The 144,179-nt window shown below is 38.7% G+C and overlaps 1 protein-coding gene across 1 annotated transcript; it reads left to right on the forward strand.

The window, feature by feature from the left end:
- The first annotated feature begins 4,418 nt into the window (after window positions 1–4,418).
- On the forward strand, window positions 4,419–89,676 carry ADAMTS20 (ADAM metallopeptidase with thrombospondin type 1 motif 20). The gene is made up of 39 exons (XM_059847061.1): window positions 4,419–4,533; window positions 4,850–5,196; window positions 16,536–16,698; window positions 19,841–20,100; window positions 28,586–28,669; window positions 29,373–29,497; window positions 30,313–30,353; window positions 30,663–30,768; window positions 31,868–32,014; window positions 32,648–32,789; window positions 34,081–34,185; window positions 40,872–41,017; window positions 42,395–42,576; window positions 42,675–42,811; window positions 43,906–44,023; window positions 47,588–47,683; window positions 48,892–49,058; window positions 49,168–49,297; window positions 50,401–50,527; window positions 51,218–51,428; window positions 51,916–52,080; window positions 52,762–52,926; window positions 54,648–54,770; window positions 55,643–55,750; window positions 56,801–56,965; window positions 57,198–57,488; window positions 57,824–57,985; window positions 59,432–59,608; window positions 76,763–76,930; window positions 78,154–78,327; window positions 80,854–81,024; window positions 81,811–82,011; window positions 82,145–82,274; window positions 82,429–82,523; window positions 82,621–82,715; window positions 83,119–83,252; window positions 83,980–84,071; window positions 86,631–86,735; window positions 87,378–89,676. The coding sequence occupies exons 1-39, from the start codon at window positions 4,443–4,445 to the stop codon at window positions 87,465–87,467; spliced, it is 5,736 nt and encodes a 1,911-aa protein (XP_059703044.1). The 5' UTR covers window positions 4,419–4,442; the 3' UTR covers window positions 87,468–89,676.
- The last annotated feature ends 54,503 nt before the right edge of the window (window positions 89,677–144,179 follow it).

Genomic DNA, 144,179 nt, shown 5'->3' on the forward strand with positions numbered 1-144,179 from the left:
GTGGAGAAAAAAAGTAACTTTTTTTCTCTAGCAGTATGTATCAAAATCACATGTCTGGTCATGCAGGCACAGCCCAGCTGCCAACACACACAGAATACTGACTGACCCAGCCAGACACCTCCCTCCACCAAGCCCAGATCCCGCGGCTCACTGCAGATGGAATTGTGGAGGAGGCACGGTGGGGCACAGATGGGAAGGACTATGGGACAGGCAGCGAGCCAGGCTCACTGCAAGGCTCAGCACTGGGACAAGGCCAGCCTGCTCCTGACAACAGCAGCCTTGGGACCAAGGGACTTGGGCCACTCTTGTGCCTGTGCTGGAGGTCAGGTGGCTCCATGGTGTGTGTGTGCATATATATATATATATATATATATATATATATATATATATATATATATATATATAGTATTAATATCTCAGAGTAAGTGTGAGATAAGTGGATGAATAAGAGAAGTGATTGCAAACTGGGAAGATCTGTGCAATGTGCTTAGTGTCCTGTCAAGAACAGTAAATAAGTCTGAAAGTCTGATTTAAATTGTATTCCACAAAACAGAAAAATGCCAAGATATAATAATAAAGAAGTAAAATATATATTTCACACAGTCTTCTTTTTAAAATAAAATTTGTTTGTAAGTCTCATTTTTTTTAATAATTTCACTTACTTGTGGAATGTTGTCTTTGCGTTTTCTGAATGACTGACGTTTATAACTCTATTTTCCACTTTGTGATTTTCAGCCAAAACCACTTATAAAAGACCACTTAAATCAAAAAATGGAGCCAAAAACAGGTGAAAGGATATAATAGCTAATCTGTGGTTCTAAGGAAGACATGTATTAATTTTTCAGTATGCATTTTTACAAATCCTACTGTTTTATCTGGTAAACCTTATCTACTGCAGCATTTTAAATGCACAATACAAATACTTAAGCAATCATGACCTAATTGCAATTCATTTTGTCCATGAAATCCTAGTGAAACCCGAGGAGGACAAGTTACTTCAGCAAGCACAGACTACCCTTCTATTTCATCGACTTGCAAAGTAGCTGTTGCAACATACTTCCCTCTAAACATATCAACTGAAAGAGATAAGTGAAAAGAATAAACACTGTAAATAGATGGATTTATTTCGCTAATGTAGGAGGCATTTTAAAGACAACTATTCAATAGCAAGCTTTATTGTCAATGCAGATTTAATGAATTCAGAATACATTACATCCCTGAGGACTGCATTTGCAGATGCAAACCAGCATAGTTGTACTGCCTTAGCTGGAGCTTTGCCAGTATATAACTTCTAGCCTTGAAAAAAATCTTACTAAATATGCTCAGTTGTGTCTCCTTTCTTCTTCTGCTTCTTTGTAGCCAAAGACTATTTTCTCCTATTTTTCACCTACATCTCTGTTCTTTTAATAGGCATTTTTCTTTTCATTTTTCCTCTCTACTGGAGTATTTTCAGCTTTCTCCAAGAACCTTTTTTTAAAATTTTTGTTACACAGAATCATAGAGTAAGCTGGGCTGGAAAGAGGCTCTGGAGGTCACCTAGGCCAACCTCCTGCTCAAAGCAGGATTAATTTAAAAGTTAATTCAAGTTGCTCAGGGCTTCCTGACCAGATGAATTTTGAGTATATAGAAGGATGGAGACTGCACAACCTCTCTGTGTCCTTGTTTCTGTACTTATTCCCCCCCTTTTTTTTTTTAAATTTAGTTTTAATATTTCATTTTTTGCAGTCCTGCTTCTCTGAATAACTTCCATAATTCTTCCTCTTCACTTCATCCTTATGCCTATCTCTACCCTTCTTCCTCTAACAGTTGTAGCAAACATACTATTTCCATGATTTCAGAATTTTCTCATGTACTTATATTCCTTTCTAACAGAAATGTACCTCTCGCTTTGATATACGGGGTTATATTTGCTCCTCACAAGATTCAAAGTGATGCCATATGGGTGGAGGTCAAATGAATGACCGCAGCTTATTGCCCAAAGCCCTTCAGGTAACATGAACACTGCTAGAACTGCCTTAATCCTCTGCCCTATTGTCCTTTGCTCCTGCACAGCTAACCCATCTTGCATTTGAAAATCAGTCTTGTGCCTAATAGGGCTGTAGGGCTGCAGTATACTTAGAAGCCATTATTCTGGCTTCTAAGTATAAAAAGGTGTTCAGTTGTGAGGCCTCACATTGCCTGAATTGCTGGATTCATGTTTGGAAATTTACTTTTTGTTTCATTTGAAAATTTGGGAATAAAAGTGCCTTAGCTGGCACTGGGTTTTGTCCATGACGCTGAGAGGAGCTACTGGAACATTTGTCAATCTAAATGAAGGTCGTCAATTTTAAATTGCTCTAAACAATCGATCTTCAAGGAGAGATAGACCTTCAATGTTTCCCATAGAATAGCTGGAGTTCCATTCTCACACAGAATACAGGGAAATTTAAACACATTAAAATGAGATTTAGGAGAAGTAATTTTATTGCTTTTGAAATATTTGCATTTGAAGCAAATGTCTTTCCTGAAACACTAAAAATACATACATTGTTAAAAAAATTGAGTCATCTTATATTTGCTTTGAAGTGGTCTACAACAAAGCTTTGTGCTTTAATTGGGATCACTGAACCTTTGACTTTCCCAGTACTTATTGCTTCAGTTTATTTTTACAAAAAATAATTTTGAAAATCACAAACAAGTGAAACATCACATCTGAATCAGTAGGTATTTGCTTCCATTTAATGAAGTAGTGCCTATTTGCTTCATCACTGATAACCATTTAAGTTGACTGGGAAGGAGATAACTTGCTGCACTCTGATAACTGCTTCAACAAGTAAGATCCAAGAAATGGGAAAATTCTAATTTGCTGGAGAAATCAGAGGCATGTACAATTGCTCCTCTCAATTTAATGTCTTACTATTGCTTGTACATTTTATACCAATACAATCAAAGCACTCATGCTTAAACTTTGCTCTATTTTTACTCTACTCTACTTTGCCCATGTCCGTTCTGCAACAGGACATGTTGGGGTACTGAAATGAATCTTGCATCTTCATGCTTCTGTGGTGGGCAGAATGGACCCCTCTCCTCCCACCTTGTTTCTCATACCCAATTCTCAGAACTGGAGTTCTGTTTACCTATCATGATCAGTCTTCTCTGGTGTATGCAGTTTAAAAGAAATACTTTGCAATTCTTACTTCTTGTTGGATTTCTTAAATATTCACGGTATTTGAAGACATAAGCTTTTTGTTTGCTTTCACTCTGCAGATTTCAAATATTTTTTTTTCTTTTCATATAACTGCGCTTATCAGTGACCCCACATAGAGAAAACAGTTTAATATCCATCTGAGAGCTTCTGTCTTAGTATTCAAGAAGAAATATGGTACTCACAACAAGACTCAATATTCTCAAGATTATGCTGGATGCCAATATACATTGGAACAATCCAAGTATTCCTTCTACAATCCTGGACTCTTGACAAGGGATATATGATTTTATTCTAGCAGTGAAGGCTGTTCCACTACAAGCTTCACTCAAGGCCTGATTAGCCCATTCCCTCATTTCTGGAAAAAAATATTCAGGTAAAATAGATAATCCACACACTCCATGCGAGGGATGCTGGGCTCCCTGAATGCAGGGACAAGAAGCTTTATGAAGACTTCGCCCAGACAGAACAAGTGAAGCAGGGGAGCTGGAGCTAGAACAATTCCTGTCTGTCGACACCATGGTGTCAGGCTCTACCTGGACATCCCCTTCCTTCGAAGCAGCCTGGGGAAAGGCTTCCCCCCGCAGCTGAGCGCAGTGGCAGGTGATCGGCGGGGGCTGCGGTTGGTGATACTGAATCTGTGGGACACACACCGCTGGATTTCACGGCACGGCCTCTGCCGTTCCCGGTGGGAACGCGGCGTTGCCAGGCTTCTCACAAGCCCATATTTTGGCTGGAGCGACACCTCTCGCGTGCGGTAACGCCGCCTGCAGCCGGGGCGGGGGGCGGCGGGACGGGGCCGAGACCCCCGGGCCGCCCCTGCCCAAGCCGCGGAGGGGGGGCTGCCTTCCGCCTTTGGGCGGCCCGTGTCCCGGGGGCGGGCCGGGCCCGCGCCCGCTGTGAGGTGCGGGGATGGCCCCGCCTGAGGGCAGCGGGCATCTCCGCGCCGCCCCGCCGGCCGCGGGGGCAGCGGCACGGGAGGCGGAGGCAGGGACGGGAAGGGAAGGGCCGCCCTCGCCCACCCCGGCCGCGGAGAGCGAGCTGGGGGAGCGGAGGCGAGGGCGGGAGCAGAGGGAGCGCGGGCGCGGGGCGGCTTCCCGCGGGCGTGTGCGGGGCCGCGGAGGCGGCGGGACGCGAGGAGAGGCGCGGGGCGCATGGAGGAGCGGCGCGGTGCGGGGCCGGCCCGGGCGGCCGGCGGGCGCTGAGGCGGCGGCGGCGGCCCGGGGGCGCTGCGGGCACGGCCGCCGCGGAGCGAGCCATGCGGGGGGCGAGGCTGCTGGCGGCTCTGCTGTGCCCCCTCTCCCTGCTCGTCACCGCGTCGTGGGGAGTCCGCTTCCACCCTGGACAAGGTAAGCGAGCGGCAGCGAAGGCGGCGAGCGGCCCGGAGGTCCTGGCCCTGCGGCGGGCGCCGTGCCCTGCGGGGCAGCCGCCGCTCCTCGGCGGGCGGGAGGAGGCAGCGCTGGCTCCCGGCGGCGGCGAGTGGCGGGGCCGGGCGGCCGCCGCCGCGGGGTCTCGCCGGACGCGCTGGCGGCTGTCCCCCGCCCCCCGGCTGTCAGCGGACCCCGGGCTGGCGCCACGAGTGCCGTGCCAGGAGCCGTGCGGATGCCGGCGAGGCGTTGCTGCTGTGCTGCGGCGTCAGGCTGAGCCTCCTGCCTTCTGTTGCAGAGACCTTGGTGAAGCAGCTCTCCTCTTACGAAATCATCACACCTGTCCGAGTGAATGAGTTTGGAGAAGTTTTCCCGCACACGCATCATTTCAGAAGGAGGAAAAGGAGCTTGGAGGCACCGCTGGAGCCCGCTGCTTTCCGAACACATTACCAGCTCAGAGCATACGGGCAGGTCTTCCAGCTCAACCTGAGTGCTGATGCAGGCTTCCTTGCTGCTCAGTACACGGTGGTGCACGTCGGGGCCCCGCAGAAGCAGCCGTCCCCTGATTTGCGCCACTGTTTCTACCGGGGGCATGTCAATGCCCAGGAAACGCACATGGCTGTCTTCAGCATCTGTGGTGGTTTGGTAAGCATGTTGGTCACTGCTTCCTGTCTCCATTCATATTCTCCTCCCTGAAAGAAATGTAGTGGGATGCCTTTGCTGGAGAGCTAAGCTGGAAATTCTTGGGCATCATTCCAAGTAGTTGGTCATGAAATGTCTTGGCATCAGCAGTGTGCAGTCATGATGATACTTCTCTGGTGGGATATACAAGTGCCGCTTTCAAAGGATCTCTTTCTGGCCAGTAATATAGTTGGTTGATGTAACTCCTGACACCAAGGGCTTTATAATGGAGGGGAAAAGCATGCCTTAGAAACACAGTAAGCTATTGTCTTGATAAAATGATGCCATTTGGCATCAGTTATGTGTTTGTAGCTTAACAGATATTGTGGTTGTGGGTGAGGAGTAATGGTAGTTGAGATGGTGAGAGAAGAGCTGGTGTTGATCAGTTTCTTCCTCAGCTTTCAACAATACTGTAAAGGTATGTTGTACTGTAAAGGTATATCCTAATAAGTGTGCAGCAGTGCTCTCTAAACACATTCATGCTGAAAGTGAATAGGAAATTTCCTAACTTCAGTGGAAGTGTGTCTGTGAAACCCTTCTTAAGAATTGTATTGAGTAGACAAATCAAAACTGCGATGATACACATTTTGTACTTATCCCTTGATAGCTTTTATTATGTCTTCCAAAGTGATAATGGAGAAATAGTATCACACAACTATCTTTGAAAACAGTTGTACTGTGTTGCTAAATTTTATAGTTTTTCCCTAGAAACATGAAGACTGGTACCTTGTGCTTTACCACATCACTACTTACTGAAATGCCAAGGACAAGTTGTGTGACAGGCACACTGTAGAAATACACCATTGTAAATATTACTGTGAATTGAAGTTGGTGTTGTTCCATTATTTTTGCAGTCACTCAGGAAACTAAAGGTGCAAGACTCTTATTTTTGGGACCTCAAGAAAATCCAACTTCATATACTAGGCTCTTTCTAGGAGCCTACACAGAATAGAATGCAGTTGGTTGAATGTATTTAGGACTGTTTGATGTGTATTAAAAGAGGGTGATACACAGGATAGAACAGAGAACTAGAAAAAAACTGCTATTTGAAAGACACACCTCTTTCTTGTGCTTCTTGGAAATTTGTATATATACCATCTCGTCTTTGGGTTGAGGTGTGTGGACTTTGGATAGTCCTTGGAAATTAGTGAAGAAGCAAAGTAATTCTGTATTCATCCTAAGTTTTATTTATAGATCTTTATATTGCTTTACAAATAACTGTCCTTGGTTCTTGACTGTGTTATCCAAAACCCAATTCAAAACTATACCAAATATCATAATATGTTTACTAAGACAGGGAGTAGTATCTTTACTAGGGGAGGGAAAGATGAGGTATCACAAATATGGTTGGTTTTGGTTTATTTCTTTCATGTTTCATATTTTAATAGATGCTCAAATGTCATGTCATTGAGAATAGTGGCATACAGAAAAAGTTCAATAAGTTCTAAGAATTTTTACTTTCAACAGCCTTTGTTGCCTGTTTGAATTCAATTGCTGTAAACTGTTTCTTTGCATTACTTGAAGGGACCATGTACATTAAAGATAACTTTTCATCAAAACACGTCCTTACTGCTGCCAGTAGTTGTCTCAAATACCTTATTTATTAGCTCTCAAATTCTTCGTCACAGGATCATCTTCTTGCCTGAAACAAGCTGAATGTCTCTCTTCTTATTTCTCCTCCTTAGTGATACATTACAGTATCATCATGTATGTGTGTGGTCAGAAATCCCTGAGTGCCTTTAAATTAGCCTTTCCCTCTTCTAGATGAGCCTTGTGAACTTGGCACTGCAGCTTCCAGCTGTACTTCATGTCCTCAGGCATTGCCTGGCTCAAAGGGTACCTGGTCTGACCACCAACAAAGACCTTTCTGTCTCACTGCTCTCAGGACTTTCTCTCACCTCTCATTTCACTTTCTGCCCAGGCAGATACAACCTTGGAAGGTATGTAGCATAGCCAGTGTTGTGTCTGCTTTCCCCTCAGTGGTAGTGGTTTTCAGAAGAGGAAGCATCCCTCCCTGGATGCTGTTGCACTTCTGTGGGATATGCCTGTAGTTTTCCAGGGAGGGATTGTGTGGTGGTCACAGCCAACTGGTTGCCTGTAACTGCACAGAGTGTCCTCCAACCTGACTCAGAACCTTCAAGCTAGTGTTCTTCCTCATCCTCATGGATTCAAAGCAAATGTTTTCTGCGTTATGCGACTGCAAAGGAGAAAACTTTTTTGGAGTTTAGGGAAGAATGAACATGAAAAGGGGGAACTACAGACCAGGTGGAATTATCCTGTGAGACCTTGTCTTTCCTGAATGCATTTCCTATTCCTAGATGGGACTACCCTCAAAAATTAGTAAAAAGATGTTTTTATCCCCAAAGCTTTTAAAATTTCATGGGTTTGTGCATTCAACAAATGTAGCTGAAAAAATACATTAGTCAGTTATTGCTCTTTTAATGAACAGTGTCATGCATCACGAGTGCATCCAAACATTTAAAGTCTGACTGCTGCTGAGGTAAGATACTATGTATTGGAAGCAAGAAGGTAGAAACCAAGCTAGTGACTCGGTAGCCTTGCATTATATTTATTTTAGGTAAAGTCCTTTCTCTTTGTAGGATCGCTGAACTTAAACTTAGTGTATGGAAGTTATGATACTCTTTGAACTATCTTCCAGCTTTGCATATATAAGAGAATTGCTTATATTTGACCAATGCTGTAAAAGCTAGGGAGGAAAAAATTGTACTTAGTTATAAAGGTACAGGAAGTGTAACAATGGAATTTTAAAAATTGCTCTTGATATGTACCTGAGTCATGTGAAGTGAAACCAGGTATTGGTATTCACTTTATCCTGTAGGCATCTATCCCCAGGGTCTGACTGGGTTCATTCACAGCTTCATTCCTCCTCAAGTTCCTTCTTTCTTTCCTTTTTTTTTGCATTCTCAGGTTGAGTGTGTTGTCCCCCTCCACCCTGATTTCCCATTTCCCCCTCCATTAAGCCTTTTCCTGTATGTGCTAAGAGCACCTACAACCCAGAGTACCCATGGAGCATTGCTTAATGGCTCCTGACACCCTGTATGCAGTTTTGTTGTGTTACATTTCAGAGCATGCCCTGGGTTCAGGGGTGCAAATGGCACAGGGAGGTTAGAAGGTCAGCAGGGAGTCTGTAGTAATTGCAAGGAGGGAGTGTATAATTAGGGAACTTTGGGATCCATCAAAGGCACAAGGTCATTTGGAGTGATGGCCTGGGTGCCTAGCTGAACATCTGATCACATACAGGCATATTTCTTGCATCTTTAGAGTAATTTTTGAGATTTCATGCTTTATTTCACTTTATTTTCTGAAGTTCCATATTTTTTGCTTTTACTGCATTCGTCAGTTATAGCTTCCTACAAACAGAGAATGGGATCTGCTGAGGATGTCCCTGGATGCATGTAGACTAAAGATATCTTTCAAAGGTTATGCAGACAGCAAAATCAAAGAGGTAAACCCCAAATAGTTAAAAATCATTTAACTTTTGAGAATATTTGACTTGTGAGCTTAATGACAAATACAAGCTAATACCAGTGAATGAAGTGTCTTATAAATGGTGATAGCTCCCGTATTTTAACTAGAATGCACCTTCAGTTCCTAGCTGGACCCATCTAAAGAAAAGAGCTTTTTTTGGTTGTTTTTTTTTTTTTTTTCATTATCCTGAATGAATGCTATAGAAACTGTTTGGTATTTTTTTCTCAGGGGTTAGGAGGGTGCTGGCTGATGCTGAGAACAGTTAAAATCAGTTTTTGTGAGCTAGAAGAATGCTTAAGTGCCAAAGGTGTTTTATGTGACAACTGTGAGAGATGAAAAGGTAATAAAGAAGGAAAAAATACATTCTTTTGGGTGTCTGGTCTCTCGTGTGTAGAGCAATTTCACATGCTCATTGACTGGCAGTAGTTAGGAGTAGAAAAGTACACATTATTCTCTTCTTGTGTGTATTTGCCAGCTGCCAGCTTCCTGCAGTCCAGGAAAGCAGGACCACTTTGTTCTAATATAGCTTTGGAGTGTGACAAGTTTCTTCAGTAGCTCAAGGGAGCCCTTTGCCCTTACTGCACATCAGACTTAGTTTAGTCTGGAGAAGGGCAGGAGTATGAACCTAAGTGTGGATCTTTGCAATCCTCGGTACAGGAGGTTGTGTTTATTTTTTGTTAATATGGGTCAGCCAATCACCTTCCTCAGAGGTGATTTTGAAAACAGCTCTGTCTGCTGCTATGGATTGGTAAAGTGGCTCCTTTTAGGGAAAAGTAAGCAGACTTGGAATTTGTCTCAAAAAACTGTGATTTTTAATTGCTTAAAAATCCAACAATCCAAAGCCCAAAAACTTGCTAGAAGCTGCTGCTAGCTTAGCCAGCATCTAGTTGCTTGTGGAGATCTAGTGCAGGTAACAAACCCCAGATATTTGCTCCCTGGTTTTGTGCTCCTTAGTACTAACAACCTCAGTGGGTGAAACTACATTGTTTTTTCCAAGAAACCTTTACACTTGTAACTGGAAAATATGCTTACCTTGAGGTAGTTTAATGCTTTAACTTCTAAGCTGTCACTTCAAAAAAGATATGTTCTAAATCTGGAAGGTGGGATAGTCTCAGTATTCGGTTACATTTATAATGCTATGAATTAGGCACATACTGGATTTCATTGTTTTTTATCTACTGATTCCATCATAAGCTAGGAAAACAATCCTATTAAAATGTCAACTCAAGGCACTTGATTCTTGCTTGAGCAAACAAAGTCTTACTGCTACTGGCTGGGTGATCTGAAGACTTCCACTTGGTAGTTCTGGTTTCTTGTTCTTGCTCTGGATCTGTAAAACAAGAAGAGTTTCAGTGCTTCCATTATAACCCTGAGCATTTGCTCTGTCTCTGATCAGCACAAGGTGGTTTTAAGTAAAAGGTTTTACTTTGCAAGTTTAAGATAAAATATTCTTTCTTTTTGGCTTGTTAAAAAATAGTAAGACAATTTCGGTCCCTTCTACAGCTGTTTTAAAAACCCTGAATCTTCTCCAGTATTTTTTTCTCAGGCTCTTTTCATCTCAGCTTTGCTTGGAAATACTTCTACAGGTGCTATACCTTCACACATGGGCCAGCACAGATCAGCAAATACAGGTGGTCATTGCAGTTATAAACTGAGAAGATACATGGAGTTGCAGATTGTGCAGCTGAAGGTCTGTCACAGAAAATGTTTTATCAAAAGTAGCAGGACCTGAGTATGTGTCTACTTGTCCACCTGCAAAATTCTGTAGGAATTGTCCTTTCAACAGACTGGATGTGCCTATGTAACGCTTTATGTCAAGGGTGCTCAGCCATCACTGCCCACATCCTGTGTCTAGTGGCCTTTCCTTGGTGACTGCTTGGGCACATTCTTTGCCCATATGTTTGCCAAATAAATTGTTTTGATGGCTGCAGCCATCAAGAAAAAGCAGTTCTCAACTGCTGCTTTTATTGTTTGGATCTGTGTGACCCAGGTGAATTTGCTGGTATGCTCTGGGCAGCCAAAGGAACTTTGATTTACTTTTATCTGTTTATATATACATAAACACATGTTCATTAAACTTTGAGGAAATACACAGAAGTTTCTGTGTCAGGGAAGGGCAGAGTACACAACATATGGCCCTTTGCTGTCACTAAGCTAAATTACTGGTGTGCAAATAGGTGTGGGGGAGGGGTTGTGTGTGGGTTCTCTTTTTTTGTCTGAACTTATGCTTCCAGTCCCAGGTGGCAGTCAACATTTAGCTGTCATGGATCTCAGGAAACTTTGTACTCTTGGGGAATAGATAGGCTTCCCATATGAGATAGTGTATCTGCAGTAGTCTCAATTCTCGTTCAGTTTCAGACATACCCTCATGTAGAAAATGGCAAGATTAAGATAGCAAAGCCAGACACTGAGAACAGTTAATATCTTTTGGGAATGCACATATTTACAGAAGTACTCAAGGTAGCTTACTGTGTGGCTGACTAAGGTGAAAATCTAACCATGGCTTGTGTGCTCGAGTGATAACTGCCTGTGATGGTGCTTATGAGGTCAAAAGGACTGTATGGAGCTATTCATCTCCCAGTGAGATAAAAAGCTGGTTCTGCATCTCCTTACAAACATCAAACTAGGAAGTTCTCTTTAAACAGAGATAAGTTGCAAATGTAAATTTGCTTGACATTTTCTGAGACAGGCGAGATGATATGATGGAGTTTCCTTCAAGATAAAGTGTATGGATCCCCTAGGTCTGTGTTCTGTCAGAATACTTAGCTTGATGGTAGTTGAGGTGTTTAAACTAAATCCCCTAAAACTCAAAAATAAAAGCCAACAACCTACTCCCTCCCAAAGTAACCCTCAAACAAGCAAGAAAAACCCTTTTATGTATTTATACATTTTGTTTTGCCAATTTCAACAAGCAATGTAAGATAACTGCTTTTCTGTAATGGAATTTCCATGTATATATCTATTTTAAAAAGTTGTTATGCATATTTTTAGTTGGCTTGTCTAGCTTGTTCACTGTGAATTGTATATAAAGGTAAAAATAAATAAATAAATGACCCCTCTCTCTTCCTTCCACTCCACTGAGCCTTGTTTATTTCCATGAACCAATGCTCTTACCAGGTGGCTTTGAGATCGTTTTTTTTAACATTCTCCCAAGTTTTCTGCTATTTAGCCCCTCTGTTTTGGCTACAAAGTTTATTTAGAAACTCCTGGTTATCATATGGTTATTGGTAAGGCGTGGTCTAAACATACAAATAGGTAAAATCCCTTTAAGCACTTACATGGAACCTTAATTTCAATCTGGAATTAAGAAATTTTATCTAACCAATGCTCAGGTGTCTTTGCAGACCAGGACACTTCCAGCCATAGGTGAATGCCCCATCAATTCTTTTAGTGGTGTGATTGTAGTCAGCTCATGCAATCTTAACATCGCAGAATTTCTAAGATGTAGTTAGATGCCTATAACAAACTTTTAGCATTTTATTCTCTAAGAACTTCAGATGTAATGTTGCTTTCAATCACTTTTAAAATGTTTTCTACCAGAAAACATTTGTTGCTAGATATTTCTTCCCTGGTGGGGGAAGAAATATAAAATTTATGATTTTATTGCTACTTTCTTATTTCAATTATATTAGCTCTGATCTTAATACATTAGCTTGAACTGCTATCTCTTATTGTGTTTCTAGCTGAATTATCTTCTAGCAGAAATATTTTTCCAGATGTTGACAGTGTACTATGATCACTGTAAAACTTCTTTTCTTTAATTAAGCAATGCTTCTTAAGTCTTTCATCATAAAATATTGTAACAATGAGGCAGTAAGAAAAAGGGGGAGGGATTCTTACATGATTCAAGAGCTATGAATAATCAAAAGAAGAGGGATAGTAGAGGGGAAGAGAAGAGTATAAAAGGAAGGGATTATAGTATAAAAGGAAGGGATTATAGTATAAAAGGAAGGGATTTTGTAAATTGCTTTGACTGGTGAAGTACTCTTGCTATAAACTACTTACAGGTTTTTAAGTGAGTTAAGAAGCCATACTTTAAGGGCATGAGAAGTACTTGAGCACAGGAGTGGAGCTTACCTGGGAGGGAGTCTGCCAGTTTAGAGTTGAGTTTTCCAGATCTTCATTTGTTCGTTTAGAGTTTTTATGAAACCATTCCAGTTGTGCTGTTGGACATACTAATTCCTCATTTCTGAAATCTGCTATATATCCCTTATGTTTTCCATGTGTTCTGAAAACTTTATAGACAAAGATGTAATTTGTATATGGGCATGGTACCTTCTTTAACCATAATTTTGCAATATTTATTTCTATAACTCTTGCAAGAGAGTTATTATTGGTTAAGACTATACAGATTTAAGCCACTTTAAACCACTAAGTCATACCATATAGTGAGTAGCTGTGTTGATCCCCTGAACCTTGATTTAATCTAAAGTGTCTAGATCATCCATAATATTTTAAATCCAAAATATAAATTATCATTCTCCTGAGGGCTTTCTCATAAATTTTCTCAAGTCTATGCATATGCATATTTCTGGGTAGCGCTCTTCCTTTGGACCCATTATTTATGATGTGCAAGAGACTGTTTTCAATTTTGTATTCTCCTTCTGCTGAAGAGATGTTTTAAATGTACTTTTATCTCTTTATCTGAAGAAGGGAAATAGAATGTTTCAGGCAGCTTTCTTGTTAGATGATTTGAGTGGCATCTGTAGATGATAAATAAATCCAGTTAATTTCTGATTTAATTTCCTGCAAATGCTTGGTCTCCTGTTTCACCTATCTACCTCTGTACATCTAAGTGGCTTTTCTTTATTTCATTTTATCAAAAATATTCTTCATTTGAATCTCACAGCTCTTTTCCTTGTGTGTCCAAGATGCAGCAATAGCTCCATTTGTATCAGCAGAATCTGTCACCACATGATGTATCACTTTCCTGACTGCTGGACTGTAAACAGCGTAGCTGGTGACTGAATTTTTGTAGATGCATGTGTTTGGAAAATGAGGAGCAAACTATTTTCATGGTGGATTTGGAGGATTGGAATCAGTGGCTATTTGTCATTCTTTGGTTTTGAATGACAAATATCAAATACCTTTCTTAAGATAGAACACTGCTTGATCTCTTAATTTTTGCTCTTTCTCACATACAACATAGAATGTTCAGTTGATGTGCAAAAATTTGTCATAGACTACAGGTAGGAGACCTTCATAGCTACTCAGTTTTAGTTACTGCTTCTTTACCCATACATTGTTGAAGAGGAGAGAATTCATTGTAGAAAGAATGAAAGCTTTTTGCATTATAGATATTTGCTCCGCTGTTTTTTCCATATCTAAACAGGCCACTGATCCTGGGATACTCTCTGAGAATCAGTGGGCCAAAGAGAGAGCAAAAGGAAGCTTGACTGCTTGAGGCCATTTTTCTAAAATGGTTGTCCCAAGTATTTGTGAAGGTGGACTCTCTAAGGACACAATTGTACTGTCTTGTGTTAATCTTTTGACAGCACAAGATTGTGAAAAAAAAGCTAGGAATAATTTTGAGGCCAGGAATCATTATGGAGGATTCTGCCCATCCAGCTGTCTCTCCTAACTTTTTGGCCCGTAAATTTGTGGTCTGTTACTGAGAAGTTTTTAAATGAGGAGACTCGGTCAAAAACATGTCTTATGTTGGGGACTTTTTTTTTTTTAAATTTTTATTTTTAGGATGAAATCATAGAAAAATAATATAGCCTTTTTGTTGCAGTTAGTCTTTTCCAGTGGAAGTCTGATATTCTGGAAGTTTAGTTTAGAATGTAGTATGAACTCTTTCCTTGCTAGTTCTGGGGTATTGTTCTTATAATCTGTGCATTGTAACTGAAACCATTCCTTGTCTGTTTGTTGGAAAAGCTCTTAAAGAAACAAACCCAGATTATCTGCTCCACCTGTTTGAAAGAATAGGAGAAAAGTAAAATGTATGTGGAAAATAAAGCAGGAACAATAAAGTTTTTGCTTAAATCTGGAAGAACATACTTTATTATGTAGAAATATGGGTTTTGGTATATCAGGAGAAAAGAATTAATTAGCATGTGAGTATTGACAAATAGTATAGGGTCAGATTTATGACATTTTGTTAACTGGGACTTCATAATAGTGTATGTAATAAAACAGGAATCTTAACAGGAATTGATGCTTTGTCCCTGAGTGACAGGCTCTTGTCTGTCCCTGTCATTACAAACCTAAAAGGTTGTACCTTAAGACTAACTGACAAGCTGTGGCATGTCTGTTTTCCTGAAGCCCTTTCCAGGCTGTTCTTGGTACGCTCAATCTGCTGTCCTCTACAAATTACCTGCCCTGGAAACACTGGATGTGAGAAGGCTAAACTGAATGTATTAAGGATCCAGCGTGAAGACTACTTGCAAAGAATTTAAATGAAGCTGAGGGGGAAAAGTGCTTCTCTGAGTTAGATTTAAACAGCCTTGGAATGAAAATACTATTTAGAAGTCTTTTTTCATTCTGCGACAAAGCCAGCGCAGCGGATTCATCCTCAATGTGTTGACATTATCTCTAATAATGTTATATATCAGGCAAGATTGCAGATGGGCTTCAGCCATGTGTCAGACTAACAGACTCTTACAGATAGACAGCTGATAGCTGCTTAGAAGGATCCCAAATTCAAGGGGATATTATAATTCCAGTACAATACCCTGGACACTAAAGTAGTCTGCAGCAGTTTTTATAAGACTTAGTAGGTTGTTTGGAAAAGCCCTATTCTTGCTTCTGTTCTCTTTTATCCTGCTCTGCCACTCTCTCTATAACCCTGAGTTTCAAGGCTGACATGAACATTTAATCTCTTAAACCATATTATGTATGTTGCTGTTATCTTTTTGGTTAATCTTATGCTTTAGTGGCAAAACATCTATCAGGATGCGCTGTACCTACTCACTTGATGTTTTTAATTGGCTGAAGTGAGGAAGTTGCTAAAAAGTATGAAAATAATTTGATTAAATTCTTGCACATTTTTTCCTCCTCATAGTCGCCTGAGGTGGAGTACTTAAGCCATAGGAAATTATGTATTTAGTTAGAAGTGCAGTGAGAAAGAGCAGAGTCTGCTTTAGAATTTCATAATTGAAAGGATTATGGGGCAGGGGGCTGGGGGAAAAGAGCTTAATTTTTGTTCTTTGTGTATGTGCCAGTGCTTTTGTTTGTAATCAAGTTACTGTGGCTCCCATTACATAGTTAACCATGTGTGTCTGTGGTGGCCAGGGATGGGGAGTATTTTGGAGGAATCAAGGATAAAAGATACTTTAATGGTGTCAACTTTGAATTTCTGGTACTCTAGTTAAAAATCTTAAAAAATAATATCGTGTTAACACTGTTTCTAATCTATGGGGAAAATGCAATTTTAGAAGAAGAATATTATATAAATTATGTTAAGGACAGAAGGCAACAAATCAGTCCAGTCAGCAGTCAATTGACAGCAGTCAAATTCTGAATTTCTTGATGGCTTCTGCTCTCCTTTGCACAGTTCCCAACTGGTCCTGCTTGGTTATACCTTGTTTCTCTATATTTTTGTGATTTCCTTTGTTTCGTAACTCTTATTGTAATTACCTTTAATACGTTGTTAATATGCGAGGTAATCTGAGTTATTCTGGTGGGGCAGGTCCCTGAAAGCAAACTTCTCTTGTCTTACCTTCCAGGTTTTATTGGAGTTTCCCCCGTCTCACATGCATGTGTATCATCATTAACTTCAAAATGTTATCATAAACAGCTTTTATTTCAATGAGAATTATTTTTATATCAGTATTTTCAGTGGAAAATAATTCAATTACTTCTCTTACTTTCAGATGGGCACCTTCAAGGCACATGATGGTGAATACATTTTAGAACCTCTGATGAAAGCAGATGGAGATGAACATGAAGATGAACATAACAAACCTCATCTTATATACAGGCATGATGAACTTAAAAAAGAATATCAGAAATCCCATAAACCCTGTGAAGTTTCAGGTACAGGCATACTTTAAATTTTATTGTGCCTTTTTCAAATGTCAGATGTTCTAAAGGAGAAAAAAAAGCAAGATTTTATTTCATAAATAATTTTTCTCCACATTGTGCCATTAGAACGTACACATTTCTTTCACAAAGTCTTGTCAGCTTTTCCTTTTGTTTTGTGACAGTGCAAATTCAAAAGTAGGACAAAATGTATATATAGAAAAAATCCATGATGTTGCAAGAACTTTGGTGTGGGTTTGCTTTTACACCTACATTGTCCCATATGTAAACATTGAAAGAGTAGACCCAGAGAAGCTGTTGCTTTTGTTCACAAAAGATAATGAACTAACTGCAATTTTAGCAGATAATAAAAGATAATGAACTTACTGCAATTCTAGCAGATAATACATGACATCTCTTTTCCTTAATAATGGAAGTATCTAATATTACTCATTAATTTATTATAATCTAATCTTACCCATTATTGTAAATTTTTGTCCTTGTGGGTATTTTAATAATTTATTTACGCTACATATTCATAATATTTAGTATTATTTAAGGTCAAAGGAAGGGGGTCAACAGAACCTCTGCCTTGGACTTTCAGAGGGTGAACTTTGGCCTGTTCAGGTCACTGGTTCAAACAGTCCCTTGACTGTTTCCTTGGGAAGGAAACAGTCCTTAATAAAAAAGGGGAACAGGAAGACTGGACATAATTTAAGAAAGAAATTTTGCAGGTGCAGGGGAATGCCATCCCTATGTGCTGAAAGCTGAGCCAGCAGGGAAGATCAGCTCCCTGATCAGCTCCTGGGCTGAACAGAGAACTTTCACTGGAACTCATCTTGAGGAATATCTATGTAGGTGGTTAAAAACATGAAGATTAAAAAAAAAAAAAGCTTGGGCGATTAGTGTAAATAATTTTGGAATTTTTTTTAACATATTTTCTAGTTGAAAACATTATTTTAAGAATTCGGCTTTCCCGTAGATACTAAGGCCAGAAAATAACCATCATTTCAAGCAAATGTTCTTATTCCTATGCCCTTTTTTACTTAAATTATAAATAATATGTACTGAACCTAATTAGAGGTCTTTCAGTTTGTTTTGTGTTTTTTTTTTCTTTAATCTAAACAAGTTAGTGTGACAAAAAGGCTTCAAGCATTAAGAACATGGTAATTTTCTCCCTTTTCATTTTTTGGAACAATTACAAAAGATTGTGAGCTAGAGCTTACTGTCATTTTTGGGGGCAGTGAAGTTGCAGAAATGTTTATGAAGAAAAGCTTTGTGGTTTTATGTTTCTGTTCTTCTAAAGAATGATGTGTCTCCTTTAATGCTAGTCTTGCTTGGTTATTCGGATCTTTTCTTCACAGATGAACAACTTATATCACTTCTTGGACTCATGAAAGTTTCTCTTTCTCTAGTAAGGGAACCTTGACAGGGGATATAGAGGAACATACCAGTCAATTCATATTTTTAGTTTGAAATTGGGCTATGATAATTCTAAAATTGTCTACCAAATCTTTTCTCCACTTTGTACTGTTTTCTTCTAAAACTAGTTTGCCAATGAAGAAATTTTTGTAACCCTGATACATGCCTTACTCAGGTCAGGATAGGATATTTACTGCATCTCCTCAGTCCATAAGTTCTGTTTCTTTTAGACAAGGAAGCTCATCAGAGTTTGCCAGAATATGTTTTGGATAAGTTTCATAGCTATTACTTATCCACTTGATTTCTTTTGTTTGTAAACAAAATTAATTTGATTTGTTCTTGATTTGTTTGGTCTGTAAATTTATATGATCTTTAAACTCTCCCTTTAAATATAAGTATTAATTCCCAATTTGCCAGTACTCTGGAATCTCAGACACTTTCTGTGACCTAGTAAAAATTGTGTATATGAAATTGCTTCAGCCAATTCTCTTCAGTGCTTCCAACTCAGTCAGTCTAAACACCTAAGAGTATATGTGGATACTCTTGAACTTGTTCCTTTTCAGAGCCAGTCCCTGGTTTCTCCCCTTGTTATTGTTAGTGCTAATGGTTTCACAATTAGTATAGCTTTATTTTGTGATTGATTTTTAAACAATTACTCAGTACAGTGCTTGCTGTTGTCTCTACTGTTTTTCTTTCTTGCCATATTGTACCCTTACTTTAAGGAAGACAGACTATGGATTTCTCAAAAATAGCTTAAAGTTTACTCATGAGGGCTGTTCCCTTGAATAATGGAATGTGTAGATTTAAATCCTCTCAAGTTGAGTGTGACAGAAGTGTGAATTCTTGGGTCAGTGCTGTAGTCACTAAGTCGTTACAATAAAATGATTAGGAGATATATCCTTTGGGCACTGTTTTTTAAGAGAGAATTTGAGTTTCCAGAAAGACAGTGGAGGTTTCTTCTGCAGGGGCTGGAGTGCCCAGTTAGCAGCTGAAGTTCTAGAGGGTAGTGAGAGTTCAGATACCCTTCTCCATTGAGTATTTTTTATGTGAGCTAAGATGACTCTGGTAAAGGCATTGTATTTCTGTATCAGGCAACAGAAGCCTTTGGTGGCTGGACTATACAGTATAATTGGAAGTATTACAGTACTTAGAGTGGAGATATTTGAGTAGATTCTGTATTTCTTTTGGAGCCTGATTATACATAATGAATATTTACAAAACTGTCAAAGAGGTCACTTAAGGCTTTGATGTGTACTTGGTTATGAAGTTAAACTCCATATTTATTTAAATATAATGTTATGTAAATTTAAAAGTCAGCATGGACTTGAATGCAGGAGTTGAAAGTAGTTTGTTTTTATTTGTTCTGCTGGTGCCAAAAGTTTGGGTGTAAAAAAGAGTTTTGTTTAACTAACTTCTGTCCTTTGTTGTACTGAGTAAGCTGTAGTGCTTATCTCCTTCCAGCCTTCCTGTTTGGATTATACTGCATTCTAGGAACTGTGTAGTATTGCTGTCTCTTAAATAATTTGGAACAAATACTCCATTTATTGTAGAACTATATAAAAATGTATAAGACATCTCATGTTTCTTTTTTTTTCTTTTTTTTTTTTTAATTCTTCAATGGTTTCTCTTGGAAATAAGATCATAAATATAAGTTTTTCTATTTTGGACAGCCTTTTGCCTTTTTAATATTTAGCAACTGCATTCAAGAGTAAATATTTTTTTTTTTATTTTACAGAGAATGAGTTGAAGAAGAGCACTTTATTACATCCAACCTTCAGCAGTTTAGATGAAAAGAGCAGTGTTTTACAGAAGTCTCTCCATTTAGAGTATGCTTTAAATAACCTCTCCATAGAGGATGGTGGCAATCTGCATTCCAGGAAGAAACGTTTCCTTTCCTATCCAAGATATGTGGAAGTGATGGTCACCGCTGACACCAAAATGGTTCATCACCATGGGCAGAATTTACAGCACTATGTATTAACATTGATGTCAATAGTAAGTAAGTTCTTAAGTATTAGGAATTTTAATTATTTCTGTTCTGTTGTTTTCTTTTCTGCAACTTTCCTGTCTTCTGGTTTGATCAAATTCTGTAAAATAAAATGAGTTTACATAAACATAAATATAAAAGATGGGTCAAAATTTAAGATTATGGATCTTTTCAGTCTAATGCAGTGTAGTGTGTGAAGGTGAAATTATGGGACACATTTCCTGATTTTCTATTGCTTTAGAAGAATTCTTAAACTTCAGGGAGTGAAAAATACAAATTAATTACAGCAGACGGATGTTAAATGGCAGTGTAAAAAAAAAAAAAAGCTTGGTTTTAGTAGTCCTAGTTTTTCAAATTTTCAAGAAACTTCATATTAATATGGGTCAGACTTCGAGTTGCTATCATTTATTTGTGATTTTTGTGCAGCAAATTCTTTCTTGAACCAAAAGTCACTACTTGTATTGATTCAGAATATGGTACAGTAAGCTCTAAAATCAAAAATCTTGCTGTGACATCAGTTGAACCACCTATTAGGAAAAGGCATGCTAACATATTCTGCTTTGTAATTATTCCTACATTTCTGTCCTTACATCTATTCAAAGAGCTTCATTTATACGAAACTGCACCTAGCTTGGGGGCTACCAAATTAAAGCACTTATCACATAAGTATCTACAAAGACATCTGCTTTTTAGATGGCTATTAACTTGACCAGCTATAGATACCTACTTTTGGATGAACAGAATAGCACTCTAGTTTTTCCATGATTAATTAATTTGCTTCATAAAAGTGCCATGCCATTTAGGATGTTGTAGGACATCTGATGTGGCCTCAGCTGCTGCTTCAGCAAGCTCTTCTAGTCTCCTGAGAAACATGTGTTGCATCTGCCATTTGTGAAATTTGGATAACCTGTAGTGAGTGAAGGGGCGCTGAGTAATAGGCATTTAGACAGCTGAGCTGAACTCTGCTCACTCTAATATCCACATCTCCAGCTGATGGCAGTAGAGGTGCTGCCATCTATTACACAGATGATGTAGGCGTGTAAATTTAGAACATGGAGTTTCTTTTAATTAGTTTATTTAAAAAAATAATGTTTTAAGGGAGATTAGCATATGTTATTGTTAGTCTTCTGAATTTTTCTACTTTTGGTGGTGTGAAGGTGTGAAAGTTCATGTATTACCAAAAAAAATCCTTACTGAAAGTTCTTTTGTGTCTTACAGTACAGACTCAGTTTGGGATTCCTTTTGAAACAATTAATCCCTAAGATGCAATTTTTTTTATAGCTACTTCCTTTATTAAAGAGGTTTACTAAGAAACAAAGTGAAGTGGTAAAGACGTTACTTTAAAATAGAAGCTGTTTTTTAGAGAACTTTACAATAGGATGAAATGAAACATTTATTATATCTTTTTCATGAGGTCTTGTTGTGATTATAGGTAATTCCTGATGTTTTTTTAAGAAGAAACCATTATTCCTGCGTCTGTAGATGTTGTACATTGAAGTACTATTCCTTACAGTGCCATATTTGTTCTACACAATTGGACTTTTAGGTGAATAATATAAGCATTGTATAATTGCTATTAAAGATAACCTATATATGAACTGTTTTTAAGATCTAGTATTTAACATATACTGTATGAGTGAAAGAATACCAGTTCTTTTCTAAAAAACTTGTCATTTCTTTCTTGTTCTTTCCTATTTGTACTGTAAAACTAGGATTTTTCACTTATTGCTGGCTTTGGGGTAATAGCCTTCAATAGGCCACTACATCTTTAATGTGAGTTTAATATCTCTGAATACCACTGTAGGTGGTAAGATCTATTACTTGCATCTGTTGGCATCTCTATTCCACATACATATATATATAGGCAGAAGAATTTTGTTTGAAGTAATCTTGAAACAAAAATTTCTTAAGATGTTCTTTCTAGTAATGTTGAGCTTTTATAAATGCAGATATAAAAAGTATAAATTCAGATCTTATTTTTTAAAGATTTTCTTTACAGTTCATTTAATTCCATGCACTCTCCCTTGCCCCACCTCCTTTTTCCCCACAGAATACCTATCCCAACTCGTATCCCTTCTCCTTGAAGCATTTCAGCAATGGCTTGGAATCACAGAACAAGTGGAAGTCATCTAATCCAACCCTCTCCTGACATAGATATTTGTCAAACATAATGTGAATGAATATACAGCCTTCTGTAACTTCTTATCCATAACAGTTATTTTTCTGTAAACTAGTAAAAAAAAAAAAAATGAAAGATAGGAAAACAAATGGCTACCATTCTTTGCTATATAATCTGCATTAGAATTTATCAGTATGCTAGGGGGTCATTTCTTGACCCACAGCCTCTTAGTGTTTGAAATTGAACCATTTTTAGTCTTATTTGATAGCCTATAAAGGAAAGAAATTAAACTTTTAAATTTTATCCTTTCTGCCATTATACAGATAGCTTTGGTTATTAAATTTTACTGGTACTTGTGTCTGGTCAAGCAACTTCTGTTATGGGAAATTGTCAGGTTGCTGGCATTTTAATTGAAGCAAACATTATACTTTATTCTTGTAATAATGCTGAAACTTTTAAGGTTATTTGGTTCTGGCTTGGATTTTAAAGAAACCTAAAAACTTTAAGCATATAAATCACATTAAATTTAATGAAACTTAGACATCTAGCTCCCAGAAGAACCTTTGAAATCCACGCCCATTTTTCATTTATTTTCTTTGGGGCTTTTTTTTAGCATCAACAAAGCCACCAAAGTAAACTTGCTGCTGTTTTATGAGTGGAAAATGAGAACTGAAATATACTGCTAAATATTTTTAGGGTTTTAAGTGTCTTGTCACTCATCCAATTGAACCTGAAAAGGCTTAGCTCTCAGCATGCAAGTAATCTCATTTCTTTAAAACTGCATAAATGGTGGCAATATGAGTATTCACATTACTTACATTATATCTTGGAAATACTTACTCATTCTGATTGAAATATGTTCTTCAAGATAGAAGGACAACCTTTGCCATAGGATTTTATGAAAAACTTTATTTCAACACAAAGAGTGGCATTATTTATTGTGAGACAATAACTAAAACAATAAGAATACTGTAATTGCTTAACTTGCATAGTTTCTTCTTGTTCCTCCAAGTATTGTATCAGCAGAGCAGGCAGTAGGCACTGCCTTAATAGATTTAGTAACTGGAGAACCTAATCTTAGACTATGTTCTGAAAGAGCCCCAAACATGAAGGCTTGATCTTAGCAACTGAAATAATTCATTAAAACACTGGAGGTTACAGTAAAATTCAAAATCACGTGAAATTTGGTTCCATGAAACATTTTGAGGTACTGTCCTCATTTTCTGAATCAGTAACCTGATTATTGACATACTTTTAAGTACTGTACTGCTTATATGGTTTGTTTGGTAGTAAAAAAATATACTAGGTCTGTTCTTAGTCTGCTTGCAGCAAAAACTTTGTAATCTTGCCTTTTTGAAAAGAAGTCATGACATATAAAACCACCTGTGGTAGGGCTGTGATGGCCGGCTCAGATTGTGTACTTGGCTGACTGCCTAGTCATGCAAGTGCTAAAGTCAGAGCATGGGAGGGGAGAGCCATGCATTCAAGGATAGGATTGGGACAACATCAATTTATATTATTTAACTTGCAGTGAGACTGTGAAACCATAAAGGGGTGCTGTATCGTGATAAAACACTACTATTATTATATGGTGTTAAAAGCTAGTGCTTTTGATTTTCATTAAGACAAAAACTTTGTCCATTTTTAAGACAATTTTTGGGTCTTATGAAGTATATGATAGAATCAGTATGACACTGGAAAAGGTGAAGGAGAAATCTCCCAGATCCTGGTAATCTTACATGCTTTCAGCACTGCAGTGATGCATAGAAGATTCTGGAGCCTGCAGAAGACGTACAAGCTATGAAGTGAAACTGTGAACTGTGTTTCTTTCAGGGGATATGAATGTATGATTGTTTGTATTTTCTTGGTACCATGCTTGTGTGTATCAGACAAGAGGAAAGAAAAAGAGATCTTGTGATACAATGTTTAGGGGGGAGGGAAAAGGAAGGAAGGAAAAAAGAGCTAAACAAGATATATCCAATTGGATTTGGATGTATCATTTACTTACCTTCCAGCCTCTAGGTGTACTTGCTTGTTTATCAGCACCTTTTCTAAATAGGGCTTTTTGCCTCTATTCAGTCACACTTTCATGGACAGTTGCAACAGGCTTGTCAAGAGAAACTAAACTTTGTGACCCAGTTGCTTCCAGTAAACTGGCAGCCACATCTGTCTGACTTAATCTTTCATATTTCCATGAAAATAAAAGCTGTGATCCTTCCACTAAAGTGTAACTAGTTTCATTGTATTTTTTCCCATTCTTTGTTGTTGTGTTCTGGTGTGGAGGCTGGTTTTAAGAGTTTGAAAAATCTTTTGAAACTAATTTCACTTTATCTTGGCTGTTACCTCCTACTTCTCTGAAGCCTGTATTTAGATCACTGTAAACCAAGTGGATCTGGAAATTGTAAAGAAATGGTGTATGCTATTAAATTCCTATCCCATTTCATCATCCTTTTTCATGAATGCTTCCAATAACAGACAACTGAGAGGGGTATCCTCAGGAGTAGGGAGTATTGACCTCCTAATTTTTTTTTCACTAAAAATAAGAATCTTATATACCGGATCTTTGATAGTTTCCTGCGCCATTATATCAGTTCAAGTCTCAGTGGATTATTTTAGTCTGCCTGGTTCCTTAGGTAAATCTTCAAGTTTGATTTGTGGTTATCAGTTTTCAGGATTATTCTCTTCACGTGTGTTCAACCATGCTGAGAATATATACTGAATTTTGCTGGTAAGAGCATCTTGTTATCAGCATACAGTCTTGCTCTTGATCTTTTGAAAGCAGTGGTAATAACTAAATGTTTGGAGGTCATGCTCATGAGGCAAAGGATCCATAGTTTGACTCAAACATAGGATTAATGAGAGCAGTGTTATTTTACATTTAGCATGAACTTACTTTCTCTCATAATGGAAACAGGTATGGTTCAGATTTTGGCAGGAACTTCAGACCTCTGGCAACTACATGACATTATTTCAGTCCTCAGCTATTCTGCAGAGAGATAACCAGTACATAATTCAGATGGTGCATAGATAGAGTGTTGAAAGTCCTGCAACAGATTCTCTTCAGGCATGCAATGTTTTTCTCTCATATGCTTACTCAGTCAAATGCATCTCCTCTGAGGTATGAGCAACTAGTTTTGTGTTTTGAAGATACACTCTTGCTCAAATATTTTAAATGGACATTGGGTCAACAGGCAGGAAGGAGGACTCTTGTCTCTGTGTTTTGTGTTGGTTTCTTTGCCTCCTCTATGTTTCCAGATTTTGTCAGCAGGATAACCTTGACAGAAAGCACTTGCACAGCAGTAAAAGATTTTTTTCAAGGAACTATTAATGTATATGAGGGAACATCCATCAGCTACACTATAAGTACTACTACAACCATGAACAAGAACTGCTAAGTTTTAGTTACAAGAAGGCTCCAGCCTTAACTCCTTGCTTGGATCATCCTAATCACCCAGGAGCAGAAATTATCTCTACTATAGCAGAGGAGGCATTTGGGAAACTTTAAGCTAATTTTGCACTGAAGGTTTAAAGTCACAGTTTAGGCATTCAGGCATTATTTGGTGTTAGCTGAACCTAGTTAACTCTCCCATTCAGTTCTCAATCCCTTTGCCTATTCTACCTGATATATGTAGCCTTAGAGTACTGGACAGGTTATGTATTGGGTTTTTTTTTTTTGATTCTGTAACTACCTCAAATGACCTGCATGTTCTTTACTTGGCAGCCAGTGAAATGCATCTGGTTACTGAGTTTCAGAGCTTTCTGCTCCAAAACCAGACACTAACTAGACTGATTTACAAGTTATTAAAGATATATTTCTGACTAATCTGGTTGCATTCTGTGATGGAGTAACTGCACCAGGGGCAAGGGAAGAATTCTGTCTGGTCATCTGTAAAGCCTTTGATACAGCCCCCCACTGCAATCTGGCCAGTAGATTGGAAAGATACGGATTTGATGCGTGCACTGTTAGATGGATAAGGAATTGACTGGATGGCCAGTCCAAAGGGGTATCATCAATGGCTCAATGTCCTAACAGAAACCAGTAATGAGTGTGTCCCTCAAGGGTCCATATTGGAACCAACACTTTTTAATATCTTCATCAATGACACTGACAGTGTAATTGTGTGCACCCTCAGCAAGTTTTCAGGTGACACCTGAAAGTTCAGTGATTCAGTTGAGTTGCTTGAGGGAAGGGATGCCTTCCAGAGTGACCTTGAGAGGCTTGAGGAGTGGGCCTATGTGAATCCATGAAGGTCTACAAGGCAAAGTGCAACAACCAGGTCCAGTGAAAGAAGTCTGTGTTAATGCTCTACACATGTAATCTTCTTGTATAGGTTTATGCTGTAACAAATTCTCAGTCGTAAGTGCCTCTTATATCAGCTTAAATGGTATTAGAATCAATCCTTGAAACAAGTGTCTTCCAATTCTTGGAATAAGCCAAAGATCCTCACAGATCTCATTTCAGATTCCTCTCTGACATGATTTTGGAATGCCATATGAACCCATATTCTATTTCTTCTTTGCTGAAGAGAAATAAAACTTGAAAGAGCTGGGCTGGAATTAATCTGCCTTAGCCTCATACATCTCAAAATTAAACATATTTTCTCCTTCCATAGTAAAGGGATGAAGAAATTAAATAGCTGCTCTTCATGTCGTGTATGAAAATATGTGTTTAAATACATGTCTCTAGATAGTCATGTCTACAGAACACTTCATCCCTTCTCCTTCTCAATTGACCATTGATGGAATTTGCTCCCTGTTAGTAACATGAGTTGAGATGGATGTGATAATTGTGTTACTGTAAAACAGCAGTTCCTACAGGAACATACTTTGACTGCGGGGAGGATAAATATCCAGAAATATCCTTTCTAAGTTTATCAAAGTGGATCTCAAAGTATAAGAACATATTATGAGCTTGATTGTGGTAATTTTGATATTAGAAAAATTATAGTTTATTCCACTCAAGTTCTGCCTAAATTGTGCTTGACCATTTCAGATACCTTTTGTAAAGGCTTCTGAGTTTGTCCATGCCCATTGGATTCAGCACTTTAGTGAGTGTTTGAGAGATGTTCCTTATTCCCACCTAAGAATAATTGGATACTTGCTGGTTAGTAACCAAGAAGGAGTCTGTATGGAAAGAAGGAAACAATAGCTGTACTTCTCTGAAATGTGTTCTCCACATGTGTTCTCCAAAGTTCTCTGTCTCCTCCCCTACTCTTATTGAATCCTCTACTTCCAGCTTGTTTGTCAATAAAGGAATGAAGGACAGTGCTGCATAATGTGTTCTCTCCAGTTCAGAGAAAGGTGGGGCACGAGTTGGGAGCCAGTGCTCTTTCAGTTCTAAGTTTTAGCAGTATTACTTGACCTCAGGTAAATAGAATTTATACACAGCAAAGCTGTGGTTTCACAAGCAATTTGAGCCAGTTCAAGTGGCTCAAAAGACTTCTGAAAGAAGTCTGTTCTTCTTTCCCTTTCCCTCGTCAGCACTTGTATTGGAGACCGCATAAGAAATGAGAGCATATTGACCAGTATAACGTGATTAAAAGAAACCCAAAAATTTGCAGTTGGATCAGTTCCTTGATCACTCTTGTAGCCTTGCAGCCTTAGCACAAGCTTGAAGGGAGGGAAGGCAGTACTTCTATGTTTGGTGGCAACTCTTGTTTACATAAGGCTCTCATTCAACTACTGCTTTAAGCCAGAATTCACATGGATGAGATATCTGAAGCTGTTACTTGGAGTGCATAAATTTTTTATACTCTTTTTATGAAAAATAACTTTCAAAGTAGTTCACTTTGGTGTATGGAACTGACTCATGGTTTTTACTATCTGTCTGCAAGAGTATGTATAAAAATGCCTGTTGGGTATATAAATACAAATTTTATGAATGTGGAAGGATATCTTTGTATATGTCATGTGTATTTTCAATACAATTTTACAACTCAGTCTAGCTTCCATTAAGAGCAAGATAAAAACTTACTTGTTCAAAGTTGCTTTTTAAGACTCTCTAATATTTCAGGTATTGATTCTGCAAATCATCCATATAAAATAGCTTATGCCTTACAGTCACAGTAACAGTACTTTTTTCCTTTCTTTGATATTTTATCAATAAACTGTATAAGTGTACTTATGCAGTTTTACATTAGTATTTCAACATGTTGTCTGTCTGTTTGGAAATGAATATAGAATTGAAGCTATTTGTATTAAAAACTGAGAAACTCTATTTTTTTGTCACCATATCCTTGGATAGAAGGTACAGTTGGATGCATGAGATACCTGTTGTGTAGTGGCTTGGTTTGCTTTGGTCATTTGTTTGTTTCATTAAAAGAGATAGTTTACCAGGTGAGTTTTATACTCTAATCTTCTTTTTTTCTCTTTAGGTTGCAGCAATCTATAAAGATTCAACTATTGGAAATCTTATAAATATAGTTATTGTTAAATTAATTGTAATTCACAATGAACAGGTAAGAAAAAGAAATATTTAAATATTTCATTCTTATATAAGAAAAAACCCATGAACTTACATTGTAATTACAAAGTTGGTGTTTTAGTTTAAATATAAAATATTTTTTTAAACTGCATAATTTTGTTTTAAAATAGGAAAGAATATATCAAATGCAAGATTAACTTCAAGGCCTGTATTTAATGCCTCTATTTTCCTGTCTGTATTAGTAAGTCTATTTGACCTATACTGACATAAATCAGATACTATATGACAGCTTATGGCAGAACTACCTGAAGTGTGGTTATGCTCATATAAACATGGCAGGAAAATAGCAGTTTTTATAGAGCATTTCAATGGAAGGCTTTCAGCCCTAGCAGCTGTAATATTTTAAGATTGTCAGAAGTACTTGCTTTTCAAATACATGGATTTCATATTTATTTATCATAAATGTCTTGTCATTATATTTTTCTAATATTTAACACATTGTAAATGCTCACATTGTCTAGAATAATGGGTTCTTATAACTGATGACTTGTAGCTGAATTCAGATCTGACCCTTCAAACAAATGTGCTGAGGGAATTCCTGTGTGGAGTCCTGCTGACTTTCTTTCCATGCACAAGTCATTACTTTGTAGATTAGCAGCACAAATGACAATGCAGTTAAGTGCAAGTGCATGAATATTAAAACCCTTATTTGATGTTTTTGGCCATTTCTTGCTTAGGAAGGACCAGCTATCACTTTTAATGCAGCTACCACTCTGCGTAATTTTTGCTTATGGCAGCAAGCACAAAACACTTTGGATGATACTCACCCTTCTCATCATGATACTGCTGTTCTCATCACTAGGTACAGTATCTAAAATAGCCACCATTACCCAGCTAGGTGAGACAAATGCTTCAGTTTTGTTTTTATGATATAATCTTTTAATCATTCCACTGACATTGTTCGTAGATAAGTGAATAACACTATTTTGCCCTTCCAAAACTCTGATTCTCAATATGTGAGCAATTACTCTGACATTGCTATATTGATAGATAAGCATCTGATGATCCTTCCTTTAAAGATGATAGAAATTGATTAGACCTGAAAGTGTTGCAAGGGAATTAAATCTCTAGCTTTGATACATACATATGATAGGGGAGGAGTGTTGTAAGAGTCAGCTGAAGGATGCAGTGACAGACAGCTCCTCATAGCTCTGATGTAATCAGAACTATGAAAAGCTTAAAATGGAAAGCATGTAAATATTAGCATGTTTTCTGCCTGTACACCAGTCACCTCACTGAGGGTTTTGGTGTTCATTCATTGGAATAGTCTCTTTTTCACTCTTCTTTTTCACTAATTTTTCCCTAAGTAAAGTTCCAAGTATACTGCAATTCACATGTTTTTCAGCATCTTTTCATACTTATCTAGCTTCTTCATTCTAGAGAAAGAATGTAATAAATTTTCATTCTTTGCATGCTAGATAAAAAGCAGTACTGTGGGCTTAGTCTGGTGAATTTAAATTACTTCTTTCACTAGAATGCGAATGGTTTGAATGGCCTGTAACATTAAAAATTGAGAATCAGATTTGCAATTGCTGTAACTAGTATAGCAATCGTGAAATACTTTTCAAATATTCTTTTATATACTGTAATGATTTGAAATAAATATTTTCTTTCAAGGGAAGATATCTGCAGAGCTAGAGAGAAGTGTGATACTCTTGGTGAGTTACTCTCTTTTTCATCAGTGTGATTTTATATATATGAGAATATCAGTGTGAATATTATGTTAGCAATAAGTCAGAAAATAGATACAAAATTTAAGCCACTCAGACAAAAATGATGGTTTCCCATTTCTTGTTGCTGTTCTCTCCTGGCATGTACTTGGTGCCAGGTGGTTGTTTGTTTTGTGGAAATTTGCTGCGTACTTGAGGCACAATTTTTGGCTTGAGTGCCATAGCATTCACTGTAATGCATAGCAATATGTGAAAATTCATTCCCTTAAGCTTTTATATAAGGATTCAATTTTGCAGGTTTAGCAGAGCTAGGTACAATGTGCGACCCACTACGCAGTTGTTCTGTAAGTGAAGAAAATGGGTTGAGTGCTGCTTTTACTATTGCACATGAGCTTGGACATGTGTAAGTACCTATTTCTTGGCAGGTAATTTTTTTTTTGTTGTTTTAAATTTCCTTTTAAATGTTACCAATTTTCAGCAGTGGGCTTTGCATTTCTAAAAGGGTGCAGTCTGATATGGACTTTTAGAAGAGTCACTATTTTTGCCCCTTGCAGTGGGCCTGGTTAAGAAATTGTGAGTTTTATAACTTGGTTGCTATCCTGAATTTTAGGAAAAACTGTCCAAAGAGATGAATTCTGTCCTTTTGTCATATGAACTGGTTGGGACACTGGGACATACCCTAGGTAGTGCAACATAGTCCTGTTAACTCTTAGTTTATTCTAGCCCTGTTAGGAATTTACCTTTAAGAAAAGACAATTGTTAATATAACACAGAAATATTCTTCCTTGTGTTTGATCCTTTCAGAGTACAGTAGAGTAACACAAAGAGAAATACTTTACACTGAAAAATAAGAGGAGATGACAGCATTTTATTTTATGAAGCATGCCTCATCAGTGATGGCAGAAAGGTGCTATACTCTAGCTTCATGAGCATGCCGCAGTGTAGGTAACGACGACGTTACAGAGCTCAGTAGCTAGCTTGTTCATTTTCTTGTGCCTGCAAGTCCACTTAGACACATGCTGTTTGTCTTGGTACTTGAACTGAGATAGTAACATAAGATGATGTGTTAGTTGCATTGAGTATTGTATTGATGTGCTCTGCAGTTTTTGTTTCTGAATAGTAAGAGTTATGATGTGAGTGTTGGGGTTGCATGTTGTGAACAGACCAGCCATGGCCTGTATATTCAGTTGAGGAGATGGGTTGTTCCTTTAAAGTGGCACACTCCTAAAACACTGGAATTTTTCTGGTAAGCTAAAAAATAGGTTATTTGTGAAATTCTTCCTGTATCCACCACTGTACAACTAGGAGCATTTGGATAAGGGGATAATGATGTCAGGCATTTTAAAGATACCTATTGCCAAAAGGTCAGATAGATGTATTGAGTCCCATGAAATTTTAAGGCATTTTCAAACTCAAAACTCAAGCATTTGGTGCTACAGCAAAGAGAGTTTCAGTTAATTATTGTTGAATTTGTTTTGGAGTTTATCTGTTTTGCTTTTTAGGTTTAATGTGCCTCATGATGATAGTTTTAAATGTAAAGAAGCTGGAATTAAACATCAATATCATGTGATGGCTCCAACTTTAAATTATCATACAAGTCCATGGACCTGGTCAAAATGCAGTCAAAAATACATCACTGAATTTCTTGAGTAAGTATCAATATAATGCTATGGTTTGGAGTGGGGTTTTTTTGGTTTTTTTTGGTTTTTTTTCCCCTTACCAATTACATTTATATCTGAGAAGTATTTTAAAGGTATTGCTTAAATATTGGTTTTGGATTGTTCTTTGGTTTAGCTGCTGATTTGCAGGGCCTCAGTCCTCCAGAAAAATAGATGTATTTAACTTTTTTGGTGAATTATGACTTCATTAAAGTTGCATTGAACATTTAAAGCTTAGAAGATTTTTTTTTATGTAGTGGTATTTTTTATTGAAAATTAGGATTATTTTAGTAGGTTAGAATAGGCACCCTTTATTTTCTTAAGTTTTATGTTAAAAATTAGTGATGGGTATAATTTAGGTAGCACATTTTTTTCCTTTTTTAAAAAATGAGAAAAAAACACTCCTAATTTTGTTTGGTGGATCTAAATTCAAAATACAAAAAAAAAAAAAAAAAAGAAAGGTGACCAGGTATGTTTTGTTATTCATTAATTCAAATAAAGGCAAGTAGGCATGTAAACCCATAACTCCACTGAGATAGGCATGTGTAAGTGTTGTGTGAACAGTGAGAAGGTTCCCAAATGAGCTGAGTGATTTATTCACATTTTGTTCCTGTTTTACAACAGTACTGGTTATGGTGAATGCCTCCTAGACAAACCTAGTGAAGGAACATACCATCTCTCCTCTCAGCTGCCTGGGTCAGTGTATGATGTCAACAAGCAGTGTGAGCTTACATTTGGTATTGGGTCACAAGTATGCCCTTACCTGGTGAGTGAAAACCAGACAAAGTCATGCTTAATCTGGACTAAAACATTACTGAAATTGCTGGTTTTGGAATGATTTTATCCTGAAATAAGTAAAATTTCAGGTTATATTGTTTTGAAGTGGAAGAGTTCAGTAAACAGCATTGCAATTTTGCACATGTGAGAAATCTATAGCAATAGAAAGTAGGTTGCATTCATTTTGATTGACATATCTGTGAATGTGAGAATTCTTTAAAAATATCTAAAGTTGCATATACTAAAGTTTCCTGCAACAACTTAAAGGGATTTATTTCAGCACTTCCTGCAAATGTTTTCATCATATCTTACATTAGCAGGTCTTGCTTCTCTGCTTCTTTTAATACTTTTTAGTAACTTATGACTTAAACTATCTCAAACATTTTTTCTTAATGTTTGTTCCAAATTGTAGATTCCCTCTACTTTGTCAGAGTCAAAAAATATTTTCATGCCTGACAGAGTGTATATTTTGGTATACAAATCTGAGATGTGGTAAGAAAAATTGACCAGATTAGTACTGAAACTTAAGTTGTATTTTGAAAACTTAATGTGGCCATTGCAATATGAACACAAATACAACATATTCACTGCTGACAAGATTTCATGTTGAGTTAGATTTTGGACCAATTTGTAAAATTCCTCTACAAGTATTGTCTGTCTTGTTGGAGCTGTTTAAAGAAGAGTATTTAAGTTCAGATTCAGACTGAATTAAGTGAAGCTTTTTGGTGAGGTAAAATGTTGGTTAAAAGGAGTCAGGATTTATGAGAATATTAAAGGAAAGGAAAAGGGGGCTTCAAACAATTAGGTGTTGAAGGAGACTTCAAACACCTAATAAGATGGTGTTACTGAAGACTGCTTTGTAAATTTTTTAATCCATAAGGGTTATTTGTCTGTTAAGAGTGTTTTAGCAATTTAAAAATGAGTCTTTCTGCTTCATTTTCTAGACAGTACATTTAATTCCTGTTAAATTCACTTAGAGTCTTTTTCTGGGGAATTATATGGAAAATGTGGTGTGTAGTATAAACCGTAACCTTTTACATATTTTTAAATAAAATTTTCTACTGAAGTAGAAAATGAAGTTACCTTTTGATCTGATGTGTTCAGTTTCAGATATTCCACATTCCTGCTTGGCCTTAAGCAAATTCTATTTTGGTTCTGTGAAAAATAGTAGTACAATAGCAAACACTAAGCCTGCACAGTGTGAGAAAATAAAAGTAATCGCAACTGATGTCTAAAATGATATTGCAGGTGCAACAAAAGTAATCTGGTTTTCTTTTTAGAAACAATGCAAACGCTTATGGTGCACAAGCACAGAAGGTGTTCACAAGGGTTGTCGTACTCAGCACATGCCTTTGGCTGATGGAACAGCATGTGGTGTAGGCATGGTAAGCCTTGTTTTGTTTCTCAGTTCTTTCAATTTTGGATGTAGGTAAGAAAGATCAGTGCTTGCTGTGTGGTAATACTGTGCCTATAGACTACGGATGGTGTGAAAATTGTCTACCTGACTTTACATGCAGTTTCTCTAAGTTTTGTAATCTTGTGACATAAAAACCCACAGTTTGTCTGCTCAGAGTAATTATGAAAGTGTACAGATGCCACACTGGTTAAAAATAGGTGAAAGAAGTCAGGAGAAAGTTGACATCTTTCCTTCTGTTTGAAATGTTCAGCTCATGCATATGTTGTTTTTTTCCTGATTGGTAGTGTCCAAAGTAGAATTATCTGACATATGACATCCTTAAAGTGTGTTTCCCCCAGTTCATCTTGTAGAGGCTGTTTATTGAGCCAGCACAAATTAAGTATGAGTCACTTAGGTACAGGTGTATGCTTTTTTTGAAAGAGGGAGTCTTTGGATTAGAATCTGGTCTCAGATATTTGTATCTGCATTGCATCTGTTTCAGAGAAAATATGAAAGCCTGTGTCAATGGCTCTTCACCCGCTCCAGGAAGTGCCTTAAGCACGCATAACTTGTGCTCATTTTCTGTCTTTCCTATTGTAACATCATTCAGGATACTTGGGTCTGTTCAGTGCTAGAAACAGGAGCTCTCTTCTCATTTATACCCCAAGGTGTAAGACTACCTGGCTGCTTGAAGTACAGATTGAGTGCTTTGGCAGATTAAAAAAAAAAAGAAGTGGAAACTGTGTTTCCTATATTCTGCTCATTGGTTTATTTGGTAAGGAGTTTTTGGGTGATAAGGGTGCCACTCACTGCTTCTTCATTTGCAAGTCTTTGAATGCTGATCCTGATCTGTAAAATTGGACAATATAGCCTTTCTTGTGCTGTCCATAAGGGTCAAGAGTATCTAATTAGTAGGTATAGTCAAGGCACTTACAGAGCCTCGATGGAAACAGAAGCAATGGTGGAGGCTAGTTGTATCCAGTTTCCAGTGAGGATTTGAAGCTCTTAGTTTTGGATTTGTATGTAGCTTGGGAAGTGGACAAAAATAAGGTGCTTAAGTTCTTTACTGGTCTAGTATTTGTCTTCTTCATGTCTCACTTCACCACCAGCAAAAAGAAGTGTTTTCCTACTCGTCAGGGTATTGTGAGAATAAATATTTTTGAGATTTTACATGGTCAGGTATGACAGTGATTATCTTAAGTGTGGGTGGTTTATTATGTGGAGCTGTTTTTATATAATAGTGTGCTTTGGGAGCTTCAGGGGGCAATGTGGAAGCAATGTTAATTTTTTTAAAATATTTGTATATGTTCGAAAATTTTACAAACTCTGATTTAATTTCTTTGTATAATAGGCAGGTGCATTTCACTCAGTTCTTTCTAAATTTTCCCCAATAACTCTTAAACTTAAACGATTCTGTGTTTGCTAAGACAATATTAATGAGGAATTTAAAAATAGTCTTCATGGATAACAAATGTAGTGGATAAACTGTCCCAAATGGCTTCTTTCTGTTTTGCAAGACTAGAGAATGTTACTTGAAGGCTGTACTGGAAGCTTTGCTTGATTGTAGCCTATGCATGATGTTGGTGTTAAAATGTTTAACCCATTTTTCAGTCAGTCGCTCATCAGAAAGGAAGTTCATCTTTTATGTAAACTTCATTTGTAATCTTTGGTTAAATTGACTCTAATTTGCCAACATCAGAGGATTTCTTTTATATAAGAATACAGAAACCTTTCTTTATGTAATTAGCACAGTGGAAGCATTTTTTTCTAGGAAGTAAAGAGCTAATTACAGTCATTACCTCTGAAAGATGTAAGAAAGAACAGCAGTTAATTAATCTGACAAATTGTCATCTGTTCCTGACTAAGGGACAGCTTTTCTCAAACTCAGACTGCAAGTTGCTGCTGATGTTAATGGGCAGTGACATGTTAATGGGCATAAGACATGGTGACTATTAATTGTAATTAATATTTTCCAGCAAGCTAAATTGATTTATTTTTGGCATTTATGACATTATTGCTGTGATGGATACAGAAAAGATCCATTCAAGGCATTTTTTATTTTAGTATCAACTTTTTAAGCTCAGATTTCAGATGTCATGTGTTGCATTAATGGATCTTGCTCTATGGACTGCTCTAACAGTTGGATTTAGTGAAGCATATCTGAGTCAAAAGAGCCCATCTCCAAAGAAGGAAAATTGTTAAAAACACCTGTCTTCCACAAGTGGCATTCTTAGAAAAAGTCTTTATTACTATGAAAATAACAGCTATAATACCCAATAAAGTGTGAGTGGTTTATTACTGTTTTTTTTGAGGCACTCCAATAGGTTGCCCTCTGATCCTTCCTGGATTCCTGAGGAATATAGAAATACGCCCATATTCTCTTGATTCCTTGAGCATTGGAATGGAGAGGTTGGAGGTAGCTATATGATTCTGACCCAAACTTTTCAGTGTCCTGGGGATATCCCAGTGTTCTACATAATGGTAGTTTGCTACTTAAATATTGAAAAAAAACTCTCACTGAAGTTTGGAAAAATCTCTTTAACAGCAAGAAGGAATTCACATGATACAAGTAACAGTTGGACTGGAAAGCACATGCCTTTGTGTTTTAGAGACACGTTAATCAATTCTATTCACTGTAGATATGTAATGTGTATTGAGCTAGCATCTAAAAATTTTCAGAATAGCAGTCGAATAAATTAAGATTTCATCGTAGTCCTTTTGGCTTAAAAGATAGGGATACAGGTACAAATGAGAATGGTGCAATTAATTTATTGATTACTATTAAGAATTGTTGCATAGCTTGACATAGCATTCATTACTACTTCTTCAATGTAATACATGAAATATTGAATGTGAAAGAATAAATAATTTTATGTGTATATATATATATATATATATGTAAAGTAAGTATAAAAAAATTAGATGGATTTTATCAGAGGTGGGTATAGGGGAATATGTTCACCATCTGGAAAGCAGCAGCAGATTTTTTGAACTGTAAGAACAGAGCAAAGTATGCGCCCAAACCATAAATTTTTTCTGTAAACTGGGATTTCTGTGAAATATTTTTGTATGAGCTATAATTTCAGAAAATTAGAAGTTTCAAGGGAGAAATAAAGTATGCTTTGTAGATAATGTCATTTGACTAGTAAGTGTAGACTTGTCTGAGGTAAAGACCACAGAGATAAAGACCTGAGATTCTGTGGTGACACCTTCAGTTCAACATCTTTCCAAGCTCTATTTCTTCTGCCTTGTATGCTGGTTTTACTAACTGCTCTGGTTCAGCTCCTTTTGTGTAGCTCTTCTCATCTTGGTGAGCTGTGTGGGAAGTGCTTGATTTCAGAGGAGCTCTAGTCCTGTTTTGCATGCATCTACCACTCTCCTTGATTCAGTCAAAGTTGAGCATAGCCTGTCAAGTAATGCTTTAGTAATTTCTTTCAAGGTTGCTTTCCTGGAAATTTAGAAAAAGTTCAGTTAGAGATAAATTGGAAGCTCTCAAAATCAATTCATCAAGTCATGGGTTAATCCATAGGAAAGACTCCAAGTGCTTATTATAAGAAAATTATTGATAAAAACAAATTTGAGTACCCATAGGTTTATTGATTCCAAATTGGAAGCATTTCTAGATTTTTTGACAGAAAACCAACTGTTGACCTTGACTAGAGCAGCCTCGCCACTCGCTGCAGTCGGTATGTTTGGAATTATGTGTCATACCCACTTTACATGACACATATGCTATATTTGCCATAAAAAATGTAGAAAAAATTGTTAGCAATTATATTTAAGTTTATGAAAGCTCTGTGTATCATACTATTCTCAGTGAAGCAATGATTCAAGTGAACACAGAGGAACATCTGGAACATGTCTGGTGCTGGAATTTTCTACTGTGACTTCATCATGTTGCTTCTGTAGGAATGCAGGCGAATAATGGCTGAGACAAGTTTGTTGAATAAGCTATTAAAATCCCAGATGTAAGCATATGCATTGCATTTTTATGGATCAAAATTGTACTCTCATGGCTATAAAATTTCATTTAAAAACTCTTTTCTTGAAATCTCCCTTCAAGTTATTGTAAATGTTTTTCTGGATGGACAAAGAACTTAAATGCTAGATCACTGTCTATATTAGAGTGCAATATTCATTTTGTGAAGGAGGATTTAGACTCTTCAGCCTATAGTGGAAAAAATTATTTCCTAAGATGCTAAGGACAGTTCTTGGAAAGGCAAGTTCTTAATGTTCCTCATTATGGATGGACTATGTAGAAAGTGTGCCTTTGATTGCTAGTGATTTGACATTAGCTACTAGAAGGCTTGGATGTAAAGGTACCTGAAGGCCATCTTGAACAAAAATAATGCAAGCTAACAGTAAGCACTCCAGTGAGAATTCATATGCAGTGAAATAATGGTGGCTTTCTGGTTTTAGGTTAAAGCATTGGTTTTAGCCTTAAGTGATGATCTGGCGAATTGACTGGATCATTTGCACAGTTCTATACCAAGATTTAGCTTTTGTTCTGCATTTGCTTTGGGTTTGAGAATCAACTGGATTGATCATATTCTTATGGGAAGGCATTCAGAGCTTAAAAAAATGTCTCCTATATGCAAGAGTTGGTGTGACAAGGAATTATTCAGGCAGGCAATTTTATCACAAACTTTGATTAGGAACTTAGGCAGAAGAGAGCCTGTTTCTGTGACAGATTCCTATTTTGAAAACAAAATGTTTGATAGCATGTGAACATAAGTATCAATATAACAAAAGTATATAGTAATAAGGAAAAAAATTATCTAGGAGTTATTTTAAGCAGTGATAAAACCACTGAAGAAGATTTGAATTTTGTGCCAGTCAGCTATATTCAGAAAGACTGCACACAATTTTTGTATGTTCAGAGAAGTTTGTGTCTTGATCGTTTCTGGAATAAATTTGTAATAACTCTTAATAAATTCTATGTAACATTTAAAATAATTGTAATAAATAGGAGGTTTAATACTTGTTTTATTATTTAATCTTTTGCGTATCAGAGGTTGTTTAATTGTTTTATGAGCCAGAGACTTTATTTATCAAAATCCTTCTAAAGTTTAACGTGATTTGAGGCTCTTTTTTCTTGCAGAGAGACAAAACCTAGGCTTCAGAATTAAAAAGCAATTGAGTTGATATAACCTGCTCTAGTGACTATATTTCCTGCAGGGAAAGATGGGATGAGCCATTCCCTGTCAATACAGCTAGCAGAATTGCTCCTGACAACAAACCTAATTAATGGACAATCTAATCCTGAGTCTGCATACAGGCATCTAAAATAAAGAATTCTCTTTATTATGTATGAAGACTGACCCTATGTAGTCAGTCCTGGCCAGTGTCTTGTCTCCAGATGAGGGCAATCTTTGATGCCTCAGAAGGTGTTTGAAGTCAAGGACAAAATTGACACATTTCCCACATAGAAGTCAGCAGGATATGTAATGCTGAAATTATAGTGACTTGAAAATATTCTATTTTAGTATGTAAACTATTCCACTGTGTTGTGATCAAACATACTACTTGGGATTTTCTAAAGGATACAAGTGAATTAGAATTCCAGCTGCCATAAGTCATCAGTAGGATTAGTCCTGGTAGTTCCTGTGGGTTCTTTGGAAAAAGTCACACATGCACCTATCATAAGATTCTCATTTAGACTTTTTAGTCATGTGCTTCTTGAATAATCACTGAATTGGAAACATATTTTCAGTCAGGAACAGGGATAGTCAATACTTAAAAGCAAGAGATTGATGCTTCTGGGGAAAAAAAAATAATTACTTTCTATAAACAATAAAAGTGTACAATTACGGTGTGGTAAAGTCTCATAACTGACATGACCACAACAAAATAGTCTTGCAGTCTTTGTCTTCTTAATAATGTAAATTCCAGCAGATGAAATGAAAATTCCTCCTTTATCTAATTTTTTAGTGGAAATAGGTAGTTCTTCACCAAGAATAAGATCCAAAGTAACTTAACAGGCATTGCAATGTAGTATCTTGCTCTAAGAATTATTATTTCTTTACTATTGTTTTTTTAATTTAACTGTTAATTCAATTTTATTATTAATAGCTTTGTTAAATTAGCAGTAAATTAAAAATGCATAAAATATTAATAAATTAAAATATTTTACACCTTCTGCTATAGGTATGAAATTCTGAGTTCAAGTATGACTCTATAGCATCATCTTACTTTACATAATCAAGGTCTTAAATACTTGTCTGCTTTTCCCAAACAATCCCACTAGATAGAAAGCTTTTGAGATGTTCAAAACATCCTGATTTTCTCAGTGGTTTCTTTTAAATTTTTACTTTTTGTATCAGTATGAATTCAAAATTAAACTGAAGAATCTTGTACATAAAAGACATTTGTAAACCAATTTTTGAACTTTATGCTTGAAAATGTATCAGGAATTCAAGATCTTTTAGAGATATTTGGATAAAGTGACAAGACAGAGAAGTATTCAATATCCAGTAGATTTCCTAGCTATCAAAGTACTCTGGATAGCATTTTTAAAAACATGACTGCTGGGTAAGTTATCTTAAAGGAAATTGAACATTTTAGAAAATATCCAGATAAGATAAGAGTAGTGAGCACTTAAGTTTTATTCTTTTTGTGCCTAAAATAGACCTTTTGCCTGAATTATAAATGTTATTTTGTTTGTCAACTGTGCAGCACTGTCGCCATGGAATTTGTGTGAGCAGAGAAATGGAGCTGCGCCCTGTAGATGGAGAATGGGGACCATGGGGACCTTATAGCTCGTGTTCAAGAACTTGTGGAGGTGGAATCAAGAGCACCACCAGGCTGTGCAATCGACCAGAGTATGTTTTTTTAATTGTGTTTCACATTTTTTATTATGCTTTAATTTGTTTTGCATTTACATAATGAAGAGATTAAAAAATTATGGTTTGGCTCAAAATAAAATAGAGGTATTGTGGGCTGTGCAAATCAGTTTGAAGCACCAATAAAAAATGCGTGTTTCAGCCATGTTTGGAAAGAGATAAATTTACAGACTCTAATATGCAGAGGATGTTTAGATTACTCATGTCTTTCAACAATACTATCCATTCTTGCAGATGTTTCTAAAAAATTAGTTTGGCAGGGTCTTTTTCTCTAGGTTTACTCTAACTGTTGCGGTTTCTTTAAACATAAGATGCTTTCTTTGCAGTAAGAACTGCAAAAATAAATACATGTATTCTCTACTAGTCTCTTTAGTGAAACACTTGATTTGCTTTGATTTAAGGCTTTTCCAGAACATCACCACCAGTAACAACCCACAAGAAGCAGTGGTTATAACAGAGGCATTTAAAACTTCCCTTTATAACTAGAAAATTACATTGACTGAACAATTCCATGTGGGTTTTGTTCTCTGTAATAAAAGTCAAGGAGAACTTTACCCTTAACTTGTCCAGAAGCAGAACTACAGCTTGTGCCTGAGTAGTTTCAGGGTTTTTCTAGGAAGTCATGTTATCAGTAGGATAAATGCACTTCAATCAAATGGCCCAGGTTATTTTATTTTCTCTGATGAGTAAGAGGCAGTAGACTAGGTTACCATTAGATAATGTCTCTTTCAGTCTGTGGTGATTGATAGTATCAATTTGCAGTTGATTTATTCTTTTTTTCTTCCCCAAGAACATATAAATACTGAATTATTTTGTGTCAGGGTTTATAACTGTTAAAATGTATTTTAGACTTTACAGTAAATGGGGTGTTTTCCACGATTTCCCTTTTTTATTCTTTTGATACCCAAAATAAAACCAATATTAGGAGTACAGAAAACACTGTGCTAGCTCCTAATTGTCTTCTTTCTTTGTGACTCTGTAAAGTAATAATTTCAAATTACTGAGGGATGTGCTGCTTGTGATCTCAGCTAAATTGATAAAAGCATTAAAATTATTACCCTGGGTAATGCTTTTACCCAGGGTAAATAGTTATAGCTGTAAGAGAAATAAAAATAATAGTGCATTAATAAACATCCTCAATGAGATTACCACCTCAGCAATAGTGTTTTACAGAGATTGGGTTTATTTTGGGTATAATTGAATGCACAGTAGAAGCTGAGCATGTGTAAATCAGTTCCACAACTGACAGAATGCTGTGTGAGATTTTCCTCTTTAGATCAGTGGCTGAGGCCACTTTTTGTGGAAAACAGCAATTTTTGAAAATGAGTGTGTTTTACATTTACATTTTTTTTTTAGGCCAAGAAATGAAGGAAAGTACTGTGTTGGTCGCAGGATGAAATTTCGGTCATGTAATACTGATTCATGTCCAAAAGGCAAAAAAGATTTTCGGGAGCAACAGTGCTCTGAATTTGATGGCAAACACTTTAATATCAATGGTCTTACCTCTGCTGTTCGCTGGCTTCCGAAATACAGCGGTAGTAAGTAATTACACATCATGTTTCAATTAACACAATAAAAATGTTATTTTATTTAAACTTTTGAAACAGACAAGAAACCTGTTGGATTTTCTTTCCAGTTTCTATGAAAGATCGCTGTAAACTTTTTTGCCGAGTTTCTGGAACAACTTCCTACTATCAGCTGAAGGACAGAGTTGCTGATGGTACTCCCTGTGGAGCAGAAACCAATGACCTTTGTGTTCAAGGCTTATGCAGGGTATTTAAATCTAAACTTATTAATTATTAAAATCAATTTTAACAGGTGTAAAGTAGATATTGAATATTAATACAAATCAACATTACTGAAAATATGGTGTTCTGAGTTCACTTAAGCTAATTTTATTACCTACCAAATTAAAGATCTGGAAATGGAAGCAATTAACTTAAAAACATGTATTTGAATCTGAAGACCTTGCCTCATTCAGGTTGTGGAAGAGTAAATATTGCTCAAGTGAGCAGTGAGAAACTGATCCAAAATTAGCATAAAGGGAGGAAAAAAGCACGCTGTGCAATCATGAGCATTGTATTTCTGCTTCCAAAGAAGTAAATAGTCAATAGAAAATCCAAGGTAAATGGTTTATGGAATTATTACTTTGCTGTAAAATCAGGAGGAACTGACCTTTAAGTCAATTCAGGCTCTGCTTAATAGCAGCTGTGGCATTGCCACAAGATTTTGTTGGGAGAAGCAAGGTGCTATATTTTAACCAGTTCAAGACTTTTTTGTCAAGCCTTGTTGAGGTTTTGCTGATTGCAGTGAAACTGAGCAAATTCAGAAAATATAGCAAATTTTTATATGGTTGAATAAAGAGGAAATGCCAGAGAATTGTCCTGTTTATCATAGTTCAGAAAAACCCTGGAAGTTTAAGTAAAGATGCATAAACAAAAATTGTGCCTATGTTAGTTTTACCAGCACAGTCTGTGTGCATTCTTTTGCTTCTTTTCAGTAATGACAGACTTTAAATGAATTGATGACCATGTATATATACATACTGCTTTTAGACTTCCAAGACTTTTAATCTAAATATAAATTAAAATTTGTAAATTATGTTGATTTTTAATACAAAATCTTTATGTACTGTTATGTATTCTTATGCAGATCTTGACATATGGAGAGTATTGGGATTCTATTTTGTCCTTACATTGCAGAATCCAAAACCATTGATGGCTTTTAATGGATTGCCAAGGAACAGTAGATATATATACAGTGAACAACATTATTTTGGGGTAGTGGGAAGCTTACATTACTTATTTTCATTGTTTTCCATTGGGCTGAGTGACGCTGTGCCTTTTTGGTTTTATTTTCATTTGTAGCAAGCAGGCTGTGATCACGTTTTGAATTCAAAGGCAAGGAGAGACAAATGTGGAATCTGTGGTGGTGATAATTCTTCATGTAAGACACTTGCAGGTACTTTCAACAGTGCTCATTATGGTATGTTTGTTTTGCCTTTTTTTTTAATCTTAATGCGCACTTCACTATGGCTTAGAAATTATTCTTTACATTTAAGGAAGCAGGATTTCAGTGTATGTCATTAGGGCCTCTATCAACAAAAATATCTTTGATTTTCAGTCACATTCCCTCTCAAGAATGCAGAGGCAAACACTATGACATACTAACTCGTTCAAGTGAAAAAAAAAAGAAAAATCAATATCTCCTCAAAGGTCAAAGCCAAAAATAAAAGAAATTAAGAGAGTAAAAGTGCTTCAAAAGGATGAATGCTTCCTGCTTTGTACTTTGCATTCTCTGGTCTGAAACTTTGCAGATGAAGAACTTATCCCAATGTCTCATTTTGGTTGTGTAAAGAGATAGAAAGAAGTTTGTGTTGTGAGCAGCTGATGAGGTTCCTTTTTTCCTAGAGTGAAAAATACAGCCTATGAAATGTGACCCTCCTCCTTCCTGAGACCAGGGGTAACAATATTTATGTTTTTTCCTCCTCATTGACAAGTAGTGAATGAAAAGTTCTGAATAACCCTGGTATTTCTTGTTTATTTAATTTAGTTTCTCTACAAGAGCTACAGATAGTTCTTCTATAGGTAGTCTTTCCTGTGAAGTATGGAGAGACTACTGAGTGTGTGTAGCAGTACAATTAAGTAGTTAGAGCATAGAACATAAGGACAGAAGTCTCCAGGTTAATATCAGCCTAGAGGCTCATTCATACCACTTCACTGGTTGAAAGAGACACCAGGGGAAGTGAAGATGATTCCTGGAGAGCTGCCAAATAGGATCTTCATAGAACAAATGGATATCTGCTGAATAGGAAAGTATGCCAAGTGTCCTGTGGGATTTTCTTTTCCCCTGGCAGAAAGCACACACCCATTGAAAATTACCAAAAAATTTATACAACTACCCGTCCCATACAATTACATGTATTTTTTCTTGTGCCTGTCCTAAGAAGTTGCTTATAGATAGCACATGAATTTTGTCACACACATTTGTTACAAGTCAGGTGACCATTACGTGAAACTGCCATTATGCAAATAAGGTCAAGACTGTCACTCTGATTTAATGACTTTCCATTGTCACAGACTTATTTGCTTCAAATTGAAGGGGAAAAAAACCCCCATGTTTTGGGATGTGGAAAAGCTTGAGTTATTATTTGGTTTTCTAGTTAGTGGAATGTTTTAAATTATGTTCAAATTCTTGAGTTATAGCATATAAGAGATAATACTGAGTTATACCAATGAACAGTATGCTGAACATTTGGGATTATCATGGGGTGTGCTCAAGAAGGAATACAGCCATGCAAACAATAAATTGTATTTAGCTGATCACTAAAACTCTCATGTCCATGGGAGGTCTAAGACATCCCTAGGCTAATGACTGAAGGTATTGTCTGAAGAAATACAATTTAAAAAAAAAAATTCTGAATTAGGATCACAAGCTAAGTATGCTGATGTGCACTTGATCTTTTTCTTTTAACTTCATTTGGTTCCCTTTCAAACTAAAATGAGCCATTTTACTGAGGCAGAACTTGGAACTGATAATAGCAGCCTGTGGTGTGTGCTTATAGTCATGCAGTTATGATGTTGTCAGCAACTGTGTAAAAAGTAGTAAAGAAATAATCAAAAGTTCATTACAGCAAAATACTAATTTACTTTGCTTCCATTTTAGGAGATGGTAATTGAATTATGTACGCATTATTACTATGTTGGCTATTATTATTGCATCAAATTAGAATATATGGGCTTTCCTGAACAATGGTCATTCTCAGCATCCTAGTGTGTGATTTATTCTCTTTGTGTATCTGTGACAACATGCTATGCAGTTTTCTTTATAGTTTCCTCCTGTATTTTTTCTTCTTTCATTCTATTACCACAAAGTCTTCAGTGTGTGAGATGGGGGGCTTTTTTAACTGCATTTTGGTTTTCTTCCTAGTATGTTGACCAAAGGTTGACCAAACCGTGTATTTATCCCAAGCATGCATCTTGTCAGTTTGCAATTGCAGTGCTGCCCCCAGCTGGTAAATTAGATTAAATCCTCATTTAAATACATTGCATAGTTTTAATAGATTAAAAGCACTTGGAAGTTAATGAATTATTAAATTTGTCATGGCCTAAGCCCAGCTGGAATCACACAGCCAGTCACTCACTCACTACCTCCCAGTGGGATGGGAGAAAGAACTGGAAGAGTTCAAGTGAGAAAATTCAGATGGTTGAGATAAAGACAGTTTAATAGGTAAAGCAAAAGCCATGCACACAAAGCAAAGCAAGAATTGGTTCACCACGTCCCATGGGCAGGCAGGTGTCCCACCAGGAAAGCACAGCTCTGTCATGCAAAACAGTGAATTGGGAAGACAAATGCCATCACTCTGAATATTCCCCCCTTCCTTCTTCCCTCAGTTTTATACGCCCAGCATGATGCCATGTGGTCTGGGATATCCCTGTGGTCAGCTGGGGTCCATCTGTATACCCTCACAACTCCTTATGCACCCCCAGCCTCCTGACTGATGGAGTGGGCTGAGAGGCAGAAAAGGCCTTGACTCTGTGAGCTCTGCTCAGCAATAACTAGAAAATCCCTGAATTATCAGCATTTTCCAGCACAAATCCAAAACACAGCCTCTACCAGCTACTGTGAAGAAAACTAACTCTATCCCAGTCAAACCCAATACAAAATGAAAAGTATATTGCCATTTAAATTTTTACCCACAGAGGTGCATCATCTAAAGCCAGAGTAATATTGTTAAACACAGTGAAATAAGTGGAAAAATTATCAAAATTTTTATTAATACCTCAGATTACATGTTTGTATTTGTTAGTTGTTTCCAGTGTTTGCTGTACTCAGTTTTTCTCAGCCATAAGTATTTTGAATTCGTGGTTAGCATCTGTGAGAAACACGTTTGGATTTTTTAACCTAGGTTTGTGTGCAGCACAATTTTTAAAAAGTAGTTTTTGATGCACATTATTTTGTTACCTGGTGCCAAGGCTACGATAATATTACTTGGAGATACTAGAAGAAATGGTGACTCATTTGTGAAGCATTTGTATTTTGAAGGAGTGCACTCAATATTTTAAGCAAAAGAAGGTGGATCAAGCATGGCTAGTTTAACAGCTCTATCTACCAATGCATATGGCCTGCAACACTGCAATATTTTAGTATTTAAGACTCAGTCTTTAGCGTGCTGTCTCGGAATACTCTTGGAGAGAAAAGCTATCTCAATCATGTAAACAGGGAATGGAGATATTTCCAGTTAAGTGATGTACCCAGATTTCTGTAAAAGTTTAAATTTTGAGCAGTCACAGTGTTTCCTGAGTCCCTCTTGATATACTTGACTGCTTTCTAGAGTCGTTCTGCTCTGTAGGGATTTTTCTGAGTAGATTGGACTTGTGTTAGTGGTGAAGAATTGAATTCACATATCTGAATAGAGAACCTAACACTTCCTAACACGTGAAGACATTCAGTATTGGTTGTCTCTGTTGCAGTGTAGGGGTTTGTGAATGAAAATGTATTTTCATGTTTACTAATACTTGACTATTTTTGTATATAATTGATTTGCAGGTTACAATGTTGTAGTAAATATTCCCAAAGGAGCAACAAACATTGATATTCAACAGCACAGCTACTCAGGGAAGCCAGAAGATGACAACTACCTTGGTAAAAGCCTCCTGTGTACAACATGGATTAATGGGTTTTGTGCTTTTGACAGAGATCTGCTCTGGATGTATATTGTGAGAAATCTGATAAAGACATTGCAGAAAATATCTAATTGTTTTTTATAGTCATTGGCCTGAGTCTCTCTGCAAATCAGTAAGATGTTAAGGTTTCTAGTTCTTAGATGAGTGTGTTCATTCATCAGAGAATAAGAATTATAGCACCTTGCATCATTTTGTCAATTCTTTACTTTGTTGTCACAATGTTAATTGGAATGCCACAAGTGAGCTCAGGAATAATGCAGGTGTTTTTTGTTTTAAATCTTGGAAGCATTTACTTTGTTTATGAACAAAACAGTCTGACCATCAGCAAACTTACCAGTTGTCTCAAATTTCTCTTTTTCTAATATGTCTAGGACATAAAGAGTGTAAAGGTTGTCACATGCTGATAGATTTGCAAGTGTGTGTAGGCAACAAAGAACTCACAAGTAGGTCCTACCAAAAATCTTGGTTGTTCTATTTCACAGTAGTTACATTGTATCTGAAGTGCCTGAAAAAATATTGAAGCGTATTTGCCTGCTGTCTCTTCTTCCAACAAACTTCAGAGTTCTCAAAATGTTTTCCTTGTCACCTGCTGCCCTGAACAACCCTTGCCCCCTCACATTAGCTTCCATTTCAAATGTAGTGATGCCTGAATAGCATCTTGTACTACAAATTTTACCTTATTTTAAAAATGTTTAACTTATCATTAATCTTTATTATTGCAAATAGGTCATTGTATTAAATTACTATCCCAAATGTTTAATAATTTGTTTTTATTTTCAAGTTTACTTTTAAAAACCACTTGACTAGGAAAAAAAAAAAGTAGATGTAGTAAATACAAGGATGTGGGCTGTAGAATAGATCAGAAATACCAATAATTTATTTCCTTCTGCAGTAGCAGAACCTAGCCAAATTTAAAGGTTAGGACTGCAGTCAGCAATTCAGCAGGACAAATATTATTTAAGTACTATAATGTAGAGAAAATGCATGATTTAGAAAATCCATTACCACTGCTCAGGTGAAAGCTATTGATGATTAGGGTTGAACTCATTAATTTGAACTGTTTTATACAACTTTTTACATTGACTACCATAAAGCTACGTGTTGGTGAGATTTTATTGATAGAACCTTTTAACTAAATAGATTTCCAATATTTTATTTCGCTTGCAGCTTTATCAGATGCCCACGGAAATTTTATCTTGAATGGAAATTTTGTTGTAAGCATGTCAAAAAGAGAAATCAATATACAAGGAGCCATTTTCGAGTACAGTGGTTCAAACAATACCGTAGAACGAATTAACAGCACTGATAAAGTTGAAGAAGAACTAACCTTACAGGTGCATGTTTACTTTTCTCAGAAGTTTGAAAATTTCCTACGTGATCATTATGTTCATAATTTTATGTTCAAATTCACTGAAAAACAGCTATCATTTTATCTCAATCAAGGTTTTGTGTGTAGGGAATTTATACAACCCTGATGTGCGTTATTCATTCAATGTCCCGATAGAAGATGGAAGTAATCTGTTTACGTGGGATCCTTATGGACCCTGGCAAGATTGCAGCAGGATGTGCCAAGGTACTGTGAAATATTTTTTTCACCAGAACCAAAGATCTGATGGGATTTAGGAAGGGACTCATCTTAAGTTCTCTGACTTTTCACCATTACTTGTAAGGAAGAGACTTGTTACCCTCAGTAACCTTTAAGTTCACAGAGCCTTTAAGGACAGAATACCTTCTGATTTTTTTTGCTATTTTTATAACTTACGCAGTACAATTCTATTTTCAAACCTACATAGGAGCAGTTTATTAAAAAAAAGGTTGGATCAAATCTACTACATTCTTATAAAGTGGTATTGTATGTCTATTCATATTCATTAGGCTTCCATTATACCACTTCTAGGTGATCACTGATTTGTCTGGTGTCTTTCATACTCATTTATTTGTCTTTTTTTAGTGGTCTGCTACATAGGACGAAGCTGTTTTAAGATATATGACTATTTTAAACTGTTACTCTCTAGGCCATTCTAGTATAAGAATAAAGCCACAGCATTTATGAAATGTGTATATATAGAAGTGTATGTACACAGATTTTTGATAAATACTCTTCTTAGTGGATGCTAAAAAAGCCTGAAAATGGTGAGTTTCATCTGATTGTATACATGCTCATTTGTTAGAGAAACAGAACAGCTGTTGACTGAGGTATTTCTCCCAGAACTCTAGATCTTTTAGGTGATCAATTTTTCTGCTTCTGAAGAAAAATTTCTTCAATTTTTCTTCAGAAGAAAATGTGATCAATTTTTCTGCTTCTTCAAGGGAAAGGATCACAACATCTAAGTTAACACAGTGGTTTAGGAAATATGTTAATTAGCAGGACATACATGTTGTGTTTAGAGTACTTAGCCTGATGAGTAAATGGACTGTTGCAGTTTTGTAGTTCTCTGGAAGCTGATATCCTGTGAGACCACTCTAAGACAGCTGGGAGGTAGAGAAGGTGACTGGAAATGGTTGTCCTCCGACTGGAATGTAGTGAGCTGCACAAAGGAGTGTGTCTGTGCAGAATCTGCTGTGTACAGCAATTTGTGTTAATGGGGCATCTCACTTCCTAACTGATGAATGGAGTCCATAAGGCAGTCTTTCTTATTTTAGCCCTTTCTTTACTTCTTCTGATGCTTTTTCAAGGTACTCGAAGAAGAAGAATGACATGTGTACGTAAAAGTGATCTCGTGGTAGTGTCTGATCAAAGATGTGAACTTATACCCACCGTACCAAGTGTCTTCGAGGAGTGTAACACAGAGTGTGAATTAAGGTAAAAAAGGTTCCTAGCTGATGGAGTTATTGTGGTCTTATATGGTTTTATTGATTGACATTGAAACAAGGTAATTTGGATTGCTTTATCCTCTGTCCCTCCATCCCTCTCTACCTTCCTCATCCTTCCCATCTCTCCTTGTTTTCCTTAAATCTGTTGGTGTAGTGGCTTTAGACATGATATTTACACCTTCAATTCCACATAGAAGTAGGGTACTTTTCTAATTTTTATTGGTAAAGTACAAGATCTCTTGTTAGAATTATCAATCTATTCTATATATTCTGGCACAAAAACTTGTATTGCTGCATGAAATACATTTTCCACCAGAATTGTATTCACAACTGGAAATAATTTGAAACAGATTGGTGTTTTTGCACTCCAAGACAGCCCACACTGAAATATTCAGAGGATGAAGAGTTAGAATTATAGCTTACATTTTTCAAAGTCACCGAGGAGATTAAGATAAAGAGATCCTTTAAATTTAAAAAAGTTCTTTTAAGCCTATAAGTCAAATTCTTTTATATTGCTCTCAAAATCCAGTCATGAGATAGAGATTACAGTTTTATTTGTTCCCTAAAATGCATATTTATATTTACATCATGATTTTTGGTACATTCTCTGAGCACTCTAATTGCCATGGTCATATTTTTTAAGACATAGTTAGCTTTCGGTAACAGTTTGTCATTTTAGGTGGCACAGTGTTGGCAAAAGTGACTGTACATCAAAGTGTGGCCCAGGACATCGGTCTGTTGAGATCCACTGCATGAAGTACTCTATTGCAAGAGGACTCAGTGCCCCAGTGGAGGATAAGTACTGTGCTGATCAGCAGAAACCCCCAGCCAGGGAGCCTTGCCATGGTGACTGTACGTTACGAAGTTGGCACTACACAGAATGGTCAGAGGTACAGATTTAAAACTTTATAATTCTACCATTACAGTTCTCGTTAGCATTCATACTAAAGTTTTAATCCTCTATATTTTTGTACTTTAATAACTAAAAGGGAACAACGCAGGACAAATATAGATATGTAGAGTCAGCTAATACCAGCCTTTATATTTCAGCAACTCCCTTATATTTTTATAAGAATCGATAGCTTTTTTGCAGCTTGGTTTTGAGTGTCAGCAGTGAAGATCTGGTAATTAAAGGTGTATATTTTATTTACTTAATAATTTAATTCTATACAATTTTGGTTTTGTTCTTCGTTAGAGCTTTATCTTGGAACTATTGTATAAAGTGCTGAATTTAACTCAAATTAACATATTAGCATTCTGTGGATTAAATGGAGAGCACTTCTGCCTGGCACAACCCTTAATGTCTTTTACCTTTAAGACTGATAATATATTTTGGCCTGGTTTTATTGTCTTGTTTCCTGTTTCATAACTATACAGTGTTCCAGGAGCTGTGCAAGAGGTGTCAGAACCAGAGAAGCTTTTTGTATGAACAACTTGGGACGTCATCTTCCTGACAGAGAATGCCAGGAACTTCCAAGAGTTGTAACACAGAGCTGCAATGAATTCTTATGTCCAAGCTGGTCAGTTACTGACTGGAGTGAGGTAGTGAAACTTTGTGAAATTTAAAGTACATTTGGTCCTAGTCGTGGATATTGAAATAAGCTGCATTAAGTGTTTAAGGGTTTTATTTTATTTTTGGCCACATGGTTAAGAAAGTTCTTAAGTCCTATGATTTGTCTGATACACATCACACATCTACGACTGGCATGAGAACTTCTGTAAAACACTCCTAGAATTTATTTTCTCCTTAATTTTGTTACAATAAAATGAGGTAGTGAAGATATGTAAAGTAAATGTATTTGCAGTAATTTGTATACCTTCCTTTTTAATGAAGCAATGACAACCATACAGCCAGCTGTTTAATAGAATTACAAAAAATTTATTATAGGTTAGATGGATATAAAAGAATTGTGGACAGTTTAAACATTTTTCCAGTGAACACTGTGATATATGCGCTATTATTGTATTGGAAATAAATGGTCTGCACATAGTTTTCATAATTTGCAGCTTTAGAATCTTAATAATTTCTTTGTATCAGCATTTGAATTGAACTTTACAGGAAATGAAGAGTTCATTAAAAAGTAGGGTTTTTTGGACTACTTACATTCTTGGTATATTTTTGTTATTTATGTGATTTTTAAAACCCAACAAATTACTAAAAGAAATTGAAGTCTTAATGTAGATTCATGTCTCTGCAAACTGGTGTTTATAATAATTTTACAGTGTCCTGTGACATGTGGCAAAGGAATGAAGCATCGTCAAGTCTGGTGCCAACTTAATGATGAACAACTGAGAGATGATTTCTGTAACCCAAATGACAGACCAGAGTCACTAGCACCGTGTGAACTTCATGAATGTGCATCTTGGCAAGTAGGGCCTTGGGGATCAGTGAGTACATAAGGATTTCTGGCTTCTTGTTTTATAGTTCAGGCTATGAGCAATCACAAAACAATACTTACTAAACATTTTAGTTGAATCTTACGCAGTTGTTTTAGTTGGATTGATTCACATGTTTGTTGGCAGTGTCCTATTGGCTGTCTAACTTGTAATTTAGGAACAGCCATATAGAAGATAAATGCCTAAAACAGTAGGCAGTTGATCCTGAACCTTAATATCAAAGATCTTTTACGCATCAGTGTCTTACAGCATCAGAATAATGAAAATGAGGGTAGCAAACTGTTCAGATGAACAAGACAGGTAAAAGACCAAGTATTTATAGGTAAGTGGGCATATTCAAGTGGTAGCTTCAATTAATATAGATCAATCTTCAATTTACAATATACTTCAATTGGTACAGATCAATTTTAAATCTACAATATACTCAATCAATCATAGAAATGTATATGCCAATAATAGCAGGGAAAAGGACTTAGTATTTTATTGTTACGATTTGATTTTACCTTCAGTAATATAGGATCTGCTATCTCTTTATGTGAAAGTGCTGTTCAAATATATGTTCCTGTGTGACACTCATTGAATGTAAACCAAAGTGAATTTAAAACGCTAGGAAAAAGCGAATTAATTTGTTAAGGAAACTTTTTTCAGTAAATTGATGAGAATTAATTAAAAATATGAGGTACTCAACTTCATGTAGCTTTTATAAGATCAGGTTACTCAAACCAACAGAAGAATACTTATCCAAGAAACAGTGTTTCTTGGATATTAGTGGGAAATCATAACCAAATAGCAGCTGATCTTATTATGTACAACCTGTTATTAAAATACAGAACAAATATACCTTTGGAAATTAAGTCTATTTTTAATTTAGACATTTCTTTTGCTTTTTTACCTTAGAGATAACCATACTGTTATCTTACATAATGTAGAGTAGTATTGTGATCACAGGGCCATGAATTTCCATTCCTACAAGCTAAATGCAAAAGTTAAATAAAATATTAATTCAGTCCCATGATAGAATCCTTATGAATAAAAAATAGTTTTCTGAAATAGCTTGTGCAAGTAATTTACCAATCTATGTCACTAGAACAGAGCTTCTCATTGCAGTTTTTCCACTGTACCATCTGGTAATAGCCATTCACAACCAGGTTTTTACAAGTACTTGTGCTTGAACAACAACATTTATAGGGATAGGATTTGTGTCATAATATTTTCAGCCATCTAGTGTTTTAGGTGGTAGCTTCGAGTGCACTCTGGTCAAACTTTGTAGTGAAGGGAAAGAAATTTAACAGCTGCAGTTAGTGATTCATTTGAAGCTACTCCTTACTCCTCCCTTTCCCCTCCTCTACTTTCTCTTCCCCGGTTTTTATTGCTGGGCATGACATTGTAGAGCCCAGGTCTATAATGATCAGGTCAGGTCAGCTGTTTTGGCAGTGTTCCTTCCCAGTCTCCTGCCCAACCTCCAGCCTAGTCACTGCAGGGGATAGAAAAGGGGAAAGAGAGAAAGCCTTTGTCCTGCACAAGCACTGTTCATTGGTGTGCTACCAACACTGGTTAAGTACCTGATGGTCTGCCACAAAGGACATTAACACTATCTCAGTAGTCATTCCTGTTCATTCTAGAAAGAGCTGCAAAGTAGAAAGTGTAATCCAAAATGAAATTTGGTTATAAATAGTGCTATTTCAAGTGTGTGAAACTCCCGCCTTCGACAGTGTGCTGTAACATGTGGACGCGGATACCAGGTGCGCGCGGTCAAATGTGTAACTGGCACGTACCGCGTTATTCTGGACGACGACAGGGAGTGCAATGCTGCCACTCGTCCCAGGGACAGTCAAGTAAGTTAAAAAACACCTCTCTACTTCTCTGTCTTTTCCACTGACTCTGTGTGGAACTCGGAGGGCATCACTTCTAAAATGAGAACAAAATACTGAAGCTATATGCTTTTCTTCACAAAAGTCAAATTTTGCCTAGGGAATTAAGTAAAAGAAAGGTGATTTTAAGAGATGTTTGAAAGTTGGTATGTGATGTTGATAGAGTATATGACTTCAAGGAATCCAAAGGCCTGTGATTATTTGGCAGTAGGAGAAGCTTTAGCGTGTAGAATATTGTAAGGATGCTGCTTGCTATCCTGCTTAATCAATAGTACCCAACTGGCTTCTTTAATAAGCTAAATATAAAAGCCAGTTAATTGGGGTAGTTTATTTCTGCTTAGATGTGCAAACACTGGGTTTGATTATCGTTTGCATTTTTAATTGTGGTACCTGCTTGGCTACTGACTGAAACTGGGCAAATTTGTGTTCTCGGTAGCTGAAGATAGAAAGGACAGGATAGCACAGCCACTGTCTTTGCTTGGTCCTTCTGTGCTGCCTGTGGCTCTGAAGCAGGAAGCTGTAGTGTCTATGCTCCTTCTCTCCAACAAGTTGGCCAAAACTGTTCTTTCTCAAAATGCCAATATTATTAGTTATTGCTAATAATATTGCAAAATTAATTAGCAATTAATTAATTTTTTGATCTTAAAACTTTTTAAGATCAAATAAATTTTCATTTAAAATGAAACAAAACAATTCAATTAAAGGTCTTTGAATAATTCCAGGGAAAATGTAAAAGATGGTATTTACATGTTAATTAAATGCTAACCATTTGCTTTACATTTGGCACTTCTAAAATGTATATTTCAAAAGTTGTTTTTTTTTCCTCACCCCCACAGGAATGTGAATTGCCCTCTTGTCCAGAAAATACAAAATTATGGACTACTTCACTTCCTCTAGTTCATGTGGGGAAGGTGACCCAATGGAGATATGGATCATGGACCCCAGTATGTAATATAGCAGTCACACCTTGCTGGGCAGCCCTCCACTCCTTCACCCATTTTTCCATGAAGCTTTCATTAAGATATTTTTCAGACTGATATCTGCTTGAGATAGATTAAAAGGAGTTCTAATATTTTCTTAAGAAAAGAAACTGTTTCTAAAGGAGCAGATAGACACTTCCAGCAAACGTTGGGCTTCAAATTCAACCAGGAAAAATAATAGGAAAAAAAGCAGAATCCTAGGAGCTGGCGTTCTGAGTGAAATAGGTTTTGTATGGTTGACAGTGCATTAGGAAGTGGTTTTGTAAATGTAATTGATCAGTTTCTAAGTATTTGGAACATCTTTGATTTTAAAATATTATTTAAATCGTTTATGTGAATAGTAATACTAAACAGTTGGAGTCTTTAAAGATCTAACTTGGCATTTTTTGTAAAATAAGCATTAGTAAAACAGTTCCTACATAAATTTTCTTCAATGCAAGGTTTTTATTTTGATAATGTTGAAAATTAGTTTTACTTGATTGCAATGAGAAAATTTAAAATTTTCTATGAAATGTGGATGTGTCTGTTAATCCTTTGAGATATTTAACAAAGCATATAATGCAGTTATATTTTTGCACAGCTATTTCAACTAAGTAGCAGTAAGTGGTGCATAAACTGCACCACTACTCAGCAGTTCTTCATTAAGTCCAGCTTGAACTTCTCAGCTATAAAGGCATAAGAAGGGGCTCAATGGAATCTGCTAATACAAACCATAATGGCAAATGGATTGTTAATATCCGTTTTTATTTTAACAATTCCTGTAAATATTGCATCCCCATGTAACAACTAAAGTGTTCTGGAAGTTACTGATGTTTCTGTTGCTACTTGCAACTGTGCAATTATTCCATGTTGTAGTTTAAATGCTGTCTGTTTATATACACTGAGATGATTCATGAGAATTAAGGCCGTGCAATTCAGTTCCTGGCCAACAAAAATTATGTTAATATTTTAGATGCTTTCATGATCTTATTTTAGTCTCCTAAAATGTGATGACCTTGAATTGTTCACTGACAGTGTTCTGCATCCTGTGGGAAGGGCGATCGTGCTCGCTATGTGAGTTGTAGAGATGCTCATGGAGAGATAGCAGATGAGTCTTTGTGTGCTCATTTACCACGACCAGCTGAAATTTCAAGCTGCTTTAGCCCATGTGGAGAATGGAAAGTTGGAAATTGGTCCCCTGTAAGTATTAATTGTAATAATTTTTTAATGTGTGTATTTAGATTTTCGGCCAAGTCTCTGTTTAGAAATTGAGAGTTTTTTGGGTTGTTTTTTTTTTTTTGCAAGCATGATTGAAATTGCATCCCTTGAAAAACCAAAGTATATGTTTGTTCTTGTCAAAAGTAAATATAAGTGTATTTGTTTATTAATCACCAATATTCTGTGACAAACACCGTGTTAATCTTTTGGTCAGTGCACAGTCACGTGTGACAGTGGAATAGTAACAAGACAAGTCATCTGTGTCAATTATCATCAGCAAATCAGTGAGAATTATTGTGATCCTGAAGGTCGGCCTCCTAAGGAACAAGAATGTAACATGCCACCATGCCCACCACTTTATCATCCTGTTCCAAAACTACATGACCATCCAAGCCATTTTCCAGAAACAGGTTACCTCCCAATACACCCTCCACAAGACAATTTAAACCGGTGGAACCGTCCTTCCGTGGGAGGTTATCAATGGAGAACTGGACCCTGGGGAGCAGTAAGAAATTTTTTTAGAATATGTTAATTTGTTCTGTCACATGTGTGTTAAAATTTCTAGAAATGTTATTGCACTACAGATTTGGTCAAAACAAAAGCACATTCATTTTTAAAAATATTGTTACTCTTGTTCTTATTGTTATTCAGAATATATTAAATTCTAAGTGTAATTTTTATGTGATTTCAAATTTAAAATACTTCTACATAGTAGTCATTTTTATTTGAAAAGTTCAGTTTTGAGAGTTAAGGTTTAAAACCAAGCTGCTGTTTTAACCAACATATTTCACATTTCTTTGATCATGCAATGGCAAAATGTATTTTTACCTGTTTTGGTAGTGCTCTAGTACTTGTGCAGGTGGATTTCACCGGCGAGTTGTAGTATGTCAAGATGAGGAAGGAAGAAGTGCCAGTAACTGTGATGAGGCAACAAAACCTTCAGAGTCAAGACACTGTGATTCTGGACCCTGCCCACAGTGGAACTTTGGGAACTGGGGAGAAGTAAGAGCTTTTCACTTACAAAGGGGAGCACTGTTTACTACAAAAGCTTAGAAGTAGAAACATAATTATGTGATTGTAAGTGGAACTGAACACCTTGTTTTTACTTATTTTAATAGAGTTTAAAATTTAAAAAGAATGAGTTTCAACCTGTTTATCTAAACTTTATTCTTTGATGAAATCCAGAACTGTAGTGGAAATACGAGTCATGTAAATATACATCCAGAAGAAGTAAGTATTGTGTGAGGCTAAGGAGATACAACATCAACAAATCATATAGTTGTTGTACATGTATCTTGAGACACAGAAAATTATATTCTGTTACAAAAAGCTGGATTGTATGCAGAAAAACCACAGTGCAATAGCTAGTCTAAGAAAAAAAAAATGAGCATAAGAAGCTGTAGAGAAACTTTATTCCACGTAATTTTATAGGTATTAACAATAGTAACTGCACGTAGTAGTGGTTACTGGGTTGTAGTTACAAGTTAAAAGTATGGAGATAGGATCATGCATCTAAAAGTTGTGCCTGGGTTAGAACATTTTGATGACACATTTGATGTTATTGGACATGGTAATCTCCGTGCTGTGTGATGTCATCTCTTGACCACACACTCCTGCTCAAATGCTATAGAAAAAGTTAAAGTGATTATTTTTACATTTATTCTAATCTAACGTCTTGTGATTCTTGCCCACTTTTCTTACTTTTGCAAATCAGTTACTGGAATTGAAAAAAGAAGAAAAATTGGTTGAGTGACTTTTTTGTTTCACGTTTTTTCTCCTTGTTTTGGCCAGATTTAGCCATTCAGTTCTCAAGGTCAGTCTAAATGTCATATTTTTTCTGTCCACAGCCATAGACTTGGGATACAGTTCATGCAGGTGACACAGTTTTTTTTCTAATTTAGAATCATTGAGAATACCATAAAAGGGTTTGAACTATTATAGACTGACTTTCAGAGCTCATTAGGAATGAGAACTGGTATTGAAGAATTGCAGGCTAACTGAAACCCAGAAAACACATCCTATAAGTATTTTCCACTTAGTCTGTATAAACTGGACTGTGGAGAAGAGTGCTCAGTATCTGAGTTTTCTGCCACTGGCTGGCAGGGAAAACTGCTTTTAAGACAAATTTCCTTTTTTTTCCTTGTATTAAAGAAAGAGATACTTGCACATTTATTCTCACAATTACCTCTCCTTAATGGAGTGTCTGTAACTGAGACTTTCTGCAGAAAATCACTTGATAAACCATAAAATTTTCATTTGGTAAAGGTTTTGGTGAGGAAATTACATGAGATTAGACTTTAAGTCCTTATTCTTGAATAGAGTGTCCAGGGAATATGAAAATAGACATAGTAAATAATATGATGTACTGATGATTGCTATATCATTTTTTTTGATGGTATGTGATGACTCTGTTAATAAAATTATTGCATATAAAATTCTGTGTTTCAGTGTACTCAGACTTGTGGAGATGGAATAAAGACAAGACTGGTGATTTGTCAGCTTCCTACTGGCCAGATGTTGGGTGATCAAAACTGTGAAATTCTAGACAAGCCACCCAACATGGCACAATGTAATGTGCATTCTTGTCCTGGTGATGTTTCTTGGCATCGGGGACCGTGGAAATCGGTACGATAGCACTCAATAATATTTTTGCCTTCTTGTTCTTGCTGTTACTCTATTTGCCCATGTCTTTTAAAAGATTTTGTCATTTTTAAAATTTGGTAACAGTGAAATAATAATGCATTTGAAATATAGTCAATGTAGTTTTATAAAGAAATTGTTTCTGCAGTCATAGAATTGAATGAGAAGCAACCATTTCCTTCAGTGGGAACAATAATTATGGTCTGTAAAACATCATTGGGAGTATTTTGAAAATTACCAGAAATCATCATAACTGATAACAGTACCTAATAGGTGTTGGAAGGGTTACAATTTGATATGTGTTTAAATTTACAAATTTATGCTGTAAGTTGTGCTGTAGTATTATTTGCATATTTATATTTGCAAAAACACCGTAAACATTTTAGTGCATAACTTTTTTTCTATAGTATATTTAAGTATAAAATAACTCACGTCCATGTATGTTACACTCTGTCATCAAACATTTTGCTCCATATTACTTGTACATTTGTGTATAAAAGTTTATATTAGTGGTTTTAAAACAGGGACTAATTAAAGTTAACTATGTATAATTATGAATGTTACTATAATGGTATTGTCTACATGTCACTGTCTATTAATGTGTAAAAATGCCTACTGTAATCACCATTAATCTTTAAAATTGCCACTAGCAGATTATTAACATACTGAAGTAATCATAGCAAGCTCTGCAGTATAGAGCACATTATGATTCCCAAGCTGTGAATTTGACAACAATATTGATTATTGTGCTAAATTCTAAGGGGAATAAAGGCAATCAAAGAAGGTTGGATCCAGTTCTGGTTCCATCAAAATCAGCAAAAAACCTGTCATTGACATCCCTGAGAGATGGTCTGGGACAACACTTATTTGGGTTTTTAATAATAAAATTATATAATTTGTCTCTTTGAATTAATATGGCAGCATTTTAAAAAAAATGTCCAATTTCAACTATAACAATTGCTAATGTTTATATAAGCTATTCTAATTCATTGCAAAGAGACTGTAAAATGTAAGTTTGATTTAATGGTCTACCACAGTTATCTCTTTCTTCCACTACACAAAGCAGAGTTTAGGGTTTGTGTTTAGCAAACATCAGAATATCTTATTTAGCCATTTTCCAAATAATTAGCGGTGACTCACTAATTAATATTCATCAGGCGCTGAGAGGACAAGCAGGGTTCAGCATACAATTTCTTTTGAACTCAGTGTTTGTTTTCCTTTTATATCAAGAATTTTTCACAACCTGTTTGTTCCCTGCATAATCCAGTTTGCCCTACATTAATAGATTACCTGTAAGATCTTGAATTGTAAATGTTGTGTATATCTTAGTTTTATAAAGATTTTCATGTTGGTTTATTTCTCAAGTGACATAAAAAGCCATTTTAATCCTTCAAAAACTAAGTTTAGAATGGATTCTATTTATCAGAGAGAGGCCTATTTTATATATAATTGCAAGCTTTATGGTTAAGCCATAAAAGATTTAATTTCATCACACTATCTGATGCCACAGAAACAAACATAGCAGATTCAGGAAATAAAAGCAGGCTCACATATTAAATATGCTGTCATTTAAATAATTTAGCTAGTTTGAATGCTGCCAACACAGAGATTTGGTTGTTTTTTGTTGCTGTTTAAGCAGAGCAGAATTTATTCATTAAGGATGACTATTAGGAAGGAGCAGTAAAACTTTAGTCACAGGAACACTGTTGTAGCCTAGTACAAACAGCTTTTTTGAGCCATGGTTGACTAATGATTTTTTAGTTTGGCAATAGATCATGGCCCTGCTTATCTTAAACCTTTCTGGCATAAAATAGGCTCTAATATAGGGAACTGTTAATGACTGGATGCTCTCTGGCTGCTGAAGTCCTCAAGCCTGTCACATCTACACTTACCCCTGTCTCTGTAAGATTGCAAGAACCAGACAAATAACTATTTACAATTTTCACAGAAGTACTGAGTAATATTTCTGTTCCAGGTGATCAATGAATTGAGCTTTTGTGCCTGCTGGTGGGATTCCAGTGTTAAAACCTAAGCAGAAACTGTCATGCAAGACTAGATGATCTTGTAAATCTTTTCCAGCCTCTATGATTCTGTGATTCTAACTTGTCCACTAGCTGTTGCTATACATTTAAGAACAGAGGACTTTTAGCAGTATACTTTTTAAGTACATTTGTTTTATTATTATAGTTAGTGATTAATTTTACACAATATAATTAACATAAAACATATCTTGTAATGCACAAAAGGGCCCTTGCAAGGAAGGTTCAGTTTATGATTTGAAGCCAGAATTTTGGTTGATGCTTTCTGCAGTTTAGCAGCGGTTGGCTGTTACACTTTATAGTGTCTGTCAGTGGCTACTGGAGCTGACCCTCACAAAGCTAAAGGCTGTGTGCTCCTCTGTTCCTGGTTCCTGCAGTTGTCCAAATGGGTGTGAGGCAAGTAAATCTCAAATTCTAAAGGCTGATACCTTTAATTTTTTATATATTTTCTAAAGATTTTGGGAAGCTTGGACTGGAATTACACTTGAGGAATAGAATAAGCCATTCATATATGGGAAGACAATACCTTCAGGCTTTGCATAGTGAGCAAAGTTTGTTCACATTTTTGGACAACAAGAATTTTGATTAATTTAGGAGCTTGATCTTATTTTTGGCCCTCTGTACTTTTTCAGTGCCTGCAAAAACTCTTGAAGATCCAGGTACCAAACAGCAAGTTTTCTGCTTAGGCAGTTGCTGGTAGCAGTTGATGTTACCTTGGAAGCTTTGTATTTCATTTGGGCAATCAATTCTTATATGAGTGTTGGTAGTTACCTAATTTTGTCATGAAAATTTTAACCAGATGTGTCTCAACTTCAGATATGTTTGGTTCTCATCCTTTCTTGTTTCTTTGGGAAAATAGATAACTCCTTACAAAAGATAATTATATTTTTTTTTGTCTGAAATTTGTTTGTAAATCATAAGTATTACTTGTGATTTCAGAGAAAATAGGCATAAAAATAATGGATTATTTCCAAAGTTACCCTGAAGTCTCAGAAAAGTATTACTGCCATTTCTTACTGCCATTCAGACACATGATGTAATATTCTTTAAACCAGCTGTCTCTCTAGTGCTTCAGTTTTCTACTTACTTGCTGCAGAATAGTTTGGATGTAATTCTGTCTTTGCAGTAGTGGAAGAAACCTACTATTAACTTTTAAGTATATGAATCTATTTTTTAGAAATAGTCCCAGTTCCCTTCCAGTGTTGTTACTGCCAGGCATCCCATTGACGTCTCCAGGAGCAGAAGCAGGCCAGACTTTCAGACGTAAAATATTTTTTTGTTTTCATTTTAATGCAAAAATTCTTGCTGTGTATGATAAGTGCCTTCATTCACTTTTTCTAATGTGTAAAAAGTATTTATATCTTTAAAAATAATCTTTTATATTAAAAGGGAATTCAGAATCAGTGAACTTGGTTTTCAAAACCACCTTCAGTTTTTACCTCTACTTCTGCTGCTGCCTAATGTTGAACTTCAAAATACCTCATTGCCAATACAGCACATTAAATTAATATCCCACTGCCTGAAATCTTGATGTTAGCATCTGCTATTCATTTTTTAAAACTTTGGAAGTGGGAGGGGGGCCTTATCAGAGATAACTGATAGCAGATGTCACTGCCCAAATAATGTCATAAAACAGTCTTGGGGTAGTGAATTTTATTTCAGGTAATTCTGATAAAAATGAAAGAAAATACTTGTTTCCAAAATTCAAAACCAAAATATTTGTGTAATGTTAATCAAGAGGAAAATCTCCTGTTTGGTGCTACGTTGCCTGTATAGCTTGAAAGAATAAATAAGTTATTATGTATGTGTAATAATTTAATTTAATTACTGTGACTTGTGTCTGTGAAATACAGTTGCATTTTAACCCTTCTTTTTCATGCATGTTGTGTGGCTTTGTGTTTATATTTATTGTGCTCTTTATTAAGGAATGTTAATGTTTAAAGCTCTTAAAAAAATAAAGGGTGGGACAGACACTAACCACTTTTGCTGAAAGTGAGGGTTTTCTTTAACCTGTGTGTTGATATTAACTTCATATCATACTTCAGTGATGTTTTGAACTTATATTTGAACACAAAAAAAACATTGTTACTGATACAAGCAGTGTTGATGCAATTGACCAACTGGACTGACATAGATAGATAGTCTTTGTTGGTAAAGCTGAAAGATCCTAGCTCCTGAATCTTCTGCTGGAGCTGTAGTTTTGTGGCCCAGTCCTCTCCCACTTAGTGAGTGACAAAACACAGAGAAGAATGAGGATCACAATAAAATGCTCAGCTCTTAATCTCAAAGACATTACATGGTTTTTACATTCCTTAAATACTTTTGTCAGGAAGAGGTTTGCAGAACTTTCAGACCTTCCACTTAGAAAGAGGACAAGTAAGAGTGGGACATAGTCAAAATAAAACCAATAAATAATAATAATAAAATCCCATGCACACCAAAAAAGCACCCCAAATGCAAAACCCCAACAACCAGAATATAATGAAAGGGAAAAGAAGCAGGTAGTGCATAATACCATGCCTCAATACATACAGCCATTTAATGGGAATAAAAGGAATGTGAAGCTACTGGTGTATTTATTAGAACTTTCAGAAAAGCTGAATGGTTCTAGGTGGTCAAATCCTTGTGAAAACCATTCTGGGTTGCCTATGTGTGTGGCAGCTTTGAAAACCCCAGCCAGAACTCATAAATGTTGATTCAAATTGGTTTTGGAACTCAGATTTTAAAAGTTTCTAAATATATATTAAAATATTAGCGTTTTCAAATGTTTGTGAGGGTCAATACATAAATATTTTTATTACTTGGAATGGGTTAGGAAATGAACAATATGTTCTGTACTGCATGAGTTCCTAGTCCTTTCTTTGAAAACCAGTAATTGTGGCAGACTGGTGACTCCCTATGACAGGCTGCTCTATTCATCATTGTATGTTCTGGCATTTGTGGCTCTTTCCCTTCAGAGACAGCAAGATTAAACACTTAGATTTCCTGCTGAGTCAGTCCTTCAGAAGTTTCCATGCCTGCTCATATTTATGTACAGAAAATGTAATTGTTGGAAATATTGTTAGTAAATGAAAATATACAGATAAGTGGTTTAGGTTGAAACATGATTTCATCATGTGAAGGTAGGTAAAATGTTGCATTTCTCATCCAAAATAGACTCATATTTTCATGCTAAAATAATATTTCATATAGACTGGGGAGGGTGTTAATTCATTCGGTTATATTTAGTTAAGTGCCATAGAAAAAGTTGTATTTTCTATGCTTCTGAAAAGTTTCAAAAATTTCTGACAATACTATATTGTGCCAGCACATATTGCTTTTTATTTCAAGTTTTTAAAAGTTTAAATACGAAATCTTAGATTTTAATCAAATGAAAAAATGTATGTGATATGATGTTTTTTATAGAACAGAGAGGCACATAGAACTTATGTATTTGCCATTCCTTTAATTTCTGAGCTACTGTTTTGCTGTTGCTAACATGATGAAAAATGATAAATCAGAGCTTGCACTTGCTGGGAACCAGCATTTCTTTTGCTCATTTTTAGATTTTTGCAAACTCAGCTGAAACTAATTCATCTACTGTGGTAAAACTATCTTATGTCTACTTACTTTGTAACTGGTTAATTGAAAAGGCCCTATCCCTTAAGATAATAAAATGAAGTTTTTAATTGGTAAAATATTACAAGAAAAGGCTTTTTAACTGTACAACTCCTTTGTGGAAATGTAGCTTCCATAGTGTCATCCTCCATCATATTAAAAATGTGCTCCAAGTTTCATTGTGAAGACCTGTGAACAAAATGTCCCTCTCAAGGAACCAAAGTTACTTTTCAGTGAGAGTGCAGATTATGTAATTTCTGTGCATTTGTTTGGTTTTCCCCAGCTTCACAGGAGGCTGGAGGCTAAACTACCTGTAATAGAGTCTGTTAAACTCTGTCCAGTTTTTGGAAGCAATAAATGGACTAATTTTGGGTTGCTGTTTGGTTTTCATGGAGGTATTTGAACACAGCTGCTAGATGGACACAGATATATCTGTTATTCTCTGTTTGAAAAATGTGTCTGGAAATTTATCCATTTATTTGAAACAGAGAGAAACCTCTGCATTTCTTTTTCTCATGGTGGATTTCTTTAAGGTCTCCTCTCTCTATTTCTGCCAACCTTCTTTCTTGATGCTTGCACTTTCCTCACTGCCTCCAGTGCTGGTGCTTTCATGTAATTGCTTTAAAGTGTCACTAGTGCTACATGGCTGTGGGGTGCTGAAGTCTGGCCAAGTCAGCATTGATGTCTGTGATGCTGTGATAGTGAAAGCGCCCTTTTGAGGCTCTTGCAGAAGGTATCAAAGGCACAGGGCAGGACTGGAGTTTTGTAAATTTGACACAAATTTGTACTGGTAGATTAGATTTTCAAAAAGCCCTAGTGAGAGTCTACCTCTGATCCTCACTGCCGCTTTTCAGAAGGAAAGGTAAGGCAGAATTAGAGTGTTGGTTTTTGGTTTTGTTTTTTAATTTACTAAGGTTTCTGTATTTTTTATTGTGATTTGTCTCAGTCTGTTGTATATGTCATTCATTCAACTGAAAGATGATAAAAGGTGCACATACCAGATAAGTTGCTGCAGGAGTGCTGGCTGAACACAGTAATCTGTTCTCTCACTCCCAGCAAACAATAAGCTGATCATACTTCTCATTGTTTTAATATATGCTGTCATGAATGATAGTTTCAATGTTGCTTGAATGAGGGCTGATGGTAAAGTTTCTAGCACAGATACATGCAGAACCTACAGTGACAAATTTAAGACTGCACATGAGGTAGCTGAGCCTGCCAAATGGCTGCTGAAAGGAGGCAGAAATACATCTTGGTTTCCTGATTCTCAGGTGCTAACCAGACAAGGAAGACTCAAATCAAGAGCATGTAAGGCAGGAAGAATAACTAGATAATTCAATTTTTACTGTAATTGAGAGATGTAATGGAAGTGAAAGAAAGAAGAAATGAAATGAGATAAATGAGATAGCAAATATGATGTGTCACCACTGTTGAATGAGAACTCATGAAAATAGGATTATTATTTTTAAATTTCCACACACATTAACATCTCCATAATCCATTGTTCTTGCGTTTTTGCAATAGTTACAAGCTTGTTTGAAAATCTAAATGTGTTATGTGAGTCATGTAGTTAAAACAAAGAGAAGGTTGCTGACTGGAAAAGCTCAGTCTCGTTTATGAGACACATGTAGACAGTGTAGGAATACAAGGCACAGTGGAGCCTGTCTGAGTATCACAGTAGGTGGGGAGGTGAGCATAGTAACTCATGGGGAGTTGGTCTGCACATGAGCATGGTCTGGTTTTCAAATTCTCTGTAGCTGGCATCAAGAAGGATTTGAGGCTTTAGGGGATGATGGGCAGAATAGTGGTGTTCATCCTGAGGGGGAAAGACATGACGGGGCCTTCAGAGAAGGACCTGGTCATCTGTTTTATTTGTTCTGAACTTGGAGAAATGCATAGTATTTGAGATGTCAGAAAGGTAGGCCAAGTTAAAGACTTGCTCACAAATCCAACTGGAATGAATAAAAGACCTTCTGTAGATGATCATTAAGAAGAATCTCAAGGGTTCTGGTTTTGATTTTTTCCAACAGCTGCAAAGAGTATGGTTGTTCATCTGACATCCAGGCAGATTGCCATTTTCTGGCAGTAAGGATGCTGCCAGCTGCACTGGACAAAAGAATTCAGACCATGTGGTGTCAACTAAAAAAAAAATCATCTAAAGTTTCTCAGCATCATCAGCAGAGTGTGGCTTCTTCAGACGTGAAATCCTTTTACTTTCAATGTATGTGCTGATGGTTCTGACTTTGTTTTAATCAGGATGTCTTTATGTTTAAGAGAAATAGTACATTCCTAGTAGATGCCAGATATATCCTCTCATAGCAGTTTTTCCTTCCTGTTATCCACATCAATCCTAAAATCTGCCTTTAATCCTCTTTATTCTCCCATCATTCCTGCTTTTTCTGTGTTTGTATGTGGATGTATGTAACCTCTCATTTATGTCCATCTCTTAAATAGATATACTTCAGCATGCTTGGAAAATGGTTATTCAGGAGCTTTTTGTTACCCTTAAGATGAAAGTTGAAACAAAATTATCTAAAAAGGAGTCCAATAGAAGTAACTTTTTTATGGAGCACACAGTGCTCAGACCTGACAGAAAAGGTATGGCTGGGGACAGTGGCCAGGTTAGATGACCTCAGAGATTCACAGCAGTCTCTGTGCTCAGCTGCCACTTGCAAATAGCTGTGAGGTTGTCCTGCAGTGCACTGTGGTGTTAACATGCCCAGTACACACCTGGAAGCCTCAGAAAACAATGTGGATGGTAGAAACTTGGTACGTGCCTGCTTCTCCACTTGTTACACAGCCAGAATGTGTAGGCTGACTGAAAGGGGGAAAAAAAAGGCAGAGTCTACCTTGGGCTGACTAGAGAAAAGGATCACTGCCTTCTTTTGTTTCTGAGTTTAAAAATTCCAATATTAGATGATGATACTGGAGTGGGTTGTCCTCTGGTCCATTCCACTCAATGGCAATGGCAGTTCCTTTGCACAGGGCTTGTCCTTCCTGAGCTGCTGTGCTGAAGAGAATGGCTTCTGAAAAGGAAACTTTTAAATTTCCCTCATAAAAAATAGTGAGAACTGGCCTTCAACAGTACTTTCCATTACAAAAGTCATGTATACTACACCACACTTGTGATTTTTTTTTTATTAATTACAAGTAATTGAGGTGAAATCACTAGGGAGGTGTCCTGAAAGGTGGTCTTCAGATATATGCTTTTAAAGTAATGCTATAAATAAGTTTAACCCAGAGCAGTACTCTTACTTGAAAGCTGTCTGAATACAGAAGAGATGTTGTTGTAAGTACTGCAATTCTGATGAAAAATAATATCCAGTGATACTTTCTGGATGAAGTTCAGGCCAACATTAGCCACAAAGACATGAGTGCCATCTGAAGAATCTAGTTATAAATAACTCAGGTCACAGAGGAAGGCTTTCTTCATATGTTAGAATAAAGTGGCTCTGGTACTCTTAAGCTTGCCTACGTGTTTCCTCATAAGAATATCCTGACAGCTCACAGTAATATATTGCTTATATTGGATGGGTAAGGATCTGGGGTTAAAAATGAATTTCAAAGTCTGTTAAAGTTTTTCTTAATAATTAAGGTGAGGCATGGCGATTATGGAACAATAATCCAGGTTTAGCAAGGATTCAGAAAGGACTATCCGGCAGCTCTAACAGGTACGTTGAGGGCTCAGTCTAGGACAGATAATCCAAATCTCTATTTTTTAGGAGATGGTACTTGCAACAGGTAAAAAGTATGCCTTTTTAGTGGCAAAGAACTGGCATCTTGTACTGTGAAATCTCACTGTAGTGCTTGAACAGAAGAATATCCCCATTTTTTACCTCCCTCTGCCTAAAGCCTGGGAAAGAACAAAAGATGAACTCCATGCAAGTGAGGGTGTAGCATCCCTGTCATTAAAGACAAGACTGACAAACTGCTGTCAGGAATGTCCCATGATTCAAACTGAGCAGCATCATGGATTGGATGATGTCTGTAGATCCTTCTTAGCCTAGCCTTCTTCCCTTCCATTTCTACAGCTGCAAAAGCACAGTCAGAAAAGTGGCAAGCAGACTTACGGACTGCAGATGGAAGGAGGACTTAATCAAGATATCTTCTGAACATCAGAGAAATGTGATATAACACTGAGCTTTTGAAATCAAGCCATACTCAAAGGGAGAACTTAAAAATTCTTTAGCGTAAGTTCTGTAGTTGACATAGGTGTTTATTGTTATATAGATGTAACAGTAAATAATACACTCATTTTTTGGAGTTCAATCCACTCTTTCTCAGGAGTGATGGAGTGTTTGATCCTTGGTCCTTTCTGGGTGCATGAGTTAGTGGCATAAATGTTTGTACTTGTTTTAGCAAAGAGTTACTGACTCCAAGTCAAAGAATTCACTAGGATCTAATTACAGAGTCTGTGTTGCTTAACAGTTGTCAACGTACTTAAAGCAACAAACAACTCTTTGAGTGCTTTTATCTGAAAAATGCATATTGTGCTCAAGCATTGCAAAAACCCCTGGGAAGAAGCAAGCAGAGGAGGCAGACATGATCTAGTTCTAATTCAGCAAGTGAGAAGTTGAAAGTAATTCTCAACTAAGCAATGCTCAAAGTATCGTTTTATTAATTGTGCAGTTGTGATCCCACTCTACTTCTAGGATATTAAGAGTCCAAACAGGCTTTTGGGCCAATTAGAGATCATCAAAATGCAGTTTGCCAGACAACTCAAGCAACTACAATGTTTAATCCCATTTTAAACTGAACTTCCTGTCCAGTCACAAAAGTCCCTGACCGAAAAAAAGACAGAAAAAGGAAGAAAATACCTTTTAACATTTATAATATGTTTTATCCTTTTTCAGTGCTGCTGTTGTGGCTTAGCCCCTGTAGGCATTGAACACCACACAACCACTCCCTCCTTCCCCCTTGATGGGATGGGGGCAAGAGTTGGAAGGTTAAAAGTAGGAAAACTCATGGGTTAAGAAAAGTAACTTTTATAGGTAAAGCAAAAGCCACACCAACAGGCAAAGCAGACCAAGGGATTTGTTCACCACTTCCAAAGAACAGGCAGGTGTTCAACCATCCCCAGAAAAGCAGGGCTGCATCATGCATGATCATCTTTTGGGAAGGCAAATGCCATCATTCCACACGCCTCTGCTTCCTCCTCCTTCCCCACAGCTTTTATTGCTGACCATGACATTACTTGGTCTGGACTGTGTCCCCTCAAAACTTTTGCACCTCCACCTCCTCGCTGTCCTTGATGCTGTGTGACACTGTTCAGCAATAACTAAAATATTCATGTGTTTTCAACAGTGTCTTGGTCACAAATCCAAAAGCTTGCACAAGCCACTATGAAGAAAATTACCTCTGTCATCTTCTAGTCACTCATTTATATTTGAAGTCTCTGTATTTCTGATACAAATACAAAAAGAAGTTAGTTATTATATGCTTTCCATTTACTGGTCTGTTTTTCAGTATCCAGAAGCCCACTAGGCTACCAGCTAAACTACACAATGCACTTCCTTTAAAGAAAAGGTTATGGAAATTTGGTACAGAATCCACCAAATAATACAAGGTCTTCAATTTTTCAATGAAATAATAATAGCAAAAGAATCAAAAGGCTTTTAGGGAAGTTGCAGAAAGAGCCCTAATTTGGTAGGAATTGATGATGGCATGCCTGTCTGAGAGTCCATCTGTGCCGCAGAAAGCATGAGTTTTGTCAGGCTGATCCCTACAGAACTTTATTGCTATGAAGAAAACACAAACAGATGAATCCTAGTTACCAGTGTTATGGAATGGCTTTGAACAATTGTAATAAAATCCAGCTTTTTACTGTAGATTTATGTTTTTGAAAGAACGTGACATATGGGAAATATTACTTTATCCAATGTTGAGACAAGTGCTAGAATCCTGTAAAATGGTTACAGGATGGGGTTTTTTCAGTTTGCATCTTTTTGAGTAAATGTTCATATTTCTTCTGAGATTTAATGTTCTTATGGATATTTTCTTCCTACATGGTTAATATGCAGAAAATAAATGGGAAATTGTGCTCTCTCACCATAAACCTCCAATTGTGTGGAATGTCATACAAATGAAACCACATTATAGACAAAGTGAGCTGTGAGAACCACGCTCAAGTAGTCAAGGACCATGTTCAAGTGTGAGTGGAAGGCGGTCAAGCAGCCAGAATGACTGCAGTTGTACTTTCCCTGGTCAGGAGAGTGGAGCCTTGGGAAGATCACCACCACATCGGGGTGGGCCCCAAGCAGTGAGAGGAATGTATTACATGGAGAGTGTGCAATAGCATGTGAGGAGCTTCGAGAAGGAACACAGGCTCATGGAGGGGAAGGTTCAGCCTTGTAGGAGATGCGCTGTGGGCTCAATGCGCTAAGAGGACAGGACTGGCTTCCTGAGCACAGAGCAAGGCTTTGCTCCTGCACCAGTGAGAACTTGACACTTCTTACTTTGCAGAGCTGAAGGGAGGCCAGGCAGGCAGGTGTTTTAGCTCAGTGTTCAGTGTGCAGCTCTCTGAAGAAAATAGAGTGGTGGGTTAGAGATCATTGCAAGACATCTCCCTACAGGCTGCATTTAGATGCCTTTAGGCACTTCAAATCCCACTCAGATCTTCTATGAAATCTATATTTTCATTCTAGGAACTAAGCAGGATCTGTGCTCTTACAGAAATGAATTCCTCACTTGATATTGATGAAACATTTTATTCAGCATTTGAGTGATTTGGTGTTCTGTCTTTGCTGTTTGTTCTCTGTAATGGAGGACAGGCTACACTTACCTGCTTGGTCAGGAGTCTCCCATGAGCAGTGTATTGGACTGGAAGAGTCTTCTCTTGCTGAAGGTGGGTCAATATGCAGTAAAGAACATAGCTGAGCCTGCCTGCATATGAATCCAAAGCACTTTGGGAGGAAGTGATACTTTTACGAACTCTTTTTTATATATTATCTAAGGGATGAAGCCAGAATATACCAAATTTCAGGAGAATGCTGTACATACAGAGTAATATACCTTCTGAAACTTTCCACTGATGATCCTGGATCTTCTACATCCATGGCAAGTGTATTAGCTTTTTCATGTGTTTAAAAAAAAAATAAAATTGGAGCATTTATTTTTCTTCAGTTGCACTAAATATCATCCATCACTGTGTTTGGCAGTGTGCTTCACTCATCTGCTGTGTACTCAGTGTACACTTAGAGCAATTTCTTTCTTTAACTTATTAGAAATAGAGGAAAAACTGCTTTCAGGATGTTAATTGTCCTTATGGGTTTGTAAAGCACTGAGCCAGCCAATCTGTTAAAAAGATTGTGCATGCATGTAGAATTAGACTGTTTCCACTTTTTAAAATAGCTTTTTTAAGGTCCTTGGCTGTGGCTCAGGGCATTCTAGGTGCTTCTGTAACTCATACATTTGCAAGGCTTTAAAAATAACAGTCCTCAAATCAGTTACCTAAATTTTATTGATGTCCCAGTGAAATTGTAAAGGATCTGGTCCTTAGTGATATTTAGGTTTCTATTCCTCACACTGTAATTGGTGGGAGATGGTCACTGCAGCAGATGTAGGAATCTGGCACTGTGGAACCACTCTGAAGTGCACAGGAGCAGCTCCATGAAATCCCAGGAGATGCAGTACCCCAAGTGCTTGGCTGCAGCAAAGCTGCTTAGAGGCACATCTTAGTTTAGTGCTTTATTTGTTTTTAAGTTTTGGCAATTATATTTCAGCAGAAGTTTACAGATGCCTAATATCTGTGGGGTTTTCTAGTTTTTACAAGCATCAGGAGTTTCATTCCTTCCAAGCAAAACCACATTAATATAATGAATTAAACATCAGCATTCTTTCATGAATTAAGTAAAAATACACCCAAACAGCCAAAACAAAGACCAACAAAAACAAACAAACAAAAAACCCCACAAAAAAATCCCCAGCTGAAAAGCTCTTAAATTGAAACCCATAAAAGGATGTAAGTGAATCACTTCTTGCAGAGTGACAGTCCTTTTTTTCACTTTTTTTCAGTGCAAGGTCTTTTCAACAGAATGTTTGGATATAGGTAAACAGAGAATCAGATCTTGATGAATATGGGAAAAAATGAGGTAGAGAATCTATATGCAAAAACATTGTATCTGTACACCTTTTAGGATTTAATGCATTTATTTTTTTTTAATATAGTCCCAACATGTTGAATATGTCTCTTTAAGTTTTAAAGATAATATTTAATGAATATGGAGTGAAAACCTCCCTGGAAAAAGTTATTTAAAATGGGATATTTACATGATATGAGTTAGCAGTATTTTGTATCTTATTGTCTTTCACAGCAAAGAAAAAAATAGGTCAGATGACATATTAGTTACATTACTGAAAAGATAAATTATATTCCCTATATTTTTTTGTTTTTAAAAATACAAACATTCTTAAAATAATTGAAAGCAATTTCTGCCTTCAGATTTTAGGTATCTTTCATTGTGTTTCTGCATTTTTACATTAAGACACCGAGGTTTCAGCTACTTTTAGTCATCAAAGCTAAACAGTATTTAAGTGAAATATTTGTAATAACTGTTCATAAAGCCTCAGTTATTTTTAACATCTAAGCTGGTATTTTCCTTTCTGAACTCCCTCTTTTAATTCCTGTATTCTAATTACAAAAGTAAGTAGAACATCTTTATAAAAGAGAAGCAGGCATTTCTCTGGAACTGGTAATAATACCTTCTAATAAATTAACACAAAAATCTCTAGTTTTTTCTTTAGAAGTAATAGCACAAATTATAAAGATCAAATAAGGACATTTAAATATAACAGAGATATAACTCAGTTGAATTTGAACCAACCAAGAGAAAAAAACCAAGCCAACCACAGAAACTCAGATCAAGTTCTCACCTGTGTAGAAGCAAACATGTAATGCTGTATCTAGTCAGTAGAGACATGGGAAGATCTTTAAGGCTGAGATACAGGATAAGATAATGCATAATGCATAGTCTGCTGCTGTTAGCAGCCATGAGCCCTGTACAATAAACAAAACTTCTGCTGAACACAATATATCTGCACAAGGTATATAAACCAAGATGTGAGTCTGCTGAAAAGTGTTGTCCTAGTACTTAATGCTGAGGGCTACAAATTAGAGTGAGACTGTGCTGTGAGATTATTCTGTGTGGTAGCCTCACCTCCTGAAGTGGAGACTTCTTAGGAGAGTTTCTTTGGTTGCAGCTCTCAGCCTGGAATGCTGTCCCCACAAGAGGGGCTCTCCTGGGATCTCTCTGGAGCCTGATTTGTTCTGCAGAGGAGGCTATTGAGGAAGGAGGGACATGTAGGATTTTTCTGACACATCATAGGAGGAGGATAAGCAACTCTGAGCTGCACTTCACTTCCTACTAAAGAATTAAAGGGAAGAACATTAACAATTTCTGGGTCCTTTATATCTATAGTTTATGTCTGAACTTCTTGAAAAAAAGCTTTAAGGGAAGGTAGAGTCAATTATCTGATAGTAACAGTACTTTAGTTTTTTTGCTAGTTATCATGCCTGCTTTGATAAATAAATCCTCTGAATTTAGAGCTAAGTCTTCTGAAAGTATTTTATAATGATTTAAACATTTTAATTTTTCTGACCTATATTAGTAATATATTAAAATTTCAGGTATTTTTTGTTATTTTACTATCTTTAAGTATTTTCCAAATTAATAAAACATAAATTGTAAAACTACAAGAACATTATTTTTAAAAGATACATTGAAGGGTTTTGCTGAGAGCAAAGTAATTTAATTTAGAAACAAGTATTCTTTTCATGAAGATTTTAGAGTAGACATGTAAAAGGCAAACTGTGGCCAAATCAGTGCCCTTATCTTTTTTGTAAATATAGTTGCAAAACAGAAATATGCCACCCATTTTATTGTGTGACAATTGCATTGCTTCATTCTGCAAAGTTTTAATTTTAAGCACAGTGGCCATTTCAATTAAACCTTTAAGATGATACATATAAATGTCTGAAGACATAGAAATCCATGTGATATTGAGGACAATTGAGTAAGCTGAGATTCTGTTTAACAAACTGTTAAACTAAAACTTTTCTTACCTAGCAGATTAATTTATAACAGCTTCTTGTTCTCTATTTTAAAAACTTTCATCCAGCTGCTGTTCTCAGGCAAATATTTACCAGGTTTTGTACTGAAAGCTGAATGACCTGAACTTAATTTCCTGAAAATAGAAGACGTATGTATTCAAAAATGCTTTGTTAAGTTAGCATGTAATGCTAATGATGTAGATGATGATGATGTGACATAAAGGGAAGAGAAATATCTTCATTTCTTTTGAGCAAAGTCTATATTTAAATTTTTTTCATATCCACTAAAAAATTCAAATTTTATTGGACTATTATTTTCCTACCTGAATCAATTCTCTTCCCATAGGAATTGCTTTTTCAAACATAAAATAAATCATGGATGAAATCCTAGATCAAATTAAGCATGTTCTCTTTCCAGACATAAAAAAAAAAAAAATCTCCATTGATCTAAACTTTTAAAGAGGATGATGTAAAATAGGATTAATGACAACATTTAAGAAGGAAATACTAATGTACTTATACTCATGTTGTTCATGGTTCAAGAGAAATCGGCTGAGTAGCCACCTAATGTGGAAGTTGACTGAAAGCTCCCTCGTAGGTCCTTTAGCCCAACTCTGTAGGTGTATAGGATGTTCCTGATGTGAGGAATTAAAATCCAACCTCACTGAAGTCTGACAGCAGTCCAGCAGTCCAGCAATTTTGCAGAGGAATGGCCATTTCTCCAGCAGAGCCTGATCCATCAGGCACGCTGTAGTCTTGGCTAGGGTGCCCTGCCGGGGGGGTTTCACAGAACAAACCTGCAGCCAGCCCCAACAGTTTGACACTGGAGGAAGGAAGGAAGGTCCTAGAACCAGCTCTGTATGTTGTAGCAGCTTTCTGGAGAGAATGGGATACTGGGGATGGGGCAATTCCATGCCTCCTGCACTTTATCTAGTGGTGTCTACTTCATACCTCTTCACTTGCCTATTTGCCACATACCATAAGATACCCCAAACTCGTGGAGGGGAGTTGCCAAGCCAACATGACTTTGTAACCTACTAGCTAGAAACACACATAGCCATGGTATTGCATTTTCCTGTCTTTGGTGCTTGTGATAGGCCTTGTGCCTACAGGAAAGTAGCAGTACACATCTGGAAACAGCTGCTAGAGCATGTTCCTGTGAGATCATAGTATCAAGCTGTCCCCTGCATGGATATGGATGGCAGAGCACAGGTATTTCTCAATGATGACATCAATGAATGAACAAGGTGTGAGAGATATTTGGCGCCTGATCTGTAATGCTCAGTATGAGAGAGCTTACAGAGAATTTTCAGACATGTACAGCAGATGTTGTGGCATAGTACAGAAATTCCTATAATGGCAGAGTCCATTTTGGGTGAGGCCACAGCTTCTTCTGGTTTTCTTATTGCTCTGAGGTTTTTTAGCAAAGTAGTGAAATAACACTTCTCTTTTCAGTGCTCTGTTTCCTGTGGAAAAGGTTTGAAGTTTCGTGATGTGCATTGTATTAACAGCTTCCAAGTGAAAATAGAAGAGGACAACTGCCAACATTTGAAAAAGCCACGAACATACAAAATATGTAGAGCTGGAAGATGTCCTTCTTGGAAGGCCAGCAGATGGAAAGAGGTATGTAAAAGCTTCCATAGTTACGTTCTCCATGAAAATGCAAGACAATATATTCATGACACACTGCTTCACTGGGAAAAAATGTCAGAATGCAAATCGCAATGAAATTAAGAAATTAGCAAGGACTTGATTGTATTTTCTTTTTCTTTCTTTTAAGAGTAATGAAAAATAAATCTCTGTGAAAACTGAAGTTATTTGCTAATCTCAATTTTGTATTCAATAGCTACTTAGGACTTTAATCATCTTTCCTGGTATATTAACAGTGACTTTTAAAGCTTACTTCTTACATTCTGCAATGAATTCATTAATATCACTATTGGCTGTCTTATTCTAAATAGTGAAATGGAGCCCAAGTTTGAGGGCAAATGACAAGAAAAAGGGCTTGTGGGCACAAATAATGGCCTTTTCCCTGGTTTGGTCTAATAAACCATCTGTCACCTTGTTGTAAAATTGTGTATAACTGGGCACATTGCAATATTTTGTATTTCACTCACACTTTCAACACAAGATTCCCCACATTGGACACAGTACCACTCTCCACATTTTGGCCAGGCTTGATAGAACAATATGAACTTTATGATTGACCTTGGTCCTTTAGGTAGTCTTTGGGACATAATCATGCTTCTGTCTAGGGTAAAAGGGAATTAGGTTTATCTCAGCAGACATTAATGGGATGGTGAAATTCCTTTGGCCAGGAAGAAGGAAAATGCCTAAGGCATTTGGCATTTAAGCTCTTCAGGTTTCAAAATTGTTAGTACTACTTGCAAAAGATAGTGTCCTTGGAATATTACACTTTTTGCAAGATTTTCTAACCTGAAATACTGAGATTTTTCCTCTTTTATTGTAGTATTTGCATTTTAAAACAACAGACAAGACTGTCAGTCTCTAATAAAGATAAGATGTAAACTCAGAGCTTTGACTGTTGATCTTGCAAAAATGTAAACTTTTGCTTTGCAAATGTCTATAGTGATTGCCCCTACCGTGAATAAAGGTAGGCAGGGAGCTCAGTTAGGTACCTCAGATGGAATTATTTTCTGTATTTTTAAAACATTTTAATTTGAGTTTTGTATTTTCAACATAAATTTCTTCAGGTATTGTACTCATGCCACAAGGGATGTGAAGTACATTTTAAATAATATCCTAAGAACTTCTAACGGCAGCTGCACGCCCTTCTGGGGACAGTCTCGTTTCACAGTGACACAACTAATTTTGATCAATTTCAGTGCTCTGTATCCTGTGGAGAGGGGATTCAGCAGAGGGACATCTCCTGTCAGGTGGCAGGCCTGGGGCGGGTGAGTGACGCCCTGTGCAGCCGTGACCGGCGCCCCGCCAGCACGAGGCACTGCCAGCTGCCCGCCTGCCTTCTGTACCACTGGCTGGCACAGGAATGGGAAAATGTAAGTAAGGTTTTTAACCTGTATGACTTCACTGAGTTATGTAATAGGGCATAATAAGTTTGGGGTTTCTGTTATTTTTAAATTTCTCCCCCCCCACACACATATATTTGGATGTATTTCTAATAGCTGTTATGCTGCAGAATAACAAAAGACCGTGCTGGAAGTTTTGAAGGTCAGGCTTGCAAAACTTCAAAAGTGACAAACAATGTCAAAGACTTTATTTATACTCTCTTTTTACAATCTCTACAGGATTTGCTTGTCTGTTGTTGTAGACAAAAGCTCTGGTGGAGTTCTGAGCAGGTACTTATTAATAGGACTATCTCTGCATACTTCTCTACATAGTGCATAAGATTTTTAATAAATCCTTATTGTGAAATATCTTTTTAAAAAGCAGCTTTTTAAGAACAGAAATGCAGAAGAAATGTCATGTGAAAGTAAACACCATGGAAATAAAATCTTTGGACAACAGTGTTTATAAGAAGTTCCGTATGGAAGATTTAAAACATCTTAAAAACATGAAGCATCTTTTCTTCTTACAGAAAAGATAAGAAACAAAATAAATCTCATTATACCCCTACCAAAGAGGAAGTGAGATAAGAAAATAAACTCAGCATTCTCTTACCAAATATGTTTTTTCATATTTAAGAAAATTTACAGATACCTTCAGGAAAGAGATGCCATTTCTAAAGGTGTAATTACTATTTTCTACATGCTAGAAATTTAATAACTTGTGTTATTTTTGCAAATATGCAAACATATAAAGATGGGGAAGAGAGAAAAAGCAAAAATTATGTATAATACCCGGAATGGTGTGCGAAAGAGACTTTCTCTAATGTTAAACAAAAAAAACATTTTGTGCATTTGTGTCATATTAATATTCTGACATACTGAATTTTCTAGGGCAAACCCCCTTGAATATGAAGACTAAAATCTCAGGGAAACAGTGCTATAGAAGTGACAGCCATTAATTTGTAAAACATTGGCTGGTTCTCTGCAAAACCTAGATTATATTAATGCAGTTCAGACATATGTATTCCTTTGTTAAGCTCTATTGAGGGAAACCTGACAAATACATGTTTCTTTCAAGTGTTCCATTCTCATATGTAGCTGTCAAAATCAGGAATAAGTGGAAGTGGTTCCGAATGCGCTTTTAGCACAAATATACACTTTGAAAGAATGAGAGTGAATTTTCCCTTTGCCAGCAAACATTTGTGTATTCCAGCTGGCTGTTTGGAGCTCTCTACTACAAACATACTTTGTTTCAGTACATTCTCCAGCTATTTCATAACTTCTTCCACATGTATATTGCTGTTTTCTTGAAATTTCTGTGTTCTGTTTCCTTCTCTCACCACAGTCACACTCGGCCCTGTACATGTAATGTTAATAGTTCAAGTGCTTTTCCATCTGCATGCCACTCCCAGTGCAGGATGTCTTCCACCAAACTTGTAATGTTTTGCCCAACTGTCCTGGTTCTGGGTGCTTGTGTGTCATTTCCTCGCCTCACCAGTCACACTAGAGCAGAAATATGTCCAGATCTGTCCAGTTTGCAGCCAGTAGACTGGGTGAAGGGTTTTTATCCTAGGGAGAAGAATGCCTACAAAGCTAAGAAAACATGAAAATAAATCTTCTGCCTGTCCCCATTACCTTGTGACTGGATAATTCTTTATGTGCCTAATATTCTGAGCTCCTCCCTGCCATTAAAAGTTAGCTTAGTTCAGGTACCCGTAGCTGGGAACATGCTGTTGATATATATTACTTAACCTGTACCTCCACTTTTCTGGATTCTGGTGGGAGCAAGGTTTTTATCCTGTCCTGGCAGATCTGTGGTGGCTCACCATTCCACCAGCTTGCCATTAGGAGAGGTCTGAGAACACTCAGGGCAAAGACACAGGCTCAACAACCACTGCTGCTCAAAGCTGGCACTGGCACTGGCTTGATTAACAGGCAGTTTTCTCTCCCTCTCCCTCTCCCTCTCCCTCTCCCTCTCCCTCTCCCTCTCCCTCTCCCTCTCCCTCTCCCTCTCCCTCTCCCTCTCCCTCTCCCTCTCCCTCTCCCTCTCCCTCTCCCTCTCCCTCTCCCTCTCCCTCTCCCTCTCCCTCTCCCTCCCTCTCCCTCTCCCTCTCCCTCTCTCTCCCTCTCTCTCTCTTGTTCTGTTTTCAAGATCAACTTTTTTTTTTCAGGACCAACTTACTCCTTTCATATTTCATGGAAATCCTTTTCTGTCTCTTTTCATATGGAAGGGGGCTTACACTCAACCTATCATCTTGGCTTGACATTTTCATTTTCTCCTCTGTCTCACCCAACAGTTACTGTGCCATTGTTATTCTATGCAGGCTGTTGGGGTTTTTTTCAGAAGAAGTACTTTAAAAACAAAGTAAAATATTCTGATTCAGTGAATAATTTAGTCTGACATTGATAGCAGATGTCAAAAGGTATTGCCGTCTGGGTTTTACTGGTGTTTGCCACTCAGTAGGTAACTTCATCCCGTAAATGTCGAGTTAAACTGATTAATTTTCTTACTTTTAGTGCTCAGCATCATCTAGAAGAAAGGAGATATACAGGAAAGTAAAATGTGTGACTGAAAACCAGCTCCAAGTGGATGAAAGCTTCTGTGATCCTGCCACAAAGCCTCCATCATCCAAAACCTGCAGAGTATCTCCCTCTAAATATGTTGTGTTCACAGGAGAACTGTCACAGGTACACTAATTGTACTGCTCACACATATTTATATATATTTACTTTTAAGAATATTATATTACTGTAAAATTTAGGTTACATGTGTGGAGGAAAAAAAAAGTATATTTGCATTTGAACATGGCTGCCTAAACTTTCTCCCCATTGACCTTCCAAGTCAGCCATGACTTATTGTAGAGGCTGTTATGAGCCCTCTCTTAACCACCAGGACCTGTGATCACTAACTAGAGGAGAGCTGCCCCTACCACAGGATTCCTTTGCTGGTTCCTAGGAAACTCTTGCGAGCTGACCTCACTGAAACAAGCAAAAAGCTTTTCCTTGATTTCCGTGAAGTGTTTGATCAGTGCTTTGCTTCCCTTGCACATCTGCACTGCCTGTGTGTGCATGTCTGTGCACTGCCACAGCTGAGAGGGAATGACTGCCTGTGCAGGTATCACAGCTGAGAGGGAATGACTGCCTGTGCAGGTATCACAGCTGAGAGGGAATGACTGCCTGTGCAGGTATCACAGCTGAGAGGGAATGACTGCCTGTGCAGGTATCACAGCTGAGAGGGAAAGGCTCTGGAAACTCTGAGAAAAGGGCACCATGGTGCTTTGTGGCTCCTTGCACATGTAACAAATGCAGACCTTCACTTCTGCTCACTGATGCTCCAGCCCAAGGCGGCACACTTCCAAGGACAGCCTTTTGCCGGAGCAAGGCTCAGAGCTGACTTACCTGTAATGCAAATCTGCAGAAACGTCACAGAAACTTTCACAGCAATGATGTCTGTGCTTGGGGATTTCATTTCAGTGCTCAGAGAGCTGTGGGTTTGGCTACCAGCAGAGGATCCCATACTGTGTTGGAACCCACTCTGTCCAAAGCCGGCACATCCTCGGCCTTCGGGCTGTAGCGTACCGAGAGTGCCCGGTACAGCCATCCCCCTACACTTACAGATGCAATGTCAAAGGGTGTTCACAAGCAGCTACCTGGACAGTGGGCAAGTGGACCAAAGTGAGTACAGATGTGCAAGCTCGTTTTTATAGCTGCCTCTAGCATGAATAAATGCCAAGAATAACTTGCTGACATAATGGTGGTAATTATTTGCTTCTTTCTAAACTGAGTCTTAATGGTTATCCATGTCTAGTGCTCAACATCTTGTGGAGTGGGGATAAAGCAGAGAACAGTAGAGTGTATGACTGAAAATGGCTTATCTAGTGACTTGTGCCTGCCTCATTTAAAACCAGATGCCAGAAAGATCTGCCATGAGAAAGAATGTAAGTGATAGCTCTGATTTTATGCAGTTAATGTTCTCCCAGGTTACTTATATTAAAGCTATAAATATATTTGGAGTGCAATTATGGAAAATCAAGTCCTAAAAGTAAGCTCTGTTCCTGAAATATTAATATGATTTAATCATTCATTTTGAAGGTGAAATTCTTACCACCTGCAAAGATATGCAGATTAAAAAAGGGATGAGAAGGGATGGTGAATACCTGCTTAATGTTAAGGGAAGGATGATAAAGGTACTGTTAATATTTATGAATTTTTATTAGTACATGTTTTTATGAAATAACTCTTTTCTAATAAAAATTTGCTAAAGGGTTAAATTTTCTCTCCCAGATTTATTGCTCAGGCATGAATTTAGAGAATCCCAAAGAATATTTGACACTGATAAAAGGTGAAGCAGAAAACTTTTCTGAAGTATACGGATACAGGTACAGAAGTGGTTTTGTAACTCTATGAAGTGCATTTATTCCTTCCCAAGTAAGATAATAAAATAATACTTACTTTTTGTGAGAAATTAGAGTAGGATTTTTTTTCCTTTATTTTCTGTTTTAAATATCCAGGCATGTAAGCACACATACAGAAATATGGATACTTCCAGCCTGAAATTATGTTAGTTGTACTAAATTATTACAATTTTTTTCTGTCTTGACTTTGGTAGAAATTACTTTGAGCCACATTAGTGTTTCAGTTGAGCCAAGATTAAAAGCTGAGGTTGTTGTTCAGTAAAGATTGTTTAATATTTTTATCTGGCATAGTGCAGTACGCTTATTTTTCACTATGATACTAAGAAAAAAATCTCAAAATGAAAACTAAATATTTGCTTTTCTTTAGGTTGCAGAATCCATATGAATGTCCTTTCAATGGAAGCAGAAGGCAAGACTGTGCCTGTCGAAACGATTACCTTGCAGCTGGCTTCACAGTTTTTAGCAAAATAAGATTTGATGTAGCTTCTATGCAAATTAAAAGTAAGCATTTTGTTAGTTTTAGACTATTTGAGCATTCTATTGAAATTGTATGTGGTCACAATTGCCAAATTACTATTTTCACCCACTTACAAATCCAGCTGTGCCATCTTGGGGCAAACAAAATTCTTATTTAATTTAAGAATTCAATGTAAAAAAAAAACAAAAACAAAAAACAAAAAACAAAAAACCCACTCTTTACCTTGTTAACTTGTCCCAAGTGATCAAGTGGCATGAATCTCACAGATTCATATTTTTTATGTGGACTACCTTCATTTTCTAAGGTTTTGTTCCCATTATTTCATTCTATTTTAGTCCACAGCCTTTTTGTCTTGTGGAAGTCTTTGTTTCTATGCTCTGCTTGGTCTCTTCTCAGATCTTGTCAGACACTCAATAAATGGATAGGGAATCTTGCAGTGCTTTAAGCCCCTGCCTGAAGCTGGCAAGCTGGCCCAGATCACTCAATGCAGTGTCAGTGCACATTCATCTCCCTCCTAACCCATTCACATCTCAGAGAGAAACCTGGCCTTGTAGGTTGGACTAGAGGTGCAGTAACCAAAATTCAAACCATTGTTTCTCAAATCAAAACACCAACCTTCCTTTCCAAGGGAACAAAAAACAAAAAACCCCACTCAATGCCAATAATAAAACACCCATGTTCACACTTTTCCCTGTTTCCCCCTGAACTTCAAATGCAGCAGTTAGTGTTGAGTAATTTTCTGTTTTTTAGCTACAGATTTTCTTTTTGCTCAGACTATACTTGGGAGAGCAGTACCATTTGCTACAGCTGGAGATTGCTACAGTGCAGCCAGATGTCCACAGGTATTTATGGTTTCTTGCTCCCTTGAAATGTTTACATGAGAGGGGGAAAAAATATGTGTGACTTGTTTAGATCTGTAAGGTTCTAAACCAATCTCCTATTCTGTGAGGTCAGTGTACAACATTAATAAGTATTTTTTTTCTTACTCTCTTCTCTCCTGTTCCACCATGCCCTCTCTCACAGTTTTTCCCACAAATTGTTTATTACACCCTTTCCCTGTAGGCTCCATGTATGTGTCTTTCACACAGCTTTCTGTGTGTTTCATGTACTGCTCTGCCTCCCTCTGGATTTGATGTGCCCTTTGTTTCCCTTAATGCTTTCTCAGTCTTTGTTCTCTAGTGACTTTTCTGTAATCCTGCATAATTTTCCTAATCTTTTCTTCATTTCTCTCCTGATGCTTCATGTCTTTGAAGACTGCCAGAGGAAAAAAATTTTTTTTTTAGCAGGTTACTTTAAAATTTCCACATGCATTGTTGTGTCTGCATTAGTGTTCTAGTTGTGTTGGGTGGTGCTTTTTAGATTAATCTCTACATTGTCCCAGTTTGCTGTTTGTTGTTTCACATCCCAGAGTAGTTTTGAAAGGCATGAATTTTTACTTTACAGGTCTGCTTATGCTGCATTGTCCTTCTTGATGATGCAGACATAGCCCTAGTCTGACCTAGTCAACCTTTGCAGCCCCCTGGCAGAAACAGGATTCCTTAGAAAACACTCCTGCTTGTCTTACAGTGTTAGACAATTTAGGATGAGGTCAGCTGTCCTCTGGAAGTGAATTTCTTTTCACTGGTTATAAAGGAGTTAAGACCAACTGGCTCACACTTGCTTGGAGGTGAATCCCTGTTGCCCACCTCTCCTGGCTGCCTAAACTTAGGACCAGCTGTGGGTGGTCAGGGCAGCCAAGGGCAGTCAGAGACTATTCATGTGCAATTTATGTACAAATGAAGTGCCTAGGTTTGGCAGACCTAAACCCCTGTCAGGAAAACAGTTGAAGTTCATTACAGTATTGGATGCCTTCAACCTGCAAGTCCCTTGGGAGCAGTATGATACAAATCTGTTTGCTGTATGTGGCTTCTCTTGGGAGTAATTCTGCTTACATGGCTAGGCACTGACACATTTATTTCCATCTATAAGTTCTGCCTGAAACTGCCACTTTTGATGCAGTCAAAAGCCTTCCATTCCTGTACTTTTAGTCCTTGAAATCTGTTCCTGGCCTTGCACATGCTGCATAAAACATCAGACAGCTATTGAGCTGCCATTGTAATTGTAGTAGCGTTTCTCATTTATTTTTGCAAAATGATGTCACTGTGAAAGAAGTTACTCTGGGACTGTTAATTATGGAAACCAGTCCACACCATTTGTATGAATTTCTTCCTTCATTAAGTGGAAGTCTTCCACTTTGTAGATACTTGAAGAACAACCTATCCTATCCATATGAGTTTTTATTAGCTCATCCCGAGTGCTATAAGCACAGCATCTTTACATAGATGTGCTCTCAAAATAAATCTGCCCCACTGAGCAATATAACTGAATTTTTGCAACAGAATTTAGGTGAATCATCATAATAAAAGCTATATATATTTACTTATTTATGCATGACATTATTAAGCAATAAAACACAGAAGCTACAATTTGCAATAAGAAATTACTAGGTCTGAATAGAGAAATCCAGCCTTTCAGTGAATAATGCAGAGGTGTGCAGTTTTCTGATGGTAGTGCTGCCTGAACTAATCATTAGGCTCTTTGTGGAGGTAGTACTTCTTTGTAGCATATTGCACTTCTCTGTGAATGCAATTTAATAATTTTCTGTATCCCAGTTTGTTCACCAAGGTAGTGCAATTTGTTACTTTTAATATGTTTCCTATCCTCATAGGAACTGACTGAAGCTAGTTTTCAGAGTCTGTATTCGTGTAGGCAAATGTTTTAGAATCAATAGCTTCTGTATCTGTTGAGAATGGTTTGTATTGCATAATGTTCCACTTAAAAATATTTATTTTAACATCCACTTATGTTCTTGTTCAGTTGTGTTATTTTGTTATACTGGAAAAGCAACGGAACATGATAAGATGATGATGCTTATACAGTGTGCAAACATTTGAAAATTAGATGTCCAAGTGAGTTGTCTTTACAGGCAGCAGTATATTTTGATCAAGTTATTTCCAAAAAATTCAGGAACTTAAAAAAAAATAGTCTTTCAAGAAAAACAGCTTCATTCTTGCCTTTTGAAAGTCTGTACTTTTTGTAAATTAAAATTTTATTTGTAGAAGGACAAAAATAATTTCAGTTGTCTGATGTTAGTTTTGTCTTCATGCTCAGACGCTGCAGATCAGCTGATGCCCAGCTGGTGCTTATTGCAGAATAACTTGGTTTTGTATTGTGAATGTCCACAGAAAGGGTGTAAGGCAGCATAAACAGCCCATATTTTGTACACACATTTGATTACTTCATGTTTAGACATATCCCAAGTGATATTTGCAAATATGCCAATGTAAAGTCTTTTAGTGTTTTGAACCCTGTTTATAGCTCTGTGGTGTTTTTTTTTTTTTTTTTTAATTTATTTTTTCTAGGGCCAGTTCAGCATTAACTTGGCTGGTACAGGTCTGAGATTATCCAGTACAGTGAGATGGATTACTCAGGGCAACTATGCTACTGCTGACATACACAAATCCCACGTGAGTCAATGCTGTTTTACTTTACCTGCTCTTACAGCTTGGACAAGAGGTACAAGTGCTGACTGTAGTGAAAGCTACAGTGATTTTTGTGAATCAGAAATAGCATTCAAGGCCTCTGACCCGTTTATGTTTTCTTCAACAATGTTTAATCACACTGACAAGTATCTAAATCAGATCAGCACTCCCTGCCTACCCTTCACTTAACTGATTTTGAGAGGTTATTGTATTAATTTGGTTTATTAAAGGCTTTGAAGATGCTTCTAAAAAATACCCAACCACAACACCCAACCCTCCACATTTTATTGAAGATCATCCTACTACAGATGATCCTTTTTGTTTCTTACTGCCATCTTTATTAGCATGGGAAACCAAAAGACCAGTTAAACAACAGTAAGTGTGCATGGTTTAAGACAACATTGGATGGAAAGCCTGGGAATGGTGGAGAGCCTGGGAGCAAGGTGTGGAGTGGTAGTGATAAAGGATCTCTGTTCCTGCTTTGCTAATGCTGCTGTCTCTTGGTTTAGTGTTTCTAGGTATGATTTGTCAAAAGGTTTTTGTTGTGTGCGAACCTCGAGAAGCCTTCTGTGCACTGTGATTTCAATTGCTTTTCTTGATTCATTCTTCTCTTTGTCTAATTCCCAGGATGGTACTAAAATATATGGAAGATGCGGAGGATTTTGTGGAAAATGTGTTCCTAACACAATTATTGGTCTCCAACTTCAAATACAGTGAGAACTCTGATGTACTAGGAGCATCAAAGCAGGGACATTTGCCATTTAGGTTCAAATTGTAGGTGCTCTGTATGTGTATATTGAAATGTTTTCGTGTCTGTAGTGCTCATTACTGTAATGTTCACTAATAAGAATTCCTGTTTTCTTCAGGATTTACTCAAGGTTATATTATCTGTTTGTGGGCTAGCAAGTGCATAAATCACAATCAGAAACCTTCAGGTTTCACAGCAGAAGTATTTATTCAGAGTACAGTATGTACTAACAAGTAAATTGCACTGGGATTAATTCCATGTGTAACGCTCTAAATTTTACCATAACTGTAATTCTTTACCTGTAACTTAACAGTATAATTCTTTATGCAGTATTCAGTAAAATTTATCCTCTACTGATCTTTTTTGATAGATTCTGCTAAAATATAGAAAGGAAAGCTTTACTGCTATATAAAGAGACAGGTAATTTCAATCCTTCCAATTTTATACAAACTTGTAGGGATTATCTGTCAATAACAATAGCTGAAAAGTACATAGCCAAAATGCTTGAGATAGTTTTATAGATCTGTGTGTTTCTCTGTCAGTGAAAGCATTTTCCCCCATCCCTTTCATTGTATTTTTGTGGTGCTCAAATCCTAGCAGAAATACTGAGAAGTGTGGTTTAACCTCTTCAGTCTCTGTAGCACATGTTAAACATCAGGTCTTAGGTTTGCTGTGGTTACAGGAAAAGAAAATATGGAAACAAATTGCTTCAAAACCTGATTTTAAATCGCTGCCTCTCATCCAAGTATACTGTGAAAGCAGTGCATTCTGTTTACCATAGGATCTTGTGTATTATTGCACAAATATGGATTTGCTCAAACACTTTCCATATCCACCTTACCCCTTTACCCTGGCCAATGGCACATTAGTAAAGGCTGCAGTTGTGTGCCTCCTTCAAAGTCTGATTCAGCATCATTTTCAATAATCTTAGTGAAAAATCTAAACAGAGGCAGCACCCCCTGTGGTTTTGGTGTCCTTCTTTGACTCAGTTTGGTTTTTCAATGTTTGTAAATACAGTTCTAACAACTGCTATTTAAAGAAGAGTTACAAGGTTTAAAAAATGGTCCAGCTCTTTGATTTGTGGGTTTATATTACTTTACAGTCCAGAACTGAAGAAATATATGCATATACAGATAATGTGCTTTAGGGCCAACTCTCAGGTATTCAGAATTAAATTTTCTACCAGCATAATAATGTATCTTATTGCACCAGATAACTATAATGTACCAAATAACTATACATGCTTTTTCTGACCACACACATTCTGTAAACCAAATATTTATTTTGCATGCCAGTATAATTGATAGATCAAGTGGCAGCTATATCACATTTTTACCCACAAGAAGTTAGCCATAAATTAGTAGTATTTATTAATTAAAAAAATACTGTACCACAGAAGTGTATGCAGCTTCTTTTAAGATAACACTTATAGGTAATTATTTTGTGATCTCTGCATCAGAAATGTATTTTTGCACTATGTGCCTTATAATAGTTGTAAACATTAATAAGACTATAAAACATTATTTTCCTAGAAGTGTTTACATTTGCAATTAAAATCTTGTAATTTATAAAATATTTATATAATAAATATACTTGTGTGAATGGTACCAGGGTACTTTTGTTTGGGTTCTTTTTGGTATTGTACTCTAAGTACAAAACATTGCAAAACCATTTCAGATTCTTTAAGCTGAAATAATTCACAGAATAATTACATTCTTAAAGCTTCTCTGCAGTGGTGTACATTGACTTGTACTGGAATAACTGGAGGCTATGGTTACAGGAATAATTTCTATAGAAGCAAATCCTGCTTCAGAGGGAAGAGGGTAGACATGTCTGTCTGCATTTTCCAGTTATCCTCCCACATTTAGCTATATTGTCTGGGGGATTGCCCTATAAGTTGCTAACTGAAATAATGCAGAAATAGTTTTGCCCTCTTTGTGCTAGCTGCAGCTTTTATAGCATGGTCCCTTGCCTACCGCTTTGGCAGAAGGGCCACTGCAGTTTGCCTCTATCCCCAAGAGGACTTTTTTCTTTTCAGCTCATTTAAAGGCTACAAAGCATTCAGCTCTGCTGCCACAAAGTCACTTTGTAAATCCACTGGCAAACAAACTGACTTTTAATGCATTATTCAATATATCATGTTTTTCTTGTATAATAAAATGTATTTTTGAGTAAAAATGTATTTTCTATACTTCTATGATATCATGTCTTCCAACTTTTGCATAGAGCAGCACTATATTGTTTGTAGATTTTTGCATCTTTCCTTTCCTATACCCTTGATTTAGAGTTTCAGTCCTACTGTAGGGAAAAAGTAATCCTTATTTCTGACATTTTGTGACTCCCCTGTGTAAGATTTTTTTTTTTTTTTTGGAGGAAAAAGGGCTCAATCAGTCATCCCATTTTCAAGTTTCTAACTTTTTGTCCTGAGGACAATTGGGCAATTTAAGAAAAACGTAAGCTTAATGATCAGCTCAAAAGAAACTGGAGATTTGAAGATGCTGACATGTTAGGAGACCATGCAAACAAAAAGGAGGATCCTGGGTTGTACTTGCAGTAAGATGTTTCCATATGCTTTAGCTGAAATTGCTCTGAATTTCCATCCCACTGGGCAGCCAAGATGCTTGCCAGAATGGCAGGGTGCTCCATGACAGAGCTGTCAGCTCCACCTCCTGGGGCTGCATGTGCTGGGCTGCCCGTGGCTGGTCACAGTCACACAGCTCTCCTGCCTGGGTTCATGCTTAAGAAATGAAGGGCATAACTGCTTATCACTATTCCATAGAGAAAAAAATAATGAGAAATGGTAATAGCTAAAGAGGATTGTAACAATGCTTTGTTATATGGCTTCTAGGATCTTTTCAATCCCATCAATGGCAGAATTACACATTAGGTGACAGAACTGCAGTTGGCTCTGTGTGTGCACTTACCTCTGTGTGTGTGCATGCACACATTTAATGCTTATCTGATTATTAAGTGCCAAAAAGGGGCTAGATATGAAAAACCTTGTTTCTCACATTTCTCTAACAAAATGTCACCTGATGTGTGACAGTACCTGTGACTTCTGTTGATGAATTCATCCTCTAGATGTCTTCTACTTGCATTTCCCCAAAGGTTCTATGTGGGAGGTAGCAGAGGAGATGGACACTTTGGCTCTGGGTACACTTGTCTGCTCTAGCAGAATTCATCCTGGTCTGGTGTGCCCCTCTCCCTCTGCAGAGAAGCAGGATGTGTCCAGGTGTTTGTCCTGGAACACGGCTGTTGTACAATCAGTCAGTCCTACGTTCCTGGGCAGAGCTGGGACTGAATGATTTCAGGTTTCTGATGGACAGTCATGGGTTTTCTTATCTCACTGAAAGGCTGTCACATCCAAGACACACTTAACAAGATGAAGGAAATGTTTGGGGTTTTCTTCCACTTCTGTAACCTGGAATATGTTCAGTGTCATTTTTGTGTTTTGTTGGCTATTTGAAATGACAGTTCCATGTAGCAGGGAAGGAAATTTGTGTCTTTGCATTTTTGTTGCAGTAAAACATGAGATTCTTGGGAAATTCAGAATATGAATAAAATACTACTGTCTTGCAAGTGCTTTCTATATCTTGCAAAGCTTTAAATAAGATTAGGAAGGAGTATGTGGGATTGTTTTTACAGTTTCCATAAAGAAACAAATAGATATGTGAAAGTTGATATTCTGTGGCTATTATGATTTACAAAAATAACTTTGAAGGAAGATACCTGAATATTTAAATAAGAAACACAAAAATGAGCATCATATATAAACATCACAACTGAGATTTCAAAGTAATCCATGTTGGCAGTTAATCCGTGTTGACAGTAAATCCATGTTGGCCTTATTTATAAATTGAAACAATTTCCTACTGCACACCAAAGAAGCCTGTCAAAGCATTTTTCAAGAATTAGTTTTCATGATACAATAGACTTCCATATTTCTACTTCTGTAGAAATTGAAGCATGAAATACTAAAGGCTGCACTTAAATGCCTTGAACAGTTACATGGGATCTTGCTTGATGCAGAAAAAGTATGAGTGGAGGTCACCATGGCAGAACCAATATGAAATAATGTCCTTCAAAGGCTAGAAAGTGGCTACTCTGGGGGAGTATTTTTATCCTATAGACATACTTATGGTCTCTCTTGTATGGCCTGTTTTGCTCTCCTATGGTATTTGACCATCATTTCCTGAGCATTTATGATTTTTCAGGATGGTCTCACAAATCATAATCTAATCATTAAAACATGGAGGGGGGCCCTCTCTCTTTCTGGTGTGCTTTGAAAATAAGCTTTATAGATCATAGGAAAAAAAAATACTGCTTTTAAAGAGCATTCCTGTTTCACAGTACTGGCTTTCCTTGAGACAGAGCAGAACTGTGATAGTAGGGGTAAACTACCTGCATTTTGTTCAAACAGAAATACAAGCTATCTGACTTGGAGTTGGATCTGACATTTATTATTGCCATCCACAGAAGGTGGTTTGCTTTTGCACAGTTAAGTTTATTTTGCAGTACTATAGGCTGAGAGGCTTTTCTGGACTTTGTTTATCCTGGCTTTAAAGAAGCAATCTGTGCTCTGTTTCTGATAAATTTCTCCTTGTGTTCAGTTATGATAGATATTCCTTTGAGCTGATTGTATAAAAATACTGTAGCAGCAGAGCAGAGCAAAGATCTAACTGTATTTATGTCTATATTCTGCCTTTAAACATGAACAGCTGTGCACGCATTCATCTGTCTCATGTCTGACTCTGTGCTGCCATCCAGAACCTTTTCCTTTTCAATAAACAAATGTTTCCCTCTTTAATCTGTGTGTGTGTTTTATTTCTGTTCCTGCAACAAAACTTTCTTGTCCACATATGTTTTTCAAATTTTATTTGTATAATTAAACAAAGCATGCAACATGGAGAATCTGAGCTGTAAATTGTAGCAAATGACTCTCTCTAAAGAGCTGAAATAAAACAAGCTTTTTCTGCCTTGCTCATCATTACTATTTTGTACTGGAAAGCGAAACCCCTCATTTATGAATACTGAAAGGCTTTTTTTGAAATAACTGTATGGGCTCATTTTGCAGTCTGGTTTACAGAAGCAAGAAACATTCAAGGAGAGCTCATGAATTTTCTATTTGCAGAAGACTAGAGTGATTCATAGCAGCAGCATATATTTACTCCTTGTAGGAAGAAATCCTGTTTTGCACTCTGGCAGTCACTCATTGACCACGGTAATGACATTCATGGTCAGTTCATCATTGTCCATGAGCTTTTTAATTTACTTTTGGAAGATGGAATAATTAAAAATGTGATTGCACAGAACACAAATTAAAATTTGTGCTTGTAAAACCAGAGAGCAGAAAGTTTCATTTTAGTGTTTTGTATTTAGAATACCTTGCAGAAAAGCTTGTTGTAAAAACATTTTTTATACACCTCAGTAAAGAAAACAGCAGCCCTGCTAGCATTTGTATTTCTGGAAGCTCTGCAAATCAGACAGGGCTAAGAAGGCTGCCACCAGTAGCCCCTTATGTCAGGGTTTACAAAGTACTTAACTAAGAATTCTTTTGCCCTTCAATTATTATTTTCTCTCTTGGGTTTTTTACTACATTTGCCAGAAAAATGTCTCCAGTTCCTTAGCTAAATTTCCACTTCTAACTGCTGAGAAAGAAGGGAAAAGAAGTAAATTCATAGTTGTTAACTCAAAGGGAAACCACACAACCTGTATGCTGACATAAAAGCAGGACCAGATAGTGCACAGCAAAGAATGACATTATTTTGCTTCTAGAAGCCTCTCTTCCATGGCAGGATTAGAGCATCATTGCTGCTTTTTCTTTTGTGCACAAGTGAATTTTTGGTATCATGCTGCCAAATATTTACTGGGAGGTTATTTTGAGACAGGTCTCTGGAGAATGCAGATAGGCAGGCATAAAAATGGGAGATACTCTTTGGGCTGGAAGCTTAGCCTCCTGCAATGTGTTTGTCTGACCAGCTGTCGACAGCATTGCCTCATATGAAATTCAATGTTCAGAGAATTTCCCAAGCAGCAGAGGAAGTGAAGAATGGAGCACTGTTTCCAGCAGTAACTTACACCCTGCTTAAGCAGAGGGAGAGAGAGGACTTTAATAAGGAAATGTGCTTCTGGCTACCTGAAAAGCTTACCTAGCCCCTATGCAAGCAACCCCCTCACCATTGTTACCAGGGTTGTTTTTTTACTGCCATATTAAATTATATATAAGCTGTCAGAGCTATAAAATTTTAATTAAAAAAATGTATCTACAGGCAATTTTGCACTGCTCAGTGACTTTTACTCTCTGTTTTTTTCTGTGCACTGCAAACATTATTTCATACCTCTTGTGCTTTACTTTTCTAACCAAAAAAATAACTCTTCTGGAGACATCAGGTCTTAAAAATTTTTCTTTCTGCTTTACTCCCTCAAAAAAGTGAGGTCTCTTATTTTAATGATATCTCCCTAGAAACACATTCAAGCAACCAGGTATTTTAGTATTTAAATATTTTTACCCACACTCACATTTACATTCTTGATCAAGCCAGAGACATCTTCCATATCAAAAGGCATAAGCCAGCACAAACATGAGCACCAACCTGGCAAAGTTATTTAGGTTTCTTAGTAACATGGTACATTACAAAAAATGCATGTGAATTGGTATGACCATTCTTCAGTACAAAAAAAGACTTCTGGGTCTGATTCCACGAGTCCCTACAGCAGGCCACACTTCTAGCCCTTCACTGAACCCCAACAATGACCATGTAGGTCTGCACTGGTGCACAGATCTTCTATGAGGATCCAGTTCCCCATGCTTGAGACCTCAGGCTTTGGGGTTTTTTTGGATGTTTGTTCCTGGCTATATACCTTCCTCTAACACTTTTTTCAGGACAAAGCATGTGGTTATTTTTCAGAATTGTTATTTTTCAAAATGTGCTATTGCTCAGAGAAATACAGGATAAATGTAATAACACAGTTACTCATGTGGTATTTTTTTCATCAGGAGTTGCTATTTGAAACTTCTCTCTTATTTGAAAGGTTGCCAGTTAAATTCCCCTTAGCTACACAAGAATCCCTTGCTTTGAAAGCAGAAGTTTCACGCAAATCTGAGGGCACATTTTGCTTTAAAGATCTAGCTGCATACTGTGCTGCTACTTCACACTGCCTTTAGCATACGAGCCAAAGCTAAAAGATGTGATCAGTGCTATGCCAAGTATGTGCTAAAGATATCAGAACAATAAATATGAGGACATTAAAATGACCTCTTGGCATGCGGAAGAAAGGTTGTCATCCCTATATAGTTTCAACTAACAGATGATAGTCTCAAATCTAGATCTTCTGCCTAAAAAAATGCATGACCCATTTGCTGAACTACAGAGTATGGCCAAGAATCTCCCTTGCATATATAAAATCCCTGCTTGTTCATCTGGGAAGTGATTCTCACTCAGCTCATTGACCCTGTCCTTTCTCCAGTGATAGTGTGCTGATTCTCTGTCATCATGAGGGCTTGCCCATGAGGTGGGAGGCAGGGAGCTGCTTGCCTCCAGCCTGGGCTTCAGCAGTCAGCACAGAGCTCATGCCTCCCCATCACCAAGGGGCACTGTGGTAGCTGGTTCCCCAGAATCAATCTCATAGCTCTTCCTGCAGGGGCTGCCAAGGAGCCCAGGTGTCCTGTGTGCAGCTCCAAGGCTGGGCACTGGTCTGTCTGCTCAGGACAGACCTCATTCTGCCCTGCAGAAGGTCAGGAGCCAGCAGCCTTGCAGCTCATTGGAAGGAGAAAGGCACATCAAACAGGAAAGATGCCTTCTTCAAATCTCCAGTTGGGTGGTTTAGGATCCTTGACTGCTTGTAATATTTATTGCATGTAACAAATTTTACAAGTAATTTTACTGTAATAACAAGATGCTCCATCTGACATCAGTGGTCTATTTCATATACCCAGAGGCTTTGGGACAGGGGGGTGTAAAAAACTGAGCAATGAAAGACATAAGGTTATGCTGTTAAAATCTGGGAAATGATCTGATGATTTCCCATCCAGCTCTCTGGATAGCTGCATTTAGGTGCATCTTAACAAGAAAATGTGACTCAGTACAGACAAGAAATATTGAATAGGTCTTGCCAGGCATCAACTCAACTCTCGCCTTCGTGGATGGCCTCATCTGCCCTGCTAAGGAGTAGCACAACACAGCACACATAGTTCATCTCCATATGTCTATAGGTATAAATCTATACCTACTCCAGGGTCCCTGCTTGCTGCAAGAGCCCTCTGGAACATGCTGCTCCAAAATGTGCCCACACACAGCCCGGAGAACAGTAGAGGCTCAAATAGCACCAAGAAATGTGTCAATAATTTAATGCCAGAGCCAGAAAGACAGAGGTCACTTAATGTCCCAGTTCTGTTTCATTTTCTGGCCCAGGAGCAGATCTGAGGCTGACAGTAAAGAGATTCTCCTTGGTCCTCTCACAAACAGCTAACACTCTTCACCTTGGCCTCAGAGCATCATTCCTAGTGACATTTGCTGCAAAAGGTGGGGTAAATGCAGTGAAGAAACTCTTGCTAATATATTTCCAGTGCATGGTGTTGGTGTTGTGGTTGTTGCCTTCTCTCTTCTCATAAACAGCAATGATAAATTGGAACACTAAACTTCCCTGGGTGCATTTTGAAGGGGGACGATGCTCACTTGATGAAAACACCTCAAATTTTTAAGAAGTTGCAGAAGAGTCTGTAATTCTGGCAGATTGTGGGAGAGGGGGGGTTTCATGGTTTTGAATAACACAAAGTGGCACCAGATCCTCTACTTTTATTTCAAAGGAGGTTTTATTAATAGTTGGGAAATACAATCTGACTCCAGATTTCTCTATCACAGACCTCTCAGATATGATGTCCTTGGCTATCACGGCAGCAGCAGGCTGTGAGGTGGTTTCCATGGGCAGAGCTGGCACAGAGGGGTTCCCATAATAAGCCCACACAGGCTTGGCACCTCTCCTGGAAACACACAGAATGGTGTGTTTGTTCACTACAGATGTATTTTGCTATGCTGGGTGCTGTTCAGTGGCCCTAGAAAGAGAGAGAGTTGTGTTTTGGTGGCAGATCACAAGAGGAAAAGTGCTGCAATGTCGGAACCCAGGACATCCCTCTGGCTGTCCTGAGCAGCCAAGACCCCTGCCAGGGGGCTCAGAGACCCTGGCATAGAGCCCAAGATGCCTGTGGTTTTGATTATGACCCATGGAGCAAGTTACCAACCTTAGATGAAGATCTGCAAGCCATGACAGTGTAAGTAGAATGATTGTAAATTTATCACAGGGTGAAAAAGTAGATTTTGGGGTTTTTAGAATGGGGGTTCAGGGGGGCAAGATGGAGAGATCTGGGCGTGTCCAGCCTTTCTCCTTCTTCTTGGCCTCCATCTTCTGCTGCGATGTTGGCCCTTTTAGATTGATTTAGAGTAGAAGCTCACTGTCTAACATAGGTGATAGGTATTGGAAAGTAATTGTAAACATTGTATACATAGTTTTTAGTATGAAGACATAACAACACCCCAGGGGCAGGCAGAGTGCCTTGGACTGTCTTGCTGAGCGGACCTCAGCAGGACAGGAGAAAGAATTTTACAGATAAGATACAATAAACAACCTTGAGACCGAGAAATGAAGAGCTCTGACTCCTTCTTCAAGCGCTGGGCTGGGAAAAGGGACTTTCTAACCTTTTTTAGAGTCACTCTGACCAGCGAGAGGCCCCAAGACCCTGCAACACTGAAGGGTGTCTGGACAGCCAGCCCTTTACTGCTGAGCAGCTCTCTTGCACTGCCTCAGCATAGAAACCTGGGACAGAAGTTCACAAATTAGGATTGGGAAACATCTGGTTCACATTTACCCAGAAAAGTCTGCATCAGACACCAACTGCTTGGACCAATGGAGACAGGGAGCATATTTCTTAAGCATCTTCAGACTAGGCACAGTTTCTGAATTTGAAGTAATAAATTAGGGCTTAAGGAAACAATTTGAAATCAGATGGCTGAAACAGAGACATTCTCTGAGAAGACATGGCTGATTACATTAACAATCTGATTTCTCTTCCCCCTTTATTATTTCAACTTTTACAAGGATCTGCATACTCCCTTTGAGAGAATTATTTGACCTGCAAATTAGAAAGTTTGCTCAGCAGCACAATAAAGCTGCAGGAGCCCTAAAGTGCACTTGAAGTGATCTGAAATTTTGCAATATTAAGTGTAATATTAGAGCAGTCACTTTCTTACCATTTTCTTCAGCACACATTGAACCCAAAAACTGAAATCAAGAGGAAGCCAGATGTTACCCTAATGTCCCACAAGATGGTGACAAAACAATTCTAATAACACATCACTTTGATTTGTGCTATGTACAGTCTTAGGGACTTCAAATATTTTCTTCCCATGCAGCTGCATTGAAGTCTGCTTATATAATATACTTTGGGCCTATTTTAATGGGTTACTCATTTGGCAGACCTTCATTGTTTCTAAGTACTTTGTTGATTGTATTTTAAATTAACTTCAGGACTATGTAGCAAGTTTCAGTCCTTCCACATTAGGAATTACAAGTTCCCTAGATGCTGGAGAGGGAAAAGTACTTTTATTGCTTCTGATCTGTCCCTTTGCCAGACTGCTTCCTTTCCCTCCCCCACCCCCCACCCCCCACCAATGATTTTTTTTGTGTGAGGTCCTTTGGTCCATAAATTCCTTCATTTCTGAATTAAGCATGAAAAAGTGGCATGGTATATTAGGCATAAAAAAGGTAGCCACTGAAGAGCAGTGCTCTCCAGAGACAAGACCAGGAGCAAATACTTTGAGGAAGAATTGAGCTTCGAGAAGAAGTGAGGTTCTAGAAGAAGTGAGGGGTGGTAACACTCTTACCCTTACACTTAGTCCCAAAATATTTTATTAGACTTTCTTATTATATTTAACTATGGTCAGTTTGGGGTAGTTGCTTCTTTGGGCAACCAACCAGAGGAACCTGAATGGAGCCTGGACTGCAGAATTTGCCTCTTGGTAGCTGTACCCTCAGACTGGGTACTAGAGATGGAGAATGTATTCCACATTATAAACTGCTGGTCTTTGAAGGGTGACAGTATTGTCCAGTGGTTTCCCAGGGTCCTATTATTTTACAAACAACAAAAATTACATTCTCAAGGTACAATGGAAATACCAGCTCTTTATTTTGGTCAAGGTTGGAGCTGAGTTTAGCAGAATGAATGGCTCCAGCCCTTCAGGTAGCTGAAAAAGATTGTGAAGAAAATACATTCCTAGCTGTACCTGTGGGTTTCTATCAGTAGGTGACAAGATCAGATTAATCCTTTGGCTGAGATTTACAGAAGTGACTTGAAAGACACATGACCAGATTTTCAAAGGTATTTAGTCATCTAATTCTCAGTGATTTAAGCATGAACTTGGTCTTTAAACATATTCCATTTCTGGCCAGATGTACCACTTAAAACTTATTTATGCATTCAGGAGCCAAAGCTTTTGTGATAAGACAGGGTGTGCAGAGACGTTCAGCTTGTTCCAAACAAGCTTGTTGACTATCAGACATGATGCACCCACGTGAGCCCGTGCAGGAAAATCATCCCTGCTGAGGCTTGTACTTAGATTGCCTCCAAAATCTCACCTCCCACCCTCTGCTCTGCAAAGACATTTGCTGTGAATTTCTTTCCTATGGATTTTGGCCACAACCAACACAGGCTGATTGTGATAGGCTCATGATTTTTAACACTACATATGAGTTCCAGTTGGATTTTTTTGTAGCAGTATGTAGCTCCTAGACTGGGAGATGGAATGCAGCCAGTTGGAAAAGCACACTTTGATGGCAGTGTAAGTGGCAGCGAGTGCAATGGTTTGAACTTGGGGACAGCCCTGTCCTCAGCAGCAGCACCTTAGTAGGACTTGGCAGGACTTATCATTTTCCCACTTTAATTTTAAGGGTTATTCTCTCCTCCTGTCTCCCTCCCTCCTTCCCTCCCTGCCTCCCTCCTTCCCTCTCCCTGCACCTCTCTATCTCTTTCTTCAAATGCCATAATCTCCCTCCCATACCCGCTCCGTGGCAAATTCCCACGCAGGTGCAGCCCCATGTTTTATGTTCCACACCTCTGCTGGTGTTTGATGCTGCATTTGAAACCTGATGGTGCAGGAAATCTTGCCCTCCCCTGCTGGCACAACCATGCTGTATGAGTTCCTGCTGCCCACACCCACTTTTAGCATGTTTTTGCATAAGCATAACCACGCTTGTCTGGAAGTGGGCTATTCACACTTGTGTCATTTTCATACAAGAAGCTAGATGCCTAAACCCATGTTCAACACATAAATAAACATGCCCTATTTTTAAGCATCTGCCATTCTCATGGTCTTTGCAAACATTATTTAAATGTGCAGTCTTTGGCATCCAGCTGGGAAAGTTTTGGCTTATGTTTCCAGAGGCCTGTAAGAAAGACCTTAATGTGTGCCATTATTTTAAAGGCATAAATACAGTGATCTGTAAGCAGGCTTCTGGGCTTGCCATTAATCCTGGGCAAAACATCAGGGTTACTGATGAAAAGTTCTCTTTGCAACTCAGTGCTATCAACCATGCCACTTGATCTGACTTTATGGAAAACAGTTCATCAAGCTCACACAGAATCATATTTCAAGCTATTATAACACAAAAGGTTTAGCAAAATAAGGTTGGTTAATAAAGGTTTTAAGATTATAAAGTTATTTAGACTTCTTTAGGGCATTTAAAACAATCATTGTGGAATTTTCCATTAGCAGAAGCAAGGGAAATGTAACTGCAGAAGAGAAAACACCCACAGATGACTCTTTTTTAAAATCAGGCCCCACAAGGGCTGCTTCTTGGCCCTACACAAGAATGAAGGGGGAAAAATAATTAAGATGTGAATGAAAAATACCACACAAAATGTAGAGCCCCATCTCTGTTCCTTGGCTTTCCAACTAGAAGGCCAAGTAGATCAGGTTGCTCAGTTGGATATTTGAGTTTTGAATATCTTCCACAATGGAGATTTCACAGTCTCTGGGAACCCTCTTCCAGTATTTGACCATCCTCATACCGAGGAAAAATTTTTTATCTTACTATCTAATTGGAATTTTCTGTATTGCAATTTATGTCTGCTGTCTTACACACTTCCAGATAGAGTATGGTTTCTTCTTCTCTATGACTCCATTAAATTTTAGCAGACAGGAATAAGACATCTCTTGCTGGACCGAACAAGCTCTGCTGGTCATCATCCAATGAATCAATTTCCACATATCCTGTACTTGAAGGACCTTGCCCACGTCTCACCAGTTTGGCTCCAAGGATCCTGCAGAAAGCCTTGCTATAGTCAAAGAAAACAGCATGTCCTGCTCTCCCCCTGCATGATTCCCAGTCACCTCAGTACAGAGGATTACCAACCAAGCTGTTCCTCACTCACTCCACTCTGGCTGTTCCCAAACATTTCCCATCTTTTAAGTTCTTTGGAATGTCTTCCAGAAGGAACAGCTCCATAACCTTCCAGTATTTAAAAGGCAGCTACAAGGAGGATGGAGTCTCTCTCTTCCCAAGGAGCCACATAGGGAGACACGGGACACCAGGTACAAGTTGCACTGAGATGTTTCATCTTGGTATACAGAAAGAAATAATTTCAGTGAGAGCAATCATTTATTGGAATAAGTTCTCCAGGATGTGGTAGAATCTCCCGTCATTAGAGAACTTCAGTATATGATTGGTCAGGGTGCTACTACCATCTATAATCTCCCTTTCCCACAAAATGTTGAACCAAATGATCATTTGAGGTTCCTTCCAGCCTGGGATGTCCTATGAATCTATGATTCTGATTTACAGGCATTAAGAGGGGCTGATGCAACAGCAGTGAGAGTGGTTCATGTCCTTCCATTGTCTGTCAGAGCCTGGTGAAAAGAGCAGCCTTCTTCTCACTGGCTGCAGGCTGGATGTGAAACCCAGTCCTCAGTGTCACAGCATCCCAAGTAGCAGGACAGGGACTTGGGCAGGGGAAGGGGATGAAAGGAGGCAGAGAAAGGACAAGCTGTGACCTCTCTAACTGCCCTGGCATCGTCTGGCAGTGCTCTGCTGACAGAGTCCAGCATGGCAGAGGACTGGCATGGTGTGGCACTGCCATTCTCTCCATGTCTTCAAAAATGAGCTCTGTCATCACTGCTGCTGCCTCCCTTGCCTCTCAACTAAAGAAAAAGGGCTTCTTTCTGAAATTTCTGGAGCAAGAAGTTCTCTGAAAGCTGCCTTTTTCTGATCCCACCCTGAAAACACATAATGTTGAGCATTTCAGAATATGAGTGAAGAAGAAAAGCTCAGTGCTGGATTAAAGCCACTTTTGGCAAAAGATAAAAGACAGTCTCTCTCTCCCTCTCCCTCTCTCTCTCATGCACACACACAGACAAACAGGAAGAAAAGCTCTCAGGGGCACAATCAATTACAGTTCATATCTTTTCTGAGCTGTCAGAGATAGTCTCTGGCACAGGCCCTGTTGGAGTGCAAACCCAAAAGGGATTTCAAAAACAAATCCTCAGCTGATGTATACCTTGTATACCAGTACAGCCCAGAGCAATTTGTGGAACAGGAGGAAAACGATTAATACATGATGATACATAAGCACAAGGAATATTTTTCTCTTAACTGAATTTCCTCTGGCCTCTCTAGTGAACTGACTGAAACAAAGGCTTTGCTGTTTCATACTGCTCATGAAAAGTTTAAGATTTTTAAAAATTTGACTCAGTCCTAACCAGGACAGGCATATCTTTACACATAGCTGTATGTATAAACATAGACACTAATAGGAAATTCTAAAAATATTTAACTTAGAAAATTCAACATCTGATCTGAAATGCAGACCTGATGCCAGTGTATGGGCTTGTCCATTCTGCTGCTGCTGCTGGAAGGGGCTGAAACTAGGCAGAGTATGGATTGCAAACTCACAGAGATATCCCTTGGGAAGGTATCGAGAAAATGTCACCAGACCTTCCTGGACAGAAACAGCAGCACTCATTTTATCAATTACAACTGGGAAGCCCAACTCCAGTGCAAATATTTGCAACTAACCCAGACTTAAATATTTGTTCTCTTATCAGGGGATCAGCACTAGGTTATCATGACAGCCCTGTAAATCCTGACTAACGTGGCTGACATGAACTATTGGAGTTCTGCTACAGTTGTGTAGGAAAATGCCTGTACAAAGCTAAGACCTTTATGCCATAGACCCCAAATCACCGTGCAGCAGCCTGAAGGTGTTTGTAAAGGATGATTTGGGCCCCTGTGGCTGCAGGGTGCCATCCTCTGAAGCTAAATGGGAGGCTCTGTATGGGGTTGTACATGCTTGAGCAGACCAGGAGAGCACTAAAATGCTGCTCATGGCTCCTTTTGCTCTCCCTCTGAGGCTTTCTCAACATTTCAGGCTGCAGCCAGCAGGTAGTTCAGGGCTGTGTGATATTGCTGTCTATCTTCAGCAAGCTCCCTCTCCCTTCCCACCCACCCCCTTCTCAAGCCTGATGCAAATATGTTGCTTATTCATTTCGATGTTTCATTCAGTTTATGTTACACCCTTCTGAAATATTAATTTCCAGCCTCATGGCAGATTTTTTGTGATCCAAGAACAGGAGTGCTGTGTGTGAGAGCAGAAATTAAGAACCCATCTAAAGGGACAGCAGGGACAAATCTTACCCAAGGGGGCCTGGGGAGAGGCTTTGGCTTTTAGGAATCCAGGAGGCCTTGTCCAGGATGGTAGAACTGTAGTAATAAATAACCACCCCAGTTTAAAGCTGCAACAAAGACAAATTGCAAGTGTAAATTAGAAGTCTAGATCCTACTCAACAGCTCTTTAGATCTAGAGCAATGATTTGAGCCACATGTCTGATTGCAGCAAAGGAATGTTGTAGCATTGCTTGTTGCTAAGGTTGACCTTCAGTGTGCTTGGTACCTCAGGGTCAACAAAGAGCTATGAGCCTGGGCAGCTGGCATGGGCACAGGAGCCAGGGAATGAGGTCAGGATCTGAACTTATGGTTCCAAGCTAGGGCTGAAGCTTTCTGTGGTTATAGGAGAAGACAGAGCTTCTAGAGCAATTAACAGCCTGGTTTATGATGCTCAGACCTTTCTAAGGGCTGTGGAGTTGTGCCTGAGGCAGCCACTTCAACCCAAGACATGCAATGCTTGGTGGATCCCGTCCCTGCTTCAGCTGTGCTCTGCAGAGCAGGACTCATCTACCAAGACCCAGTCAGGAAGCCAGGGCTCTGTCTGTGGCTGCAGACATGCCTCTGTCCCAAGGGAGAGACTGCAAAACTTTATTAATTCAAATTTTCTCTAATTGTTACTGATGGTTAATAGACACATGCTTCAAATGCTGCTGGGTGTGGCATCTTTTTGCATTGCTTTTCATGTGATAGCCACAAAGTGTAGCAGGAGCTGTTGAATTCAGAGAGGTTATTGCAAAAGAAGCCATCTGAGATATATAGAGAAGAAGAAATTGGGAGGGGGGAGCTCAGGTCTTTTCTTTTCTTTTCTTTTCTTTTCTTTTCTTTTCTTTTCTTTTCTTTTCTTTTCTTTTCTTTTCTTTTCTTTTCTTTTCTTTTCTTTTCTTTTCTTTTCTTTTCTTTTCTTTTCTTTTCTTTTCTTTCTTGGAACATGTTGTGGAAAAAAAATTAGCCATCTGTCTGATTGATATTAGTAAAGTGGAGACTGTGTTAAAAATAAAGTGCCAGGTTGTCCTCTGCAGAAAGTTAATAAAAAGAAGGAAGTGAAAGGCTGCTCATTATTTTTAATGACTTTGCTTTCCAGCAGTGTGCCTGTATCTCCCAGCCCTTACATTCTGCCTTATTTCGGTTCATTATGGCACATTTAACTGCCCTGGAGAATGATGGCTTTGTTCTAAAATACCAAATATATCAAGAGGCCCCTGGCCTAGGCTGGCTGGGCTGTTAATCACAGCTCCAGTGCCAGGAGGAGGATGCTGAGAAGAGCCTGTTGCACGGGCAGTCCAGCCTGGATGGCTGGGAGTTCTTTGGCAGGCACTGGTGCTGCTGAAGGCTCCGTGCAAAGCTGACAGCAGAATCGATTGAGTGGTGCTTGGCAGCTGCCTGGATGTTTTCTGTGTGCACATCCCTACATTTGTCTCTCTTACTGGCTCTACCTGGCATTAGCCTCTCATTCCCTGTCAACAGATATTTGCTTTGTTAAGTTTAAAATGTAGGATGCATTTTGCAGTTCAGAAGACGAAGATTCATGAATGTGCAATTCAGAACACAGTCCCAAGCAAAGCACCCAGAGCATCAAGCTACATCTGCAGGCCCCTTGCACCCAGCAGGTAGAAAAGCTGAAAGCAGAAGCTGCATTTCCAGATTTGGAAACAACTGGCTTTTCTCAAAAGGTTTGCTTGAAAAAAACCCATGCTGTCATTCACTTCTATTTTTCTGATATGCTCTTTGATAAGTCAAGGCCCATGTTATAGCCAGATTACAGTTACAGTGATTTTTTTGGATACAAGATGCATATTTTCTATGGCTCTGAGGAAACATCTAAAAGAGATCCACAGCCAGGCTCCAGGGTGTTTGCAAGTTTTTTTCTTAGTAGTCCCTCAGAAATTAATTTCCCAGTAGATTTTGTTGTCCTGCTCTGCCTCCTCTTCTTCCTTACTAATGGTTGAGGCCCTGCAGGAAAACCTGCATCATGCATGTTGCATGAAACTTACTGCAAAAATTCCAAACACCTTGGAGAAGCCCCCGCATGGCTTGGGGCAGTAGCAGGGGATGCAGGGAGACTTCGCACAGCTGTGCTCACAGCTGGAGCGCTTCCCTGGTGCTTCCCATGCCTCTCCTGTAGTTGCCACTCCCAGTCTCAGCTGCTGCTCCTGGGGGAGCAGAGGCTCTGGGAAACTGCAGTGGGCAAACCCATAACCCTAAGGGTCTTCCAGAGCAAATGCCAATCCATTGGAACAACTGCCCTCAGAAATCAGGCTGGCAAACAGGAGGAGGATTGGAGCAAGGCTTGGATGGGATGTCGAGGAGCCGCTGCTGGTCCTTTAAATTCTGGCCACAGCAAACTGGCTGATATTTTGAATTTGCTTACCTTTTAACACAGAAAAAGGCCAAAACTCATTTATATTGGCTAACCACATTTTTTCTGCCTGTCTTAATGCAGGAAATGAAAATCATGACCAGAAATTTGTCCCATTCTCTAAACACTGGCCTACTGGTGTTTATAAAAGAGATCACCATGATTCTTCCCAATGGCCAGAGGAGTGAAATGGGAGTGTCAGCCAGCGAGGAAAATGAGCTTGTTCCTGTGTGAAAACTTAGCACAGGGTCAGGCAGAGTATTTTTGGAAGTGGGATGGGTTGCTTGCTTGTTTTCCAGCTCTACCAGACACGAAATTTGGCTGTAGCCTGACAACTTGCTACAGAGGACTCTTTTGTCTGTAAGTTAATGAGAGAAATTCTTGATAGATGGCTACTGGCAAGCTAATTAGAAGAGAAGGGATGGATTGCAGGGGAAAAAAAAGCAAAAGGAAGGGAATCAAAATGTTCAAGAAGATCATTTAAGGTCCTCGTTCTGGGAGAAAGAGACTAACTGGTTTCACTTCCCAGAGGCTAATCCTGCCCTAATTGACTTATTATTGGAGTCTGAAGGAAAACAATCCATGTGGCTGTGATAGCAGAGCCAGGGAAGGCATGACTGTGGCTGCTGAGGGGAACCTGGGTAGACAATAGCTGCAGTGTGTGAAGTGACACAGGATAGCATGTGCAGATCGCAGCAGCATAAGAGCCCGGGCTGGGCACACTGTTTAGTGTTACAGGGTGGATGGGGAGCACTGAGAAAGGCTCAGGATTCATTTCCACACAGTGGTTTCAAATACTTCTGTGAGAAAAAGCTCAACCTCTTCCCAAATGCAGACCAGGCAATCAGGGATCACAGGTTACCAAAAAAACCCCATGTGCATCCTATAGCTTACTCATGAGCTACAAAAATCAAATTACACATTTACAGCCCACACTCAGGACAGTGAGATCCTGAGAGGTGACTCTATGCACATGGTAAACAGAGTTCTAAGATGCATCAAAATATAGTCAGTCTGGGAACCAAGCAAAGCCTGAGGAGATTTGCATTTTTTCACATTGGGAAAATCAGTTGTCCTTTCTGTTAACATGGCAAAATTACTTTGAGTCCCTAGTTTGCATAATTAAAATACATAGCTAGAAAGGAATTCAAATTTGGGCTAAATTACACTGAGAAAACTACATTCAGTTTTGATCATTTAGCTTGACATGGACTTTTTTGGTATTAGAAATGCACAGAAGGTATAGTATTACATAAATAAGAACTATTATGGAATGCCTAAGGGATTGCAATTCATTATCCAGAAAAAATTTTCAAATAAGGAGACATAAATACTTACTAAATTGCAATGAAATTCCAGTGGAATTACAGCTTGCTTCCATAACAGGACAGATGACCTCATCTCATGAATGTTATTACTGTGCCGCTCATGGTTCTTCAGGGAACCTGAGATTTGATAGCATGAAAATATGATCAATTAAAGAAATCAAATACAGAAGAGGAAAATACAGCAAAAAGTACAAATGTGTGGAAAAATACCTTCCTCTTCTTCAGATAAACTTTAATCTAAGTATTTTCCTGACTGAAATGGGTAGAAATGCCTTTACTCCAGAATGACTCGATGATCCCACCAGATATTTGATTAGTAGCTCTGGTTTGGCAAGGAAGGTGTAAAAATCTGGCATCTTCTGTTGAACTAGGCTTTCTGAGACTTTGGGCCAGGCTTTTCAAGAAGATTTAAAAAACGAAAAGTCTAAAATTAGCTGGACAGAAGCATTTTAAATTGTTGGAGTACATCTATGTGCCGGCAATGGGCATTGCTAAGTAAAGGGAAAGCTCATTGGAAACCAAGGAGATGAGGCATCACTCAAGTCTGCAGTTTCTCCTGCAATACAGCTACAGCAAGACCAGCATGTTCCTCTCTGAACACAGCATGTGCTACAACCCTCCCTGAAGCAGGGCTAACTGAGGTTCTTGTTAATAATATATCCCTTGGGGTGGACTAGAGATGACACTCAATGATCAGCAGGTTTATTTCATAATGATCTGGTCGAAATAGAAAGGAGGTGTTTAGCCATTTTGCTTATTATCAGAAGAAATACAGCAATATAAAAACATAAAAAATAGCACTTAAGAAAGTATATAAGGAAAAGAAAGGAAGAGAAGAAGAAAATAAGAGTGCAAAGATACCACCTCCTGTGGACCCAGCAATGAGACTGCTGCAGTTTCAAAGTCTGTTGGTAGAAGTGATGGTCTCAGTCTTCATCCACCAGGAGTGGGGGAAGCCCCTGAAACACAGGAGCTCAATGGGTTTATATAACTTTATGATTATGGAATTTCCAAGTTCCCTGCCCTAGGCAGGGTAGAGAGTTTTATACAATCTGATGGAACACGGTGTATCACATTCAGTCCTCTGTCTGGTGGAAGGCCGCAGAAACGAGTCTGGAGGCACTTTGGGGGTCTTTGAGACATGAGATGACAGCTGCCTCTCACATCAGTGTAGCTGAGCCAGTTATGCCCCATCAGAGGGGGCTAGCCTTACCTAGGGAATGCCCTGATACCTCCCCAGAGGGAAGTTTTCCCATCTGAGCCAGTTGTGCAAGGGAGGACATTGGCATGGTAAAAGCACAATCCCACCAGGCAGGACCTGCTTCTGTCCTTACCTGGCTCAAACTCCAGCGTGCAGCCTCTGGTGGTGGGTGCTCACATCACACCCTCTGCACTTGGGCTGTCACCTGCCAGCAAATCTCCCCTGCTTTTGCAGAGGTTGATCATCTGAGTCATTACAACCCTTAGCATTTCAGTCTCTCACTGCCCGTTGCAGACAGAAAATGAGATGTGTCATCCAGGTGAGTTCAGGAGCTCATTTCACTCCCCTGATTCAAGGTGGGGATGCTTCTGCAACACTTGGGGCTCTGCCTGATGACTGGATCAAGCATTACATCTGTAGTTTGTTGGGGAGGGCTTGCAATTCTAAGAGCTGCTCCAGAACCGTGTTTTCTGGTTGTACAGACAAAGAAACACATCTGCAAAGTTTAGTAAAGTACTCTGAAGTTAGAAAATTTCAGAAATTCTAAAAATCCTCTCCAACCTTGACCCTAATGCAGACTTTTTTGTGTGAAACAACCATCTGCTGTACCACACAGTAAAGTAAAAAAACAAAAATAAATACAGGTGGTAGAGGCAGGGAAAAAAGCTCTCCGAGAAATCGGTGCATTTCTCACTTATTAGGACATTTCCTTCATTTTAAGCATAATTTATTCTGTTTCAGCCACATGGTTTCTGCCCATTTCCTTTGAAACATCTGTAATTCTTTTTGGCAAAGATCCAAGGCAATGCAGTGCAGCCTCATCTGGGAAGAGTATCCTAGGAAAGTGCAAATCTCACAAAGCTGTAAAGAAAATAAAAATAATATGTTAGCATTGAAGGGCTTGGAAAAAAAAATGTGCTAGATCAGAGATAAGTGAAATCACCTTGCTGGGTGACTTGGGCAAGGAGGAGGAGGAGGCTGGTGTCAGCCCGTCCTGTGGGCCTGGGAGCTGTGTCCTTTCTCAAGCCGCTGGAACTCATCAAACGCCATTTCTGGTGGACTCTCCTTCCACAGATGACTGATTTTTAACTCAATTATAATAAGAGTGAGACATGAACTCTCTCCTCAATGGAATCCACCCAGGAGACAGAAACTGTGACTGAGGAGTCAATTATTTGGAGATTACTAAGGCAAAGCCCTGAGATATGTTTTGGTCCTGCCAATTGCTATGGATCATTCACTTCCCCAGGAGAGAACTCCAGCACGAACAAGGCACAGAAGCTGCTCAGTCAGACCAAATCTGGGGCTTCAGCAAGGGCTGAGCACCAAACAAACACCATGAGTGCACTGTGCACATCCCTCACAGCGCAGGGCGGCCTCTCAAATCCCATCAAGCTGACAGGTCTGTGCGGTGCAAAGATGTGCAGAGACACTTGCTGAAGTCCCAGCAGAGCCTGGTCACGTTAGCATAACATCCTGGCTGGCCTAATTAAAGAACTGGAGCTAATTAGGCCAGCCACAGCACCATATTGATTGCATGGTAAAGACAAAGTCCTGACATCTAGATGTGCTTGTGGAGAGCACTGGGCTTGCATGCTACCGGCCTAAGTCAGAGCCTCTATTCCCTGTCACTGTCTGTGTAGCCCTGCTCCTCAGCACTGCCTTCACACAGACTCCAGTGCTGCAATGCAGTTTTTTTAAAATTTAATAGTATCCAGAACTCAACAGTCATCTCGTTGTTTTGTGGGCACAGTTCCTGAAATAAGATTAACTTTTTCTCCAGGGGTCGCTTTCCAGTCAGCAAACCAAAAGTTTGCTGTGCAGGAGAATGAAAACAAGGCAAAGAGAGAATAAAAATCAGGCTGTGTTGCAGACTTTCAATTAATGATACAAAAATATTTCAGGGGTTTTGGGGGCAAATATTTAAACCCACAGATTATGATTTTTGTATTCAAGCCCTACATACTCTCCATATTCATCTACTCGCAAGGAGCTGATGATTTCAGCCCAAGGCCACTCTTGAGCATGCAGATTGCACGAATCCACCTCCCAGTGGATCCTACGCCACAGCCTTCTCTGTCCAGAGCCATCCTGCTGCACTGTGCCCTGACAGAGCCCTTCTCTGCAGACTTGGCTCTGAAGATGACAGCCCAGCTATAGTAACCACAGGGGATCCATGCTCCTGCTAGTTCTTTGTGTGGCCTCCATTTGCCACTTCCATTCTCATCACCTAGGACATTTCAAATGGATAGAGATTTTTTTTTCCTGTATTATTCTAGAGGGGCTGTAAGAACGTTAATATTTATGGGTCTGACTAGCTGGGAAATCAGACTTCACATTGCGGTGTAACCATTTTGAAGAAACTGTTTCAAGGAAAAGTGAATCCCAAGGTTCAAGCAGGGCTGAGAAAAAAGGGAATATTTTATCATCTATGATCTTTCTGATCAAAGCAATACCAAAAGCATTTCTCCGTCTGGAGAGAAAAAACTGAGGAATGTGGAGTAGGCAGAAAAACTAATATTACATGTGCCTTTTGAATCTCCTTCACAGCCAGGAGAAGGGACAGCCCAGCCTTTCATTCTGCAAGTATGTGCAGGCATCTACATTTATCATGCTGTGAACGTCTCTGTTTTATTCCATTTCAGTCTGTAAAGAAATGCAAATGGACTGATTAAGCCAAATTATTGTATTCTCCTCTCCCTCCATGGAAAAGATGTCAGAGCTGTTTTACTGGGAAGCAGACGAGAGGGGGCACTCACAGATTTCCTACATCAGGGCTTTGCTTTGTGCTGTGCTGGTAGGAAATGTATTTGAGAGAGTCCTTGTTGGAAAAGGTTCCAGGAAAAATACCAAAATAACATAACACCATAAAGAAGCAGAAAAATTTGTCAGAAAGGGAAAGAAGAAAAATGGGGGTGGGTGGGTAATGTAGGAGGACACCCTGGCACGCCACACCAGAAGCCCTGACCCCGTAAATCTGCTTGGATGGGAGGACAGAGTTCTGCAGGAGCAGGGCTGGAAGTGAGGATGCTACGGCAGTGAGAAGAAGGCTGGGTCCAAAGTGCTGTCCAAGCAGTGAGCTAAAGCTGGCTTCAGGCCCCTTGCAAAAATTTACATTTGCACAGTAATGAAAAACTTTGTGATAGGGACTGAGAGAAGCTGTAAGAAATGCAGCTTGTAGGGCAGTCCTCATTTTACTAATTAAACATTTTGGATTGCCTACACAGGGTCGCTTGGGAAAGTTAAATAAATCAATCAGCTAAAGGTGTGAAGTCAATTTATGTAAGTTATAGCATATTCAAGCTGCATGTGAATGGCTTCATTCAGGGTAAATGGCCTTAGATTACTGCAGCTTAATTTTCTAGATTAGCAGAAACAAAATATGTTTTGATAGCAAAGTAAAACAAGATGGAGGGAGAATAAACATCCAGTTAGTAACTTAGCCCTGCATCTATGGTCCCTCTTTGTTTTCAGCAGCAGAAAATCCAAAGCTACCTAGATAGACAAATAAAGTTTACCATGTATTATAAATATCGTCTAACAGCCCTGGCTGCCAAAGGCTGTAAGGAGCAGAAAGTGTGTTACCACAGCAAGTACAAACCTCACAGTGTTTGCTGTGCCCCCACCAGTCCCTTTTGCTGCCCATATCACTCCATCAGCAACCCACTGGAGCTGAACCATATCCCTGCTGCAAACAGTGGAATCAAGTAACCATGAATTAACTTCTAACTAACACAGTTTGAGTAAATTACCAGAGAGTAGTATTATCAGAAACATAACTGTTTTATTAAAGACTACATTCATTTGCTCAGTTAAGTGAAATATCAGTCAATCAAAAGCTCTGCCTAGCTCAGTGAACTTCCCTTCTCTGCCCTTCACTCACCACCATTAGGGTCTCTTCAACTTCATTTTGAACCAGTAACTTGAGCCATGCTTGTGTCTCTTTTGCCTCTTGTAGGCTTCTCCCATTAATCTCATCATTGCACCATTGCACTTTCCTGTAAAGATGAAGAACTTCTGGTGCTACAACTAAATAAGGGAAATCAAAATCTGATAATTGTCTGGGGCAGGTATGTGTTAATGGACACCAGTTTCTGAATTGTACCTGTGTATCTGCTTCACAAGGAAACCTGAATTGTGACTTCCAAAAAACCATCCATTCCCTGCTACATCTTTGTGGACTGCCCATTAAAACCAAGACTGGGATTTTCTAAGCAAGTGAGTTTCACTTGCCACTTTAGACACCTGAATCAAATCACTACCTGAGGGTGAAATTGGGTTAGATAAGGAAATATTGTACAGCATAGATGTGATAGCATTATAGTTCTGAATTTTTTAAACTACTGGCCATATGAGAATGGATTTTTCATTGAACTCCTTTAATGTAGAAAATAAAGTCCTACTGCAGATTTTTCTCTAGAACCTCCTAGCTATAAATGTGTTAACATCCTCAAGGGTCACATTTTCACTTTTGAAAAAGGAAAAATATCAGGCTTGATTTAGCAAATTTCTGACCTATTTTAACAGGATGGGTTTGGAAATGTATTGTTAAATTGAGTATTACACATTTCTGTGACTATTAGGGGAACTTCCACAGGAGTGTGAAAATGGGTGAGCAATCCAATGAGAAAATGGAAGCATTGTAGTAACGCTGAGACATTTGGAGCATTCACTTTAAAAACGAGGTAGACTCCTGTTAGGGGAGAAAAGTCAGGCTGAAATATTACTGAGGTTTAGAAACTCCAAATGTGGCCTTAAAGGATACAGATCCTCATGTCCTATTCCTATTTTAGAGACTATTTGTATTCTCCATATAACACACTTGCAGTGTGAGATTGATTAGATACCTTGCATAAAACTAAGATTCACGTTACTGAACACATGAATCACTTAGGAAAACCATTAACAGTACTTAAAATAAGAATCTTGTGGTGGTTGTGTATAACCTTTGCAGCAATCTTAGAAGAAAAGTTTTCTATTCTTAGTTCACCCTTTTCCTCCAATAAACTGGTAGAAGTGTTTTGCAATAGACAGCATTTTTACAGTAGAAGACAACTGGGTTGAGGCATACAGGCTCTATCATGCCACCTAATTAATAATTAGGCTATTTCTCCATTTTATCTAACAGTTGGGTACTAATATTATTGTTATTGCTGTAAACTGCAATTGTCTTGAAACCACAGTAAATAATAGCAGAAATATTGTTTATTACCAAAAACCCAACATTTGAAATGCATTTGTGAATGATTTTTCCAGGTATTCCAACAGTGAATTTGCTCCTTGATTCAGGGAGAATCCACTCAATTTAGGAGCCTACTAGCTTAAAAAACATTTTCTTAAGGTCTGGGGAGAATGCCTCAAAAGACTTGATGGGAGAACAAGGTTCTCTAAGCTAAGCAATCCGGAAGATTTCTGGAGAAGAGAATTTACATCTGCTGAAGCATATCTAAGGGATGAGGTTAAGAAACCAAAACGGGACCAAACCAGAAGTCTTTAGATTCCATAGGGAAATAACTTTCCTTATCCCTAGAACTGACTGCTGGAAATCAACAAAATAACAATGTATTTTATTTCTTTGTTTGGGTTTTTTTAAGGACAGTTAGTGGCCATTTAAAAACAAAGATATTTTAGAAATACTTGTAATCTACAGACAGGCATCTTTTAGGATTTATGTCCCTGCTTCCTGCCAATTAGCTCTCTAAGATCTTCTCTTCAGCACTTGCTGAGATTTTTCTTTGACATTTCCACTCAGCCACAGCCTTGCTGGTCTTCAAGGCACCATCCTCTGGTCTTCCAACCCCATAACACTGGAGCTATACTCTTGGTGCCACAGACGCTCTAGTTTGCCCAGAGTTTAGCAGAGCATGCTTGAAAAGCTCCCAGAAGTGCAGATGCAGCACAGCCTTCCTTCCCCAGCCTTCCCCGGGAGCCCGTGACCCAACGCAGCCGCGCTCTCAAGGCTCTCTGCCTATGGCAACCTCTCTCACGGTGCCTTGCCCATCTCCTTTTGATTCAAGAATGACAGAAGGAGGTTTTCAGAACCTGCTCAAGTTGAAGTCCTGGGAGATGGTAGCCCTGAGAACACAATTCCTCAGGCTTGGTTTTCAGCTGTAGCAACAAATAGAACCACAGCAATTTGCAAGAAGAGAGAGACCAAAATATCTTCAGCAGGGAAGTAGCACAAAAAAGGTGTGTAAATCCTTTACAGGATAGCTACAGGACTATTTGGTGAAGTAGAAGCCTTTTCCCCTAAGAATTTTTCCAGGTTAAATCCCTGCAAAATCAACCAGCTGGAGAAGAACCTTGGAAGGTCCTACAAGTTACTGCAATGGATCTGCTTTTTAGCTTTACTCAATCTTTGGCACTGGGTATGCAACAGTCCTCCCAGAGCTTAAATTTATTTCCTCATGGTTTTGTCCTATCTACAAATTAGACACATTTCAAGAAATTAACAGATGGGAAAGAAGAAATACAAAAAAATAAGCCCCTGAGAATAAGACAAATTTCTCCATTAGCAATATGTTTATGAATATATTTGCACAAAAACAACAAAAGGAAATTTGTAATACTGCACACAGTGTTTGAAATGCTATTGTGAAAGCAGGCCAAAATGTTCAATCTCCTTAAGCAGCAGTTGAAACAGGCTTTAAATTAATCAGGATTCTTAGAAATTCTAATAAGAAAGGACTGATGAAAAACAGCTGCACCCAATCCCTATAAAAACCTTCAAAAGGAAGGGAATTAAGTGATAATGCTGGTGGAAGGGCATAGCATCACAAGATGGTCTCCTGCTGCTACAAAATGCCAGAGCAAGACCAAGTATTTTTCCAAGGAGAGATAATTATGATGAGCCTCAGCCCTGTTTTGGGGGGCTTGACTTCCACTCTGTGGTGTGGTGATAGAGCTCTCATTTGGGTACTCTTTATATTACTGAACATTGATAGATAGAGCATCTAGTTCTAATGCTTATTAGAAGTGATATTCAAAACATCTCTTCCCCCACTAGCAATTTGTGTGAGAAGGATATGATTCCAAAGTATGGCTTTGTAATGGAGGGGAATAGAAATAAAAATAAAATATATGTTAAAGTGTTGAAGCTCCTCTGAACTGTAGACTCAATAAAGTTAAATTACAGCCCAGTATTGGTGAAGGAGAAAGTATCCCACAGAGAGGCAGGATGTTAAGTCTGGTCTCAGGAAACCAGTTGTCTGCACAAAGAATCCCTTGTGGAATACCAAGAGATGATGCTAACAGGTTCTAGTGGCATTTCAGCAAATAATGTAATATTTTGACAAAATTAATGGTGCAACAAGGTGATATTATACAAAGCCAGTAGAAAGACTTAATTTTTGCATGACTCTCAAAAAAATGTTAATTGAGCAGTGTGGGGTTTTTTTTTGTTTTGGTCTTAATTTTTTTTTTTTTTTTTTTTTTTTTACAAAGAAGCAGTCAGATCTCAGTAGCTCCCCTTGCTCTGGGTGATGTGACTTCTGAGTGTCCCCCAGGACAGGCAGACATGCAGCCCCCCATGGAGCTGCAAGATCAAACTGAACTCCATGAGTTTATAGCAACTTCCCCCACAACTCATGGATTTATGCAACACTGCCAGCCTGCAGCTGCCAAATCTCCTGAGCTGACGCTTACAATGTCCATTCTATTTGATGTCCATTGAGATTTAATCACCTGGAAACTGAGGTCTGTGTTTTGCTCAAAAGGACTTTTGAAGACTGTATGGAAATATTTGCACATGGGACTTTTCGTCTCATTTTTTTGCCCTGGAACAAATTGCTTAACTTTTGTTGTCTTCAGTTTCTGTGGTTATAATATTGTCTTAATGTTCATAGTTTCCCTGGAGAGTCTGTGAATGAAGAGTTCAGGGCTCCCATGTGGAAATGTGCTATTGCATCAGAATTGCTGCTCCTCCCCTAAGCAAATCATCCCCACAGGAGATTCCTCTGGGTAGGAGACATTGCATGGAGACACACATCCAACATTCCTACAGATGCTCATTTATTTCTCTCTGATCTATTTATATGGCAAAGGTAAATCTTGCTATCAGTTATCTGTACAACAAAAGGAGTTAAAGCAGTAAGATTTTTGCTTGCCTTGACAATGCGTAGAGGCAAATAGAGGTACAGACACTACAGAGAGGCCATCAAATTAATTTTATGGGGAGGTTGCTGAAACTGACTCAGTGTAAGGTCCCAGCTTTCTCCATCTGCTGCCTTCTGCAATCCCAATGTCTGTAATTTCCCAAGATAGCTAAATGCTGAACCCCGAAAAAAAGGCTTGATAGTGCAAATGTAGCTAGCAATGACAAGTCATTCTGAGGACCCTGTAAGAGTCATAAACATGTTTGTTTTAATTGAGGTGGGGTAGGGTTTGTAGTGCAATAGAGCAATGAAAACAGCCCCAATAAACAACTCCTCTCATCTCCTACTCTGACAGCCCCTTTCTCAAAGCACCAGTATTACCCACTTAGAAAATGGATGTATGCCAAGTTTAAAGCATTTCTTCTTCTTTCAGCACACCAGATGGTACTAAAAATTCAAAATATTTCCTACAACAGCTGTATCTTTGACAACAAAATTAATACAAGCCGAAATACCACTGTTGTGTGTAGGCCATAATGACCACACTCCTCAGTTTTGTGTCTAATGTAACAAGGCATTTGATAGTTAAAAAATATATCTGATCAACTCAGTACTGCGTCAATCATGTGACTCTGTCTGGGTGTTCAAACCTGGCTGCAAAATTTAGTGCCTTTGTAGTTTAACAGCTGGTCTGATAAGAATGTAAAATACACCTTTCCCTAGAGCTATAATAAATGTGTTAACACTTTCTTACAACCAACACTTTCCTACAACTCATCATTTTCTTGCCCCAAGATCCCTCTTTATATATTTGGTGACATAAATCTTTTAAGCTGATTTTGACCAGAAGCTAACTTCCCTTACTCTCTGTGTTGGGACTTTTGAGGAACATGAGGAGATGTGGTTTTTTTCCTTTGGTGTTTAAAGAGGAGGAGGAGGGAGGAGGTGGAATACTTTCAGTTCAGACAAAACAAAAAAATGAAAATGATGGTGATTGCAATTTCCATCTCCTTAACACAAATGTGTACATTAAGGTTTTTACATTATCTATTTTTTAGATCATTAACTAGATCATTAGATAAGACATGCAACTCTTTAGTATTTTAAACAGTGTGGTGGCTTTGGCATGTCCTGAACAGTGAGTGATAAGAGAAAGAAACATGAAAATAAAACTGAAGTCAAGTTTTTCCCATCAAAAGAGCTTATTATCCAAACACTGTAATGAACACAATTCTATCTGCATATGTTTCTACATGTATGTGAACATTCTTGATGGTAGCATGTGAACATCTGCTAAAAAATTCAATTACTTAGGAGTGCTGTGAAGCAAGAAATAACTGTTAGCTCTTGTTGTAGAGAGGGAGGACGGTGTGGTGGTTGTTGATGCTAGACAAAGCCTAGTCTTGCTTTGTGAGACACTGAGCCACCTCCACAGGGAGTTTTACATACCAAAGTTGTGTAAGGCCTGAGGCACATGGAGGAGCTACCATGGGAACAGACAGTAAAAGCCCAGGACCTGAGTTCCAGTCATCCTTTTCCCAGTCAGACCTTGCCTGTGGTAGGTGAGCACTGCCTACCCCACCTCTGTGGGATCATCTTTACTCCCTGACAGTCACTGATCTCTGCCCTCCCAGTGGCACCTTCCCTGCACAAATCACTCGTCTCAATTTCCTGCAGTGCAATTCACACCCTCATCTGTGGGATTCCCTTACCTCTGGGACTCTGGCCCTCATTCAGCACAAGCATGTGCTTGCACAGACCATCTGGCATTGAAATGATGTGGTTAAACTGGCACAGTCATGCTGGACATGGAGGTGGTAAGCACATGGCTTTTATTCACAGATATAGTGCTACAGCTATTTTTAACCATCTTCCTTTTTGCACAACTGCAATGCTGTCATATCAGTTCAGGTTACTTGAAAATTAACATTCAAAATATTACTCAATACAAGTGCTCCCATTTAAAATTTTTAAGTAAGTAATTAAGTCTTACATTAAACGTGGCTGGTTCTAAATGAAAATTTTTGTGTGCTTCTTCAAAAAAATATACTGTCCAAATTGATGAGGCCAGTGTGTGTGACCTTATCAGACATGAGCAGATGGTTTTACTCTAGGTAAATCTCTAAATGATTTTATCTAGAAAGCTAAATTATTTATCCAGACATGGAAATTTATCTAGAGGTCTCTAAATACCACAAGGGTGATGGCTTTCTGTCTTCCTCAAATAGAACATATCCCTACAGTCAGTTCAATTTCAGGATGAAAAATGTGTGTGGCTTCTATGCCCTGGTGATCAACTGAGCAGGATCAGAACAGACTTCTCTGATCTATACTGAAGACTGAGCTGATCTTGAAGGCTTAGAGTCATCCTTGTTTTCCCATCCCTGCAGAGCCACACAGCTACTCACTGTCAGTCATGCAAGAGCTGGCCCACTGTGAAGGTACAGCCTTCTTTTAATTCAGGTAAAGTAATTTTAAAGCTACATTTAGGAAAGAATTCTCTAAAGGACCCATTGCATCTCCTTTAACTTTTAGGGAAGAAAACAAACAGATGATCTCTAAGTAGGATTTTCTGAGCTCTGTTGTGTAACTTTGCATTTGGCCAAAATTTACTTACAGTTACTTCTTTCCATTTCCATTTGCAAGAGCCCAGCTCTCTCACACAAATCCCTGTTAATGACACACATTTGTAGAGCACTAAAGGAAGCTAAAGGGATGCCCACACTCTTGGTTAAGCCTCATTTTAGATGCTGATTTGAATTCAAACAAACTCCTCAATCTCTGAACTCCAACTCTGCCCCCTGCTTTCATTGTGCCTGCTAAGCAAGCAGGAGCCAAGCACCAGCAAAATGCCAGCCTGTCCAGGAGAACTTCCCATGTGCAGCCTGGACACCAATAGTAGCCATGGGGAAGAAATTTCCTCTGAAAATTCTTTTCAGTTGTATCTATTTCAGCCCAGTGCAAAGCTAAAAGGGTCAATGTGGAAAGTGCCAGTGCTTTATGCTAATACATTTGGTTTTGCACAAGAATAAAGATTATTGAAAAAGGTTAAACAAACTACTTTGAAATAATTTTTTCCATCCTTCTTGGTAAGACTTTATTTCTAAATGTGCACTCACTTGGACAAAACCAGAGTAATTCAAGTGGAGCATCGGCCAAGGCTCTGGAATCACTATTTGAACAGTCTCAGAAGCCAATGCTATCATTAAAATTATTTCATTCTTCAGCACCAGCTCTGTGCAAAATCCTGCGCATTTGAGAGGTTGCTAGAAAATCATCTGTGCTTCCCAAAGTCTGTTCCTGGAAGTCCCTTTCCCAGCCACAGCACATGCATAATCACCATGGCTAACCAATTATTCTGGGAGCGTGTGTGATTCCCAGACTGTCAGATTTTCGTGCTTTGAGATGTTGACATACAGCTCCAAGCTGAACACTTTCAGCTCTAGGATAAAGCACATAAAGGAGAACAGGGTGGGTTTAGTACACCTGTTCTCCATCCATCCATCCATCCACCATCTTTAAACTTGAGAGAAATTCACTGTAGACTCCCAGAGGTAAAAGGCAATGAATGAAGTCACTCCACAATATTTTATTTTGCTGCTAAGATACCATAAGGTTGAAGGAAAGCTGACACCAGGAAAGGTTACACAGGCATCCCAGGAAAGAACTCAGGAAGCAGGGAACACTGCCCATATACTTCTAATGCATTTCTAGCTAAGCTCCACACATTTAATATCTTGCCCTTCATCAAAAAGATTTATGATGTTTGATAGCAGAATGGTATTGCCAACAGGCTGTGCTGCAGGAACACTGTCCTTGTGGTGTCATGCAATGACATTGCAGGAATAAATGATCTCGCTCCCTCTCTGCAGTAAGTGCTCACATCCTCTCTGAGCAACCCATTTACACAAAGAGATCGGAGCTGCAGATCAGTGCACACCACATCTGATGAGCAGTATGTGACTGCAAACCACATCTCCTTCTCCTGTGAGCTGGTGGAGGCCCCAGCTTCACCCAGCCATTTACTATTCTGATTTGTCTCTGTCTTTCTGCTGTCCTTGTTCTCTCTGAGGTCCAGCCTGGGACTTTCCTTTACAATCCTCTGATGCTTTTACATTCCTCTAATGCTCCTTTTGTCTAAACCAGAGAGTAACTATGTGTGCTTTAGATGTCTTCATACAATTCAGGAGCCACAGTAAACTGCACCATGTCCATCTATATTTCTCTGGCTTGCTGCTTGCTATGTCTTCCTAGTTTTCATCCTAGTCCTGAATGTGTTCTTGCTTTTTACTGCTTGTTCTATCCCACTTTGTGCCAATTATCTGCAACTTTCTGTCCCCAAAGCCAGGATTCACCCTCAGCAGTGGCAGAGCACAGAAATTATTATCCTGTATAACCAGAACTATGCAGAAAAAAGCTCTCTTTGGAGAAAAGCATGCAAGCTGGAATGAATGTGAGGTACATACATGGCCAGTTAAGAACTACTCAAGGTGAAATGTCTTTTCAAAAGTACTGAAATCAAATGGCTGCAATGAAGTGGTCATTTGTACAGGATGAAAGACAAGAATATTTTCCTGACAACTGGCTGAAAACTAGCAGCATCACTGACCACATACCAGTATCCTCCTCAGGAGGGCAATTTGCCTGGGAAAAGTGTTTTTGAGACAGAGCACATCTGTCAGAGCAGCAGCTTGCCTTGGACAATGCCACACTTTTCCCTGTAGCAGGGTAAGTCATCATAACAGGTCATGCTCTCCAGTTGTTCCGTATGATTCTATTTATTTCTTTTGCTAGTGCACTACAGTCCACTCTTGTTTTAATCATGAGTATCTTGAGATCTCCTATTCCACAGCAACGTCTGAAAAACTTCATGGGTCTGGTGCCTCAATAGCCACAGTATTATCTTTCAAGTGCCCTTGAACCTTTAGTTCCCCACAGTGACACAGTGATGCGTCCTTAGCCTTGCTAAGGTGACTGCACAAGGGATGTATTTTTGCAGGTCAGTCTGTGTGAGAATTTGGAATGAGGAGTCTATTCTTACCTCACTTAGTGGGTCACCTTGGAGGAGCTTGTTCCCTGTCCTATGCTTCACTCTCCTCACACGTTGGAAGAGATATTTAATATTTCTTGATGAAAAGCAATTAGCTAAGCTGCAACACAATTTCCCCTCCTAATTATCTGCCAGCCTGCTGTCTGCTAAGAGGATGTTCAAGCTATGTGCTCTCATGCTTGCAGGTGCACTGAGGCACTATTTGTTTTTGTTTTCTTAGCCTCTCTCTTATACTTCTTGGGCACAGTCTTTGTGCTCTTAGTCTTCATAAAAATGTACCATAATACTCTATTCATCCTAAGTTCCATCATAGCACTCTTGACAGAAAAAACATTAATTATCAAATAAATAGCATTAGAGTTTTAATTTATAGTTTAACTTCTGATTTGATGTGTAAAGAAATATGATATTTGAAGCAATTTGAAATAAGGGATGGCACCCAGGCTCTCTGAAGGACTCTGGCACAATTGACTGTAGACTGCACAGAAGAAACAGATCTCAACACCTGGAATCCTGCACCTTTCTGGAGCATCCCTTAAAATAGCCTACAAGCATCTGCCAGGACAATACATGACACCTCCACACTCTGGAGCGCGAGTTGTGCTGGTGGTGAGTTCATGTGCAGAGCAACCACACAGAGCCTATTTGTGAAGTTCAGCCTGCCTGGGAGAGCCCAGTGCCACATTTCATGTGCTGTGTACTCAGTCTGCCCTTTGTGATGGCTGTGTCTGGGACTTACAGACACCTGGCATTTCCATCAGCATTATATAACTTTGTCCTTCGTTTTACATGGCCAGACATGTTTAATAGACGAAAAAGCTCACCCCTTCTCCTGACAAAGTTTCTGTGTAGACAGTGAAAGTGGGCATGTCTCAGGAAAGTCCAGAGATTATGTATTTGAAAACCAACTAATGCCAGTAACCCTCATCTCCCCTTATCTACCCCTTCTCCCCAGCCTCCACATGATCATTTCCCTGAAGCACAGAGAAAATCTTCTCCAGCTAATTCCCTGTTTCTTTGGTTGATGGTGGAGGGAAGGAAAGCCCTCTCCATGGAGGCACCCGCCTTTGTTCCTCCTTTTTGCCCAAAGCCACCTTGCTCTTCAAGCTGCTGCTCTATCACCTCTGCCCCTTTGTTCTCCTGCTTAGGGATTTTCCACTCCTCACCTTCCTGCTGATAAAGTTAATCAAACTAATTTTCCCACTCAGCCACCTCCCTTATCACAGTCACTGACTGCTTGGCCAGAGCCCAATGGATATGCTTTATGAGTGCTGCTGTTTGGTCTGCGGCTTTTTATGGCCAGGGTGAATGATGTGTCCCAGGGTCTGTGTCAGCAGCTCTCTGATTCACAATACCTCGAGATAAATAACAAATACATTTTGAACCATTTTGTGAAACAACTCAAATTCATACATTCAAATAATTTCATCATCAGGAAAAGATACAGGATCTTTTTGTTTGGCTTTGAAACTCTCTGCTTTTAACTAGTGCTTAGTCCAATTTTGTTCTGTTTTGTGTTGCAGTGCAGACCTTCTGAAGATGCAGAATGGGAATATGTGTGAGAATCAGCAGGAAATATCTTTTCTCCTTGGCACCTCTGGCAGACCTCCAGTCTGATCTGCCTCCCAAGGCCCCCTCAGGAGTTAATGCAAGAGCCCACGGCTCAGTGAACTGAGGAAGCCAAGGAAATTGGCACTTAACCCCAGACGGGCTGAAACTCTATGGTGGGTCCCTTAGAGTGATTCAGAAAGATTTGCAGTCCTTCCTCCTCCTGCTGTTACTGCTCCAGCATCATGGGTATCAGGAACACCAAGGACAGCATGCACGGGGGCCAACAGCAGCGTTTTGAACCATGTGTCAGCTGAACAGGTAGTGCCACAAGTCAGTAGGTAGATCCTTCTGCTCAGTGTTGCTACTCATCCCCATCATTTGATTTCATGCCACTGAGTTTGCCTAAGCAATCTCAGTGATGGTCTGCTCCCCACAACTTGGCTGTCAGTGTTAGAGACCTCTAAGGAGATCCTGTCAGCTCGGTGGGAGGAAAATTCCTGAGTACATAAGGCTTACACTCCTAAGAGGATTCCTCTTTGCACATTGCTCCTGGTGCAGGATGACATTGCAGAATTTCACTGGTTATCCTGCTGAGGTGAAAAACAAGTTTCATTGTGCTATGCTAGAAATAGTTCTTAAAAGCATTCTAGATTTGGAAAGCAAGTTCAAAGAATTGAGGAGCAGCTCTGACCTCACATACCCCATCCCCATGTCTGCCCCTGGCCGCTCATCTGTGCACCCCTTGCACGAGCTCTGGACCTTCCTTAAGCTTTACACGAGCCAACTTAACTCACTAAAACAGCAGAAAACGAATCCCAGGGGGAGGAAAGGGAGTAAAGGGTTGTCTGAAGTTGTGGTTGGGCCATTTGGCTCGGCAGGATGTCCGGCGGATACCAGAGCTGCGAAAGGGAGCAGGGAGGGATGGTGGTGGGCGCAGGATGCAGGGTGGCACAGCCTGCCTTCCTCTGCTCAGCAAGCTGGGCACCAGCCCAGAGACACTTGCAGCCGTGCCCCCAGGCAGTCTCATCCCTCTATCGTCATCCCCCCAGATTGTGGCAAGCTCGGTGAACTCATGCTTTCCCTGGAATTCAACAGACTGTAAATGCCACACTGGGAGTTTTCTGTAGCTTAAAAACTCGATAATTGGTTTAATTAGGCTATCAATTTATGATCTTCTTGCTAGTGAAAAGCTGCTTGATTCAATGTTAGCTTTTGATATGCAAAAATGCTTTTGAAACTCTACCTCAACCTGGGTGGCCCAGAAAGTGTTATAATTTCCCTGACAATAGATAATTCATTCATAATTCACACATGTATCCCTGCTTGACAAATGCTGATGGAGATTGTTGAATAATCTCTGAGGCTATGGATTCATAGGAAGTTTTCTTTGGAGACATTGCCAGAGGATACATTTTTCAGACTTCCCCCAACTCAAAAGCATCAGTTTACTTTACTGACTTTCTTGTGGACCTGTAAATATTTCATTCAACCTAGTGAGAGTGCATAAAGGCAGGGACAGTAGCAGTGACAGGGAGGAAATACTCTCCTCACACTAACACTAGTACCAGGAAAAACATAGCATGAAACTAAAGCTTCAGTTTAAATAGAGAAGATTTAATGACTAAACTTTCTATGACATAACCACAGAAATACCTAATAAATAGTCATTATGGTGGTAGAAAGATAACAACTTATCTACAATTTTATACTGACGCTAATTATGATCTCTGACTAGATGAATTAGAAGATTCTCAGTTCTGAGTGTGGTGTTTTCAGCCTCCTTCTGTGTTTCAAAGGCCCTGGCATTTTCATTACTAGTATTTTACTAGTATGATAACAAGAATGACAGTGTTGCAGAGGAATTTCCACTGATTTAATGTCATTTTATATAATATTTAATCCTTCGCTTTACAATTTGTTTCAGTATTTTCAGCTATGCTGATTTAATTTAACCTGATTTCTCTGCAGAGCCAAAAAAATTTCCAGTTCTCACAGTTTTTGGACTGCTTCGCTCATGGGCCACATTTGTTTCTGTTTCAATTATGACCCTGTTAAAATGAAAACATTTTGTAAGTTGTAAAAATCTGCTTTAGACAGCACTTTGTTCTTAAATTAACGTCAGCCAGCTTTTCGTGTTCTTACACCTACAGCCCAGACTGCCGAGCCCAGTTTCATATCCTCTACATCACTTGGGGAAAGTGTTATTAGTGAATCCCTGAATCATTTGCTGTTTTGACAGGTGGTCAGTTCGCTGTCTTGTTCAAAGAGCAGTTTGTCTTTAAGCAGTGCATTGCTATTCCATACTGGTTTTCTGGTCAGGTTGCAAAGTGCCAGATGTCAGCAGTGTTGGTCCAATTCCATGGCTGACCGTGCCCTTCTCTGCTGGAGAGAGAATGCGAGACCTCTCCCTCACGGCAGTGCGTGGCTGTGGGTGGAGGGTGGGGTGGTCAGTACCACACCCTGGGGCCCATGCAGAGAAGAGGGAGAAATGGCTCAGGAGGTTGCAGTAGGGGCTTGCAGAGAAGAAGAAGAAATGAAGTGATGCCTTTGGGGACAGCTATCCAACATCTCTCCCCACAGAGCCTCTATGCCTTTCTTTTCTACCCTTGCTTTCCTGAGATGAACCAGGGAGGGACAACAACCATGAGGAACTGCCTTCAATTCCTACCTTGAATTCCTATCTCTGGCCGTGTCAAAAATATCCTGTTTCCTCTGCCTTGGGGTAGCAGCAGTGCCAAGTGTTTCCAGACCCACCCAGTTTCAGTGGTAGCCAGGGGTCCTGTCTGGTCACAGGGGGAAGCAGCGGTTTGCACAGCTGGTTCCTACTCTGGGAGATGAAAGTGGATGAAGGCTTCTAAACTGCACACCAGGACATCCCATCTAGAGACAAAAGGGGTTTCCAAACTGTGGAAACCAAAACCACTGGGGTATAAAGGCTAGGGTAACAATTGGTAGGATACACCACGTAGAATAACATAAATGTTGTGAGCTCCTCCCTCAGCTCAGAACCACTGAATCACAGAACATTAAGGGGTTGGAATGGCCCTTAAAGACCATCTAGTCTGAAACACTGCTGCCATAGAGAGACACCTCCCACTTGACCAGGTTGCCCAAGGCCTTATCCAGCCTGGCTTTGAACACTGCCGGGGTAGGGGCATTCACTCCCTCCCTCACAGGTCAATCTGTTCCAGTGTCTGACCACTCTCAGAGTAAAGAATTTCCCCCTAATACCTAACCTATATTATCCCTGTTTCAATCTGTCCCCACAGTATGGTATATAGCATGTAGTGAAGTGTGATAGGGTGCTTTGAAGGGATAGAGAGGCTCCTATCAGGTCACTGATAGATCTTGTGTGTTTCTGTGAAGGCCTCCCAAACACAGCCTTATTTCAGGCTTATATCAGCCTTATCTGACCTAAAAACCTTCTGCAGCCTCAAACCTTTGCTTCCTTCTCTCTATTCATAGCATTTCCACACCCTACAGGCAGGTTGAAGGTGTGGGAGCAGATATCTTTCGTGTGATGAGAATGTCTCACTGCCAGAGTGAATTGTTGTCTCCAAAACATTCTTCAGAGCTAGTGGCTTTACAAACTCACTCAGAGCTAAGGATTTTCTGGGTGGCAGGTGGAGACCTACACCATAGGGAAGAAGAGGAGAAAGTCAGCTAAGATGATGGGAGAAAGGAAAGAAAAAAAAAAGGGTTTTTTCTGCAATCATGCAAAACAGGCATTTTAGATAGCTGGAGACATTTCTGCACCTTGGTTTGGATGGTGGCTGGTTTACATATGAAGCTGGTGCAAGGGAGGAGGTGAATGAATAGCTTTCTTAATCCTCCTTGTTTGGCTGCTTCTGGGGAGATGAAGGCAGGTCTTCCTGCACGGTGTGAGAGAGAAACTGGTCAAAATCAAAGTCTCTCTTTCTACCCAGTGATCTTCAGCTGTTAACCTCCAATGTGAAAGGTGCAACAAAGCAGAACCCAAAGACCTAAGAAAGGAAAAAGTAGCACTTCAAAAGCAATCCAAAGGGGGAGCTACTTCAAAAGGCAACCCTGGAGTAAGAAGCACTTCAAAGGGGAAAACTTCCCTAGGGAGCTTGTTGCAAATTATCTTAAAGTAGGTCCTACCATCAAACGGATGTAATTAGTTTCATTCTGATTGTCATGAAATCTTGCTCATTCAAAAACAGCCTGAACATTTCATATGGTAGAGGAGCACTTGCCAAAGATACACCAGACTTTAGTGTAGTTAGCAGTCTATCACTGTGGCTGCAAGTACCTGCTCACCAAAATTTGTTAAAGCTCAGGAAGGTGTCTCAGAGCAGGTCTGTCCAATGTTATTAACTTGGGTTAATTTAATTCTCATTTTTCACAGCTGACTTGAACACTATAAATGAAGTTTGTTGCTATAGCAAAAAGTGGAGAATGTTTCTGGCCTCTCATGTATTTCCAGGTACTTTTTGCAGTGATATTTGAGCACTCCAAAATTGCATACACTTTTTCTTCCTCTGCTTCGTTGTCTCTAGGCATAAGACAATCCAAACATCATGAATTGCATGCACTGCCAATTAAATTTACTGTTACCATAGACAGTGTAATTAAAATTGTGGCAACATGGTCTGACCCTCCCATTCCTCCTCTTTTTATCTTTCTTGTAAGTCTTTTCCTTCTCATCACTTTGAACCCTTCATCTTCTATACATTCCTTTCCATGTGCTTGTTCTCACGACAGGGGAACCGAGTCTTCCCAGATCTCCTGGCTGCAGCTGCACCCTCCCTTGGCCAGCATTCATATTATCTGCCTGGACCCAACACTAATACAAATGTTACCTTTGAAATGTCTGTTTGCTTCTTAGAATTTCAAATTCTATATCTGTAAAGAAAGTAACAGGGTGAAGTGAATTGCCTCTGCAATTTAGGTCAAGCATGAACAACAACTTCCAAAAAGAATGGAGGCATATCAGGATTGTTAAGTGCCCACAGCCTGATTTCAGGAAACCCCTGCACTCTGCTTCCTCAATCCCCTCTCAAATCCTTGGTGAGAAGTTAATTTTTCATTCTCATGAGAACTAACTACCACCTTTGGATAAATTAAAAGTAGTGTCTTGTGAAACTGCATCCATGCAGTTAGCACTTAGCAATAAGTGCTAAGGTACCTCTTTCAATTGTACTTAAATGGATCCAAGAAAAAAGAATGGATACATATTAGAATGGTGTTAGATAAAGCACCCATCACTTGAAGACTCTCACACAGACACCTAGAAAGCTTACTCATATTTTTCTTGTCTTTCCCATCAGTTTGTCACTACGCATCTTATTCAAGAGTTAAAGCTTGTTTGTTTCTTCCTGAATAGCATCTACATTGTTACCCTAAGGCAGGCAAAAGGTGGTTCCTTATTCCCTACCCAGGTCAGGCATAGCTGCATACATACTGGAAAAGGAGGAAGGGCTAAAATGAGGGAGGATTGGTTTTAGATTTTTTACCAAAAAGCAACATATAATGCCCCCATCTGGAAGTTATAGTGTCATTTTCCTCCTTGCAACAGACAGACTCTTACAGTGTATTTTCAGTGTCTAATTCCCATATTTTCTGTTTAACATGCTTGTTGCAGCAAATTATCTTCCACATTAATAGTGAGATTAATGTTGTCTTTTGAAGTCAAAGCAATTTTTACACATAAGAAAAGATCCTCCCCTAGACCTCTCAAGTGCACCAGTGTTCTGGATTTGAGCAGCCTGCACTCTGAGGCATACAGAGAAACAGCTCCTGGAGTGCAGGGATCCCTGGAGTGTGTGACAGGTACAGCATGGAACATGTCAGACCCACTGCCCTCTGACCTGCCAGTGTTGGCAAGTCAGCTTCCACAAATAAAAAGTTACTTGGCCTTATCAAAGGGTGCTAAAGTGTGTTCTACACTATGAACACCTATTTAAGTTTTTTAATATTAATCCTTTTGTAGTTGGGACTTGTTTTGAAATTTGTCTCTTAGCAACACCAGAGTTATTTACAGTAAATCACATCTGAATTGAGATGAAAGAACTTCACCTGACTTCAGAAAGGAAAATACACACAACTTGTGTTTACAAGGCAACCCATTACAGATGATTGCTTTGGTGATAGCAGCTTATGGAACATCCATATGCACAGTTGGCATTTGTAAGGTGATGAAACAGAATGCAGTTTCTGATATCTGATCTGCTTTCACTGTGGTACTTGCAAAAATAACTATACCAAATAATATTAAACTTGGAAATCAAAACAGTTGATTTATGTGAAAGATAGAAACCAAACCATACTTTTTATTAAAATAAAGATCGAGTTCTAAAATATTTTTTTTAAATAATTGTGGTTTCTAGTATTTAGACTGCTATAGAACAGCATGACAAAGTTTTAGAGCCTGAGGCTGCCATGCTGAGCTAAAAGGAAATTAAAATAGGGTTGTTCTTGTTTCAAACTAGAAAGGATATAAGCTTATAGAGGATAGCTGCTCTAACTCTATTTCTTTATCACATTCTGGAGAGAGAGAGAGAGAGTCAGTATTTGCAGTATAAGGAAACAGAGAAAAAAGGCTGGCTTGGGAAGAGATGACCTGTCTTTGATAACAAATCCTTTAGTACTGTGCATGCTTTGCAAGTCCTCTGCCTGGGGGTTAAACCTGGCTGCTGACTGTTCAGTTTTGTAGGTCTGGTTCTATGGTATTTTGAATGGTTAGAGAAAAGGGAGAATTTATGGTACAGATTTCACCTTAAGCCAATTAAGAAAATTAAACTACGTCAACATCATCAGTTCAAAAACAAATTAGGTTTTGCAGCTATGAATCTTTGGTATTAGAAAACCAGGCATTCCTATTTAAAAAGGGAGTAAAATTATGGTTTGGGATAGCTCCTCAAGAAGATTTCAGCCTTACTATTTGAATTATGGCAGCACCTTTCTGTTAAATGTTCTGCTTGTACTGTCATTTACAGACTGAGCTAGACCCACAGGCTATTACAGAGTACAGGAGGATTTAGCATCAAAGACAGAACACACAAACTTTTGCAAGGTGACCAGGGAGGAGACATCTTTCCTAGACACTTGAGGGGGAAATGCTGTGGAGGACAGGGTGGCTCTGGAGAGTCACATCTCTGAGTACAGACTTCCATTTTTCAGATATGCAGCCTGTCCTAGACCTCTTGTCAAGCCCTTCTTATAAAATGCAGACAGAAAAGATCTTCTCCATCATCATCATCTCCTGTTACAAAAATTTAGACTTCTGTCCTTTCTTTAGCAGAACTCAAGTTCAAATCCCCTTTTCCTTTGGTCTTTCCCATTTGCCACCTCCTAACTGCTGGTCTGTAGCTATGTAGGTTGTTGTGCCTCTTTCATTTTCTATGGATTAATTATGTATTCATTATTACTATCTTGGGTCAATGCCCATAAGAATCTGTAGCTGGGAGGACAGCTCTTATCTGAGATGTGAGAGAACTGCATATTAATGAATGTTCTGTTTAGTACTAATCCCTGTATTACAAAGCAATAAGTCTTTGTGTCTCCAAAGTCTCCTTTGAATGCTCTAAAGCTTCAAATGTAGGGAATTAAGTTGCCCAGAGAAGTGCTGGATGCCCCATCCCTGCAAACATTCAAGATCAGGTTGGACAGGGCCCTGAGCAGCCAGATCTGTTTCAAGATGTCCCTTTCCATTGCAGGGGGTTGGACTACGTGATCTTTAAAGGTCCTTAACAACCCAAACTACACTAGGATTTTATGGTCTATTCTTTATGTAGCAGTGGAGGGGAGCAGTCTTCCATCCTGCAAGTCCAGTCCAGTGTGTGCAGAGTTTCCCAGTGCAGGGAGGATGAGCACAGTATGCCTCAAATAGACACCAGGCTGAGGTGGCCACCAACCCCAATGCTGTCACACCTTCAGGCAATTAATTTGTGTGCAGCAGCAGGAAATTCAGTCTCTGTGGGCTTTGCTGGTAAATCTCAAACACTTGCATACATTGATGGCACCAGAGAAGAGATTAGCAGCCAACAGGGCACTTGGGGAAAACCCATTTATAGACTTCAAAGTGTCTACATAACTGGCAGTGAGGTGTTACCATCTGGATGGCATCTAACCATCAGGCAGTCTCTCCTTCCATGAGATTTTCCCCAATACAGTCAGTCTTCTAGAATAAGGAGAAAATATCACCCTCCAAGAAATAACAGCCTTTCATTCCAAAATATTTGAGAATGTTTTCTAATGCTCTGAAATGAAAGCAGAAAATGTTTCTTATTTCCTGCAGAAGTCAAAGAGTACCATCTTTATTTTTGTGTCTATTCTCAGTGTTCAGCTGTCATTGTAGTTTAATTATTTTGTCAGAAGCATCTGCAATTTGGAGACTCTTTCTTATATATTTTCATGCCATTTTCATCCCAGTTTGCACCCCATGGTAGTGCATTCTGGCAAGTGGTGGGAAACAGAAAGAGGATGGGGCAGCAGCACACAGAAGTGGTCAGGTTGACACACAGATAAGGCCACGATGCAGCAAATTTAACTATGACAAATCAGGGAGTATAATGAACCCAGGAGCACAAGACTGGTAAAGAACAACTCTTTTTATCTTTGATAGCAGAATCTTAGAGCAATTTTTGAGTGTAATTGTTACATTTTTGTAACGAGTTTGTTGTACTTGCATGATGCTACGCCATTGCAATGACATATTTATTGAACAAAAACCATTCATTCTGAATGGTTTTATCTGTCCCAACACTTACAAAGGTGTTGAGGAGGGAACAAGCAAGGTATACATTTGCTGGTCAGGGCTAAGGCACCAAGACATGCTTCCTCCAGCTGTCTTTCTCAAAACAAGGTCACCTGAAAAGGGGTTGGAAAGAACCGTAGCTGTGGAGAGGGTGGAATGCTGGCCTAGTGAAACCTGCACATGCTGAATCTTTTCCTGGACTGACAGGAAAGACCTAGGAGGTATAGCATCTGTGTAATTTAGTGATGTTCTAGGGTTAAGTGGGTCTCCCATCTGGGTGAGAGAGTATCTATTATGCCAGAGCAAGCACATAAACCACAGGCTGACACATAGATTAATGACGATTACCAAGTCTAGACCCTGCTGGATGCCTAAATATACAGCTGTAGCATGACACTGTCTCAAACATCTGCCAGAGGGCAACACATAGTAAATTTTTCACATACAGAAGGGAATAAGTGTTAGATATTGTTCAAGAAATAAACAAACCAAGAAAACCTGTTCTACCTCAGCTGGAGAGAAACAATTGTCTGGATTGTCCCTGTCAGCATTGGAGTAGATTTATTGCTTCTTATCAACAGCTTGTTAAAAAAACTGTCAAGACATTAAGAAAATGGGGAGGAAAATCCTCCAGACCATAGTTAGCTATTGATGTCCACAAGTCAATTTGTCTTGCTTGGAAATCATGCTATGGCTGTCAATAGGGGTGAGCTATGCTATGTGATGCAGCTCTGACTGCAACAGGTGTGAAGGTCAGCTAGCTCCTTGCAAAAGAGTTTAAACTAGAAGAGTGTAGTAAATATGTGGGAATATGTAGTTATTTATGTATCATGACTGAGAAGTTTTAAATAAATTGATTAGCCAAACTTTTTTTTTTTAATGGCTGCTTGATACATTTAAAAATAAGGAATGAGGTCTTCATTATGAAAAGAGTGGACAGGTGGCAAAAATCATTCCATTCTGGCCTAAGATAGATATATGAACTATAAGTTAGTCCAGAACCCATCCAAGGTAGCCAAATGTTTTAATGGAGACAACATTACGAAAATATTGCTTGGAGCAATGGATGAACCAGCAAAGGAGGATGTCATTGGTAAGAGCACACATGTAATTCCTAATAATCCATGATTTTCTAGTTCATCTCATTCTGTTTTCCTAGACTGAATTCACCTTAGATCTACTGCCTGCTTATAATTTGGGCATTCAGAAATGTGGAGGTCACATTTGGAGTTGCCAGTTATTAAGAATATGAGTTTACAGGTATATAGTCTACAGCTATATACCTGTAGATCAGATTTGCATAGTGGTCTTATATGTCAGTTACAGCATTAATACAATGCTATCAGAGACCTGCAGGGAGTAAGAGACAGCCAAAGGAAGGCATTTGGTTTTGAAACAGATTTTCTACAGTTTCATTCATTTGTAAGAGAAAAATCAATCCAAAAAAATCACGCAAATTTGTAAAACAGAAGTTATAACTAAAAAACACACCTGTATATGCCACAGTTTCTTCCCTAATTATATGGACAGAAGGAATAGAATTGTCTATTTTTCCACTTTGTGAAGTTTAATGTAAAAATTATCTATGTTTTTGTAGCTCTATAAACATAAGCTATGGCTTTTATGACACAGATGAAGAGGGCCCTAAATGTGGATGTGGTTTTAAAATGAAATGAAAGAAATTTTATACCCACACAAAATGAATTGCTTATCTGTGTTATCTCTGCTTTTGATGGAGTCTTTAGTGTTTTCTTCCTATTCCCACTTACATCAGATCATATGGGTAAAATACACAGATAAGAGAGATCTCAGTCTTAGAGTGACAGTGTGCAGACTGTTTAAAACTGTATGCTATATTCATAGTCTGCATTCTTTATAAATGTTATTTATTGCAAAATGTCCCTAAATCTACACTGAGGTGTAATGTTCTGCCAGCAATTGCTTTAACAGCTCTCAAAATCAAAAAAAGAAAAAAAGAAAAACCCAGGGACTCACTTTCTCTCCAATTTTTATTCTATTAATTCTGTAAAACTATGTCATTCCTGTCCATCACTTATGTTTAAGACTAATTTCATAGCCTGCAACAATTACTTCATGCATCATGGATACCTTTTGTCTGAAAATAAACCTCCAACAACCCAGAAACTGCATTTTTCTTCACACGTGATTGTTCTCCCCAAAGAATTTTAAAGTAGCATTTTTGCAAAGAAATTTTGTCCATGTTAATTTTTTATCTGCTAGTAGAATCTAAATATGAATCACTGAAATGAAGTCCCTTCTGTTTTCATGGATCCCACTGTCTCACATAGCAAGCCAGCAGGGACAAGATAACCCCTTTTTACCCAGAGGTCTTTTGTCAGCATGCATGACAGAAGGAATTATTTGGTGATTAATCCTTATTTCAGAATTAGAAAGCTCTTTCAAAGCTGTTTTATGTGGCCACTGGTCCTGAATACACAGGGGAGAGTGCAGGGAGAGCACAGCAGCGAGCACTCTCACCTGGGAGGTGCCCCAGGTCTGTTCTGTGCCAAGTGTGATGATGTCCTGGCTGTCCCTCCTCTCACAAAGCTGCTGCCCAGCCCCTCCAGTCATTATCTTGCTGCTCACCTGACAAAGCTGCCATGGTGCAATGAGGCTGTAGGGAAGGCATGTGGCAAGAACACTGACTTATTCATTTGAGAATCTATGCACATCTTGGCTCAGAAAATCTCAGATGAAAAGAACGTGTTTATTGCATTGCAAGAGTTTCTTCATTACCTGAAAATAACTCATAAACTGGAGGCTTGTTGTCTGGCACTAAAAGCAGCATCTCCACAAAGCACATTTGTAAGAGCTCACAGTCAGTTTCACTAATTAGCTATTTTGTAATTGCTTTGGATAAAGTAATTTTACCCTCTTGAAATGTGTGATCATCTTTAGCAAATTGTCTCAAAGTGCCATGTAATTATTCTATTTGTGATGGTGTTAAAGCAAAAAAAAAAAAAAAAAAACCACTGGCAGCCTTGCTCCCAAATCAACAAGCAACTAATTTTGTCGCTGTTAGAGACACAAAAGCCACAAAAAAAGGCCACCAGGTTTTGGAGCATGGCTTCTACACATGTGAACTGTGACAAGGCCCAAAAATAGCTTGAGTGCAACCTCAGCCTTATCAGGCAAAGTGCTGAACAGACAGGGACTGTGAGACAGGGAGAAAGCAAACATTAAACCTATCTTGCAGATGGGCAGCAAAGGCACAGAGCAATTAAGGTTCTGATTTGGGAAAACACTTAAGAACATACATGAATCCCACTGAAGTAATTAAGTCCAGCTCCTGGGGAATGACTTTAATGAAATGAGACCTGGGAAATTGCCTGCAGCCACTCATAAGCTTAGGAGTGAACCAAAAGCGAGTTCTGTCTCCAAAGTCTCATTTTGGTAACTTCAGTGGTGTCCTTGCTCCATCTCACTGGGGTCTTCCCTACTGGCTTTGTTTCTGACCAGAGAGCACAAAAGAAGGAGCTGGACATGTGAATGCAGAGCAGGAAAACCTGGGGGTTGGGGATCCTTCTGCCTGAGAAAATATCAGCTGGGGTTTTATTGCTCTTAGTTTTTTTTTTCTGTTTTCCTTACTTTCCTCTATATTGTCCTTTTTAATATTGCAATGTTAGCTGTTGAGAGGGAAGGAAAGACAGTGGTGGTCTGTCAAGCTCATTTATCAAACACAGTCCTGTCCTGGAGTCCTGACACAGGTTGGAAGGTGCAGCCCTGGCATTTTGAGGTGGCACCATGGTCTTGCTGTCCCTTGTGTCCTGCTGCTGCTACTCCCCTCACTGTGACCTGCTGCTCTGCCTGTTCCTGGAAATAAACCTCGGGGCTGAGCCCACCTAGTCCTGCACCTGTTTGCACCTAGGCCTGCACCTGCTCAGCCCCAGCAGCACCTGGGGTGACAATATGGGCAGGATGATGGGAGTGGTGACATTTGCTACCCAAATTGGGTCATGCACTAGAGGAGCTATTAGATCTGCCCAGGGGTTTATTTCTGAGACAAGTTTAGGTGGAAGGAAAAAAATAAAGGGGGAAAATGGAATTTCTCTTTCAAATGGGCATGCCTTGGGTGACATATAGCTACACTCAACTGTTCAGGTCTCTATTAAAAGCTGGCCAAAAATGGACATGTAGCTAAATTCAGAGATAGTAAATAATTTTTCCGATGGAGCTTAACTTTAAAAATATTCAGGACTTTTTCTTTTCTTTGCAAAAAAAAAAAAAAAAAGAAAAAAAAAAAAGGAAAAAAAGCCACTATTACTTCAGACATTTCAGTGAGAAGATGTGTAGTAATTTTTTTTCCCAGAACTGAAGTGAAACATTTTTAAATATTTTTTAATAATGCTTTGGTTTCCTACTGATATGCTCTGCATGTTTTTCTTTTCTGCGAGATACAAGTTTCTGTCAAAAGGAAATATGTCATTTCAAAATGAAATATCAAAATATTTGCTTTTAGTCTCTTGAAATAAAATGTTCAAACTTTTTCAGCTGAAGCTTTTCACAGACCCAGAAAGGAGTTTTCCCATCATCCTACATGACAGAGTCAGGGCAGTGATTGTTCCTCCATCCCTTCCTGTCATCTCCCCTCTGCTATTTTTGAGAATTTAAGATGTGACAAGTTAATGGCACTTCAGATCCCAAACATTTTCACTGAACAGCCATGGGGGAGACAACTCATACCTTTCTAAACACTGCTTCAGGCTCTGCTGCAGCTTCAGTTAGTCTAAGGGAGAGCACTAAATGCATTTTCTGGCAGCAATCACTCCAGCAAATGTTATCTCTTTAATCACTTCTTTGATGTAGTGAAAATACCAAAAAATAAATCGTGATGGTAGAACCAGGATGCTATTATGGTATGTGCTGGACCAGTTGATTTGGGGCTGAGAGAAAGTTGTTGCTCTTTTTTCTTGGTGCAGCTGTTTTCTCCCATCCGTTGTCATTTGGACCTTGAAGTATCTCAAGACAGTACTTCTTCCTGAAAAAAAAGAAAAGAGTGTTTTCTTGCTCTTGGTTTTCAGTCAGCTGGTTTGATAGCTGCAGAGGAGTTACTTGCCATCCTGAAGGTTGTCTGTCACCTGACTGACTGCACTGAGTGTCTCCATTACTTACAAAAGCCTTTGTCTTTCTCTGGTCACCAGTGCTGCTGTTCTTGTGTTTGGTTTATGATCTGTTGCTAGGGTGTATTTCCCTGGCTGGGATCTGGCCACATTTGGCTGATGTCTGGCATGTGCTGCTCTGCTTTTTATTCACGTAATTGTCAAGCAGGAAATACCTATGAACTTGTTATCATCTTGTGTTGAACAGAATCCTGGTGAGCTGCAGCACAGTTGTTTCTGCTCACACACATCATTCTCTGAGCTGAGTACAAAGCATATGTGTTTGCTTGTTTCACAGCACACAAGTGTAATAGGTATCACATTGTGTGATTTCTCTTTCTTTGATTAGGCTTGCAGGAAACTCACCTCCTCCCACTAGTGAGATCCACATGTGTGTCCTTCCCAGGCTGTGTTGCTAGACACTGCTGTAAGTAACCCTGGATTTCTAGTCCAAGCTTTCCTGGAATATGTTAGTGACAACCTCCTTGTCCAAGGGATAGAAAAACCCACCAGGAGCGGGGCTATTCTGGGCCTTGTTCACATGCAGGAGGAGGGGCTGGTGATGAACATGATGCTCAAGGGCAGCCTGGGCGGCAGTGACACTGAAATTGTGAAATGTAAGATCCTTAGGGCAGAGACTAGATGCTCAGCAAGTTCACTTGCCTTCAGGAGAGCAGATTTTGGCCTCTCCAGGGATCTGCTTGGTGGAGTACCATGGGATAAAGCCCTGGAGGGAAGAGGGACCCAAGAGACATGGTTAATATTCAAGGATCACTTCCATGCTCAGAAGTCACGCATCCCAACAAAGAGAAAGTAAATAAAAAATGCCAGTAGACTTCCATGCATGAAAAAGGAGCTCCTGGACAAACTCAAACACAAAAAGGAAACAGAGAGGATGGAAGCAGGGACAGATAATATGGAAGGAATACAGAGAAAATTGTCTAGGCCTACAAGTATCAGTTTAGGAAGGCTCAAAACCTGATAGAATTAAATCTGGCCAGGGACATCAAGAGTGACATGAAAAGTTTCTATATTCTATGATGATGATGAAAGGAAGACTAAGGGAAATGTGGGCTCTCTCCAGAGGGAAACCTGGCTACCTGGGATGTGGAAAAGGCTGAGGTACTCAGTGATCTCAGTCTTCACTGGCAACTGCTCCAAGCACATCACCCACATCACAGGGGGCAAAGGCAGGGGCTGGGAGAGCGAAGCACCCACTGAAGGAGATTGGGTTTGAGACCATCCAAGGCACCTGAAGGTGCTCAAGGCCATGGGACCTGATGGGATCAATGTACAGGCCCTTAGGGAAGCAGCAGATGGAGTTGCTAAGCCGTCCATCATATTTGAGAAGTCATGGCAGTCCCATGAGGTTCCCACTGACTGGAAAAGGGGAAGTTCAACCCCCATTTTTAAAAGGGGAAAAAATGAAGACCTGGGGAACTACAGGCCAATCTTACCTCTGTGCCTGGCAGGATCATGAAGCAGGTCCTCCTGGAAATTGTGCTAAGGCACATGAAAAATGAGGCAATTCATGACAGCCACACAACTTCTTGAAGAGCAACTGACATAATCTACCTGGACTTGTGCAAAGCGTTTGACACTGTCTCACACTTAGCTCTAAATTGGAGAGACATGGATTTCATGGATGGACTTTGCAGAAGATAAGGAATTGGCTGGACAGTGACATTCCAAGTGTTGTGATCAAAGACTCAATACCCAAGTGGAGACCAGTGGTGTTCCTCAGGGGTCAGTGCTGGGACTGGCCCTGTGTCACATCTTTGTCAGTGACAAACACTGGCATCGAGTGCACCTCAGCAGGCTTGCTCTGGGAGACCTTATACAGCCTCCCAGTGCCTGAAGGGAGTTACAGGAGAGCTGGGTAGGGACTTTTCTCAAGGATGTGTAATGATAGGACAGGGGATAAAGGCTTTACCCTGGAAGAGGGTAGATTTAGATTAGATATTAGGAAGAAATTTTTTCCTGTGACAGTGGTGAGACACTGGAAGACTTTGCCCAGAGAAGCTGTGGCTGCCCATCACTGCAAGTATTTAAGGTCAGTTTGGACATGACTTTGAGTAACCTGGTCTAGTGGAAGATGTCCTTGCCCATGGGAGTATGAACTAGAAAATATTTAAGGTCCCTTCCCACCATTTCTGTGATTCTATGAACTTTATTAATTTGTCTCTGTCCAAAGAAGCTGGTGTGAATAAATGAGGAGTGGTACAGCCACAGCTGTGGTCTCCACCCTGTTCTAATTCCAGTAAAAGACTTGGACCATTGTTTCCAAAACCACCAATGGGCTCAAGTGCACCAGTGACTCCTGTGTAAGCCATGTTTTCCCAGGCCTAGGCAGATGGCACAATCTCAACATAGGAAAAAAATTATTCTTGATCGAGGTGTTAACTCTGTATCAAGCACCTACAATTATGGTACTTCTTAAGGCCTGACCATATTCAAAAGATGCTTAAAGTTTCATCCTGAAATTTGTGTTTACAAAATGCAAATCTAGCATCTAAGCTGGGGGATTGATCAGTGGCTGACTTCATTGCAAAGTTGACTTTTACCTGAGTTTCTTGCAATAGTGATGTCCTGCAGGTGTGGCCAGAAGAGCTGATGTCTGGGAGGTTCATCCTGATTATGGCTGGGCTGTGCATGTGCACCCACACTCTCTGGCACCACAGAAATTGAGCAGGAGCAGCCTGGGGGTCTGCTGAAACACAGCTTCTTCATGAGCCAGGCTACCATGGAAAGGACTTGGAGAGGAGGCTGAAATCTCAACACCTCCATGCTCTCTTCCTGGGCTTGAAATTTCTGAGTCTCAGCCCTTTATTTTCCTGTAATTTGGATTTTAAAAGGCCTCTGCTGAATGGTTTAGTATTAGGACTCCTACAGATCTTGCTTTGGGTCACTGCACCTGACCCAGGAGTGTGATGAATGCACCTTTGGGCAGGCTCTGAGAGAGGCTGAGGAGCTTTCAGGAAAGGTGTGGGAGAGGACTGCAGCAGGTTATGCAATCTTCAGCCCTCTTCCTGCCTGTGTCTCAGGAGCCCTGGAGGAAGCCAGCAGAAGGTGAGAGCTACTTGAATGTCTCTTTTGGAGAAACCAGCTTGTTCCTGGCCACTTTCCCAGATGCTCCTCAATAAAAGAGGAAATGGGACCATGAGCTAGGCAGTACACAGTAGTAAGTCTGATCATTCTGAGAGTGATCCAAAGTCCTGGCTGCAGGAAGGTGTAATCTTACTCTGATTGTCTACTTGTATGCATCTGCATACAAACCATTTAGGGCCCTTCAGGTTGTACCTCAAGTCCTATTTACAGACAGCTGTGAAAGCAGTTACAATCACAGAATGGACCATGATTCAGCTGCCTTCCATCTACAGAATTCCTCGTGGACAAACGATCATTTGCCTGCAGGAGATTTCTCCTGCTCCCTGTTTGGGCCCCAGAAGGCTCCAGTGGCTGATACTGCAGGACCTCTGGCAGGGGCTGCTCTTCAGGCTCTCCTAGAGGGGGCTTGGCAGGCATCTTAGAGAAGGCAAACAAACTGCCCACCCACTGGCAGCCAGCTTGATGTGAACTAAACAACTGTGGCCAAAGAGCTGTGAACGAACAAAGCATTTGCTGAGTGAAGACAGGGATACCAGGGAGGCTGGCTGTCTCCAGGAGGGATGTTTGCTGAGCTAACCTGCATGCTGGCATTTCCATGGGTTCATTTCAGAGTGAGCAAATCATAGGGCAGTGCACCATTTTCTTGAGCTTGATTTTGATGAACAGTGGGATGAGCTCAAACACTTAACATGAAATACTAACTCTGATAATGATGACAGACTTTACAGGGGCCTATTTTGCATTACTTAAATACTTTTTAATACATTATAACCCATCTTCCAATGATGAGTGAAAGCTGGAAGGTTTCCAGGTTCTTGTCATGCAATAACTGTAGTTCAGCCATGTCTAACCAGAAAGAACAAATTATATACACATATTTTAATTGGAAAATGAGGTGGCAGATCTTAGCAACCAATGCTACATTAACTATCTCCTAAATAATTCTATAGTAAGCTGGGCCTTCTGGAATTGCCCTTTTGGGATTTACCCATCAATAAAGTGAGATCAACATGTGATGCTTTAGGAAGGTAAGACTGGAGATTGAAGTTTTATTGCCATAAGGCATGTTTTAAGTTGTAAGGAGATGCCCTTCAGAAAAATTATATTTAAAACTATTCCAGGAAGCCAGCCAATGTACACAAGCATTTGCTGAAAGTATGTGAGAGATTTATGAAAATATTTCCTGGATGAAACATTAACAGCACAATGTTTTAAAAGTAGAACTACAAGAAATGTGAGAAGTTTAGGTGAATGTCTTACTGAGATACAGACAAACCATGAGAATCCAGGACACAAAGCATCAGCTGCATAGCTGTGTTTCCATTGAGAGAGCTAAAGGATGTCATTGATAATGGAAAATGACTCCTTACCAGTCATTCCTCACACGTTTTGTCAGTTGATGTTACCTGAAAGATCCTTCCATTTGAATTGCACATGTAGCACTGCTTTACTGCTCCATGGCTGAGTGCCTCTGGGCAGGGAAAAATTCCGCAGTTTTTCAATTTTTGTGCTTTGCTGTTGGATGTTTCTTCCCAGCTTTCAGCTAAGCAGTCTCATTCACTCTGTCCACTCTGTTTCCCATTTTCCAACACCTAATTCCCTTCTCTGTCCTTTCACATTTCTTACTTCCGTAATGTCCTTCATCTCTTTCCTTGAAACCACAAGGAGTCATCTCTGGCAATCCACAGATGCAAATATGTACAATATGTAAAGCTTCCCTTTATTGCTTAAACAACTTTTCCTACTTTTTGACTTTATCCTTTTTATATCAGAACCACTTTGGCTTTGGAATTGTGACCCTGTATTTTTACAGTAGCAATGATATTAAGGTGGTGCTGCCATGTACTGTACTTAGAGATGCTGCCATAATGAGATAGCAAAAGAAAAAAAAGGAATGTGGAAAATAAATAGCAATACTGAATGAGGAAAACTCAATGTCTATGGTGAGGTCTAGAGAAAGGCAACAGAAAATTATTTCTAAGATATAAAGATTTACACTGTCAATGAGAATTGGGATGCACACCTAGCACACCTGTAAAAAACCAGTAAATATTGCTAGAAAACAATCTTCATCATAAATAATGCAACAGATACAACTACAAGCCAGTCATTTAGAATTCACCACACTAATGTGTTTTGGAGCAGCCATGGTTAAAACTATTCCAATGTGTGCACACTGGTTATCTTACCACAAAAATTTTGCAAGAAAAGCTGGTTTGCAAGCTAGGATTTCCTGAGTTAGATATGACATATTCTTCCCCCATTTTTAGGAGAGCCTAGAGTTTTTAGACACACTGTTAAGTTTAAAAGTATTTGTCAAGACAATCCAACACCCTGTTGCATCCCTGGTGCTCCATATGGGACGTGAAGAGAAGTGTTGCCAGTTCAAGAATTAAGGAAGAACTTTTTTTTCCTAATAGTCAATTTGAAATTTTGGAAACTATGATTTGGTCATATAGGATGAATCATCAACTTAGATATTTATAAATTTTAATCATTTGTCATGCCTGTTTCTGAACAAAGGATTGTACCACAGAGCTGAATTTGGTCTGACTGCTATCTACTGTTCACTCTTTTCCTAAAATACTTTATACATTTTAAAAATTCTCCTGCATGGCTGTGCAGTGCTAGTGACTTTTCATGGAGTTTAACAGACATAATGGATTTTTCAAGTGGAAATAAATATGCAAGCCTTGGTACAATATGCATCTGAAAGAACGCTCACTCCAGCAAACTTAGGTAGTCACTGCTTCCTGTGATCTACCAAAGCTGTGATGCAGATGTCTAGAAGCAAGTTAATGACCATAACAGCTATTCAAGACCATGAGCTCTGATTGTCTCAGTGATCCTCTGTGGGAAAAAAAAAAAAAGATGGATTTGTACTGATTTTGGTGAGGAGTAAATACATATTCCTGCTGCAGCCAAACCCACTTTGAAAAATGCTGAATCAGTGTTTTCAAACAATGCTGAACATGGTCTAATTGCAGCTTTGTAGAAGGCCACGGCTGCTACGAGATGGAGGCCTCTGAAAATCTCCCTCCTGACATCCAAAAGCAACAGTGGTTTTTGTTGGATCAAAGGCTACATTGCACCTGCAAAACCTAGTCCAAATGGGAAGTCTTTCAACTCCCACGTGTTGCAGAACTACACACTGTACAAAAAATTAGTCAGTGTGACAAGCCCTAGATATTTCAAAGTGAGAGTTAAGGCGTGTACGGAATAACATTCTTCATTTCACACAAGGGCTCAGAAAAATTGATGCACTTTAAACCTGTGAGATGATCCAGGTGGAAGAAAAATCTCAAAGAAACAGATATTTAGAATTTATAGCTGGTGCAGATGGTTTAGATGGTTATAATTCACATTGTAATAAAAAATTGGCACCAGACACCTCCCTGAAATCTGTTACCCACATTTGCAAAACATGGTTAAGGACATGTTTCTAGCTAGGTAATATCTAGAGACCTTATTCTAGAATGAAAAAAAAAAAAAAAAAAACCCTCAAAGGATGCAGTTTCTAGTTGGCAGATAGCAGGGTTCAAGAACACATTAGATAAAACTTTAACATTTCAAGACGCCAGAAGAGATCAGGACTGCAGCAGATGCTTCATGTCTGGAAAATGAGACTTAACTCTACTAATTTAGGGGTGTTGTTTGGTGTCATAACTGTTTAAGGCCAGTATGAAAAGAATTTACTAAACAAATTGCAGAGAGTTTATAACAAATAACAGCATAAGGAAAACCTTATTGCTTTTCAGATTACAGTGTTTTGGAAACCAGATGCAGTGATTCAAACTGGAGTCTTAGGAGGTTCTGTAGTTGTGTAATTTGCATCATTGCTGCTTCAACTTTGTAAATTATTGTGCATAGTGCATATGAAGTTGGCCTAATCTCTACATAAACCTTCATTTTAAAAATCACACAGTAAAGTTCAACTGAACATAATTTAAAAATCCTGTGTCTTGCCTTCTATTAAATTTCATATTAGCTGACACCTGTGAGTAAATTTTGCATGGCCAAAAGTATCTACATATCAATGTATCCGTGTCTATATATGCTCAGACAATATTTTTTTTTTTCAGAACAACCCAATAAGAATTTTTAGGAACTAAAATTAGGTCTTTGTTGTCTTACAGCTTTTTGTAGAGGCTACTGCAGAAGGAAATCTTTCTATCTGCAGTCAAAGACAGTTCTGCTGTTCTGGTGCTGAAGGTACTGGGGTTTCAGCCCAGCTGTCCTGGTGGTCACTCATGGCATGAAACCAGGGACTGCTCCAGTGTTGCATGAGCAATCACCTGGTCAAGTTAATAGAGCAGTTGACTAAATGATTCCTGCATACAACACAGTATGCTTTGAATTTACATTTTGGACAAATATATTGTAAACAGGTTGCCTCACCTTAACCAGGATATTCTTTAAAAACTATCAAATAGAATTGCAAAGA

The sequence above is a fragment of the Haemorhous mexicanus genome, chromosome 5, assembly GCF_027477595.1.
Source record: "Haemorhous mexicanus isolate bHaeMex1 chromosome 5, bHaeMex1.pri, whole genome shotgun sequence".
NCBI lineage: Eukaryota > Metazoa > Chordata > Aves > Passeriformes > Fringillidae > Haemorhous > Haemorhous mexicanus.

Coding starts and splice junctions, on each gene's coding strand:
- ADAMTS20 (XM_059847061.1), top strand. CDS start 4,443: ATGCGGGGGGCGAGGCTGCTGGCGGCTCTGCTGTGCCCCCTCTCCCTG. Junction 49,059..49,167: donor AAGAAGAACTAACCTTACAG/GTGCATGTTTAC, acceptor ATCTCAATCAAG/GTTTTGTGTGTAGGGAATTT. Junction 57,986..59,431: donor ACTTTGGGAACTGGGGAGAA/GTAAGAGCTTTT, acceptor TCTGTGTTTCAG/TGTACTCAGACTTGTGGAGA.